General features: G+C 44.8%; 8 protein-coding genes and 1 non-coding gene across 10 annotated transcripts; 5 read left to right on the plus strand and 4 right to left on the minus strand.

Annotated features, from left to right (window-relative positions):
* Nucleotides 1-3,683: 3,683 nt before the first annotated feature.
* OPA3 (outer mitochondrial membrane lipid metabolism regulator OPA3) lies at nucleotides 3,684-7,463 on the plus strand. The gene is made up of 2 exons (XM_075259280.1): nucleotides 3,684-3,847; nucleotides 6,675-7,463. The coding sequence occupies exons 1-2, from the start codon at nucleotides 3,706-3,708 to the stop codon at nucleotides 6,983-6,985; spliced, it is 453 nt and encodes a 150-aa protein (XP_075115381.1). The 5' UTR covers nucleotides 3,684-3,705; the 3' UTR covers nucleotides 6,986-7,463.
* On the minus strand, nucleotides 7,209-24,766 carry VASP (vasodilator stimulated phosphoprotein). Its single transcript, XM_075259272.1, has 12 exons — nucleotides 24,054-24,766; nucleotides 17,771-17,939; nucleotides 16,027-16,195; nucleotides 15,885-15,942; nucleotides 15,677-15,714; nucleotides 12,691-12,932; nucleotides 12,353-12,477; nucleotides 12,165-12,250; nucleotides 11,736-11,781; nucleotides 11,329-11,404; nucleotides 8,465-8,522; nucleotides 7,209-8,042 (listed from the first exon to the last, which is right to left on the minus strand). The coding sequence occupies exons 1-12, from the start codon at nucleotides 24,056-24,058 to the stop codon at nucleotides 8,005-8,007; spliced, it is 1,110 nt and encodes a 369-aa protein (XP_075115373.1). The 5' UTR covers nucleotides 24,059-24,766; the 3' UTR covers nucleotides 7,209-8,004.
* A 4,291-nt stretch (nucleotides 24,767-29,057) lies between these two features.
* On the minus strand, nucleotides 29,058-35,975 carry LOC142184421 (uncharacterized). The gene is made up of 7 exons (XM_075259279.1): nucleotides 35,847-35,975; nucleotides 35,704-35,771; nucleotides 31,286-31,363; nucleotides 30,956-31,005; nucleotides 30,745-30,886; nucleotides 30,589-30,675; nucleotides 29,058-29,375 (listed from the first exon to the last, which is right to left on the minus strand). The coding sequence occupies exons 2-7, from the start codon at nucleotides 35,755-35,757 to the stop codon at nucleotides 29,058-29,060; spliced, it is 729 nt and encodes a 242-aa protein (XP_075115380.1). The 5' UTR covers nucleotides 35,758-35,771; nucleotides 35,847-35,975.
* An 8,941-nt stretch (nucleotides 35,976-44,916) lies between these two features.
* Nucleotides 44,917-56,392, plus strand: RTN2 (reticulon 2). 2 transcript variants are annotated; one of them, XM_075259276.1, is made up of 10 exons: nucleotides 44,917-45,094; nucleotides 46,538-46,603; nucleotides 47,354-47,665; nucleotides 52,143-52,205; nucleotides 53,652-53,850; nucleotides 54,027-54,165; nucleotides 54,301-54,370; nucleotides 54,593-54,639; nucleotides 54,785-54,843; nucleotides 56,149-56,392. In XM_075259276.1, the coding sequence occupies exons 1-10, from the start codon at nucleotides 45,064-45,066 to the stop codon at nucleotides 56,189-56,191; spliced, it is 1,029 nt and encodes a 342-aa protein (XP_075115377.1). In that variant the 5' UTR covers nucleotides 44,917-45,063; the 3' UTR covers nucleotides 56,192-56,392. The 2 variants fall into 2 exon arrangements, with proteins under 2 accessions (XP_075115377.1, XP_075115378.1); XM_075259277.1 differs by having other exon boundaries at nucleotides 46,538-46,588.
* A 4,404-nt stretch (nucleotides 56,393-60,796) lies between these two features.
* Nucleotides 60,797-95,826, plus strand: LOC142185467 (calpain-1 catalytic subunit-like). Its single transcript, XM_075260896.1, has 17 exons — nucleotides 60,797-60,875; nucleotides 61,350-61,488; nucleotides 61,862-61,985; nucleotides 62,204-62,273; nucleotides 63,553-63,677; nucleotides 63,790-63,923; nucleotides 64,053-64,224; nucleotides 64,827-64,910; nucleotides 65,021-65,106; nucleotides 65,200-65,274; nucleotides 66,615-66,754; nucleotides 67,554-67,723; nucleotides 68,105-68,119; nucleotides 68,416-68,618; nucleotides 69,103-69,106; nucleotides 95,583-95,672; nucleotides 95,779-95,826. Exons 1-17 carry the CDS (start codon nucleotides 60,797-60,799, stop codon nucleotides 95,824-95,826), a joined length of 1,758 nt encoding a protein of 585 aa, XP_075116997.1.
* On the minus strand, nucleotides 78,746-78,832 carry TRNASTOP-UCA (transfer RNA opal suppressor (anticodon UCA)). Its single transcript has one exon. It is a non-coding gene; the product is annotated as a tRNA-Sec (tRNA).
* A 9,450-nt stretch (nucleotides 95,827-105,276) lies between the features above and the next one.
* FOSB (FosB proto-oncogene, AP-1 transcription factor subunit) lies at nucleotides 105,277-114,850 on the plus strand. The gene is made up of 4 exons (XM_075260833.1): nucleotides 105,277-106,798; nucleotides 111,256-111,537; nucleotides 111,618-111,725; nucleotides 112,797-114,850. Exons 1-4 carry the CDS (start codon nucleotides 106,694-106,696, stop codon nucleotides 113,190-113,192), a joined length of 891 nt encoding a protein of 296 aa, XP_075116934.1. The 5' UTR covers nucleotides 105,277-106,693; the 3' UTR covers nucleotides 113,193-114,850.
* An 18,262-nt stretch (nucleotides 114,851-133,112) lies between these two features.
* Nucleotides 133,113-140,350, plus strand: LOC142184420 (uncharacterized). The gene is made up of 4 exons (XM_075259278.1): nucleotides 133,113-133,229; nucleotides 135,378-135,520; nucleotides 137,156-137,295; nucleotides 139,586-140,350. The coding sequence occupies exons 2-4, from the start codon at nucleotides 135,394-135,396 to the stop codon at nucleotides 140,153-140,155; spliced, it is 837 nt and encodes a 278-aa protein (XP_075115379.1). The 5' UTR covers nucleotides 133,113-133,229; nucleotides 135,378-135,393; the 3' UTR covers nucleotides 140,156-140,350.
* Nucleotides 140,351-140,420: 70 nt separating this feature from the next.
* On the minus strand, nucleotides 140,421-143,704 carry POLR1G (RNA polymerase I subunit G). The gene is made up of 3 exons (XM_075259048.1): nucleotides 143,690-143,704; nucleotides 141,674-141,803; nucleotides 140,421-140,918 (listed from the first exon to the last, which is right to left on the minus strand). The coding sequence occupies exons 1-3, from the start codon at nucleotides 143,694-143,696 to the stop codon at nucleotides 140,510-140,512; spliced, it is 546 nt and encodes a 181-aa protein (XP_075115149.1). The 5' UTR covers nucleotides 143,697-143,704; the 3' UTR covers nucleotides 140,421-140,509.
* Nucleotides 143,705-144,179: the final 475 nt, after the last annotated feature.

A 144,179-nucleotide genomic window follows, 5' to 3' on the forward strand; every position in this document is an offset into this window, starting at 1 on the left:
AAAATGTGGCTGCTTTCTACCTGAAAAACCTCTGTAAAGTTCCTGCCACTAGGTGTCTCTCTTCTAGCTAATTTGCAGTTCACTCCCTATGGCCTGGTTCACATCAGCGTTCAGGAAGTCCGCCTGGAGACCCCCTGAACAGAAACCTATCTGCATAAAAAAGCGGTTACCTAAGGAAACCCGCAGACCCCTAGGCTATAATGGAGTCCGTGTGGTTTCTGCACAAAAAATGCGGAGACAAGTGCTGCTTGCAGGGCTTTTCTCTCCTCATGTTTCATGCAGAGAGGGGAATGGAATGGCTGAAATGCAGATGTCACCGGGCCTCCTACTACCCTGTTCTGTTTTATATTCACACAGAGAATGGGTTTGAAATCTGACTGCCAGGTTTCCGTCTCCTGTCCAGTTTCGCGGAGCAGAAGATGGAAACCGACCAGATTGGCTAAAGCGGAGATCGGGCGCAGATGTGAACCCGCCCTCACTTACTCCTGGCAGAATTACGTGTAAAGAAACCAGTAGTAATGGAAAGGGTAGGGGGCAGACTGTGCCTTATAGTACATACCCTCTGTCTCAGTGGGACAACTAAAATGTGCTGCTGCTATAATGTGATTATTAGCAGTAGAAAAACTGATAAAGGTCAGCATGTATGAGGCCCATATAGTCATAGAACAGATTGCAAAGCAAGAGCCTGCACAGACCACAACAGAGAATCTGTGGAATAACCTACCCCAGGAGATGGTCCTACATTGTAAAGTATGTGAATCTATGGAATACCCTACTCCAAGAGATGGTTTTATACTATTAAAACTGTGAAATAGCCTACCCAGGAGATGGTTCTATACTGCAAGGACTGTGAATCTGTGGAATAGCCTACCTCAAGAGATGGTTCTCTACTGTAAGGTCTATGAATCTTTATAATAGTGTACCTAGGAGATGGTTCTATATTGTAAGGACTGTGAATCTGCGGAATAGCCTACGCCAGGAGATGATTCTATACTATAAGGATAGTATAGAAACAGCCTACACCAGATGATTCTATGCTATAAGGATAGTATAGAAATAGCCTACTCAGGAGATGGTTCTATATTGTAAGGTCTGTGACTCTATGGCAGTGATGGCGAACCTATGGCACGCGTGCCAGAGAGGGCACGCAGAGCCCTCTATGCTGGCACGGTTGCGGTCTCCCGGATCGCTCAGTAACGGGGAATCCGGTACAGGATTCCCCGTTAGTGAGCAATCGCTGCTTTCAGCTGGATGTGCAAATGCACATCCAGCTGAAAGCTGTCAGTGTAGGCCGCGCGGTACGCACGGCCTACATTGACTATACAGAGTGTGACCTCTGCACTGGTGCGGACATGATGACGTAAGTCATCAGCGCCCGTAGTGAATAGGTGAGAGAGAGGACGCCTGGCGGCCCTTCAGGTAAGTATATATGTGTATTGTCTGGGGAGGGGGCTGCTCTGGACCATTTTGTGCTGTTGGGTAGAGGGAACGACTGTGGAATATTTCATGCTGTGTGGGGAGGGGGCTACTGTGGAATATTTCATGTTGTGTGGGGAAGGGGCTACTGTGGACCATTTCGTGCTGTTTGGGGAGGGGGAACTACTGTGGACCATTTCATGCTGTGTGGGCAGGGGGCTACTGAGGACCATCTCATGCTGTGTGGGGAGGGGGCTACTGTGGAATATTTCATGCTGTCTGGGCAGGGGGCTACTGAGGACCGTCTCATGCTGTGTGGGGAGGTGGCTACTGTGGAATATTTCATGCTTTGTGGGGAGGGGGCTACTGTGGACCACTTCATGCTGTGTGGGAAGGGGGCTACTGTGGAGTATACAGGTATAATCCCTTGGGGGGGGGGGGCACCGCGGGGCAAATTGTACTATCTGTGGGGGTCACTGCAGGGCAGATTGTAGTGTGTGTGGGGGCCACTGCGGGGCAGATTGTCCTGTGTCTGTGGGGGCCACTGCAGGGCAGATTGTCCTGTGTCTGTGGGGGCCACTGCAGGGCAGATTGTACTGATTTTGTTTTTTTATGTAGATTGTGAGCCCCACATAGAGCTCACAATGTACATTTTTCCCTATCAGTATGACTTTGGAATATGGGATGGAAATCCATGCAAACACGGGGAGAACATACAAACTCCTTGCAGTTGGTTTTATGCCCTTGGTGGGATTCGAACACCAGGATTCCAGTGCTGCAAAGCTGCAGTGCTAACCACTGAGCCACCGTGTGGCCCCCTGGCAGATTGTACTGTCTGTGGGGGCCACTGCGGGACAGATTGTACTGTGTGTGTGGGGGCCACTGCAGGGCAGATTGTACTGTGTGTGGGGGCCACTGCGAGGCAGATTGTACTGTGTTTTGGGGCCACTGCGGGACAGATTGTACTGTGTGTGTGGGGGCCACTGCAGGGCAGATTGTACTGTGTGTGTGGGGGCCACTGCGGGGCAGATTGTACTGTGTGTGTGGGGGCCACTGCGGGGCAGATTGTACTGTGTACAGACCTTTCAGTACAAGCTCTGTAAAGCCCAATTCACACGACTGTAATTTGTGAGTCCGCAATTGTGGATCCAAATAGTTTTAAGGTTAAATTGCCGTGTTGGCACTCCGTGATAATTTATTGGGTTTTGGGTTACAGTTTGGGCACTCGGTCTCAAAAAGGTTCGCCATCACTGCTCTATGGAATAGCCTATCCCAGCAGCTGATCAAAGCTGACAGGTTCAAAATAGGATTAGATTTATTTTTTTTTTTACAGTAAAATAGCCACTTATTGAAGTGTATAGAGTACTTAGGTCCTTCCGTCATCCTCTTTACCGTTCTCTGGTTGAACGTGATGGACATATGTTTATTTTCAACCATATTATGTTCCTATGCAATGTCACTGTCCACTTGGCTATTATAGCACAATTTGCATAAACACTAACAGGGCTTATTTACTTTGGAATGGTTGAACAGATTTGCATAAACATGACACACACCCCACAGTGTATATGCCTGCCTTAATCACACACCTGCGGTATATATATATATATATATATATATATATATACACACACACATATCCACAGTATATACCCCTGACCTCCTAACAGACCCACTGTATACATCTCCTCTCCTCACGCGCCTGCAGTATATACTACCCCTACTCTCCTCAGTCCTCACACATCCGCTGTATATATACACCTTCCCTCTTCTCCTCACACACCTGCTGTATGTATATATATATATACACACACACACACCTCCTCTATATATATACATCTGCCCTCCTCTCCTCACACACCCGCATTGAGTGTGTGTGTGTGTGTATGTATACATATACAACTCTTCTCCTCACACCCCCGCAGTAAGTATACACCTGCTCTCCTCTCCTCACACACCCGCCCTCCTCTCCTCACACACCCGCCGTCTATATACACCTGCCCTCCTCTCCTCACACACCCGCCGTCTATATACACCTGCCCTCCTCTCCTCACACACCCGCCGTCTATATACACCTGCCCTCCTCTCCTCACACACCCGCCGTCTATATACGCCTCCTCTTCACACCTCTGTCCTACTGAAAGTATATGATAGATTGAACACGTGTCACGAGTCACGTGTTCCGCCCTTCTCACTCATTGGCTAAGTATACAGAGGCGGGGCTTAAAGCGGAATAGAGGCTGAGTAGGGTGACAGAGGGCGGGTCACCGGTATGTGACGTCACTAAAGATGGTGGTGGGCGCCTTTCCCATCGCGAAGCTCCTGTATCTGGGGATCCGACAGATTAGTAAACCGCTCGCCAACCGGATCAAGGCGGGAGCCCGGCGCAGCGAGTTCTTCCGCACCTATGTCTGCCTGCCGCCCGCTCAAGGTGACTATAGACTGGGCACAGCTGGGCCGCCGTAATTGTCGGGACATGGAGGGACGGGGACCAATGGGAGCTCAGCAATGACCATCGCCAGCCAATCACACTGTAGCTGCTTAAAGCGGCGACTGTGTGTTATGAGAGGTCACCCTGATCACATGGTGGGAAGCGGAGCCTCAAATTAGAGACCCTGTAACCATGACAGCTACACTGTACCCCCATGTCAGAGCCCCCTGTAACCAAAACTACACTGTACCCCTATATCGGAGCATGAAAACCGGCGTCCATCCTCTTTGAATTTTACATATTGGGACATAATAGAAATCTCTTCTGCTCAGAAGTAGAGATGAGCGAGTACTGTTGGGATCAGCCGATCCGAACAGCACACTCCATAGAAATGAATGGATGCACCTGCTACTTCCGCTTTGACGGCGGCCGGCTGCTTAACCCCCCGCATCCCGGCTACGTCCATTCATTTCTATGCGAGCGTGCTGTTCGGATTGGCTGATCCCAATAGTACTCGCTTATCTCTACTCAGAAGGTTTTAAAAGTTGGTAAATCTCAGGTGAAGAACATCACAGAAGACACTCCACTGGGTCATAATTCACTAAAACCTAGACCAAAATGGAAAACCCAAGTGCGATAACCTGAGACCCCCCCCCCCATGAATCAGGAGCTGATAGGACCAGCTTCACCCCTATACCCTGACCTCCTCAGGTCATTGAGGTCTGATCACATTGGTTTCTGTTCAGATCTCTTGAGGTCCCACCACAGCATTTCTATTGGGCCGTTACAACCAATTAAGACTTTTTACAGCCATTCTGTTGTAGATTTGCTTCTCTGCTCGGGATCTTCTTCCTGACACGGCCCAGTTTAGGCCAAGCTTTAGTCTCGCATTTGAAATCAGAATACTTTGGTCATTGACTACAAAGTGCTCAGGTCCAGGGGCTGCAAAACAAGGTCAAGCAGTTAGTATGAGGGGGTTTGTGTTGATTTGCTGGGTTTGGTTTTATGGATCGTTATTACGATCTTATGAAGCTGGACCTGGGAGTTCTGGGCTGTGAAAACAGGAGACGAGGAAGGAGGCAGAGCGACCCATCGAACGGGGCTAACTCCTATACTGCGAACCAAACCGGAATTTCCAGGACCAGTTTCGGACACAAGCTAAATTGCACTTCCCAGGCAGCCATTTTAAGCTATGTTGCCATGTTCTCTTTTTTTCTTAGTCTGCAAAAATTGCACACAAGCCAGACTTGGCCAGTTTTTTTGTTGTTGTTATTGTACCGTTATGAAGTTGAACATTTAACATGCTGAGGCCTTGAGAGTCAGAGATGGAACTCTTACGGGGGTTTTCTTTTCACAATTTCTCTGGGCATTGCACAGTCTGACCTTGGGATGAATTTGCCAGGACTACTCCTGAGAAGGTCATCAGCTTGCTGATGTGTCTCCTCCTAGGCACTGTGTTAAAGAGAACCTTTCATCTCCTGGGGCACGTGTGGCGTAATACACCGCTAAAAGCCGACAGTGTGCTGAATTCAGTGCACTATCGGTTTTCACGTTCTGTGCCCCTGGTGAAGAGCTATCGGTGCCGGTACCGTAACTCTTCACTGACAGTCAGTCAAAAACGCCCTTGCTCACAGCAGCGTCTATAGTGCTGTACTATGAGAGGAGGCGTTACTTACCGCCTGCTGATGACGCTGAGCGGTGAGGAACGCTCCCCCCTCTTCCGCAGTACTCGTCTATGGACAAGCACTATCAGGAGGGGGGCGTTCCTCACCACTCTCACAGTACACCGCTATAGAAACTGCTGTGAGGAATGGCGTTCCAGACTAACTGTCAGAAACGCCCTTCTGACAGTGAAGAGGTATGGTACCAGCACAGATGGCACAGAACAGGAAAGCCGATAGTACGCTGAATTCAGTGCACTGTCGGCTTTCTAGCGGTATATAAAACAGCATGTGCCCCAGGAGGTGAAAGGTCCTCTTTAAAACTTGCATAAATGCTCATACCAGCAAACTGCCAAAACTTTATATAGAGGTGATCACACTTGTTGATCATCATTTGATCCTTACTATGGAAGCAGTAAGGGTGCACATAGTTTTTTTTTTTTTTTTTTTTGGGGGGGGGGGGGCCCTAGTTGGCCTAGTTTTTGTTAAATAATGATGTAGTGGAATCTAATGTTCTTTGTCTGAGGTTGGCATTATTAAATTTTAAGCCTTTTTTTTTTTTTAATTTCCTGTTACGTAAAACCAGAGGATTCAAAGAGAGAGGCCGTTGGTGTTCTCAGGATTATATATAACATACACAAAATTTCCATACATCGAGCTGATTCGAGACGAGGGCTTTAGGTGTAGCCAGGTGTCACCTGCTCTGAGTCCTGTAGGAGGTGATCAATCACATAGTTGGGGAAGGGGTTACTTATTTTGGGAACAGCTACTGTCCATGATGCCTTCTGTCTGCCTCCAGCTTTATAAGCAGCGTGAGCTTTTATTGTAACTTTGCCCTGTATAACTTGCGCCTTGATGACAATGTGATCGCTGATCCTTTGTGTAATCATAATGAGCTGACTTCCCCTGACACTGAGGTGTCTGCTAACCCTACCCTCTTGTAATAATGTGTGGATTTATGACTCCACCTCTTGGTGATATGGTGACTCTTGACCTGACTCCACCTTGTTCTAATAGTGAATTTACTGGTGACCCTGTCCTAAAGGTTCCAACTCCTGTCCAATGATGGAAATTGACTGCTGACCCTGCCCTTTAATAATCATGAGATCATTGCTAATGCCACCCCTGAGGATCATGGGTTTCACAGCCGTGTTGTCTCTTTACAGTGTACCATTGGGTGGAAATGCGAGCAAAAATGAGGATCATGGGCTTCCGCGGAGCTGCCATTAAACCACTGAATGAAGAGGCTGCAGCTGAGCTGGGAGCAGAGCTTCTGGGGGAAGCCACCATCTTTTTAATTGGGGGTGCTTGCATGGTAGCAGAATATTCACGGCAGGCTACCAACTCCCGACGGAAAGAGGAGGAGATGGAAGCCAGATTGAGCTCAATGGAGACAGAGATTGCACGATTGGGTCTTCTAACAGAAGAGCTGGATGCACGTGCCCGGGCCGCAGAGAGGCAGCAAGTGGCAAAGTGAGGCCTCTCGCCTACAGTGAAGCTGATAGAAGTCCGGTGCCTGCCCACTGTCTCCAGCCATTTTCGAGGAGACCGGATTGAACTGTGGGACACTAAATGTGTCAGTGTTAAAGGGAGAAGTACTGAGGCAGGGCAGTGCTGCCCTCCGACTGCTGAAATGTGTATATACGACCAATAAAGGGACATTGCTGAGATGTATCTGCGTCCTGGCGTCCATACAGCGCTCACAATAGGCAAAGGATTTTATTTCTAGAAAACTGCTTACAAAAAAAAACAAAAAAAAAAAACAGTCCTATATATATATAGATATCAGCGAAAAACAGCCCAAAGCGCCTTGCAGCGCCGTCCTCCAGTGTCTGACACTACCATCCTAAATCTATCATCCATCACCCGACACCCAGTACAGAGACGCTAATTCTGCTAGAAAATTTGTACAAAAATTGAAATGATGATTTAAAAACAATTTAAAAAAAAGAAAACCCGTTAATTATCCCATAAAAATCCTATTGGTTGAAGCTCTGAGCCTCTGCAAACCCGTTTAGAGACACTCGGCAGAGTGCGGGGACAGGAGGAATGTTAAAGGATGAAGGAAATGTTACGAGGGGAAGTAATGAGGCAGGGAGAGAACACGGCAAGAGGATGCAATGGAGAAGGGGCAGCATGACAGGAGCACAAGCAGAGGGCACAGCGGGAGGGAATGGAAAGGGAGAAGGCACAGAGGAGCTGGGCGCAGCAAGGTGAAAGGGTGCAGAGGAGGCGCAGCATTGGGAGAGGGCACAATGGAGGAGGGGGAGCAGCACGAGGAGAAAGTACATGGGAGCAGATCAGAGAGAGGGCGCAGGTTAGCACAGTGAGGAGCATCCAGGAGCCCGCGGGCCCAGCAGCAGTACAGGGCGGTGTGGGATACAGTTCGCCCGTTAGCCTTTATTGATGGGTCCATTGCCCTCAGCATGGAAATGATTGCAGAGTCTGCAGCACAGTGGGTGGAGCCTGAGACTTCACAGTAGGCAGTGACTGGAATCACGAGGTGCTGCTCCGGCGCAGTTCCTGCATGAAGGCTGAAAACGAAAGAAAAACAGAACATGAGGCTGTATCGGAAAGGTAACCTCCACCAGGAACATGGCTCCACCACCAGGCTGTGAAGTCCTTATGGCAAAGCATCAACTCTATTTCCACACCCTGACTCTAACTCCTTCATAAAATGTTTGGCAGCCATGATCAAACAGACACAGTAAAGCTCCTCTTAATTCATGGAAAAAAAAAAAAATAATTGAATTCCTATAAAAGTAAATATGGAACAAACCAAGTAATTGATAAAGTTGAAAATAATATTAATTTGATTATTTCTGACACTACCCAAAAGTGATTTTTGACTCCACAGCCCTGCTCCACCTCCACCTATAGAAAAGGTGTATAAAAGACAAGGCAGAAGCGCAGAGGGAGGAGTTCGGGGGATCATATGACCAGAGGCATCTCTCACCTTCTATGATTTCCTCCTTGACTTTCTGCAGTTCCTTCCTCATCTCCTCCAATAATTCCTGTGATTAGGAACAGAAAGAGGCAGCTATGAATACTATTATACTCACATCCATCACTTGGGTTATAATCGCCCTCCCCCATAGCTGAGTCACAAAGGATATGATCATTCCCCCCCCCCCCCTTCCTTCTATAGCTGAGTCACATTGGTGTAAGGAAGGGGGTGGTGAGGGGGAAATAACCCGTATATGAATCAAATGGGTTATAATCAGTCCCCTTCTCCCATAGCAGAGTTTATAATGACTTAGAACACTGTCAGGACTCCTAGAACTATATCTATAATACATAGTGTATGACACGGTCAGGGCTCCTAGGACTATATGTATCTATAATACGTAGTGTATGACACGGTCAGGGCTCCTAGGACTATATGTATCTATAATACGTAGTGTATGACACGGTCAGGGCTCCTAGGACTATATGTATCTATAATACGTAGTGTATGACACGGTCAGGGCTCCTAGGACTATATGTATCTATAATACGTAGTGTATGACACGGTCAGGGCTCCTAGGACTATATGTATCTATAATACGTAGTGTATGACACGGTCAGGGCTCCTAGGACTATATGTATCTATAATACGTAGTGTATGACACGGTCAGGGCTCCTAGGACTATATATCTAGAATACATAGTGTATGACACTGTCAGGGCTCCTAGGACTATATATATCTAGAATACATAGTGTATGACACGGTCAGGGCTCCTAGGACTATATATCTAGAATACATAGTGTATGACACGGTCAGGGCTCCTAGGACTATATATCTAGAATACATAGTGTATGACACGGTCAGGGCTCCTAGGACTATATATCTAGAATACATAGTGTATGACACGGTCAGGGCTCCTAGGACTATATATCTATAAAGCATAGCGTATGACACTGTCAGGGCTCCTAGGACTAAGTTTTTTCCCTATATTAATATTTTAAAAAAGTCAATTTCCTAAAAATCCTGCAGTTCTGACACTGCCCACTATTCAATAACATATGCTGATACTTTCTGCTTTCTGTAGAAATATCTTTGCAGCAGTCACCTCACTTACAGCGCCTGGATGTTCCCAGCAAGCATGTATATTTAGAGAAGACACCGAATTCACCAGTCACATCAGCGTATCTACACCCCCCTCTTGTGCAATGATCTCTGCCACATAGCATGTACAGAAAATTCTCCTATACAAGTGAATTGGGTCTGCTGCTTTTACAGGAAACAGGAAGTCCCAGAATGTTTTTGGCTTAGTGGCAAAACACAGAATTGCAAGGTTTAGCCAATACATTAGAAAAATTAAAAATAACTTCACCAAAAATTCTTAAAAAAATATGTTTAACATAAAAACATTGGTTCAAAAAAAATATTTCCTTATGACACATTCTCTTTAACCCCTTCCCGTTGGTGACATTTTAAAATTTTGATTCCCTGTCTTCTAAAACCTAAACTTTTTTTTTATTTTTTTCGTTCGCAGAGCCATATTAGGACTTAATGTTTGCGTGACAAATTGTTCTGCATATTGGTACCATTTAGAATTCTGTACAATGCACTGGGAAGTCCATTTGTGCAACTTCTTCGTTTTTACAGCATTCATTCTCATGATTGGATACACCTGGCTATGAAGTTCAAAGCTCACTGAGGTTACAAAACCAATTTTGTGCTTCAGTAAGTCAGTAGAAAGTAGTTAGGAGTATTCAAATCAATAAAATGATAAGGGTACCAAAATTTTTGCATCGGTCAAATTTTGGTTTATTGCATATTGCACATTTTCTGTTAGTACAATAAATCTCATTTCAATCCTGAAATATTACTGTGTCCATCAGTTATTAGATATATCAGACTGAAATGGCTGCTGCAAACACCAAAATATTTAAAACTATAAATGATTAAGATTAATAGGGGGGCACAAACTTTTTCATAGGACTGTATGTGCCAAACAAGCCTGGGAGCCTTCAATAGGCTCCCTGCTGTCATGGTAAAGGGATGCCGGCGATCCCAGACAACATGGCGGCGGCAGCCAGCTTTGATCTTTGACCAAGGCATCGGGGACCTTGGTCACTGGCCGTAGGCATTAGTGCCCTGTCTCTGCTGTGTAATTAGTGTGTGTGAGTCAGTCCACGGTCATGTGGTGGACACATGGGTGCACAGCTTGTGATAGTCACAGCACAGTAATCAGACAACTGCCTGGTAACAAGCTGTGCACCTGTGTGCTCATCACATGACCACTGATCATATATCACATGACCATTGACCATATATCACATGACCATGGACTGGTATTAATAAGGTAACTAGAATGAATAACATCAAGCAGAGATCTAAAAAACTGAGGAATTAACACAAAAATCCTCCTCTCCTAGAATTCTGTAGCACTATTGCAATGTTGTTGGTTTTCTCCACTATCTATGTATTACAATTGTTTTAGCTGCAGGAGCCATCTTTCCTATAACAGCTCTGCTCCTCTCTCTGCACTATCCTGTATGCTGATACGACACGTGACCCATGATCTCTGCTCTTCTACCTCGGGCAATGTGACAGCAAAAGAAATATTGCAAAAGTTTCGGTCACAACATGTGTGTTGAATCTGGCTAACTAGGTGAATTACAAACTGATAATTTCCAATTACAATCACCCCCATATCAGAGTTACATGGCTTATAATCACTCCTCATAGCGGAGTCACATGGGTTATAATCCCAACCACCCCCACTGTATGATATTATAATCACCACTGCACAATAAATTTCCACTTCCCCTTCCTCAGTGCACTTGACCTAGGAGACCCGCTACACTATGATGGCTCTGTCATCACATCACCTGCTTAATCCTCTCCATTGAGTCTGGTTCGTCGGAGCTGGGGGCCACATCAGGGCTGCTGACTGTTGACTTCATCCTACAAAAGACACACAGACGCCTTTATCTAGCAGGAACACTAACCGTGTGACCAAGAACAACCAATCACAGTGCAGCTTGCAGACCACTACAGAGAACAAAAGGAAAGCTGCGCTGTGATTTGCTAATATGGGAAACAAGGACTGTTACTACAGGACAGGATCATAAATTTATATCAAAGCTGATTGACTGCTCATGTGACCCAGAGAAACCATTCACAGCACAGCTTTCATATTTCCAGAGAAGATTACGAAATGGAAGCTGAGCTCTGATTGGTTACTGCGGGTCACAAGGGTAATCAAGGCAATTACACTATTACGCGCAAAACTGACCTTGGCAATGTAGTGCTCCCCCTGTCCCATGGGCGACGGGCAGGCTCTGTGAGAGAAAACCATATGAAAGATGAGCAAATAGTCACCAGAATCACAAGTACATGACCAGACGAGCAAGTGGTAAGAAGTGTTATACAAGTGGTCACAGCTCCGCCCCCTGTGCAGGTCGAAGGAGAAGTAAAATGTTAATCTGTAAATACATATCTGGATGCAATAATCCAGAATTTCAGCAGGGGGCACTGCAGGTTTTGTAAACAATTCAACTTCCAAGCACTCCAGGAAAACCAGACCGTGTGCCACAGAACATGTCCCTCAGTCATGCTCCAACTTCTCACGGCACAATTATGAGGCTGCCCTGCAGCGCTCCTTCAGTCATGCTGTAAGGTCTGATATCAGGTTGTCAATGGGGCAGATATTAATAAAACTCACCAGCCTGGCTCCGCCCACTGCTGATGTCATTATCGTCCTGTGTGGTGGTAGGGGCGGGGCGCTCACCTTGTTGCGTCATCTTCTTCCTATGTAGAAAAGGTGGGAGATGCGTTGACCCTGCACTCTGCATAGTCTAATAATGAGGAGGATGATGGCAGTGAAGAGAGGCTGAAGGTGTCAGTACTTACCTGCGTGCCAGCATCTGATTCATCTCCTGCATGAGTCCTCCACCTCCGCCCCCTGTTGATGCTCCTCCACTGGTGCGGCTGAGATCGGGCTTGGGTGGCCCCCCACTACTGGGAGAGGACTCATCCTGTAGGGCAATAGGGAAACAAGTGTCAATATTCTGCCCCACATCCCCTCATTTTACCCACGGCCACCTCACCTCTCACTACACCTACTCCATCTCACCCATATCCAACCCACCTCCTCACCTGGCTACACCCCCACACCTCTACCCCCCCCCTTCACCACTTTTACTTCATCAGCACCCACACAACCCGCTAACTTCCAATGCACTTCTTACCCTTGACACTTTTTTCAGCTTAGCTGTAGCGAGGGCAGCTGCCAGGCCACCATTATTTGCCAAACTTCCTCCTCCTCCTCCTCCTGTTGGCAGTGGAGGAGCAGGAGGAGGGCCACCCCCTGGAGGTGCCGGTGGAGCCCCAGGAGGAGCTGGAGCCCCCATAGGAGGAGGCGGTGGTCCTGGTGGTGGAGGAGGCCCTGGTGCTCCTGGAGGTGCAGCTGCTGCTGGGGTGACTGGAGCAACTAGAAGAGAAGCAATTATAATTATTATTATTTTTTATTTATATAGCACCATTAATTCCATGGTGCTTTACATTTGAGGGTCTACATACAGTGTTGGCCAGAAATATTGGCACCCCTGCAATTCTGTCAGATAATACTCATTTTCTTCCAGAAAATGATCGCAATCACAAATTCTTTGGTTTAATCTTCATTTAATTTGCCTTCAATGGAAAACCACAAAAAGAATTGTCAAAAAGCCAAATTGGATATAATTCCACAGCAAACATAAAAAAGGACGTGGACAAAAGAATTGGCACCGTTTGAAAAATTATGTGATGCTTCTCTAATTTGTGTAATTAACAGCACCTGTTACTTACCTGAGGCACCTAACAGGTGGTGGCAATAACTAAATCACACTTGCAGCCAGTTGAAATGGATTAAAGTTGACTCAACCTCTGTGCTGTGTCCTTGTGTGTACCACATTGAGCATGGAGAAAAGAAAAAAGACCAAAGAGCTGTCTGAGGACTTCAGAAGCAAAATTGTGAGGAAGCATGAGCAATCTCAAGGCTACAAGTCCATCTTCAAAGACCTGAATGTTCCTGTGTCCACCGTGCGCAGTGTCATCAAGAAGTGTAAAGCCCATGGCACTGTGGCTAACCTCCCTAGATGTGGACGGAAAAGAAATTGACAAGAGATTTCAACGCAAGATTGTGCGGATGGTGGATAAAGAACCTCGACTAACATCCAAACAAGTTCAAGCTGCCCTGCAGTCTGAGGGTACGACAGTGTCACCCCGTTCTATCCGTCAGTGTCTGAATGAAAAGGGACTGTATGGTAGGAGACCCAGGAAGACCCCACTTCTTACCCAGAGACATAAAAGAGTCAGGCTGGAGTTTGCCAAAACTTACCTGAGAAAGCCAAAAACGTTTTGGAAGAATGTTCTCTGGTCAGATGAGACAAAAGTAGGAAAAGGCATCAACATAGAGTTTACAGGGAAAAAAAGAGGCCTTCAAAGAAAAGAACACGGTCCCTACAGTCAGACATGGCGGAGGTTCCCTGATGTTTTGGGGTTGCTTTGCTGCCTCTGGCACTGGACTGCTTGACCGTGTGCATGGCATTATGAAGTCTGAAGACTACCAACACATTGTGCAGCATAATGTAGGGCCCAGTGTGAGAAAGCTGGGTCTCCCTCAGAGGTCATGGGTCTTCCAGCAGGACAATGACCCAAAACACACTTCAGGTCAGCACTAGAAAATGGTTTGAGAGAAAGCCCTGGAAACTTGTAAAGTGGCAGCAATGAGTCCAGACCTGAATCCCATAGAACACCTGTGGGGGAGGAGAGATCTCTTGATGGCAGTTTGGAGAAGGCCCCCTTCACATCTCAGGGGGACCGCGAGCAGTTTGCCAAAGAAGAATGGTCTAAGATTCCAGCAGAGCCTTGTAAGAAACTCATTGCTGGTTACCGGAAGCGGTTGTGTGCAGTTATTGTGTCTAAAGATCGTGCTACCAAGTATTAGGCTGAGGGGGCCAATACTTCTGTCCGGCCCATTTTTGGAGTTTTGTGTAAAATGATCAATGAATTGACTTTTTTTCATTCTCTTTTGTGTTTTTTTCATTGCAAGCAAAATAAATGAAGATATTACCAAAGAGTTTGTGCTTGCAATCATTTTCTGGAAGAAACTGAGTATTATCTGACAGAATTGCAGGGGGGCCAATACTTTTGGCCAACACTGTACAGTACAGAAAATATACAAAACAAATATAATACTAACAATGACCGATTGGCACAGTGGGGTAGAGGGCCCTGCCTGCGAGGGCTTACAATCAATGAGGGAAGAGGGATAGAGACAGTAGGTGAGGAGAGAGACTGTTCAGGTGGTGATGTGGTGACAGTAGTGTTAGTGGAGGTTGTAGGCCTTCCTGAATAGGTGAGTCTTCAGTCTCTTCTTGAAGCCTGTGATTGTGGGGATCAGTCTTATGTGTCTTGGTAATGAGTTCCAGAGTATGAGGGATGCACGGGAGAAATCTTGGAGACGGTTGTGTGAAGAGCAAATAATAGAGCGGAGTAGGAGGTCTTTGGAGGATCGAAGGTTGTGTGTGGGCAGGTAGCGAGAGGTTAGGTTAGAGATATATGGATGGGACAGGTTGTGGATGGCTTTGTATGTCAACGTTAGTAACTTGAACTCTATTCACTGGGCAATGGGTAGCCAGTGAAGGGATTGACAGAGGGGAGCGGCCGATGAAGAACGGGAAGAGAGGTGTATTAAGCAAGCAGGTCGAGAGAATTCACAGGGAGACCATGGAGAAGAGTGGTACAGTTATCTAACTAGGAGATAATGAGGGCATAGACTAGCATCTTTGTAGTTTCAGGGGTGAGGAAGGAGCAGATTCAATAGATGTTCTTGAGCTGGAGGTGGCAGGAGGTGTTGAGGGTTTGGATGTGTGATTTAAAGGATAGGTCAGAGTCCAAGGTTATCCCAAGGCAACGGACCCATGGGACAGGGGTAAACATGGTTCCATTAACTTTGATATATGGGTCAGATAGAGGGGCTGTACAAGGTTGGGTAACCCTAAACCCAACAGAAAAGTTGCGGTTGCACCTGAATTTTAAAGGAAACTACCCAATATCTGAATGAGGATGGAATATAACCCTCATCATCAGCTTGGACCAGATTATACAGGTTGCGGGGGGGGGGGGGGAAGGGGTTCACTTACTTACTCTCAGTGTGATGTAACATTAAGGTCTGTGCACCAGACCACTCACCTGGACTCTGGACTCTGTGCTCCGGCTCTGGCTGCAGTCTGTGGACAGAGGACATTAGTGGTAAGAAGAGACTTGGCCAAGATCCCACAACGTGAAGGCACCAGACACTGGCTGCACCTCACATGAGGTATAGGATGGGATTGGATATGGCTGCCGAGGTGATGGGGGACTAGACATGGCACCTGGAGTCACTACTACCAGCACTCACCTCCTCGGCGGCTCCTGCTCTTCCACTTTGGGTCCATTTTGATTGGGCCAAGGGGCACCTGTGACAGAGACACACATTCAGGTCACCAGACTGCATGGAGGAATAAGTTGTGGGTGCACACCCTGACCAAGCAGAAACTTACCAGTTTCAAGACAATCCAGAGCTTGTAATATCCCAGTTGCGAACTGTGCCGCCTCCTCCTTACTGCTGAAGTTCAGTCCCCACACCTGACGTGCGTCCCGCCATTGGTGGAAATTGGGCGTGGCCTGGTTGTACTTCAGTCCTCGGACCAGGGGACAATTAATGACAACCTGCAGAAAATGTGACAACAGAAAAGGTGAAGAGAGAGATAGCACCAGCAGGAGCCTGCAGGGGACCCCATGAGCGGTGATGATGAGATGACAGTCATGGAGGGACAAGCTGGGATAAGCGGTGATGGAGAGATGACACAGTCCTGGAGGGACATGCCAGGATAAGCGGTGCTAAGAAGTCACTGTCCTGGGAGAACAAGCTAGGATAAACGGTGATGACGAGACAACACTGTCCATTCTGCCACTAGATAGTATATAGTGACTGATCACATCAATGTCATAAACAAACTACCCCCAAGACTAAGGTTTATACCAGTCAAAAAGGTGGACTGCAACATGTGACTAGTGGGAGACGACACATATCTCAGATTGATAGAGAAACAACAACCTATATAACTGCTTAGAAATACATGGTTGGGGTAATAAACTGAATATACCGCACAAGCCATGGAAGTCCTGGTGACATCTCAGCTGCACAATTTATTCACACGAGGAGGAGGAGGAGGAAGCCGCAGTGTTAAGGTGCGTTACAACATGTCCTTCCTGTGTCCACAATGCAACTGCCTAAGCAAATAACATGATATAGATCTAGCTCCGTCTCCATAGATCTGTTCATACAGAGCTTTCTGGTTGATGAGTAAAATGGCAGAAGTATAGTTAAGACTGACACACAAGCAGACCAGTAACAATGCAGATGGCAGCACCTATGGGCTGTTTAATAGAGGCAAGAAATGGCAGAGGACATAGACATCTGCAGGAGAATCTTTATTCCTACACCCCCCTCCCCCAAGGCGGTGCATACATTCCTGGAATATCTCATCCTCCGGGGTCTCCATCAGAACCACAGCGTTTCCTGGGTGGGGGAAGGGGTTACTGGGGTCAAGGATAAACCAGTCACACTGACTCCCAGAACCCCTAGAGCACCAGAAAAGAGAAGAAACCCAAGATAGCTCCCAAAATAGCAGTGGCCCCCAGACTCATCTACCAGCAGCAAAGACCCCAGTGTACCCCAACCCAAGAGTGAAATATCTCTATACACACAGAAAACATATGCATGGTACACACATACATACACTGCACACATATACAGTAGTAGGAACATGCATGCACCAGATATACTCAGTACACACATACATGTATAATAGGCACATGTCCCATATATACTAAGTACACACATGCATACACTACACATGCACTGTACACACATATGTTCTACAAAGTCATGGTACACACATACATCTTACATATATGTAGTACACATGTCTAGTAAGAACATACATGCACCACATAAGTTGTACTCACGTGCATGCATGGTATACATGTGAATCACATATACGAATGCACTACACGTGCATTATATACGTATATATATATGCTCTACAAATTCATGGTGTATGCATACATACATGTACTATACTTAGTGTTACATACATATCTGCATCATACATACATAAATCTATAGACACATGTACATTCCTGATACACAAACATACATATACATGGTACATACACAGACTACATATACAAATTGAACACAAGTCATAGCTACATCACGCATATATCATACACCCCCACCTGTTGATCGGACATCTTCCTCCCCACCACACGGTAGGCCTGGGCCCCTAGGTTGTAGAAGAGCTGAACTCGGCTGAATCCAGCGGGGCCGGTGCCGGCATTGATCCATTTTTTACTGGCGTCCTCATAGACCATGACGGTGGCCCGGGCGGTGATCACCGCAGTCTCACTGCAGAGAAGAAGAAGAAGATGATGATGATAAACGGATAGACATCACCAACTACAACTCCCAATATCCTCTAACCACCTGGCAACCTCTAATCTACACCTTATATTAGGGCCATTACGGGACAATGACTTGTCGTGCGGGGTCCGCTACATACATTTTGTCACCTTACAAGCACTCTGATACCCCTAAATAAAATCCAGTGCACACAAAAGTCATTTAATGAGTTAATAGAGTCCAGACCTCAGTGGTTTGTTAGAGAACACTAGTGAACAAACAGCATCATGGAGACCAAGGAACTCACCAGACAGGTCAGAGATAAAGTTGTGGAGAAGTTTAAAGCAGGGTTAGGTTATAAAACATAGCCCAAGCTTTGAGCATCCTGAGGAGCCCTGTTCAATCCATCATCCAAAAGTATTCTACAACTGCAAACCTACCAAGACATGGCTGTCTACCTAAACTAACACATCAAGCAAGGAGAGCACTGGTCAGAGAGTCAGCCAAGAGGTCCATGGTCACTATGGAGGAGCTGCAGAAATCCACAATCTGTCCACAGGACAACTGTAAGTCGTGCACTCCACAAATCTGGCCTCTATAGAAGAGTGGCAAAAAGAAAGCCATTGTAGACAGAAAGACTTAAGAAGTGTCATTGGCACTTTGCCACAAGCCATATAGGGGCCGCAGCAAGCATGTGGAAGAAGGTGCTCTGGTCAGATGAGACCAAAGCGCCATGTATGGCGGAAGAGTAACCCTGCTCATCCCCCTGAACATATCCTCAGAACTGTGACACATAGGGGGCAGCATCATTCTGTGGGGAGAATCTTCTTCAGCAGGGACAGAGAAGCTGGTCAGAGTTGATGGGAACATAGATGGAGCTAAATACAGGGCAATCCTGGAAGAAAGCTTGTTGGAAGCTCAAAATTGCTCCTCACAGACGTCTCCATCCAATCTGGCTGGGCAGGAACTATTTTACAAAGAATTATGGGCAAAAGTCTCAGTCTCTAGATGTGCAAAGGTGGTAGTGACAGAGCCCAAGACTTACAGCTGGAATTGCAGCAAAAGGTGGCTCTACAGAGTATTGATATAGGGGGGGTGAAGACTTTTGGACGTCACACTTTTCAGATTAAAATGTTGATAACCAGGTATCATTCCCCTTCCACGTCACAATTATCTGCTGCTTTGTGTTGCTCGATCACTTATAATCTCAATAGAATACAGTGAAGTTTGAGGTTGTAAAGTGACAAAATGTGAAAAAGTTCCAGGGGTGTGAATACGTTTACAAGTGACTGTATACACACCTAGGCCGCCAATTATTCAGTTGCTAGACCCCTCCATGTAAACCCTGCGACTGTAACCTCAGCAACCATATGTAGAGGGCGGAGTCAGCACAAAGATAACATCATACATTAGGTTATGACATCACATTCCAATATTATAGAGTATTAGGTGGTAACTGGAGACCGATATATTCTATGGGGTCACTGAGAACATGGATTATAAAGTGACAGGAGACTGATCTATCCTGTGGGGTCACCGCGAGGAGCGTGGATTATAAACTGAGTCACATTTCAGCTATAGACACACACACACAACAAAAATAAAAATGTGGTTTTCCCTCAGCTATCTCCTCCCCTGCCCCCCCTGCTGCATGCTGTGGTTTTGTCCATATAAGGCTATAAGAAGCTGACGGGAGCTACCACAATAACTGAGGAGAGGGAGGAAGAGAGGAAGTCGCAGAAGTGAGCCAAGCGCTCATTCACCAGAAGTAAATATTACACGTCACTGATCCAAAAACTGTCATCCAGGTGTAACAGAGAGGAGTGTGACCTCACCGTCATCCAGTTCTGATAGAGGGAGGGTAACGTCACTGTCCCCCAGGTGTAATACATAGGGGTGTCTATTACAATTGGATCACAATGACATCACACCCTTCTCTATTAAGTCTGAATGACAGTGACATCACACCCTTCTCTATTGCACCTGGATGACAGTGACATCACTATCATTCATGTGGAATGGAAAGGGGTGTAATGTCACAGTCACCCAGGTGTAATAGAGGGGAGTGTGATATCACTGTGACCCAGGTGTAATACAGAGGGGTGTCTATTACACATGGATGGCAGTTACATCACACCCCTCCCTATCAGACATTGATGACAGTGACATCACAACCCTCCCTATTACACCTGGGTAATAATGACATCACCCCCCCCCCCATTACTCCTGGGTACATCACTGTCACTCAGGTGGAATAGAGAAGGGGTGTGACATCACTGTCACCCAGGTGTAATGGAGAGGGATGTGATGTCACGGTCATCAAGGTCTGATAGGGAGGGGTGTGAGGTCACTGTTATCCAGGTGTAACAGAGGGAATATTACATCACAGTCACCCAGTTCTGATAGAGGGCTGTAATGGCACTGTTATCCAAAAAAGAAGGAAATCAGGGAGCACTACAAGAGAATATCTGCTTTATTACCCAAAACAACTTTTCACCTCTACAGTGTTGGCCAAAAGTATTGGCACCCCTGCAATTCTGTCAGATAATACTCAGTTTCTTCCAGAAAATGATTGCAATCACAAATTCTTTGGTATTATTATCTTCATTTAATTTGTCTTCAATGGAAAACCACAAAAAGAATTGTCAAAAAGCCAAATTGGATATAATTCCACAGCAAGCATAAAAAAGGGGGTGGAAAAAAGTATTGGCACTGTTTGAAAAATCATGTGATGCTTCTCTAATTTGTGTAATTAACAGCACCTGTTACTTACCTGAGGCACCTAACAGGTGGTGGCAATAATTAAATCACACTTGCAGCCAATTGAAATGGATTAAAGTTGACTCAACCTCTGTCCTGTGTCCTTGTGTGTACCACATTGAGCACGGAGAAAAGACAGAAGACCAAAGAACTGTCTGAGGACTTGAGAAGCAAAATTGTGAGGAAGCATGAGCAATCTCAAGGCTACAAGTCCATCTCCAAAGACCTGAATGTTCCTGTGTCTACCGTGCACAGTGTCATCAAGAAGTGTAAAGCCCATGGCACTGTGGCCAACCTCCCTAGATGTGGACGGATAAAGAACCTCGACTAACATCCAAACAAGTTCAAGCTGCCCTGCAGTCCGAGGGTACAACAGTGTCACCCCGTACTGTCCGTCAGCGTCTGAATGAAAAGGGACTGTATGGTAGGAGACCCAGGAAGACCCCACTTCTTACCCAGAGACATAAAAAAGCCAGGCTGGAGTTTGCCAAAACTTACCTGAGAAAGCCAAAAACGTTTTGGAAGAATGTTCTCTGGTCAGATGAGACAAAAGTAGGAAAAGGCATCAACATGGAGTTTACAGGAAAAAAAAAGAGGCCTTCAAAGAAAAGAACACGGTCCCTACAGTCAAACATGGCGGAGGCTCCCTGATGTTTTGGGGTTGCTTTGCTGCCTCTGGAACTGGACTGCTTGACCGTGTGCATGGCATTATGAAGTCTGAAGACGACCAACACATTGTGCAGCATAATGTAGGGCCCAGTGTGAGAAAGCTGGGGCTCCCTCAGAGGTCATGGGTCTTCCAGCAGGACAATGACCCAAAACACACTTCAGGTCAGCACTAGAAAATGGTTTGAGAGAAAGCCCTGGAGACTTGTAAAGTGGCAGCAATGAGTCCAGACCTGAATCCCATAGAACACCTGTGGGGGAGAGATCTCTTGATGGCAGTTTGGAGAAGGCCCCCCTTCACATCTCAGGGGGGACCTGGAGCAGTTTGCCAAAGAAGAATGGTCTAAAATTCCAGCAGAGCCTTGTAAGAAACTCATTGCTGGTTCCCGGAAGCGGTTGTGCGCAGTTATTGTGTCTAAAGGTTGTGCTACCAAGTATTAGGCCGAGGGGGCCAATACTTCTGTGCAGCCCATTTTTGGAGTTTTGTGTAAAACGATCAATGATTTGACTTTTTTTTTTCATTCTCTTTTGTGTTTTTTTCATTGCAAGCAAAATAAATGAAGATATTACCAAAGAGTTTGTGCTTACAATCATTTTCTGGAAGAAACTGAGTATTATCTGACAGAATAGCAGGGGGGCCAATACTTTTGGCCAACACTGTATAATAAGTCTTTATTGAGTATCCAGGGGTGTGATGTCACTGTCATTCGGCTATTACACCAAGGTGTGTTATGTCACGGTCACTCAAGTGTAATAAAGAGGGATGTGATGTCACGGAGACCCAAGTGTAATAGAGAGGGTGTGATGTAGTGAAGTGTCATGGAGAGAGGAGTGATGTCACAGAAGTGAACCGAGCGCTCAGTCGTCAAAAGTAGATATCACAAGTCACTGATTTGAAAACTGTCATACAGGTGTAAGAGAGAGTGGTGTGACGTCACTGTCATCCTGGTGTACTGGTGAAGGGTGTGAGGTCACTGTCATCCATATGTAATAGAAAGGGGTGTGATGTCACTGTCACCGATGTGTAATGACGAGGGGTGTGATGTAACTCTCATCCACATGTAGCATCAGGCAGCACTCCAAGTGAATATCTGCTTTATTGCCCAAAGCAACGTTCCATGTCTGCAATAATACTTTATCAATTATCCAGGTGTCCTAGAGACGGGTGTGATATCAATGTTATTCAGCTATTATACAGAGAGTGTAACATCACTGTCAGCCAAGTATAATAGAGGATTGCAACATCACTGCCGCCCAGATGTAATAGAGAGGATGTGACATCACCTTCATCCAGGTGTAATAGAGAGGATGTGACATCACTGTCATCCAGGTGTCCTAGAGAGGGGTGTGATATCAATGTCATTCAGCTATTATACAGAGGTTGTGACATCACTGTCATCCAGATGTAATAGAGAAGGTGTGACATCATTGTTAATCAGATGGACTAGAGAGAGATGTGATGTCACAGTCATCAAGGTGTAATAGAGAGGCGTGATGTCACTGTTATCCAGGTGTCTTACAGAAGGGTGTGATGTCACTGTCAAACACATACATCAGAGGCGGGTACAGTATATGGTATATACACATCATACAGCATTTAGTATATGCACGCACGCGCACACACCATATAGGCAGGTATATACAGTATGCAAAATACACATTCTGTCAGTTATAGTATACAGTACATACAGTCAGGTATGGTATATAATATACACACACATCATACTGGCATGTATAGTATACAGTTATAGTGTACAATATATACACATATACAGTCAGGTACAGTATACAGCATACACACATACAGGCAAGTAACAGTATGTACACACAATAGACAGGTACAGTATATAGTATTTGCACATATACAGTGAGGTACAGTATACACACACATTAGAAAGGCAGACACAGTATACACACATCATACAGGCAGGAATAGTATACAATATATACACATATACAGTCAGGTACAGTATGCACACACACATACACAGGCATGTAGAGTATACGGTATATACAGTCAGGTACAGTATGCACACACACACAGGCATGTAGAGTATACGGTATATACAGTCAGGTACAGTATACACACACACACACACACACACACACACACACACACATTACACAGGCATGTAGAGTATACGATATATACAGTCAGGTACTGTATGCACACATTAGACAGGCAGATACAGTATACACACACCATACAGGCAGGAATAGTATACAATATATACACATATACAGTCAGGTACAGTATGCACACACACATTACACAGGCATGTAGAGTATATGGTATATACAGTCAGACACAGTATGCACACACACATTACACAGGCAGGTAGAGTATACGGTATATACAGTCAGGTACAGTATAGACACATTAGACAGGCAGGTAGAGTATACGGTATATACAGTCAGGTACAGTATAGACACATTAGACAGGCAGGTAGAGTATACGGTATATACAGTCAGGTACGGTATACACACATTAGACAGGCAGGTAGAGTATACGGTATATACAGTCAGGTAGGGTATACACACGTTAGACAGGCAGGTAGAGTATACGGTATATACAGTCAGGTACAGTATACACACGTTAGACAGTCAGGTAGAGTATACGGTATATACAGTCAGGTAGAGTATACGGTATATCCAGGTCTATCAGTTGAGACAGGATGTGATCAGGTCTCTCACCTCATGGTGCTGGTGCCTCCTGCTGGTAGGAATGTCTCCTCACCTGTGCTGCCCCCACCCTGACTCTCCTCTGCCCCCTCAGTTATTTGGGCATAGCAGGAAGTGTCCCCTACACCAGCTGTCTACTCCCCAGGCCCCGCCAGGAGATCCCCCGCCTGTCTCTCTATGTATACAGCCTGTCTGCTGTGAGAATCTGCAGCCTCTGTCTCACTATCTCTTCTCCTCTCCTGTCTCTGTCTCTCTCTGGGTCTCTCTGTCTCCTCTTTGTTCTCACTTCCTCTCTGTCACTCTCCCTGTCTGTGTCTTTGTCTCTCTTTCTGCCTCTGTCTCTTTTCTATTCTTCTCTTCTCCTCTATCTCTCTGTCTCTTTCTTTCCTCTCTGTTCTCAGCTCTCACTTCCTCTCTTTTAGGTTCTGCCTTCTCTTAAAGCGGCCATAGGCCACAGCCCCACCACTTAAAGCGGCAACGCCACCTGCACCTTCCCCCACAGCCAGATTCTCTTGCCCCAAGGGGGTATATAAAGAATGGAGGAGGGCAAATAACACCTGGCTGCACCAGAGACTGACACTCCCTCTATCCCAGTCTGATTTTGAAACTATACATTCCTGCCCAGGGGTGACTACAGAGCAGGAGGTAAGTAAATGTCAGGGTGCAATATCTAGAGTGGTGCAGGAAAGTATACGTAAGGGTGCGGTATGTAATGGGAAGGAGGTAAGTAGTCGTTAGGGTGTGGTATGTAGGGGGAAGGAGGTAAGTAGTCGTCAGGGTGTGGTATGTAGGGGGAAGGAGGTAAGTAGACATCAGGGGGTGGTATGTAGGGGGAAGGAGGTAAGTAGTCGTTAGGGTGTGGTATTTAGGAGGAAGGAGGCAAGTAGACGTCAGGGTGTGGTATGTAGGGGGAAGGAGGTAAGTAGACGTCAGGGGGTGGTATGTAGGGGGAAGGAGGTAAGTAGACGTCAGGGCGTGGTATGTAGGGGGAAGGAGGTAAGTAGACGTCAGGGCGTGGTATGTAGGGGGAAGGAGGTAAGTAGTTGTTAGGGTGTGGTATTTAGGAGGAAGGAGGCAAGTAGACGTCAGGGCGTGGTATGTAGGGGAAAGGAGGTAAGTAGACGTCAGGGCGTGGTATGTAGGGGGAAGGAGGTAAGTAGACGTCAGGGTGTGGTATGTAGGGGGAAGGAGGTAAGTAGACGTCAGGGTGTGGTATGTAGGGGGAAGGAGGTAAGTAGTCGTTAGGGTGTGGTATGTAGGGGGAAGGAGGTAAGTAGTCGTTAGGGTGTGGTATTTAGGAGGAAGGAGGCAAGTAGACGTCAGGGTGTGGTATGTAGGAGGAAGGAGGCAAGTAGACGTCAGGGCGTGGTATGTAGGGGGAAGGAGGTAAGTAGACGTCAGGGCGTGGTATGTAGGGGGAAGGAGGTAAGTAGACATCAGGGGGTGGTATGTAGGGGGAAGGAGGTAAGTAGTCGTTAGGGCATGGTATGTAGGGGGAAGGAGACAAGTAGACGTCAGGGTGTGGTATGTAGGGGGAAGGAGATAAGTAGACGTCAGGGTGTGGTATGTAGGGGGAAGGAGGTAAGTAGTCGTTAGGGTGTGGTATTTAGGAGGAAGGAGGCAAGTAGACGTCAGGTTGTGGTATTTAGGAGGAAGGAGGCAAGTAGACGTCAGGGTGTGGTATGTAGGAGGAAAGAGGTAAGTAGACGTCAGGGCGTGGTATGTAGGGGGAAGGAGGCAAGTAGACGTCAGGGCGTGGTATGTAGGGGGAAGGAGGTAAGTAGACGTCAGGGCGTGGTATGTAGGGGGAAGGAGGTAAGTAGACGTCAGGGTGTGGTATGTAGGGGGAAGGAGGTAAGTAGACGTCAGGGCGTGGTATGTAGGAGGAAGGAGGCAAGTAGACGTCAGGGTGTGGTATGTAGGAGGAAGGAGGCAAGTAGACGTCAGGGTGTGGTATGTAGGAGGAAGGAGGTAAGTAGACGTCAGAGTGTGGTATGTAGATGGAAGGAGGTAAGTAGACTTCAGGGTGCAATATCTAGAGGGTGCAGGGAAGTAGAGGTCAGGGTGCAATAACTAAAGGGGTTACAGGAAAGTTGACTTCATGGTGTGCTATGTATTGGGAAGGAGACATCAGGGTGCAGTATCTAGAGAGGTGCAGGAAAGTAGAGGTAAGTAGACGTCAGGATTCAGTATCTAGAGGGGAGGAAGTAAATAAACATCCGAGCGTGTTATATAAAGCGTGGAGGTAAGTAGATGTCTAAGTGCATTGTATATAGTTGGGTGTCAAGTAGACATCAGGTTGCAGTATGTACAGAATGGAGGTAAGTAGACCTTAAGGTCTATAAAGGGTTGAGACATCAGGATGCGGTATATAGAGGGAAGGAGTTAAGTAGACATATAGTGCGATATACAGTATAAGGGTCCATTCACACAGAGGAAAATGGTAAGGAATTTGGTGTGGAATTTCAGCACTGAAAAAAAAGCCTCCCATTGACTTCAATAGGTTCCTTTTTCTGCTAGCACGGAGGAAGTTGGCGCTGATTCTGGCACGATAAGTCGCGGCAGAATCAGGACTGAAAGAAAAAGGCTCCCATTGAATTCAATGGGTTCCATTTTCCACGTGTAACCCATTGAAATCAATGGGAGCCTTTTTTTAAGCGCAGATCCTGCCGCAAGTTATTGTGCCAGAATCAGTGCCAACTTCCTCTGTGTGAATGCCCCCTTTAGAGTGCGATATGTAGATGGTGGAGGTAAGTAGACATCAGGATGTGGTATATAGAGGAAAGGAGGTAAGTAGACGTCAGTGCACTGTATGTAACTGATGGAGGTAAGTAGATGTTAGGATACTATATATCAAGGGCAGAAGGTAAGTAGATGTCATTGTGTGGGGTGTAGGATTGAGTAAAGTAGACATCAGGGTGGAATATTTTTACAGTGGAAATAAGCATAAGTAAGGATGCAATATATAGAGAGCTGAAGTAAGTAGACATGAAGAATAGGTATACAGAGGGGAGGAGGTAAGTAAATGCCAGAAAGCAGTAGATAAAGGAGAGGAGGGAAGTAAATATCAGGGTACAGCATGAAGATGTGAGTAGACTTCAGAGTGCAATATATAAAGGATGAAGATAAGCAGACATCAGGCTGCGCTATTTAGAGGGTGGAGGTAAGTATACATCAGGGTGTAGTATATAGAGGGTGGAGATATGAATGTCAGGGTTCAGTATATAGAGGTGAGGAGGTAAGTAGATGTCAGGGTGCAGTATATGGAAAGAAGCAGGGTGCGGTAGGTAGAAGATGGAGGTAAGTAGACATCAGTGTGTAGTATTTTCTAGGGCAGATCTACATCTATCTTCAGTGCACACACTGGGGAAATCTCTCACTATGTGCCTTTAGGGTCCATTCACATGGAAGAAAACTGAGGAATTTGGTGTGGAATTTCAGCGCTGAAAAAAAAGCCTCCCATTGACTTCGGTGGGTTCCTTTAGCAGAAAAAGGAACCAATTGAAGTCAATGGGAGGCTTTTTTTTTCAGCGCTGAAATTCCACATCAAATTCCTCACCATTTTCCTCCATGTGAATGGACCATTAGCCATACTCATTGCCATTCATTCACAGGTAGTTGTTAGGCAGGTAAGTGTCTTCTTGTCCTCGGCTGGGCTGCTGTGTAGAGGGTAACATGGAGACATCCACTAAGATATGTGTATACTACTCAACATGGGACCCTATGGATGGCAGATGCTGTATACTGGGTGATTCTTCTGATAGCCAGCACAGGCACAGAGGTGCACATTTATGGTGTGAAAATTAGAATAAATCTGCCTTGGTGTATACAGAGCCTGACCCAAACATACTGCCCTTTGGCAGCTGTTTGAGTGGAACACATTTAAAGACATGAGTGCCGGGACTCCAGCTAAGGAGTGATAATAACTTACTTATAGATCACCATCATATTCCACAGTGCTGTACAGATATTATCATCACCCATGGTCCATTCCCTATCAGTATGTCTTCGGAGTCTGAGTGGAAACTGGAGTACCTGGAGGAAACCCATACAAACTACACATATGTTGTTCATGGTTGGATTCAGACCTAGTACTGCAAGGCTGCAGTGTTACTGAAACTAGACTGGTTACCTGCTCTGCCAGGCAAATTCCTGCTACGTCACCCGGTCAGTGGGCCAGGTAGCCTCTCGTAGTAGAGTCTGCACGAATAATACTACTGATGGTGGGAAGGGAGCATAATACAGCTGACACCAGGAGAAAAGGGTGTGAAGAGGGACAATGCTGCCGTCAGTGAGGGAAGAGGGACAATGCTGCAACCAGTAGGAGAGGAGGAAGAAGGGGTATAATGCTGCTACCATGGGGAGAAGGGTAGGAAGGCAGATAGGGCTTCTGTCATTTAGGAGGGGTAGTATGTATTTGGCTGGTGCTGCTGGGGTAATACTGGCACTGATGCTATTTAGTGCTGCACTGTTGTATGATACACGTATGGCGGTATTGCGCAGCTGTCTCTGGTCAAGGTTCACATATTTACAGGAGCAGCACAAACAAATAAAGCAAAAATTTAGCACAGTGTGCATGGAACAGTATGGTGAGTGGCAGGCATTGTGTGCCGGGGCATTCTGGTCACTGCAACAGGAGAGACAGACATGCAGGGGCAGATTTATGAAGCCTCATAAATAAAGTGCACCATCTGTGCAGGTCCTGCATCTGCAAGGATATGTATGCTAGCGCAGGGCTGGTATATGTTTCCCACATCATTTAGGACCCATGCATGCCCCTTTTTGCAAATGTGAGGAATACAAAGTCACATTTTTTGCACAAAATGTTGATTTGCACAACAAAATTGCGGCCTTGTATACCAGAAAACTGCAGTACAAGGAACAATAAATCTGCCCCTTATTGTACAGAGATGGATAGACAGTATACCAATAGACAAAGAAAGGGACAGAAGGCGCCCACACCACAGACACTGACTCCTTAAAAAAAACAAAAAACTTTAATGACATTGCAGACATTTAGTCCGCTGTGAGGCGCAGGAGCTGAGCTTCCCCCGGAACCAACTGCACACTGCCCTGGAGCACCTGACCTCGGTTATGACCACTCTTGGTTGACAACAATAATCTAGCGGAGGCCGAGAAATTAGGCAAAACGAAGGACATGTTATGTGACTGGTCAGAATAATCAATAATGACTAGAAGTGTGGAACAGCTCCAGTGAGACAAAGCGCTGTAGGAGGAGCCATTAGACATAAGCTGCAGCCAACCAGAGTAAAGGGCGGGGTTCTGGAAACGCAAAAGGAGCAGAGAGCGGAGCCAGAAGGGTGGTGGCAGCGACTGTGAAGAAAATACAGAAGAATATAAGAACTAGGGGAGACAAGTCAATACTATCCTAAAAATGGAACCATTATCATCTATAATATTGCCTTCTATGTACAAGAATACAGCTATTATAATACTGCCTCTATGTACAAGAATATAACTGCTATACTACTGCTCCTATGTACAAGAATATAACTACTATAATACTACTCCTATGTACAAGAATATAACTACTATAATACTACTCCTATGTACAAGAATATAACTACTATAATACTACTCCTATGTACAGAAATATAACTACTATAATACTGCTTCCTATGTACAAGAATACAACTACTATAATAATGCTCCTATATACAAGAATATAACTACTATAATACTGTTCCATGTATAAGAATATAACAACAATACTGCTCCTATGTACAAGAATATAACTACTATAATACTGTTCCTATGTACAAGAATATAACTACTATAATACTGCCTCCTATGTACAAGAATATAACTATTATAATACTGCTCCTATGTACAAGAATATAACTACTATAATACTGCCTCCTATGTACAAGAATATAACTACGATAATACTGCTCCTATGTACATGAATATAACTACTATAATACTGCTCCATGTATAAGAATATAACTACTATAATACTGCTCCTATGTACAAGAATATAACTACTATAATACTGCTTCCTATGTACAAGAATATAACTACTATAATACTGCCTCCTATGTACAAGAATATAACTACTATAAGGGTGCATGCACACTACGGAACGCCGGGCGTGTATGAGAGCCGTACACGCCGGCGTTACAGCAGGGCTGCCGAACACTTCCCATTCACTTCAATGGGAGCGCTCGTAAACGCCGCTGTTACGAGCGCTCCCATTGAAGTGAATGGGAAGTGTTCGGCAGTCTGCTGTAATGCCGGCGTGTACGGCTCTCATACACGCCCGGCGTTACTCAGTGTGCATGCACCCTAATACTGCTCCTATGTACAAGAATATAACTACTATAATACTGCTCCATGTATAAGAATATAACTACTATAATACTGCTCCTATGTACAAGAATATAACTACTATAATACTGCTCCTATGTACAAGAGTATAACTAATATAATACTGCTCCTATATACAAGTTATGTGTGATATGATGTTTAAAACTATCAGGTATGCAGTATGCGCATTTTAGGATTATGTGACTCTGGGGTAACACACCTGGTTTAGGGACAATATGATGGTTCCGGGTAGGGTGACCGAGAGGAATTGTTTCAATTCTAGAGAATCATTGGCACCAGACGTCACCTGTAGGGGATACAATGTTACTTTATTAAATACACCCCATCTGCCCACTTACTGTTATTGACCTCTCACCTCCCAGGCCATGTCCTTCATTTCTGACCCTGCTGTGAACTCTTGCAGATTCCAGTCCAGTAGAGGACAGGTGCGCAGAAGGTAGGACTTATTTTTGGGCAGATCCTCATCGTCACACAACCAATCAGGAAGTAGGATTAGCCTGATGATAGAGACATTAGAATTGTTTCATGCTGTATGAAGATATTATTATGTAATTATTCGTTGTCACCTGTTCTCCCCACTAATGATTTCTACTTCATCCTGGAGGATCTCAGACACCTGCAGAAAATAAAGATGGAGGGTAGTCACTGACTGCAGCAGAAGTGTCCATACTGATATAGTGACATCATGATCTCAGGTTGTCACAGCTCCGCCCCCTGTTACTGACATCACTGATATAATATAATGTAATCAGACATGAGATCCGCACACCTTATACTACAGTACAGCTATTCATCTATGACTACTGACAACCACCTGTATACAGTATATCATGTCTGAGTGGTTGTCACAGACCCGCCATTTTACTAACACCCAGGCATTACATCTCCGCACTCACCATTATTACAGTTGCTTTCTCTCCACCCAGCAGTCGGAACCCAGATGCTCCGTCTTCCACCCATCCCCTGGCACTGTCCTGCATAGAATAGTTTCCAGTTATTAGCCTTCTGACAATACATGACTGCAGACCTACTGATGGGATTATTAGACAGTCAGACTCTCTGGTGGATCAGGAGGTCTGGAGAGTCACAAATATAATAATGAGAAACAGCAAGAAAGAACACCAACACTGCCCCCCAGGGTAACCCTAACACAGAAGCACAGGGGTGGGGGGCACATGGTGAAAGATCAGCCTTCTGTTCCTGCTGCTGGGTCAGGTACAACTGCAGAGGTGAAATGTTGAAGAAATTTATATTTTTTTTTAAAAAAAGCAGCTCCTGGGGTGTGTTTGTGGGGGGGGGGGGGGGACCATGTCTGAGGGAGGAGGCTGTGGATTTCCATAAGACATCTGTACCTGAGAAAGGAGACAGTGAATCTCTGAAACGTGTTGCACTTTTTACATTTCATTTTTAGAACACTCGAGGGCTCGTTCACATCTGCGCCCGGGGTCTCCGTTTTGCAGATTTCCGTTTCCTGCCCGAAACTGGGCAGGAGACGGAAACCTGCAAGCATTTTTCAAATCCATTCATTTGAATGGGTTTGAAAAGTGTCCGGCCGTGAGTGCCGGCGAGCGTTTTTGTGCTCTTCGCGGCTAAACCGTTTGTGTTTTGGTTTTTTGTTGTTTTTTTTCCAACCGGACACAAATTTGGACATGCAGGACTTTGTGTCCGGTTTAAAAAAAACGGTTTTGCCACGGAGAGCACAAAACGCTCACGGCTGGACACTGTCTGACAGGTTTCCGTCTTCTGGTGGCAGAAGACAGAAACCTGAAAACGTACACCGGGCGCTGGTGTGAACCCAGCATAACTTTAGGCAGCGCACCAGGAGTCTGTTCTTTATCCCAACATCATCCAATCCCAGAGTGACATCATAAAACAAACTAAACTATATATAAACTGCCCTCTCCTCCCCCATTAAACACAATGTATTATACAAAACATAACGTATAAGGCCAGGTTCACACTAGTGTAGGAGATTCCACCTCTAAATCTGCATAAAATCAGCTGAGAAAGAAAGGTCCTGCAGGGACTATAATACTTTATGTATATTCTGTATTATCATATGTTGTATTGTTATATACTTATCATATGTACAGGTACATACCTCCCAACCGTTCCGGATTCTGTAGGACATTGCTGGATTGTGGGTCCTGTCCTGTGGTCCTAGTCGGAGGTATGTCCTGCATTCAACTCATCGGGGTCCAAAGAAGACGCAGATGAGTTGAATACAGTGGTGAAGCAGGAGCCAGCTCTTGCTTCACCACTGTTCTCCTTTTGCTCCGGCCCTGGAAGCTGTAGGCACGATCTGGTGACGTCACTTACATCGCGCCTGCAGCTTCCTTAACACTCCAGAAGAAGTGACGCATCAGTGATTTTATTATGTTAAAATGTATAGGGGGGGGGGGGGACATTAAACTGGTGGCAGATGAAAGAGCAATTAAACTTGTGGTGCATGAAGGGGGGTGGACATTAAATTGGTGCCAGATGGAAGTGTGGTGGTGGGGGGGGGGACATTAAACTGGGGGCAACTGGAGGACGACATGTCTGCCTCTAGTTTCCCCCAGTTTGATGCCCCCCTCCATCTGTCACCAGTTTAATATTTACCACTATTTGACTCCAGTTTAAACTGAGGCACAAGGAAAGGGACTTTATATTGTGGGCAGGGCCGGCTCCAGGTTTTTATGGGCCCTTGGGCGACAGAGCCTCAGTGGGCCCCCTTGTAAAGGAGGCGGGGGGAGTCGAGACACTGTGCATTGCAGATGAAGTGAGTGACGTCATGCAGGAGTGTGGCGTCACCAACGCCATACCTCACAATCTTTTAAAGAGTAGAAAGAGGGGCAAAATGCAAATTTAGCTCCACCCACTTTTATGTTGATTCCACCCATTCTCATTCATTATGTGCTCCCACACAGTATAATCCTCCTACAGTCACCTGTAAATTATATGCCCCCCCTCCATCTCTCCCCCAGTTTCATATACACCCTTCCTCTGCCCCCAGTTTCATGTCCCCCCTCCATCTCTGTCCCCAGTTTCATCACGTTCTCCCCCTTCATCTGCCCACAGTTTCATGTCCCCCGTCTCTGCCCCAGTGTCATGCCGTTCCCCCCCTCCCCTTCATTTGCCCCTTCAGTTTCATTGGGCCCCCTCCATCTCTGTCCCCAGTTCCATGCCGTTCTCTCCCCACCCCCTCCATCTGCCCCAGTGTCATGCTGTTCTCCCCCCCCTCCATCTGCCCCAGTGTCATGCTGTTTCCCCCTCCCCTTCATTTGCCCCCCAGTTTCTTTGGGCCCCCTCCATCTCTGTCCCCAGTTTCATGCCGTTCTCTCCCCACCCCCTTCATGTTCTCCAGTGTCATGCCGTTCCCCCCCTCCCCTTCATTTGCTCCCCAGTTTCATGGGCCCCCTTCATTATGTTTCACCTTAATATGTAATACAAAACAAACACTTACACTCACCTTCTATCACTCACCTTCCCTCGTTCCCCCGATGCTCCTCTCTCCAGTCACATACGCGATGCAGGAGCTGTGAGATCAGCTCCTGCTTAGCTCCGGCCCGGCTTGCGTGTGTAAGCGTGATGTGATGACGTCATCGCGCCTACACACGCAAGCCGGGCCGGAGCTTTAAAGCAGGAGCTGATCTCACAGCTCCTGCATCGCGTATGTATTCCAGCTCATCGGCGGACAGACGCCGATGAGCTGAAATTGTGACAGGCAAGTGCCGGGGGGCCCCCAGAGGCTCTGTGGGCCCCGGCACTTGCCCGACTATGCCGTGCGCTGACGCCGGCCCTGATTCTGGGGCAATTGGAGGGGAAACTTATAGCGGTATTTTTTTATGGTATTTACTATATGGGATTAACACTTTTGGTGGGGGTGGGTTATACATTCTTTTATTTACACTATCTTTTCCTGTCCCACAAAGTTACTTATACCCGGTGATCCCCAGTGCAATGTAAAACAATACATCGTATTGCAATACACACGGCCGTTTTAATATATTAGTGGGCCCTGTTAAATTTATGTGGCTGCACTAGCCACACAATTTAATTTCCCCATAACTAGCCCCATCAACCACAAAAAAAATTATAAATACTCACCTAACCCCGTTCACATGGACATGCAGGCTCCAGCTGTAATGATGCCTGCAGCTCGACGTTCATTGCACTTCCCTGCCACAGACATCATCAGCCGAAGCTCCGTACTCCACTATTGTATTCAATCCCTCAGAACAGCACCCAAAATGCGGAACTGTTCCTCACAGGGCCTTTTGTGGCTGCACTGTTGGCCCTATGGTTAATGGGGCCCTGGCAGGCTCCCTATGTGCAAAAGGGATAGGCAACCCCCAGGTTTGAGGGGTGCTGATCTTTCCCTGAACCATCCAGATGCAGTGATTGCTGTTGATCTGATGGGTTAAGTGGTCGGAGTATTTTCCGATTCTGGCGGCTAGTCCCGTGTCTCAGCTGTGAAAGTTTCCATGCAGACTGTGTGCAGTGTATAGATCAGTAAAAATGGCACGGATGACACAATGATTGGTATCTGCGTCATTCGTGATTCTCACAGACCCATACACTGAGGCCTTATGTACATGACCATACTTTACATCAGCAATTGTGGCTCAAAATATGAACATGTTTATTCCTATGGGCCTGTACATATAGTGCTAGTTTTTGCAGCCATGTGTCCAGGCCGTAGTGAAGAGCTGCAAAATTTAGAGCAGGTCCTATACCGGTCCCTAGACTGGTCCGTATTTGCAGCCTAGTCTATTCATTCAATGTATAGGTCAGTGAAAATCACAGATGACACACCGATTCCAAATTTACTAACCCGGCACATGTTCATCTGCATGTAGCCTTCAATAAATAGACCAAGCCCCAACTATGGACAGGCACAGGACCTGCTCCATATTTTGCAGCTCTTCACTACGGCCCGGACACAGCTGTGTGTACAGGCCCATAGAAATTAACGTAACTGTACTTTGATCTACAATTGCAGATAAAAACTACAGTCGTGTACATGAGGCCTAGTACAGCCAAGACCCGGATGTCATGTGCGGGCACAGCTCCTGATATACTAGATCTATATTCTACACCAGTGAATCATCTCATTCAGGTAACTCCTCACTTCTCCTACAACAAAGAATCCGGGTCACCTCTAGAAACAAAACCTTCATTTGTCCCACAGAAGGGGGCGCTCTTGTATACAGTTTACATTACATCTCCTGCTGTGATCAGCTCCTGAGGTGACCCCACCTGAAATGTGCAGAGCTTTGATTCTCCCCCCAGAAGTCTGATGACTGATGACATCACATACAACAGTCCTCACCTTCAGCCTCTGGAGGTGATGGCCGTCATATTCCTTGAGAACCTCGACCTCCATGATGATGTGCACACCTGGGAATATGAGGGGCACACAATTAGGGCTTTGTGCATCTTTAGTGCCATCACACGAAACATGGCGACACTTACCGTATCGCTGGCCTTCCTCCACCAGAACTCTCAGACCAGGGTTTATCACTTCCTCCTGGGTGAGGGTCAAACCACCACAGCCTAGGAAAGATGCTTCTTGTATTCTGGGGGCCACATCTGCACGAAGTAAGGGACAATTACTTCATCGTGCGATAGGGGTCACAAGTAGTCATTGACCACTCTGTCCTGATACTATATCATGTAATGCATGCTGCGAAAAGTGTGGCCTCCTCTAACGTCTGACACTTTCCAGCATGTCCTCTCAGGGCGTCATGGATTCCTACCTTACCTGTTACTGATCACAAAAAGATATAGCGAGATAAGTGGCTGCGCAGATTCTACAGAACTCCTGTCCTCATTGACCGTTCAGAAAGATGGACATGGATACCCCCACCCTCCCCGTTATACACGTATCGTTCATCAGGATAGGGCGTGACCGTCATATGTCACATACTACATGCAATGGTAATGAGGAGGGGCTACAGTGGGGTTTCTGGAGTAAAGCCATGAAGCGGATCTCACACGCACAACATCGCGCAGACCGCACAAATTCTACATACGCACGACATCGTGCAGACACCACACACATATACACATTCTACACACGCCAACATCATGCAGACCCCGCATACTACATCGTGTGGACCACACACACACACACAACATCGTGCAGACCCCATGCAAACTACACGCGCACACATTCTATATCGCGCGGACCCCACACACTCATATTGCACACGATCTACACACACACACACAACATCCCGGGGTCCCCACGCACAGTCTATACATGCACAGCATCGCTTAGACCTCACACACGCATGACATCGAGCGGACCCCACACACACAAACATACACACGCACAACATCGAGTAGACCCCACACACACTATGTACATGACATTACACTGCAACACCCTCACGATGATCGCACGCATGCGCTAACCTAATATAGCTCTGGCCTGCAGCATGCTGGGACTTGTGGTTTCATACAAGCCACAGATAGACAAAGAAACACAATTCAGGAAACAGCCTGACCTCTTGCTGCCCACCACCATATTGAATCTATCCACCATGTCCCATCTCCTCGTACATGAAACTCACCGGTCTGAGCCCGCACTCCTGTATGGCGGCAGATCACTCGACGCTGGTGCCAGGCGCTGGCAGGAAAGGGCTCATATGCTTGCAGAACAATGACAATGGCAAAACTGATCAGCGCAACAAGTGATGCCCAGAAACCAATCAACAGCCCCCGGCGTACATATGCCCAGAAGCGGGCATCCTGCTGTTCCCTCTGCCGTCTCAGGAGTGGCTGTAACTCCATGTCTGTACAGCAATGTCTCCCCTTCCTCACATCTTATAGTCCGGTATTCGCTGAGCAGACAATCACGGACAGGTGTGAAAAGGAGGGGCACATTCTAAATCAAGCCGCCCCGCCTGGGACTTCAGCCAACACAGCTCTGCTACATCTGTAACAACTGTGCCAAAACCAGGGACAGCAGGGGCGAGGATTCATAGCAATTCACGAAAATACCCCCACTGTTATACACAACGTTGTCAGGCACTACAAAACTTGCAGAAATTACAAATTCTGCGAAAATACTGGCGCCATTTTATACTCTATTCCAAACAGTAGTTTCTATAGCTGTGATGAAACACGGCAAATACACACCGGGACAATGATAGTTTACCATCAAGCAGGTGAAGGACCCCAAATACAGTATGAGATACAGATACAGAACCGCAACTCCTCCCCATGATGAGGGTTTGGAACATTTCTGGTGCATGTTCGCTCTTTAGGACGGAGATAAACGTCAGACTTGCAACACTGTCCAAATAAGGATTCAATGTACAGCAACAAATCCGTTTTTGGGTTGTTGTTTTTTTTAACATTGAGCTCTATGGAAAACAGACACAATGGATTACCAGTGGATAGTGATCTCTTTGTGTCTGTTTTGCAATCCATTTTTCCTCTACATACTTTTCTGCACGTGCTCAGAATGAAAAAGGGGGAAAAATTAATCAGACAGTTTTTTGACAGACACCCATTGACTTAATTTGATCAACTTCCGTTGTTTCACGTGGGATGAAAGACGGTTCTCTCCGGGCCACCATTGTTGTACCCATTGGTTCTGTACATGGGCACACCAGCCCGAAAAATAGGGAGAGTCAAATTACGATAAGTCAGAGTCTTCCCCATCTTCTCCCAGAATATCTGGGAGGATTCGGCCACCATTTCAAATCTAGTAAGCAAAAAGTGGACAAAGAGATTTTCAACGAGAGGCAATCGAACTGATAATGTAATATTTCTCATCTGGTCTGGATGGCTATTCTGAGGTATCTTCAATGATTCTGTAGGATAGGGATGTGGAGATCTAAAAGGTCAAGGACCCCATAAGCAGTGGCGTAACTAGGAATGGCGGGGGCCCCATGGCGAACTATTGACATGGCCCCCCCTGACCGACGCCGAAGACCTTGACCGACCCCTCCTACGCATTCCTGCGCGCTCTATTATGCCCTATAGTGGCCCTGCACACAGTATTATGTCCCTCAGTGGCTCCTCCGCACAGTATTATCCCCCATAGTGGCCCCTGCACATAGTATTATCCACCATAGGGGCCCCTGCACACAGTATTATGCCCCATAGTGGCCCCTGCACACAGTATTATGTCCCATAGTGGCCCCTGCACACAGTATTATCCCCCATAGTGGCCCCTGCACACAGTATTATCCCCATAGTGGTCCCTGCACACACTATTATCCCCAATAGTTGCTCCTGCACACAGTATTATCCCCCATAGTGGCTCCTGCACATAGTATTATCCACCATAGGGGCCCCTGCACACAGTATTATGCCCCATAGTGGCCCCTGCACACAGTATTATGTCCCATAGTGGCCCCTGCACACAATATTATCCACCATAGTGGCCCCTGCACACAGTATTATTCCCCATAGTGGCCCCTGCACACAGTATTATCCCCAATAGTGGCTCCTGCACACAGTATTATCCCCCATAGTGGCCCCTGCACACAGTATTATCCCCAATAGTGGCTCCTGCACACAGTATTATCCCCCATAGTGGCCCCTACACACAGTATTATGCCCCATAGTGGTCCCTGCACACACTATTATCCCCAATAGTGACCCCTGCACACAGTATTATGCCCCATAATGAACACCCATAAACAATTATTATACTCTCTTTTCAGACCCCAGAGTATAATAATCGGAGACCCGGGGGAGAAAAACATAAAAATAAACCTCTGTTACTCACCTATCTCCAGGCTCCTATGCTGTCAGCCTCCGAAGTAGTCGATCTTCAATTACGTCAGACGTCATATGGCCCGGGACGCAGGCCCGGCTCATGAGACGTCAGACGACTAGGCCGAAGCCTGCCCGGATCGTGGAGAGGTAAGTAACATTGTTTTTTATGTTTCTTACCTCTCCCGGTCCACCGATCATTTTACTCGGGGGTCCGAAAAGACCCCCAAGTATAATGATAGCAGCGGTAGCAGCTGTCACCAGGCCCCTAATGTCCCGGGCCCTGTGGCAGCTGCCTCCGCTACCATGGCGGTAGTTACGCAACTGCCCATAAGGTTCGCCTTCTGTAGTACGCTCAACACAGACTGGATGGTCTTCATTTTGTATTATTTGAGTAAGAATTTGTTGAGGTAAGTTAAATCTATTAATATGGATCCATTTGTTGTCTGCTTTTGGCATGAATAAAGAATTCAGAAACTTCCTTGTTCTTCTGACCATGTGGAACCGATTCTAGTGCAGCTTTATCTACAAACTCATGAACAAGCGTGAGAAGAACTGGGTTGGCTTGAGGAGGATTGTCCAGGTCAGGTCCTAAACTTCTGCTTTTATTTATTTATTATTTTTACAAATTCTTTATTTATATCAGAAATAAAAACACAAATAACAGAACATACAAAAACATCCGCCATACAGATGGAGGCAGAAACAAGCAGTATAAAACACATAACAAGGTGTGAGATCACATAATAGATAGACTATGGTTACATAGAGAACACAAGTTATCGGTATGGTCAGGTATGGGCCGGTTACATATAGAACACAAGTTATCAAGGGTATCATCCGGTTTGGTTTGTTCCATTTCCCACACGGTCTATATTTGGGCTTTCTCTTCCTTTTACCAATCTCCTGTCATGGTGAGGACATCTAGTGGAGAAGAGAAAGAGCCGCACATTAGGGACTTGGTAAAATACATAGTAACATTAGGGGTATAGCTACAGGAGGTGCAGTGGTAGCAGTCGCTACTGGACCCTCAGGGGGCCCCATAAAATATAACACGATTGCTGTGCCCTATTATACATTTTCTTCTTCTGGGGCCTAGAAGCTTCAAGTTACACCTCTGAATAACATATATGATATAACATGAGATACAGAATGTACTCGAATATTTGACAGCAAAAACAAGCAATAGATCAACAATTGTTGACGGTATACTGTAGTATATGGTAGTCTATGGGAAAAGGTAATGACTAGAGATGAGCGAGTACAATTCAAAACTGCTGTTTCGAATAGCACACACCCATAGGAATGAATGGATGCAGCCGGCACGCAGACTTTAGCGGCGGCCAGCCGGTTAACCCCTTGCTTCCATTCATTCCTATGGGTGCGTGCTATTCAAAACGGCCGTTTCGTAAAGTACTCGCTCATCTCTAGTAACGACTAGTGTTGATTCAAATAGTATTCGAAACATACTTTTGAATACCTCGCTCCCATAGGAATGAATGGGAGGGGGCAAACAGCAAGGGGTTAAGTGCCGGCGCCGGCCGCTCCCATTCATTCCTATGGAGCAAGGTATTCGAAACTGCAGTTTCGAATACTATTCGCTCATCTCTAGTAATGACAGGAGGATACAGAGGCATACAGGTATTACACAGGACCAGGTATCACATCAGTATATTACACAGAACCAGGTATCACATCAGTATATTACACAGAACCAGGTATCACATCAGTATATTACACAGAACCAGGTATCACATCAGTATATTACATAGAACCAGGTATCACATCAGTATATTACACAGAACCAGGTATCACATCAGTATAATAGACAGAACCAGGTATCACATCAGTATATTACACAGAACCAGATATCACATCAGTATATTACACAGAACCAGGTATCACATCAGTATATTACACATGACCAGGTATCACATCAGTATATTACATAGAACCAGGTATCACATCAGTATATTACACAGAACCAGATATCACATCAGTATATTACACAGAACCAGGTATCACATCAGTATATATTACACAGAACCAGGTATCACATCAGTATATATTACACAGAACCAGGTATCACATCAGTATATTAAATAGAACCAGGTATCACATCAGTATATTACATAGAACCATGTACAGTCCTATGAAAAAGTTTGGGCACCCCTATTAATCTTAATCATTTTTAGTTCTAAATATTTTGGTATTTGCAACAGCCATTTCAGTTTGATAAATCTAATAACTGATGGACACAGTAATATTTCTGGACTGAAATGAGGTTTATTGTACTAACAGAAAATGTGCAATAGGCATTAAACCAAAATTTGACCGGTGCAAAAGTATGGGCACCTCAACAGAAAAGTGACATTAATATTTAGTAGATCCTCCTTTTGCAAAGATAACAGCCTCTAGTTGCTTCCTGTAGCTTTTAATCAGTTCCTGGATCCTGGATAAAGGTATTTTGGACAAACAATTCAAGTTCAGTTAAGTTAGATGGTCGCCGAGCATGGACAGCCCGCTTCAAATCATCCCACAGATGTTCAATGATATTCAGGTCTGGGGACTGGGATGGCCATTCCAGAACATTGTAATTGTTCCTCTGCATGAATGCCTGAGTTGATTTGGAGCAGTGTTTTGGATCATTGTCTTGCTGAAATATCCATCCCCGGCGTAACTTCAACTTCGTCACTGATTCTTGAACATTATTCTCAAGAATCTGCTGATACTGAGTGGAATCCATGCGACCCTCAACTTTAACAAGATTCCCGGTGCCGGCATTGGCCACACAGCCCCAAAGCATGATGGAACCTCCACCAAATTTTACAGTGGGTAGCAAGTGTTTTTCTTGGAATGCTGTTTCTTTTTGGACGCCATGCATAACGCCTTTTTTTTATAACCAAACAACTCAATCTTTGTTTCCAAAATGAAGTTGGCTTCTCCAAATGTGCTTTTGCATACCTCAGGCAACTCTATTTGTGGCGTACGTGCAAAAACGGCTTCTTTCTCATCACTCTCCAATACAGCTTCTCCTTGTGCAAAGTGCGCTGTATTGTTACCGATGCACAGTGACACCATCTGCAGCAAGATGATGCTGCAGCTCTTTGGAGGTGGTCTGTGGATTGTCCTTGACAGTTCTCACCATTCTTCTTCTCTGCCTTTCTGATATTTTTCTTGGCCTGCCACTTCTGGGCTTAACAAGAACTGTCCCTGTGGTCTTCCATTTCCTTACTATGTTCCTCACAGTGGAAACTGACAGGTTAAATCTCTGAGACAACGTTTTGTATCCTTCCCCTGAACAACTATGTTGAACAATCTTTGTTTTCAGATCATTTGAGAGCGGGCTGTCCATGTTCGGCGACCATCAAACTTAACTGAACTTGAATTGTTTTGTAGAAAGAAATGGTCCAAAATACCTTCATCCAGGATCCAGGAACTGATTAAAAGCTACAGGAAGCGACTAGAGGCTGTTATCTTTGCAAAAGGAGGATGTACTAAATATTAATGTCACTTTTCTGTTGAGGTGCCCATATTTTTGCACCGGTCAAATTTTGGTTTAATGCATATTGCGCATTTTCTGTTAGTACAATAAACCTCATTTCAATCCTGAAATATTACTGTGTCCATCAGTTATTAGATATATCAAACTGAAATGGCTGTTACAATCACCAAAATATTTAGAACTAAAAATGATTAAGATTAATAGGGGTGCCCAAACTTTTTCATAGGACTGTATCACATCAGTATATTACATAGGACCAGGTATCACATCAGTATATTACATAGGACCAGGTATCACATCAGTATATTACATAGAACCAGGAATCACATCAGTATATTATACAGAACCAGGTATCACATCAGTATATTACACAGAACCAGGTATCACATCAGTGTATTACACAGAACCAGGTATCACATCAGTATATTACACAGGACCAGGTATCACATCAGTATATTACACAGGACCAGGTATCACATCAGTATATTACACAGAACCAGGTATCACATCAGTATATTACATAGAACCAGGTATCACATCAGTATATTACATAGAACCAGGTATCACATCAGTATATTACATAGAACCAGGTATCACATCAGTATATTACACAGGACCAGGTATCATATCAGTATATTACACAGAACCAGGTATCACATCAGTGTATTACACAGAACCAGGTATCACATCAGTATATTACAAAGAACCAGGTATCACATCAGTATATTACATAGAACCAGGTGTCACATCAGTATATTACACAGAACCAGATATCACATCAGTATATTACACAGAACCAGGTGTCACATCAGTATATTACACAGAACCAGGTGTCACATCAGTATATTACACAGAACCAGGTATCACATCAGTATATTACACAGAACCAGGTGTCACATCAGTATATTACACAGAACCAGATATCACATCAGTATATATTACACAGAACCAGATATCACATCAGTATATATTACACAGAACCAGGTGTCACATCAGTATATATTACACATGACCAGGTATCACATCAGTATATTACACAGGACCAGGTATCACATCAGTGTATTACACAGGACCAGGTGTCACATCAGTATATCACACAGAACCAGGTATCACATCAGTATATTACACAGGACCCGGTATCACATCAGTGTATTACACAGGACCAGGTGTCACATCAGTATATTACACAGAACCAGGTGTCACATCAGTATATCACACAGGACCAGGTATCACATCAGTATATCACACAGAACCAGGTATCACATCAGTATATCACATAGAACCAGGTATCACATCAGTATATTACACAGAACCAGGTATCACATCAGTATATTACACAGGACCAGGTATCACATCAGTATATTACACAGGACCAGGTATCACATCAGTATATTACACAGAACTAGATTATGTAGTGGTAGTGTATATAGTTATATACATACTGTAGTATTTTGTGGTGATAGTGTACAGGAGTGTGTATGATGTAGCAGTGTGGGATGTGTATGATGTTGCAGTGTGTATGATGTCAGGAGTGTGTATGATGTAGCAGTGTGGGATGTGTATGATGTTGCAGTGTGTATGATGTCAGGAGTGTGTATGATGTAGTAGTGTGGGATGTGTATGATGTTGCAGTGTGTATGATGTCAGGAGTGTGTATGATGTAGCAGTGTGGGATGTGTATGATGTTGCAGTGTGTATGATGTCAGGAGTGTGTATGATGTAGCAGTGTGGGATGTGTATGATGTTGCAGTGTGTATGATGTCAGGAGTGTGTATGATGTAGCAGTGTGGGATGTGTATGATGTTGCAGTGTGTATGATGTCAGGAGTGTGTATGATGTAATAGTGTGGGATGTGTATGATGTTGCAGTGTGTATGATGTAGTAGTGTGGGATGTGTATAATGTTGCAGTGTGTATGATGTCAGGAGTGTGTATGATGTTGCAGTGTGTATGATGTAGCAGTGTGGCTTGTGTATAATGTTGCAGTGTGTATAATTCAGGAGTGTGTATGATGTCAGGAGTGTGTATGATGTAGCAGTGTGGGATGTGTATGATGTTGCAGTGTGGGATGTGTATGATGTTGCAGTGTGTATGATGTCAGGAGTGTGTATGATGTAGTAGTGTGGGATGTGTATGATGTCAGGAGTGTGTATGATGTAGTAGTGTGGGTTGTGTATGATGTTGCAGTGTGTATGATGTAGCAGTGTGGGATGTGTATAATGTTGCAGTGTGTATGATGTCAGGAGTGTGTATGATGTAGCAGTTTGTGGGGTGGAGTTTGGCTTGTCATTTCCTGCCCCTTCCTCTCAGGCCTTTGTCTTCTCCTGGCCCCTCCTGTGTGTGTGAGCTGTGTATGTCAGGTTGTCTTACAATGAGATGCTAGGCAGTGTGTGTGCATGCTGTGGGCTGCGCTCTTGTGGGTCTGTATGGGTGTCACCGGTGGGCAGAGGATATGGGACACGTCCTGTCGTTCACACACTGCAGTAAGTGCCGCCTGCTGTGTCATTGTGTCTGCTTGTGAGTGCACAACCATTGTGTCTCTATGATATGGGTGTCAGCTATAGACCGGTGTCAGCATCACTATCGTCACATGTCATTGTGCTGCCATTGTCATATATCTTCAAGAGTATGAAAATGTGATTTGTTTGTAAATGCTGTGTATTATCAGTGTTGTGTTTGTGTAATATCAATCTTGTGTATGTGTATTATCAGTGCCCTGTATCTGTATTATCAGTGTTGTGCAAGTGTATTATCAGTCTTGTGCAAGTGTATTATCAGTCTTGTGCATGTGTATTATCAGTCTTGTGCATGTGTATTATCAGTCTTGTGTTGTGTATGTGTATTATCAGTCTTGTGTTGTGTATGTGTATTATCAGTCTTGTGTTGTGTATGTGTATTATCAGTGTTGTGTTGTGTATGTGTATTATTGATGCTGTGTATGTGTATTGTGCATGTGTAATATCAGTGCAGTGTCTGTGTATTACCAGTGCTGTGTATGTGTATTATCAGTGTTGTGCATATGTATTATTGATGCTGTGTATGTGTATTATTGGTGCTGTGTATGTGTATTATTGGTGCTGTGTATGTGTATTATTGGTGCTGTGTATGTGTATTATCAGTGCCTTGTATGTGTATTATTAGTCTTGTGCATTTGTATTATCAGTGCTGTGTATGTGTATTATCAGTGCCTTGTATGTGTATTATTAGTCTTGTGCATGTGTATTATCAGTGCTGTGTATGTGTATTATCAGTGACTTGTATGTGTATTATCAGTGCTGTGCATGTGTATTATCAGTGCTGTGCATGTGTATTATCAGTGCTGTGCATGTGTATTATCAGTGCTGTGTATGTGTATTATCAGTGCTGTGTATGTGTATTATCAGTGCTGTGTATGTGTATTATCAGTGTTGTGCATGTGTATTATCAGTGCTGTGTATGTGTATTATCAATGACTTGTATGTGTATTATCAGTCTTGTGTATGTGCATTATCAGTGTTGTGCATATGTATTATTGATGCTGTGTATGTGTATTGTGCATGTATAATATCAGTGCAGTGTCTGTGTATTACCAGTGCTGTCTTTGTGTATTACAAATGCAGTTTCTATATTACCAGTGCTGTATATTATCAGTACTGTGTATGTGTATTACCAGCGCAGTGTCTGTGTAGTAGCTGTATATGTGTTGTCACTGTGCATAACATATGGCAGGGGTCCCCCTTTAGTCACACTTCCTCTCCCCATACATCACCCATAGATTGCAGAAATTTTCTAAGACTCAGGATACATGTTCAGGTTTTTAGTTGCGCTTTTTGTAGCTAAATCTAGTATTGGGTTTAGACGAGCCTTTATGGCATCTCTTTGTTCTTGTGTGTCCTAACTCAGGTACTGCAGTGTGTGACCATGTAATGTGTTTGCTTCTCCTGCAGAGGACGCTCCATCAACTGCCTCCAGCACCCCGGACTCCTGCCCCCCGGATGGTAAAGATCCTTTGTGTATGTATGTTGTTCACCGAATCCTACACCCCTTGTGATTGTAGACAGCGTCACCTCCTACAGTCTGGAGATTGATCGGATCAGTCCCATACATAGAATTCATTGGGTCCCATCACAAAGGGCCCCGATATCCCACAGCAAAAGAGACGTGATATTTTTTTGGACCAGCACTGGGTTTTACCGCACCCTCCATAGCTGGACCCCTCTCTTCTAGGTCCCTGTATCTACAGCATGGTCTCCCTCTATGGGGGGTTACACTGTTGGGCTGTCACTATGGTCTCTTATAAGAATTGTACGCCTATTCCATTGGTGTTCCGGTCAAAATATATTCTGTGGTGTATGGCAGAATGTAACGCTGAGGCTTCAGTGCACCATATCCTCCAGCTTGGGGCGACTCTGAAGCATATGACCAATCATCATAAAGAAGTCACACAAGTCACACCCACTTGTCCAGCAGCAGATCAGTTAGAGTACCAGCCTGTCTGTATGACATTGATCTGCACCACCAGACTGATCACATTGTTACTGGATTGTACTATACTGACCTGGGTGTCGTTACACTGTGTCATGATGAGCTGACTTATTTTCTATGACATCACTGTCTGTTCTCAATGGATCACAAAGTGTCGCTACTATTCATCATCCTAACCAATTACTCCATTTATAGATATCTGGGGTCAGGGGGCCACACCTCTGACACCTTTCCAGTACTCAGTGACCTTTTATTCAACCTGGCTGTCTCTGTTGTAGGTGACCTGGACGATGCTGCGGTGACCCTGGCTGATCTGTGGCCCTTACCTTCACCTCAGGAGCCGACCTTTTCTTACATTACCATTGGAAGCTCGGTACCATTACCCCGTCCCTCAGTAAGGGCCCGGAAGGGGCGGGGTCTGGGCCGAGGACCATTACCAAGAAAAGAGGAAGTAGAAGTGGAGGAGGAAACTGTAAGCTATGTTCTTCTGGAAAAGGTGTGTCAGGTGACACAAGCCCTGCCCCCGAGGAACTACGAGGAAGAAACACTAATGGAGAAACCTCAGCCAAGAGTATCAGGATTCACAATAGGTGAGATTTATGTGCTGCATGTCAAGTCACAGCATAATAGTGAGTGCAGCTCTGGAGTATGATACAGGATCAGTACAAGATAAGTAATGTAATGTATGTACACAGTGACTGCACCAGCAGAATAGTGAGCGCAGCTCTGGAGTATAATACAGGATGTAACTCAGGATCAGTACAGGATAAGTAATGTAATGTATGTACACAGTGACTGTACCAGCAGAATAGTGAGCGCAGCTCTGGAGTATAATACAGGATGTAACTCAGGATCAGTACAGGATAAGTAATGTAATGTATGTACACAGTGACTGCACCAGCAGAATAGTGAGTGCAGCTCTGGAGTATAATACAGGATGTAACTCAGGATCAGTACAGGATAAGTAATGTAATGTATGTACACAGTGACTGTACCAGCAGACTAGTGAGTGCAGCTCTGGAGTATAATACAGGATGTAACTCAGGATCAGTACAGGCTAAGTAATGTAATGTATGTACACAGTGACTGTACCAGCAGAATAGTGAGCGCAGCTCTGGAGTATAATACAGGATGTAACTCAGGATCAGTACAGGATAAGTAATGTAATGTATGTACACAGTGACTGCACCAGCAGAATAGTGAGCGCAACTCTGGAGTATAATACAGGCTGTAACTCAGGAACAGTACAGGATAAGTAATGTAATGTATGTACACAGTGACTGTACCAGCAGACTAGTGAGTGCAGCTCTGGAGTATAATACAGGATGTAACTCAGGATCAGTACAGGCTAAGTAATGTAATGTATGTACACAGTGACTGTACCAGCAGAATAGTGAGCGCAGCTCTGGAGTATAATACAGGATGTAACTCAGGATCAGTACAGGATAAGTAATGTAATGTATGTACACAGTGACTGCACCAGCAGAATAGTGAGCGCAACTCTGGAGTATAATACAGGCTGTAACTCAGGAACAGTACAGGATAAGTAATGTAATGTATGTACACAGTGACTGTACCAGCAGACTAGTGAGTGCAGCTCTGGAGTATAATACAGGATGTAACTCAGGATCAGTACAGGCTAAGTAATGTAATGTATGTACACAGTGACTGTACCAGCAGAATAGTGAGCGCAGCTCTGGAGTATAATACAGGATGTAACTCAGGATCAGTACAGGATAAGTAATGTAATGTATGTACACAGTGACTGTACCAGCAGACTAGTGAGTGCAGCTCTGGAGTATAATACAGGATGTAACTCAGGATCAGTACAGGCTAAGTAATGTAATGTATGTACACAGTGACTGTACCAGCAGAATAGTGAGCGCAGCTCTGGAGTATAATACAGGATGTAACTCAGGATCAGTACAGGATAAGTAATGTAATGTATGTACACAGTGACTGCACCAGCAGAATAGTGAGCGCAACTCTGGAGTATAATACAGGCTGTAACTCAGGAACAGTACAGGATAAGTAATGTAATGTATGTACACAGTGACTGTACCAGCAGACTAGTGAGTGCAGCTCTGGAGTATAATACAGGATGTAACTCAGGATCAGTACAGGCTAAGTAATGTAATGTATGTACACAGTGACTGTACCAGCAGAATAGTGAGCGCAGCTCTGGAGTATAATACAGGATGTAACTCAGGATCAGTACAGGCTAAGTAATGTAATGTATGTACACAGTGACTGCACCAGCAGAATAGTGAGTACAGCTCTGGAGTATAATACAGGATGTAACTCAGGATCAGTACAGGATAAGTAATGTAATGTATGTACACAGTGACTGCACCAGCAGAATAGTGAGTACAGCTCTGGAGTATAATACAGGATGTAACTCAGGATCAGTACAGGATAAGTAATGTAATGTATGTACACAGTGACTGCACCAGCAGAATTGTGAGTGCAGCTCTGGAGTATAATACAGGATAAGTGTACCTGTAGTCTTAAGGATATGTCTCTAGCTGTATACTGTCCAACCACGATTGCTGATATGTGAATAATCTGAGTAAAATGCTAAAATGAGCAGTGATTTTAATTTGGGTCCTAATCACCCAGCCCTACATATGACGGTTCTATTCTCCAGATAGGTTATACTCAGGTTATTCAAATAGTGACATCACTTCTCTTCACTTGAACAGTTAGAAGAAAAATAAGTGAACCCTTTAATTTATTAAGAATTAAAGTGAGAATTTTTATAAATTTACATATAGTTTAAGGGGAATTTTGGACTGTTATCCCCTCTAAATGTATTTCAGGTCATTAGTATATCTGGGGTGCCTTCAGAACCCTCTTCAGGTCAGGACTTGCGATCTCAAAACAGAAATCTTCCATCTATAAACTCTTTAGTGGATTTCCTTGTGGCTTTGAGTCATAATGGTATCACCCATTGTCTCTTCTGGATGTTACATCTTCCTGTAAATGTATGCAATACCACTTACAAGTCATTGTACCTTGAGTGATCTCATGGTATCCAGACCCAAGAGCCACCCAAACCATAATGCCACCTTCACCAGGATGCACAGTTGGGAAGAGGTGTTGGTGCAGTATGCGGTCATCTGGTTGTATTTGCTCCAGTTTTGTCTCCTCTGTCCATAGAACATTCCCAGGAACATCCCAATGGTCTTGGTTAAACATGAGATGAGCTGACATGTTTCTTTGGATAGCTGCAACTTTTTGTGGTGTCTGTTTACGTGTGACATTATGTGTATCAGTCACAAGGCCTGTAAACACTTCATTTACATGCACATGAATGGGCTGCGCTTCAGCACCAAGCACAGGCACTACCTAAATATACGGTGCTGTGCACTGTAAGTACTGAGGAGGCTGCAGCGCTCAATAAAATGCTGCAGTCTCTTCTGGGTGCCAGACACCCAATAATCTTCAGTTGATCACCTATGGTAAGGATAGGCCATCAACTAACAAGCCTGGAACATTCCCTTTAATGCAGGCATCCAGGGAATTGCAAAAGGTTCGCTTACTTTTTCTTGCAAGTTATTCAGGAGAGGACATCACCACTTGCCAGATATCAGTGATATTATACAAGAGGTGACATCACCACTGTCTAGATATACAGTAAAAGTGATATTATATTATAGTGATATCGCTGCTCTCCAGATATTGGAGATATTATACCCCAGATGACATCACCTCTCTCTATATATCAGTGATATTATACAGGAGGTGACATCACCGCTGTCTAGATATACAGTAAGTGATATTATATTGTAGTGACATCACCGCTATCCAGATATTGGAGATATTATACACGAGGTGACATCAGATATCAGTGATATTATATTGTAGTGACATCACTGCTCTTCAGATATCAGTGATATTATACAGAATATGACCTCACAACTTGCCAGATGTCAGTGATATTATATTGTAGTGATATCACCACTCTGCAGATATCAGTGATATTATACTGTAGTGACATCACCACTCTCCAGTTATCAGTGATACTATACTGTAGTGACATCACCACTCTCCAGATATCAGTGATATTATACTATAGTGACATCACCGCTCTCCAGATATCAGTGATACTATACTGTAGTGACATCACCACTCTCCAGATATCAGTGATACTATATTGTAGTGACATCACCACTCTCCAGATATCAGTGATATTATACTGTAGTGACATCACCACTCTCCAGATATCAGTGATACTATACTATAGTGACATCACCACTCTCCAGATATCAGTGATACTATACTGTAGTGACATCACCACTCTCCAGATATCAGTGATACTATACTGTAGTGACATCACCACTCTCCAGATATAAGTGATATTATACTGTAGTGACATCACCACTCTCCAGATATAAGTGATATTATACTGTAGTGACATCACCACTCTCCAGATATCAGTGATACTATACTGTAGTGACATCACCACTCTCCAGATATCAGTGATACTATACTGTAGTGACATCACCACTCTCCAGATATAAGTGATATTATACTGTAGTGACATCACCGCTCTCCAGATATCAGTGATATTATACTGTAGTGACATCAGCACTCTCCAGATATCAGTGATATTCTACTGTAGTGACATCACCACTCTCCAGATATCAGTGATACTATACTGTAGTGACATCAGCACTATCCAGATATCAGTGATTATACAGCGCTGGTATATAGGGGCCGATACAATGGGTCTGCTATGGCTCCCGCTGTTATTTTGCGGATTATCGCCTGGGTCTCTGTGATCTCTGTAAGCCGACTAGCTTTGTATTGAATCTTTTGTGAATGACTGGAATCCTTGGCCGCAGTGCACACCTGGCCCTGGCTGTGGTAGGAGGCAGGATGATTGTGGGAGACACGTGGGGCTCATCCTCACCACTGCAGGAGCTCTTATTATTGGGGAGGGGGGCACTTGTGTCTTGGGGGCAGCCCTGCAGGATGGGCAGCTGTTCTGAGCTTTTTCTGCTGGTCTCTGGGAGGGGCTGTCCCTGTCAGTCTATATTTAGTGTCTTCCTCCGTCCCTCACAGACGCCCACCACCTGTCACCCCAGAACCGGAGCAGCTACCAGGAGGACACCATGAGGAAAGCGGGTGAGTCCTGAGGGAGACATAGGGTGGAGGATGAGAATGGGGGGTAGAGGGAGGAGAGGGTCACACGGTGACAGCCTCCTAGAATATGTGGGTCCCTTCAGTAAAATGGTCAGAGCCCCACAACTCCTTTCATCCACCCAATAACCCGCGTTACACATGTGATGGGCAATATGAGAGGATGTTTTGGGGTTCACATAATTTTGTAATCTGTGGGAGGGGGTCATGTGGTCTCCCTGCATGTGGGTCCATCACAGGAAACAGAAATCTGGGGCCTGTGGAGTCAATGGAGGACAGCCTGGGCCCTATAGTTAATAGCCTGGGCCTGTAAGGCCTGTTGTGTTATTGGGACCCCAGCCCGGTGCTCGCTGTGCAGAAGCTTCTCCCCATTACAGCTTATTATAGGGAAAGGGATCTTTGGTTACAGCAGTGTCTGCTAATAGTTGGGTCCCCTGGATGGCAGGTGTGGGGGGCCCAGGCCATATTGATCATTTCACTAGACAGTCTATATCTGCTGTAATTTCCGGACTGTGATGTCATCACATAATGCAAAGATGATGTGTCAACATATCATGGGTGATACAGCTCCACTGTCACGGGTCGGGATGGATGACGAACAGATTACCAAGCTCTAATCCTGCTCTGAGCCCTTGCTGACACTCTCCTCCTTCTCTGCTACCACGCTCACACTCTTCTTCTGCTGTGCACCCATACTGATACTCTTCTGCCACTGTGCCCATACTGACACTCTCCCTTCTCTCTGTGCTCATACTGACACTCTCTGTTCCCATATTGACGCTCTACCTTCCCTCTTCATCCATGCTGACTCTCTTCCAGCACTCTTTCTGACTCTCTCTCTTCACTCTTTGCTCGTACTGCCCATATTAATTTTTCTCTCTTACACCTGTGCCCCTGTTGGACTCTTCCTTTCCTCTACAGCCATGGTGACACCCTCCATGCACTCTGCACTGCACTCATACTGACACTCTCTCTTCCTTCTGCACCCATACTGATGCTCTCTCCCTTCCCTCTGCACCCATACTGATGCTCTCTCCCTTCCCTCTGTGCCCATACTGACGCTCTCTCTTCCCTCCGGGTACATACTGACACTCTCTCTTCTTCCTACATCCATACTGACTCTCTCCCTTCCCGCTAGGCACATACTGACTCTCTCCCTTCCCGCTAGGCACATACTGACACTCTCTCTTCCTTCTGCACCCATACTGATGCTCTCTCCCTTCCCTCTGTGCCCATACTGACGCTCTCTCTTCCCTCCGGGTACATACTGACACTCTCTCTTCTTCCTACATCCATACTGACTATCTCCCTTCCCGCTAGGCACATACTGACTCTCTCCCTTCCCGCTAGGCACATACTGACGCTGTCTCTTCCTTCTGCACCAATACTGATGCTCTCCCTTCCCTCTGTGCTCACTCTTCTCTCTTTCAGTGGCAGACCTCCTGTACTGGAGGGACATCACTCTCTCTGCCGGCTGTCTCACCGGTCTCACCCTGTGCCTGCTGTGTCTGATCCAGTTCAGTGTGATCAGTGTCATCTCGTACGCCTGCCTCCTCACCCTCAGTGCAGCGCTCATACTGCGACTCTACTACAAACTACTGAAAAAAGGAGATGGAGGAAACCCCTTCCAGTGAGTGGCCCAAGAGATTGGGGGTCCCTTGTGTCAGGGATGCTTAGGGGTCAGGAGGACTTGATGTAGCAGAGCTAGTGGTGCTCGGTATCACTGAGCATTGCAGTAATGATAGTTTTATGTGGTGTAGCACAGTTGGTTGTGTTTTGTGCCTGATCTGCCTTTTGTCTCCTCAGGAAGTACCTGGACATGGATCCAATCCTTCCCCCCCAACAGGTGGAGGCTGTTGCCTCTCGTCTTGTGATTCTCTTCTTTTCTGCACTCTCCACCCTCCGCAGACTCTTCTTAGTGCAGGACACAAAGGAGTCAATGAAGGTAAAGTTAACAGACTGCCATATGTAGTAGCCCCTCCCCCACAGAGCGGTTCATATGTCGCCCCTACCCCTCACATCTGTACATGGCGATCACTGTTGATTTACGCTCATATTTATCTTCTTTCTCCTTCCACAGTTCTTGCTCCTCCTCTACCTCCTCACATATATTGGTGCTGTGGTTAATGGACTGACCCTGCTCCTCCTCGGTAAGACCCTGATATCTTATATAATGGGGTGTAAGGAGAGGATCACTAGATGTGGTGTGTGCCCCCCCTACTGTATATACTGGGGTGTGAAGAGAGCAGCGCCAGATGTGGTGTGTGCGCCCCCTTCTGTATATACTGGGGTGTGAAGAGAGCAGCGCCAGATGTGGTGTGTGCGCCCCCTTCTGTATATATATTGAGGTGACTCTTTCTTCTCTCTTTCAGTTGTCATTGGAGTCTTTACGTTCCCTGTCTTGTACAAACACAACCAGGTGGGTACATGCCCGGCACCTACAAATGTCATGTATAGAATATCGAGGCAGCCATCGGTAGAGAGCAATCCTGTATACAGTTAGTGAGGAGGTGTATATAGAAATTCCGAGGAATCCTCTCAATGGGTCTCTGTTCTCTCTGCAGGCCCTGGTCGATCGCTACGTCTCTATGGTCACTGGACGGGTGGCAGCGTTTCGAGCAAAGTAAGAAAATCCACAGAAGAGAATGACCTGTATATCATTCCTATATCTTTACACACTATGTAATAAGTCCTAACTGCAGTCCTATGTAACACAGCAGATAACACAGTGATAACTCTCTGAGTACAGGTAATGTAGTAGATGTCACCTGCAGTCCTATGTAACACCACAGATAACACAGTGATAACTCTCTGAGTACAGGTAATGTAGTAGATGTCACCTGCAGTCCTATGTAACACCACAGATAACACAGTGATAACTCTCTGAGTACAGGTAATGTAGTAGATGTCACCTGCAGTCCTATGTAACACTACAGATAACACAGTGATAACTCTCTGAGTACAGGTAATGTAGTAGATGTCACCTGCAGTCCTATGTAACACTACAGATAACACAGTGATAACTCTCTGAGTACAGATAATGTAGTAGATGTCACCTGCAGTCCTATGTAACACCACAGATAACACAATGATAGCTCTCTGAGTACAGATAATGTAGTAGATGTCACCTGCAGTCCTATGTAACACCACAGATAACACAGTGATAACTCTCCGAGTACAGGTAATGTAGTAGATGTCACCTGCAGTCCTATGTAACACTACAGATAACACAGTGATAACTCTCTGAGTACAGGTAATGTAGTAGATGCCACCTGCAGTCCTATGTAACACTACAAATAACACAGTAATAACTCTCTGAGTACACTGAGTACAGGTAATGTAGTAGATGCCACCTGCAGTCCTATGTAACACTACAGATAACACAGTGATAACTCTCTGAGTACAGATAATGTAGTAGATGTCACCTGCAGTCCTATGTAACACTACAGATAACACAGTGATAACTCTCTGAGTACAGGTAATGTAGAAGATGTCACCTGCAGTCCTATGTAACACCATAGATAACACAGTGATAACTCTCTGAGTACAGGTAATGTAGTAGATGTCACCTGCAGTCCTATGTAACACCATAGATAACACAGTGATAACTCTATATACAGGTAATGTAGTAGATGTCACCTGCAGTCCTATGTAACAGCACAGATAACACAGTGATAACTCTCTGAGTACAGATAATGTAGTAGATGTCACCTGCAGTCCTATGTAACACTACAGATAACACAGTGATAACTCTCTGAGTACAGGTAATGAAGTAGATGTCACCTGCAGTCCTATGTAACACCACAGATAACACAGTGATAACTCCCTATATACAGATAATGTAGTAGATGTCACCTGCAGTCCTATGTAACACTACAGATAACACAGTGATAACTCTCTTGTACCCTGTGCCTTCTTTTTGCTTTAGATTTCGGGCTCAGCTCAGAAAACAAGGAACCAAAAGAGAATAATAAATGTGCACCCACCTCCCCTGCCCCTCTCTCCAGTGATCAGCTGTAGCACCATTACAACTGTTCCCCACAGCAACTCCCAGTCGATGCTTAGAAGACTCCCATCATTGTTACACACAGAACGAGTCACATGACAAGGATTTGATAATTTGTTTTTTGGAATAATATGATAAATAAATAGTTTTGTTTTTTTTATTTCAACTTTGGTTTCTTCTCTGACCTCACAATAATATCTTTTCTGGATCTTTCTGGAGTCTTTTCTGGAGTTGTTCTTTAAGCCATTTCCTAATATGCATCAGGTAATGGCCAGACAAGAGGCAGTAAGTAAGACAAGTTACCAATAATCCAACACCCCTGATTCGCAGAGTCTAAGATTTCCCCATACTTGAAGACAAGGGTTACGATCCCAGGTGGCAGGAAACAGGTGCACTTGCTGAAGGACTGGTGCATTTGAACTAAGGACTAAACCGGAAACCCTATAGCGGAGAGAGAGTTACACACAAGCTGGGGTTAAATTCAGGAGACTAAGGGAATATCCAAAATAACAGTAAATGGAAACCAGAGCCCAAGACAGGGAAGAGTCCAAAAATGCATAGATAAATCCAAATCAGCTAGAGGTCACATAAGGAGGAAACAGGAAACCAGGTAAGTTCTGAGAACAGAGAGCCGGAATACAAAGGGAAGCACAGGCACATGGTAAGTCTCAGGACTAGGTCTAAATACCTCGCTCCAGCTCAGGACCGGACAAGAAGCAGCAATCTGGCTCTGCCTCTCAAAGCTCTGACTAAGAAGAACCAGCTAGAGCTTGACTGGTAGGAAAAGCAACCCTAAAGTGTTGACAGGTAGGAGAGGCCGCAGAACAGATATGGAGATTCCTAACTCTGCCTGCTTGGAGTCTATGAGGGGTGATGTTTAAAAATCCAATCTTTAGGCGCTTATTAAATCTCCCCCAAGACATCCTGATCGGTGATGATGTATCTCCACTACTCCAGCTCCTTGGGGAAATGGTGTCGCCCCAAAAACCTGGGGAGTTGTGGATGTCTCAACTGCATCAGCTGTAAATTAATGCACAAAGGCACCGCACTGCCATATATGTTACCAGCTTCACCTCAGGGCCCCGCACTGCCACGTCTGTTATTACCAGCTTCACCCCAGGGCCCCATACTACCACGTCTGTTATTACCAGCTTCACCTCAGGGCCCCATACTGCCACGTCTGTTATCACCAACTTCACCTCAGGGCCCCGCACTGCCACGTCTGTTATTACCAGCTTCACCTCAGGGCCCCACACTGCCACGTCTGTTATTACCAGCTTCACCTCAGGGCCCCGCACTGCCACGTCTGTTATTACCAGCTTCACCTCAGGGCCCCACACTGCCACGTCTGTTATTACCAGCTTCACCTCGGGGCCCCACACTGCCACATCTGTTATTACCAGCTTCACCTCAGGGCCCTGCACTGCCATGTCTGTTATTACCAGCTTCACCTCAGGGCCCCACACTGCCACGTCTGTTATTACCAGCTTCACCCCAGGGCCCCATACTGCCACGTCTGTTATTACCAGCTTCACGGTCATCATGGTACATATCCATATACATAATGTACAATTATACAAATAAGAATAAGTAAGATGATACAGGAAAAAAAAAGTGAATGAAAAAACATAAATCGCCCCGATAAAACATTCATGCTAAAGAACTATAATGGGTCCTCCAAGAAGAATTGATGACCAGAGGACACCCTTGATGGTAAGTTCAAAGTAGATCGTATAAGTCAATCAGCCATAAATATCACTAGGAATGGATCACCCATATACTTCACTGGCACCAAAAAGGGTCTGATTAAACTAAAGAATAAAGAAAGTTGAAACCAAAATACAAAACAGAAAATAACAAATAATCCCAAAACAAATAAGCCAACACCAAACAAAATTAAAATGGATAAAGCAACCACACATAAGGACTTACAAGAAAACACCATAGTTTAAGGCAGGGGTCCTCAAACTTTTTAAACAGTGGGCCAGTTCACTGTCCCTCGGACCATTGTAGGGCCGAAATATAGTTTAAAGGGATTCTACCATTAAAATCACTTCTTTTTTTTTTTTATAGCATGTAGGAATAGCCTTAAGAAAGGCTATTCTCCTACCTTTAGATGTCTTTCTTAAGGCTATTCCTATGTGCTATTGAGAAAAAATGGAGATGAATGCAACTGTGGGGTGGAGGGGGACACTCAATTTTCCATCTCAGAGGGCGTTCACACTTGTGCTCGGTGTCTGGTGTATGCATTCTGTCGGGTTTCCATCTTCAGTCCCAGCGAAACTGGACAGGGGACGGAAACCCGACAGTCACCTTTAAAACCCATTCAATTGATTGGGTTTATAAAGGTGACCACCAGTGTCCGCCTGTGGCCTGTACGCGGGGAAACCGTTTTTTTTTTAGCCGGACACAAAGTCAGACATGCAGGACTTTGTGTCCAGCTAAAAAAAACGGTTTCGGGAGACATCGGGAGCGGTGCCTCCTGTATCCTCCTTACATCACATACAAGCGATGTGGCAGGAGGACGCAAGCAGATGCCGGAGGCAGAGCAGGTCGCACAGACATCAGGAGCAGTGCCCTCAAATAGGTAAAGTGAAGCGCGCTCCATGGCCTGGCCCGAGCTGCCCAGGAGCTTCATTATAAATGCATGCCTGCCGATGTTGTCGGCGGCTGGACAGAAGTACTTGGCTGCATGTGGCCCGCGGGCCGCAGTGTGAGGACCCCTGGTTTAAGGACTCATCAAGATCTTGTGGAGCAAGTGTCCCCAGGGTCCAGATCCATCTTGCTTCGCAATGTGCAAGACGACGCTTCATGTTACTCCCACGAATAGATGGTGGAATAGAGTCTATTCCCTTAACCCGAAAACCAACAGGGTCACTATTGTGATACATAGCAAAATGTTTTGCAACAGATTTGGCTGAATCCAGAAAGTCTCAGTCTATTCATATCTGTTATTACCAGCTTCACCTCAGGGCCCCGCACTGCCATGTCTGTTATTACCAGCTTCACCTCAGGGCCCCGCACTGCCATGTCTGTTATTACCAGCTTCACCTCAGGGCCCCGCACTGCCATGTCTGTTACCAGCTTCACCTCAGGGCCCCGCACTGCCATGTCTGTTATTACCAGCTTCACCTCAGAGCCCTGCACTGCCATGTCTGTTATTACCAGCTTCACCTCAGGGCCCCGCACTGCCATGTCTGTTACCAGCTTCACCTCAGGGCCCCGCACTGCCATGTCTGTTATTACCAGCTTCACCTCAGAGCCCCGCACTGCCATGTCTGTTATTACCAGCTTCACCTCAGGGCCCCGCACTGCCATGTCTGTTATTACCAGCTTCACCTCAGGGCCCCGCACTGCCATGTCTGTTACCAGCTTCACCTCAGGGCCCTGCACTGCCATGTCTGTTACCAGCTTCACCTCAGGGCCCAGCACTGCCATGTCTGTTACCAGCTTCACCTCAGGGCCCAGCACTGCCATGTCTGTTACCAGCTTCACCTCAGGGCCCTGCACTGCCACGTCTGTTATTACCAGCTTCACCTCAGGGCCCCGCACTGCCATGTCTGTTACCAGCTTCACCTCAGGGCCCTGCTCTGCCATGTCTGTCAGCTGCTTCACCTCAGGGCCCTGCACTGCCATGTCTATTACCAGCTTCACCTCAGGGCCCCGCACTGCCATGTCTGTTATTACCAGCTTCACCTCAGGGCCCCGCACTGCCATGTCTGTTACCAGCTTCACCTCAGGGCCCTGCACTGCCATGTCTGTTACCAGCTTCACCTCAGGGCCCAGCACTGCCATGTCTGTTACCAGCTTCACCTCAGGGCCCAGCACTGCCATGTCTGTTACCAGCTTCACCTCAGGGCCCCGCACTGCCATGTCTGTTATTACCAGCTTCACCTCAGAGCCCCGCACTGCCATGTCTGTTATTACCAGCTTCACCTCAGGGCCCCGCACTGCCATGTCTGTTATTACCAGCTTCACCTCAGGGCCCCGCACTGCCATGTCTGTTACCAGCTTCACCTCAGGGCCCTGCACTGCCATGTCTGTTACCAGCTTCACCTCAGGGCCCAGCACTGCCATGTCTGTTACCAGCTTCACCTCAGGGCCCTGCACTGCCACGTCTGTTATTACCAGCTTCACCTCAGGGCCCCGCACTGCCATGTCTGTTACCAGCTTCACCTCAGGGCCCTGCTCTGCCATGTCTGTCAGCTGCTTCACCTCAGGGCCCTGCACTGCCATGTCTATTACCAGCTTCACCTCAGGGCCCTGCACTGCCATGTCTATTATTACCAGCTTCACCTCAGGGCCCTGCACTGCCATGTCTGTTACCAGCTTCACCTCAGGGCCCTGCACTGCCATGTCTGTTATTACCAGCTTCACCTCAGGGCCCCGCACTGCCATGTTATTACCAGCGTCACTTTCCACTAGTGATAAATGTCGCCATAGTGTGTCCTCTCTGTCCATGAGGGGTCTGTGATACCCAAATGCCCTCACTCCAGAATGTTCTTCACCCATAGTCTGAGGACGCTGTAGATGAACCAGCCCTCGTATAACTAGTGTGAACTACAAGTAAATGGTCGGATTTATAACACCAGGGCTCACAACTCACAGAACCTGCCGCAGTTTACAGCTATTTGCACCGACTCTTTGTGGTGATGTTTGGACTTGATTTTTGTGACAGGAAACCATTTTAGAACCTTGATTTTATGGGGTGGAAAAGACAAGACAATATATTCTATACATGATACATACTGCCTGTCACTGTGTATACTATATATGACACGTACTGTCCGGGTATACTATATGTGACACGTACTGTCTGGGTATACTATGTATGATACATACTGTCTGGGTATACTATATATGATATATACTGTCTGGGTATATTATATGTGTCATGTACTGTCCGGTTATACTATATATGACACATACTGTCTGGGCATACTATATGTGATACATACTGTCCGGGTATACTATATGTGACACACGCTGCTCAGGTATACTATATGTGACACATACTGGCCGGGTATACTATATGTGACAGTGACACACGCTGCCTGTGTATACTATACTGTGAAGGAATCCAGAGGCTGACCTCTAATTCTTACCCCATATATGACCCATAGGAGCAGCCCAGGCCTCCGTGTGCCCGGCTTCACCAATCTCTCCCTTTCCCTTCGTTCTATGGGAAAAGTCTTTATGTCATCACTGTCATGGCGCCAACAACTACAACATAATCTGTCTACAAAGTGAGGAGTGGTCACCATGATCTGATATCCGGGTCACTTTATCTCTGAATACATAGAAATAGGGCGTAAACACATTGTCACGGATATAAGGCTGACATCAGGTTTGAGGACAGAACACACGCACACCTGAGAAGGAATACAGTGACTGTCTATCCTTCAGAAATATTATCTATGTAATTCTATCTATCTATCTATCTATCTATCTATCTATCTATCTATCTATCTATCTATCTATCTATCTATCTAATATCTATCTATATATATAACATCTATATAATATCTATCTATCTATCTATCTATCTATCTATCTATCTATCTATCTATCTATCTCCTATCTATCTATCTATCTATCTATCTAATATCTATGTAATACTTATCTAAGTTTCTAGAATGTGGGCTGGTCAGGATTATCGGGCTCTTCGTTCTTTCTGCTTGGAAAAAGGACAGCTTTTTGAGGACTCTGCATTTCCGCAAGATGTGTCCAATCCTAAAGTTGAATGGAAAAGACCCCCTGTAAGTTTGGAATGTGAAGGTTTCCCTCTTTGGACAATCCATGTCTTTAATAAGGGACCCTCAATAATAATTATGCAATTGCTGCTGTGACCCCAGTAATCATCTGTAATCTGCAGGGAGATCTGCTATCTGGGGGTAACTTCAAGCTGGGCATGGGGCAAGGACACTCGGGATCCGATTGACTACCACACAATTGACTGTTTTATCTCATTCTGCAGGAGTTCTGTTCCAACCCAAAATTCATTGAGAGTGGATCCAGGAGCACGGATGTCTGCCAGGGGGAATTAGGTGAGTGTGCCACCTGCATGGTGCAGTATAACACCACCCTTAGGGTTGGTTCACACTAGCGCTTGTATTCCTTCCGCAAGGAGTCCACATGGAGACCCTTCCGAACGAAATACCAATGCTGATGCAAGCGCTGTGCAGTTAAGCACACGGAGCCCATAGACTATAATGGGCTCCATGTGCTTGCCGCGCACTACCCACACAATTCATTAGTGCGGGCAGTGCGCGGCAAGCACACAGAGCCCATTATAGTCTATGGGCTCCGTGTGCTTAACTGCACAGCGCTTGCATTAGCGTTGGTATTTCGTTCGGAAGGGTCTCCATGCAGACTCCTTGCGGAAGGAATACAAGCGCTAGTGTGAACCAACCCTTAGTCAAAGGGCTGTATGTTAGTAAGTTATGGGTTAAAATGGGAAATTCCATTCACAGGTGCCCTTGTGATGTGGGAGGGTTGGAATGATTAGCCAATGCACAGAGGGACCAGTCCCAAACACAATAATGGTTCCTAGCCACAAATGAGCTATGGACTATCTCTGGTGGGTTCTAAACCTGCTGGGATCTCTCCTCACTCCGTGTTTGGTTCTCTCCTCTCTCCCTGCTGAGTTCTATATCTTCTTTTCCTGCTGGTTATTTCTAACGGCTGGTCTTTTTCTTCTCTCCCTGCTGGTCTTGCTTTCTTCAAGGCTATACTCTATTCCTTGCTGATTTCTCTACTCTCTCCCTGCCTATTTCTCTGCTCTATCCCTGCAGGGTTATATACTTTCTCCTTGCGGGATCCTATCCTCTCAATCTATGGAGCTCTATCCTCTCTCCCTTTGGGGATCTATCCTCTATTCCTGCAGGACCCTATCCCTGCTGTTCTCTCTCTTCTCTTCCTGCTGGAATTCCTCCCCACAGGGCACTTTCCTCTCTTCTTGATGGGCTTTCTCCTCTCTCCCTGCTGTGCTCTCTCTTCATTCCCTGCTGGTCTCTCTCCTTACTCCCTGCTGGTCTCTCAACTCTCTCCCTGTTGGGCTCTTTCCTCTCTCCTTGATGGACTCTCTTCCCCTCTCCCTGTTGGGCTCTTTCCTCTCTCCTTGATGTGCTCTCTCCTCTCTCCCTGCTGGGCTCGACCACTTTTTCGGTTAATTCCTTACCTCTGACATGAGTTGTGTGTAGCTGAAGGGTAGCCTTCCATAGAGTGTCTTCTGTTGCGCCCCATGTACCTCGACTGGCCCAGTATGTGAGGATGACTGGAGAGGTCAGAGATCGGCTGCTCTTAAATCTGTGTTTCCCCTTCCAGGTGATTGCTGGCTCCTGTCCACCCTCTCATCCCTTACACTCCACCCTTCTCTGTTTTCACGAGTGGTCCCTGCTGATCAGAGCTTCAGCCAAAGTGATGGTTACAGTGGAATCTTCCATTTTAAAGTAGGTAGATAATAAGGTGGCCATGTATATCTGTGCAGGGGGTGCACACTGATGTGGCTGGAGCAGGGGGTGCAGGTCGATCTTGCTCATGATAGCCCCCATGTCTCCACAGTTGTGGCAGTTCGGTGAATGGTTGGATGTAGTGATTGATGACAAACTCCCAACCAAGAATGGACGACTCATGTACACAAAGAGCGATTCTCAAACAGAAATGTGGAGTGCCCTGCTGGAGAAAGCTTATGCCAAGTATGTGCGCCCAACTACACTCAGCACCTTAGTTGTGTTATAGACTGTAGCCTCGGTGGTTGTGCAGGCTCTCTGTGCACCATGTCAGTAGGATTCTACTCTTCACTGCCTTCTTGGGTGTCTCTGCAGGGTGTGTGGAGGTTACGTAGTCCTGCAGGGAGGAACCATAGCAGAGACGCTGGAAGATTTCACGGGTGGAATCGCAGAAAGCGTGAGTCTGAGCAGATACACATCAGAGGAGGTCTGGGAGATGGTCCTGGAAGCCAAGAGTAAGAAATTTCTCATGGCGGCCTACATCCAGGTGAGTAGTACCCTCTTTTCTTCATCCTTAGGATTGCACTGATTTACAGTACTGTGCAAAAGTTTTAGGTGTGGAAAAAATGCTGCAAAGCGCAAATGCTTTCGGAAGTAGAAGGGTTAATAGACTATTTTTGTCAATAAACAAAATGAGGTAAGCAAAGAAAAAAATAAATCAATCCCTTTGGAGGAGGAGTCCTGGAAGTGATGATATGGCCCCAACAGATATAGCCCTGATCTCAACATCATGCAGTCTGTCTGGGATTACATGAAGAGACAGACGGATTGGAGCAAGCCTACATTCACAGAAGATCTGTGCTTAGTTCTGCAAGATGGCGGCGGGAACAACCTCTCTGTCAAAAACTGTCTGCAAGTACCGAGAAGAACTGATGGAAGGTAAAGGGCAAAGGTCACATCAAATATTGATGGATTTAAGATCTTTCTCTTCACTTCACTTTGCATTTTGTTAATGACAAAAATAAACTATTAACACTTCTTTTAAAAAAAATATATAAATATAAAATAAATTCTTAGTTTGCAGCATGTTTTTTCCACACCTGCCTAAAACTTTTACACAGTCCTATAAGTGCATGTCTCTCTGGGAAGGTTTCAGATCCCGCTGATGTTGGATGTGTGGATGAGGATGGTCTGATCCTGGGACACGCATACGCAGTGTTAGGAGCGCAGGAGGTAAGCACAGACATGACTACAATGGGTGACCGTATTATGGGGCTCACCTGGTGACTTGGCCAGGCACTCCCAGGATCTGGAGCCACCAGTCACAATCATTCTTCCTCCAGGTGAAGCTCGACTCTGGGGAAGTAACACTCATCAGGTTAAGGAACCCCTGGGGCTTCAGTGAGTATAATGGCCCCTGGAGCGACAAGTGAGTGTGATCTTCTTCATTCACCCCTTAGCGTCCACTCTGGAGCAGCTCACTCTGATCGTCAGCTCATGGATTCCTCTGATTGTGTTCTAGATCTCCAGAGTGGATGTCGGTGTCAGATGTGGAACGCAAAGCTTTGAACCTCCAGAAAGAAGATGGCGAGTTCTGGTAATGTCTTCTACCACTTGGTGGAATCTAGAAGTTACCAGCAGGTCAATGTCTCCATGCTCCACCTGTATCTCAGCATACCTCCCAACCGTCCCGAATTCCGCGAGACATTCACAAATTCAGTGTCCTGTCCCGTGGTCCCGGTTGGCTGGAGGTATGTCCTGGTTTCAACTCATCGGCGTCCAGAGGACACATAATTGAGTAAAGCAGGAGCTGTCACAGCTCAGCTCCTGCCTTACCACTGCGCTCCGGCTTCTACATGTGCAGGCGCGCGCCGCACATTTTCTCCCTCTTTCAGCTCTTCATAAGTTGGGAGGTATGTCTCAGTCTTTACCGGAGATTCGCCTATGTTAATCTGCGGCCGGCCACATGTGTAGCGTTACATGTAGCATTACATGCCAGCACAGTTACCATGTAATACACGGCATGCTATACGGGCTGTCTGTCAGGTGCCAGAGCTAGATATGGTACATAAATATCTTCCCTCAGATCAAAAATCACAATACTGTATGCAAATGAGGATACCTGTCCCAATGAGATCCGGGGGTGGAGTTAGAAGGCCAACCCCTGAGCACCCGCCACCTCATTTACATGCAGCATGTTTAGCAAGCTGACCTACTGACCTCAGCACATGGATTAGTCATGTGACTTAACAGCGTAAAAGTGCCCAATGCACTTGGTAAATGTGGCAGAAGGCTGGTTAGACAGTCCAATTCCCCACTAATCCAGCAAACTAGCCCCAGGAAAGATCTCCACTGCTGGTGATGTGTATACTTGTAACAAACCCTCAGCTGTGGAAAGCCTGGACTCGGGAAAGGTTTTCAAACTTTGGATATAAAAATGGGAGGTTTTAGTTTACTCCATTTCTACCCAAAAAATGGAGGAAAATTAACAGTCCCTGCCTTTCCGGCAAGACATGTAGCGATAAACATGGCGAAAAACATGGCACCTATAATCACAATGAAACTGATTTATTATTAAATCACAACTGAGGTGGATACTCATAGGCTGTACATGACCATACTGAGGGTGGACGATATGTCTGATCATATGCTAACCTCTCTGGAAACATTCCCGTCTGGATCCTAGGGTCACCATGCAGGACCCATATTCAAGATCTGGCGCTCACCGTACAGTAATGTGTAGGGGATCGCTGTGTTCTGATCTACTCCAGATGTAGCCAAAGAGCAGAAGAAATGACCCTGTGACTTACCCCACAGTATTTCCCTTCTTTGACTGTCTCTGCTCCTGACACTGTGCTCTCTCTGCTATGACTCTCTGTCTCTGGACTGATACTGTGCAGTCTCTTTTCTGTGGTTAACTCTGAAGTCTCTGTGCAGGATGCTTTGCGAGGATTTCTGCAGCCTCTTTTCCTGGATTGTCATTTGCACAAGCAATGTGGAGTCACCTCAGTGCACGATCACTGAATTCCGGGGCCGCTGGGAACGTGGGGTCAGTGCAGGAGGAGGACGCCGACTGAGTGAGTACAGCACTGTACACACTGTGCACATAGACACAATAGCAGAAACATCAATGGCTTCTAAAATCTTACTATTATATATTGCATACCTGAAGCTTGACCTGCCAACTGTATCAAAGCGCCCCCTCCTCCATCTGCTGTGAATTACATGCAGTGGAGCCAGGAGTGTTGAGTGCAACTTTCAGACTCCGGGTCTTTGCCTTTCCTCTGCATCATTTCTGTAAATGCCTCCCCTTTTTGCTATTTCACAGTATCATACACAGAGAAGCTGCAGCTGCATCTCCCTCCCATCTGACAACATCAGTCTCCCATAGAAAGCGAAGTTGCACCTGCATCCCTCCTCCCATCTTACAGCACCAGTCTCCCATAGAGACAGAAGTTGCAGCTGCATCTCCCCTCCCTTCTCACACCACCAGACTCCCATACACAGAGATGTTGCACCTGCATCCCCCCACCCCTCTGACAGCACCAAAATCCCATAGAGAGAGAGAAGTTGCAGCTGCATCCCCCTCCTCCCTGTCAACTGTTTACTGTATTTAATCTCCACAATGGTTTTTACTGGCTGACATGCTGCAGATATGTTGAGGAGGGGGCTAACGCTAAATATAATACAGTTTCATGGATTCACATGAACTGATGAAAAATATCTGACAAAACTGGGGCATTACTCAGATCTATACAGTGCAATACAGTGCAAAGTCTCCAGCATCACCCACCATAGTTATCAACAACCCTGTGTCCCCTTCCCCCTGGAGGTTATTTATATATAATTCTGCATCACCTGCAATTTATCCTTTAGAATCTTTCTTCACCAATCCTCAATTCCGGTTCCGCGTGGGCGTTGCTTTAGATCCGAAGGTGGAGGCAGAAACTGAGACAGAGAATGAAGAGCGCTGGACGGTGTTACTGGAGCTGATGCAGACAGACAGAAGAGCCACAAAACTGCACATTGCATGTCACCTGTACAGGGTGAGTACTCTGTGCTGTATTAGTGTATTCTGACTGAGTCCACAGAGCAGTGATCGTCTATATGTAGGATCTGATCCATGTATATCTAGCCCCAACCATGTACCCTGGTCTAGGGGTCAAGAGCAGGATGTCTGTGGCTGTGGCCTGGGGCTCTGACTTATAGGGCTTATGAGCCTTCCTGCAACTCGGTCAGTGGTGAATTAATAAAAATGTAACAGCAGAAAGGGCTTGCAGAACATTCCTTCCTATGATCTTTTCTTCGGCTTCTACAATCTTGCAGAGCATTTCTTCCTATGATCTTCTCTTTGGAGCCTTGCAGAGTGTTCCTTCCTATGATCTTCTCTTCCTTGAGTCTAATAGTTTGCCTTGTTTTTTCCTCAGGTTCCTGAATCGTTGGTGAGTATCTAAGCTTTCTTCTCTCTGGGGCACCAGCGTGACATATTGTTTACAAAGGTGGAAACAGGCAGTAAGAGATCTCCGAACCTTCATAACCCATGAGTGGACTTGGCCCAACATGGTCACTGATGTCCTCCTCATTACTCTGTAGCCGGGCTGCATACACATACACACTCAGAATAACCAGAATAAAACAAAAGGTCCTTACCTCCCTGAGAGTGGAGTCAGAGTCAGGGGCGCTGTGGTTGTCCAGGGGGGCTAGGGGTGATATTAATCATTGTAGTCTGATTCCTTAGGTTTCTCGTCCACGTCTTGATCGCGGATTCTTCACAAGGAGCCGTCCAGTGTCTGACACAGGTGACCCACAAAACAGCCGTGGGGTGACACTGAGGGCATCTGTGACTCCTGGAGAATATGTTATTGTACCATCCACATATGACTCCAACCAGGAGGGTGACTTTTATATCAGAGTTCATTGTGAGAAAGGAACAAACAACAGGTATGTCACCTCAACATTCACTTCAACCTTTAGAGAAATTCACAAATCCTCACTGATCAACTCCTGTAACCATAGAGTGGCAAGACCAAGGAAAGTAGTCCACTGGCAACCTCATGGTCAATCATGGTGGCAGCTAGTGGTTACCTCTTGGTTATGGGACTTGGTAATGGAGACAACTGGTTACCTCTTTGGGATTGGGCTTGGTCATGAAAGCAACTGGTTAATTCTTGGTGATGGGTCTTCATCATAGAGGCAGCCAGTTACCTCTTGGAATTTGCTCATGGAGGGGGCTGGTTAACTCTTGGTGATAAGACTTCATCATGTAGGCAGTCGTTTATATTTTGGTGATAGCATTTGGCCATGGAAGTGGTTGGTTACCTCTCGGTGATGGGACTTGTTCATGGAGGCAGATAGTTACCTCTTGGTGGTGGAACCCACTTGCACATAAAGCTCTTTCAGACTTTGACATCTTTTTGCCACCTAGATTGGTATCCTGCTGCACGTTCTATCATTGGGTTTCTGTCATTTCTAGGATTGACTGAAACATCTCGATATGCGACTACTTCCCTATAAAGATTCATCCTTGAACCTGAACAAGCAAGATGCAACGCAGCAGCTTCACCACAGAAAATCCCTAAAACACAGCGATGCAGATTTACTATTGTACTTCTGACTAGACACTGGCATAAACGTGGCACTTCTTTGTTGTAACTTTTATGAAATTTTGTGACGCATCTAGTTTAGATAATAATTTTTTTGTAACCACCGAATTTGCTGGCTTGATTTTTCCCTTAAAGCCAATTGCCTCCCCTCCCCCACAGGTGCCGACTCTTTAATTAGCAGTATTAGCACACTGAAGTCCCCCCCACGTCCCCCGCTAGGAAGATGGGAAGAGTCATAAGCCTATAACTGTCAGACCACTGCTGATCGGCAGTGGTTCTTCTGTGATATTGGGAACACTGCTAATATTAGTGGCGGTGGTCCTTCTGTGATAGTGGGACCACTGCTGATATTAGTGGCGGTGGTCCTTCTGTGATAGTGGGACCACTGCTGATATTAGTGGCAGTGGTTCTTCTGTGATATTTGGACCACTGTTAATGTTATTGTCGGTGGTCCTTCTGTGATAGTGGGACCACTGCTGATATTAGTGGCGGTGGTCCTTCTGTGATAGCAGGACCATTGCTGATATTAGTGACGGTGGTCCTTTTGTGATAGCGGGACCACTGCTGATATTAGTGTCGGTGGTCCTTCTGCGATAGTGGGACCACTGCTGATATTAGTGACGGTGGTCCTTCTGTGATAGCGGGACCATTGCTGATATTAGTGACGGTGGTCCTTTTGTGATAGCGGGACCACTGCTGATATTAGTGGCGGTGGTCCTTCTGTAATAGCGGGACCATTGCTGATATTAGTGGCGGTGGCCCTTCTGTAATAGCGGGACCACTGCTGATAATAGTGGTGCTGGTTCTTCTGTGATAGCGGGACCACTGCTGATATTAGTGGCGGTGGTCCTTCTGTAATAGCGGGACCATTGCTGATATTAGTGACAGTGGTCCTTTTGTGATAGCAGGACCATTGCTGATATTAGTGACGGTGGTCCTTTTGTGATAGCGGGACCATTGCTGATATTAGTGACGGTGGTCCTTCTGTAATAGCGGGACCACTGCTGATAATAGTGGTCCTGGTTCTTCTGTGATAGCGGGACCACTGCTGATATTAGTGGCGGTGGTCCTTCTGTAATAGCGGGACCACTGCTGATAATAGTGGTGCTGGTTTTTCTGTGATAGCGGGACCACTGCTGATATTAGTGGCGGTGGTCCTTCTGTGATAGTGGGACCACTGCTGATATTAGTGACGGTGGTCCTTCTGTGATAGCGGGACCATTGCTGATATTAGTGACGGTGGTCCTTTTGTGATAGCGGGACCACTGCTGATATTAGTGGCGGTGGTCCTTCTGTAATAGCGGGACCATTGCTGATATTAGTGGCGGTGGTCCTTCTGTAATAGCGGGACCACTGCTGATAATAGTGGTGCTGGTTCTTCTGTGATAGCGGGACCACTGCTGATATTAGTGGCGGTGGTCCTTCTGTAATAGCGGGACCACTGCTGATAATAGTGGTGCTGGTTTTTCTGTGATAGCGGGACCACTGCTGATATTAGTGGCGGTGGTCCTTTTGTAATAGCGGGACCACTGCTGATAATAGTGGCGGTGGTCCTTCTGTAATAGCGGGACCACTGCTGATAATAGTGGTGCTGGTTCTTCTGTGATAGCGGGACCACTGCTGATATTAGTGGCGGTGGTCCTTCTGTAATAGCGGGACCACTGCTGATAATAGTGGTGCTGGTTCTTCTGTGATAGCGGGACCACTGCTGATATTAGTGGCAGTGGTCCTTCTGTAATAGCGGGACCACTGCTGATAATAGTGGTGCTGGATTTTCTGTGATAGCGGGACCACTGCTGATATTAGTGGCGGTGGTCCTTCTGTAATAGCGGGACCACTGCTGATAATAGTGGCGGTGGTCCTTCTGTAATAGCAGGACCACTGCTGATAATAGTGGTGCTGGTTCTTCTGTGATAGTGGGACCACAGCTGATATTAGTGGCGGTGGTCCTTCTGTAATAGCGGGACCACTGCTGATAATAGTGGTGCTGGTTCTTCTGTGATAGCGGGACCACTGCTGATATTAGTGGCAGTGGTCCTTCTGTAATAGCGGGACCACTGCTGATAATAGTGGTGCTGGTTCTTCTGTGATAGTGGGACCACTGCTGATATTAGTGGCAGTGGTCCTTCTGTAATAGCGGGACCACTGCTGATAATAGTGGTGCTGGATTTTCTGTGATAGCGGGACCACTGCTGATATTAGTGGCGGTGGTCCTTCTGTAATAGCGGGACCACTGCTGATAATAGTGGCGGTGGTCCTTCTGTAATAGCAGGACCACTGCTGATAATAGTGGTGCTGGTTCTTCTGTGATAGTGGGACCACAGCTGATAAATAGCAGTGGTGGTCCTGCTATGACCAAATAAGGGGGATGTTTAATAGGGGGGCAATATATTTCTAAGGCTACTCACAGTCAATTGTTTGGCGATGGCTACATCCACGGACATTTGGGTGTAGATTCTCAGAAAAGAGAACATGGCTATGATATCTTAAACATACGCCAAAATTGTGTCTTAAAATTCTGTCTCGAAGTAAGACAGCAATCCTTTTAAGGTGGTATAGACCAGACAGTGTGAAGATACACCAAATTTAACATCCAGCATCAGCCACAGTGATAAATCCGGTTTATTTTCAGATTTCCGGGGTAAGTTTACACTGTCTAACTAACACTATTGCCGTGGTTTCCGTGGTTTATGTACTTTCAACAGTTTCTGCAGAGACTTCGGCGCAGTGAACCCAGTCTAATAGTAAATCCGGGCCAACGATATATACAGTCCTATGAAAAAGTTTGGGCACCCCTATTAATCTTAATCATTTTTAGTTCTAAATATTTTGGTGTTTGCAGCAGCCATTTCAGTTTGATATATCTAATAACTGATGGACACAGTAATATTTCAGGATTGAAATGAGGTTTATTGTACTAACAGAAAATGCGCAATATGCATTAAACCAAAGTTTGACAGGTGCAAAAGTATGGGCACCTCAACAGAAAAGTGACATTAATATTTAGTACATCCTCCTTTTGCAGAGATAACAGCCTCTAGTCGCTTCCTGTAGCTTTTAATCAGTTCCTGGATCCTGGATGAAGGTATTTTGGACCATTTCTTTCTACAAAACAATTCAAGTTCAGGTAAGTTTGATGGTCGCCGAACATGGACAGCCCACTCTCAAATGATCTGAAAACAAAGATTGTTCAACATAGTTGTTCAGGGGAAGGATACAAAAAGTTGTCTCAGAGATTTAGCCTGTCAGTTTCCACTGTGAGGAACATAGTAAGGAAATGGACACAGGCACAGGGACAGTTCTTGTTAAGCCCAGAAGTGGCAGGCCAAAATAAATATCAGAAAGGCAGAGAAGAAGAATGGTGAGAACAGTCAAGGACAATCCACAGACCACCTCCAAAGAGCTGCAGCATCATCTTGCTGCAGATGGTGTCACTGTGCATCGGTAACAATACAGCGCACTTTGCACAAGGAGAAGCTGTCAGGGAGAGTGATGAGAAAGAAGCCGTTTCTGCACGTACGCCACAAATAGAGTTGCCTGAGGTATGAAAAAGCACATTTGGAGAAGCCAACTTCATTTTGGAAACAAAGATTGAGTTGTTTGGTTATAAAAAAAAGGCGTTATGCATGGCATCCAAAAAGAAACAGCATTCCAAGAAAAACACTTGCTACCCACTGTAAAATTTGGTGGAGGTTCCATCATGCTTTGGGGCTGTGTGGCCAATGCCGGCACCGGGAATCTTGTTAAAGTTGAGGGTCGCATGGATTCCACTCAGTATCAGCAGATTCTTGAGAATAATGTTCAAGAATCAGTGACGAAGTTGAAGTTACGCCGGGGATGGATATTTCAGCAAGACAATGATCCAAAACACTGCTCCAAATCAACTCAGGCATTCATGCAGAGGAACAATGACAATGTTCTGGAATGGCCATCCCAGTCCCCAGACCTGAATATCATTGAACATCTGTGGGATGATTTGAAGCGGGCTGTCCATGCTCGGCGACCATCTAACTTAACTGAACTTGAATTGTTTGTCCAAAATACCTTTATCCAGGATCCAGGAACTGATTAAAAGCTACAGGAAGCGACTAGAGGCTGTTATCTTTGCAAAAGGAGGATCTACTAAATATTAATGTCACTTTTCTGTTGAGGTGCCCATACTTTTGCACCGGTCAAATTTTGGTTTAATGCATATTGCGCATTTTCTGTTAGTACAATAAACCTCATTTCAATCCTGAAATATTACTGTGTCCATCAGTTATTAGATATATCAAACTGAAATGGCTGTTGCAAACACCAAAATATTTAGAACTAAAAATGATTAAGATTAATAGGGGTGCCCAAACTTTTTCATAGGACTGTATATATATATATATATATATATATATATATATATATATATATATATATGTTACCGGCAAAGTATGAAATCAGGCGTTCTATAGAATGCCTAAAACTAGCCAGCAATGTATGTAAATGATTCGTCATTTCACACATTGCCTAGGCACTCTATACAATGCCGGACGAGAATCTGGCAAAGTATGAAATGCTAGGCGGCAGGCAGCAAGCAGCTTGAGCTCCCCTGCAAGTGAAAGCCTCAATCGCGAGCAGCCAGAGACAGGGAGTGCAGTGCCCACTGGAACTTTAGCTCTGCCTGTGTTCCTGCAAAAGTTCAAGCAGAGGAGGGAGGGGAAACGAACAAAGCCAATGAATCCCGACCTGGGGATGATCTTATTTCTCCGCCCAGGACAAGTGACGTATTTCACTGCTCTCAGGAGGGAAGGGGGAGCTGAGTGCTCGGAGCAGCTTGTATTTCTGAGCTGTTTATCTCCCTCTTCCAGTTATCAGATCGGCTAATTGAATTTTGCTGATAAGGGCTGAGACAGGGAGTCTGTTACCTCTGTATATAAACACAGACCTAAAATGGAGTTTATTGCAAGCTGACTCTTGGTCCTGTAGCATGTAAATTTGGGATTCTCATCACCTATCAAATCCAGCTCTGCTACATCAGCTTTATATTATGCATCTTCCAGTGATACTGTGCTAATCTATTTACAACCATCCCTCATTACTGACTGCAAACATGTACTGCTATGAAGAGAGATAGCAGAGCTGGCTTTGTCTGGGAGACAGCAAGTGATACCCCGCCCACCAATTCACCGAGAAAACCAGGAAGTGAACAGATCATACAGCATGCAGGTTGGTGAATAGGCGAGTTGGGAATACCCCTTTAAAGAAGGTGTCAGTAACTACCATCCAGTATGACGTCACGGACTCCCAGTTATTCTTTCACTCCACTTCACGGAGAAGCAGCAGCAGCATCTAGTTTGTTTGTTTGTTTGTTTTTTTTTTGGGGGGGGGGGGGGATTTTCTCATTTCATACTTTGCCTAAAAATGCCAGGCATTCTATAGAATGCCTGCATTTCATACATTGCCTGTAACATATATAATACACAGAATGAGACTTTGTATCAATCCTAACTAATGTCCGATGTCTCCAGAACAATAAACTGAAAGATTTCCAGAACTTTCTGTGTTCTTGATATGAGTGTCCTGCATGACTACCTGACAAATAACACCTCGCACATACTGAACTGATCTCTGTACCTAATAAAATCCATGTAGTGAGGATCTCCATCAACCAAGGAAAACTTTATCACCCTACACCTGTATCTGCCTGCCTGGACCAGCGTAGAGATGCTTCACAGTGCAGTCACTATATACATACATTACATATCCTGTATTAAACTCCTGAGCTGCACTCACTATTCTGCTGGTACAGTCACTGTGTACATACATTACATTACTTATCCTGTACTGATCCTGAGTTACATCCTGTATTATACTCCAGAGCTGCACTCACTATTCTGCGGGTGCAGTCACTATATACATACATTACATTACTTATCCTGTACTGATCCTGAGTTACATCCTGTATTATACTCCAGAGCTGCACTCACTATTCTGCTGGTACAGTCACTGTGTACATACATTACATTACTTATCCTGTACTGATCCTGAGTTACATCCTGTATTATACTCCAGAGCTGCACTCACTATTCTGCTGGTACAGTCACTGTGTACATACATTACATTACTTATCCTGTACTGATCCTGAGTTACATCCTGTATTATACTCCAGAGCTGCACTCACTATTCTGCTGGTACAGTCACTGTGTACATACACTCACCGGCCACTTTATTAGGTACACCTGTCCAACTGCTCGTTAACACTTAATTTCTAATCAGCCAATCACATGGCGGCAACTCAGTGCATTTAGGCATGTAGACATGGTCAAGACAATCTCCTGCAGTTCAAACCGATCATCAGTATGGGGAAGAAAGGTGATTTGAGTGCCTTTGAACGTGGCATGGTTGTTGGTGCCAGAAGGGCTGGTCTGAGTATTTCAGAAACTGCTGATCTACTGGGATTTTCACGCACAACCATCTCTAGGGTTTACAGAGAATGGTCCGAAAAAGAAAAAACATCCAGTGAGCGGCAGTTCTGTGGGCGGAAATGCGTTGTTGATGCCAGAGGTCAGAGGAGAATGGCCAGACTGGTTCGAGCTGATAGAAAGGCAACAGTGACTCAAATAGCCACCCGTTACAACCAAGGTAGCCAGAAGAGCATCTCTGAATGCACAGTACGTCGAACCTTGAGGCAGATGGGCTACAGCAGCAGAAGACCACACCGGGTGCCACTCCTTTCAGCTAAGAACAGGAAACTGAGGCTACAATTTGCACAAGCTCATCGAAATTGGACAATTGAAGATTGGAAAAACGTTGCCTGGTCTGATGAGTCTCGATTTCTGCTGCGACATTCGGATGGTAGGGTCAGAATTTGGCGTCAACAACATGAAAGCATGGATCCATCCTGCCTTGTATCAACGGTTCAGGCTGGTGGTGGTGGTGTCATGGTGTGGGGAATATTTTCTTGGCACTCTTTTGGCCCCTTGGTACCAATTGAGCATCGTTGCAACGCCAAAGCCTACCTGAGTATTGTTGCTGACCATGTCCATCCCTTTATGACCACAATGTACCCAACATCTGATGGCTACTTTCAGCAGGATAATGCGCCATGTCATAAAGCTGGAATCATCTCAGACTGGTTTCTTGAACATGACAATGAGTTCACTGTACTCCAATGGCCTCCACAGTCACCAGATCTCAATCCAATAGAGCATCTTTGGGATGTGGTGGAACGGGAGATTCGCATCATGGATGTGCAGCCGACAAATCTGCGGCAACTGTGTGATGCCATCATGTCAATATGGACCAAAATCTCTGAGGAATGCTTCCAGCACCTTGTTGAATCTATGCCACGAAGAATTGAGGCAGTTCTGAAGGCAAAAGGGGGTCCAACCCGTTACTAGCATGGTGTACCTAATAAAGTGGCCGGTGAGTGTACATTACATTACTTATCCTGTACTGATCCTGAGTTACATCCTGTATTATACCCCAGAGCTGCGCTCACTATTCTGCTGGTGCAGTCACTGTGTACATACATTACTTATCCAGTACTGATCCTGAGTTACATCCTGTATTATACTCCAGAGCTGCACTCATTATTCTGCTGGTGCAGTCACTGTGTACATATATTACATTACTGATCCTGAGTTACATCCTGTATTATACTCCAGAGCTGCGCTCACTATTCTGCTGGTGCAGTCACTGTGTACATACATTACATTACTTATCCTGTACTGATCCTGAGTTACATCCTGTATTATACTCCAGAGCTGCGCTCACTATTCTACTGGTGCAGTCACTGTGTACATACATTACATTACTTATCCTGTATTATACTCCAGAGCTGTGCTCACTATTCTGCTGGTGCAGTCACTGTGTACATACATTACCGTGTTTCCCCGAAAATAAGACAGTGTCTTATATTAAATTGTCACTCTAAATATAGGACCTGTCTTATTTTCGGGGGTGCCTTATCACAACCGACAGTCATGCTGGCATTTCCTTAGTGGAGCGTCAGCATGACTGCCGGTTGTAGGTAGTGTAGTGTAGGGGAGCGGGGGAGTTATCATACTTACCTTTCCCTTCTTCCTAGCAGTGCTGGTGCTGCTGTTCGTCCTGGAAGTGGTGAGCGGGGCTTAGCTAGGCTTCGGGGGGCGGGGCTTAGCGAGGCTTCAGGGGCGGGGCTTAGAGGAGCTTTGTAAGCTCCACTTCACTGACACAGCAGCCGTGCTCTGTGCTCCGTGTGCACAGGAAAGCCGGCTGCTGCCTCTTCTGTATGGCAGCTGCTGCCTCTGCCTCTGGGATGAGCTGGGAGAGCTCATCCTACAACAGCAGAGGCAGCAGCCGGCTTTGCTGTGCACACGGAGCACAGAGCACGGCCGCTGTGTCAGTTAAGTGGAGCTCGCTAAGCCCCGCCCATGAAACCTCCGCTAAGCCCCCCCCCCCCCGAAACCCCGCACACCACTGCCGGGCATGCCTTTTTTTCGGGGGAAGCCTTATATTAGGCAATTCAACAGAAACCCCCGCATGCCTTACTTTCAGGGGGTGTCATACTTTCGGGGAAACACGGTACATTACTTATCTTGTATTATACTCCAGAGCTGCACTCACTATTCTGCTGGTGCAGTCACTGTGTACATACATTACATTACATTACTTATCTTGTATTATACTCCAGAGCTGCGCTCACTATTCTGCTGGTACAGTCACTGTGTACATACATTACATTACTTATCCTGTACTGATCCTGAGTTACATCCTGTATTATACTCCAGAGCTGCGCTCACTATTCTGCTGGTGCAGTCACTGTGTACATACATTACATTACTTATCCTGTACTGATCCTGAGTTACATCCTGTATTATACTCCAGAGCTGCGCTCACTATTCTGCTGGTACAGTCACTGTGTACATACATTACATTACTTATCCTGTACTGATCCTGAGTTATATCCTGTATTATACTCCAGAGCTGCGCTCACTATTCTGCTGGTGCAGTCACTGTGTACATACATTACATTACTTATCCTGAACTGATCCTGAGTTACATCCTGTATTATACTCCAGAGCTGCTCTCACTATTCTGCTGGTGCAGTCACTGTGTACATACATTACATTACTTATCCTGAACTGATCCTGAGTTACATCCTACATACATCCTTACATCATACATACATGCGATGTGATGTATGAATTTTTTGCAACTACAAATCGTGTACATGACAACCTCAGGTTACAATGAGACTTCATGAGTGATGACAAGGGTGATCTTTGTGCCACAGGGTCACAGTGTAGCCTCAGCTTACACCTCATCGCTAATGGTTGGTGCTGGAGACTGTCAGTGAGCAGGGTGTGTGGCTGTGACTCTCCTTCACACACTTCCTCCATTACTGATCATTTTGGAGCTTAATAGCATGTGCTTAATGGCATAATAAACCGCACTAATATGAACTGTACATAAAACACATAACTACTCATAGGCAGACAGCGCCCTCTGCGCCCGGAGGGTGGAATTGAACCACTCTGTCCCTAGACAGCTACAGGTTTGAAGCCTGCACCCCAGACCACTGAGGATCATCCGGGCGGACAATACGGCTGCCTCTCCGCTATATATGGGCTTCTTCTCCTTGAATGGTGAACTCAGGGAGACATCCCGGTAACTCCACCAGTGTCCCGGCCAGAGAGCCCCGGAGCTCCGTACACTACGTGATTACAGTCGCCCCCCCGCTCTCCGTACAGGAACCGCAAAGACGGGAGAGGAGAGCGCGAGGGGGGATATGCAAATCAGCGCAATGCACCCTGGTCAGAAGGGAGAGGACACGCCTATGGGCGGGGCTTCTCCCGTGATGCGGCTGCTGGGCGGAGTATGCAGGTTTTGTCCTGAGGGGGGGAATGCTCTGCAGAGATAATGGAGGTTAATGGCGAGACGCTCTGCAGCGCGGTAGGGTCAGACTGTGAGTCAGAGAGAGAGAGAGAAAGCGTCAGAGGCGGTGACGGAGAGAGAGAGAGAGGGGGCGCCCGGGAGAAGAAGGGAGACGGCGGCCGAGAATAGACCCGCACTATAAATAACCGCGATCTGTGCGTGACGTCAGAGGAGCCGGCAACCTCCAGGAACTGGGAGCAGTGGCCTGACGCTCAGTGTAACCCATAGCAGCAGCCTGCAGCACAGTGTAGCCCATAGTAGTGTGTAATAATCGGATGGAATGGTAGTGTGGCAGATAGGATGGGGCAATAATATGGATTTATGGGATGGAGCAATAGTATGGATTTATGGGATGGAGCAATAATATGGATTTATGGGATGGAGCAATAATATGGATTTATGGGATGGAGCAATAGTATGGATTTATGGGATGGAGCAATAATATGGATTTATGGGATGGGGCAATAATATGGACTTATGGGATGGAGCAATAATATGGATTTATGGGATGGAGCAATAATATGGATTTATGGGATGGAGCAATAATATGGATTTATGGGATGGGGCAATAATATGGATTTATGGGATGGAGCAATAATATGGATTTATGGGATGGAGCAATAGTATGGATTTATGGGATGGAGCAATAGTATGGATTTATGGGATGGAGCAATAATATGGACTTATGGGATGGAGCAATAATATGGACTTATGGGATGGAGCAATAATATGGATTTATGGGATGGAGCAATAGTATGGATTTATGGGATGGAGCAATAGTGTGGATTTATGGGATGGAGCAATAATATGGATTTATAGGATGGAGCAATAATATGGATTTATGGGATGGAGCAATAATATGGATTTATGGGATGGAGCAATAGTGTGGATTTATGGAATGGAGCAATAATATGGATTTATGGGATGGAGCAATAATATGGATTTATGGGATGGAGCAATAGTGTGGATTTATGGGATGGAGCAATAATATGGACTTATAGGATGGAGCAATAATATGGATTTATGGGATGGAGCAATAATATGGATTTATGGGATGGAGCAATAGTGTGGATTTATGGGATGGAGCAATAATATGGATTTATAGGATGGAGCAATAATATGGATTTATGGGATGGAGCAATAATATGGATTTATGGGATGGAGCAATAGTGTGGATTTATGGGATGGAGCAATAATATGGACTTATAGGATGGAGCAATAATATGGATTTATGGGATGGAGCAACAATATGGACTTATGGGATGGAGCAATAGTGTGGATTTATGGGATGGAGCAATAGTGTGGATTTATGGGATGGAGCAATAATATGGATTTATGGGATGGAGCAATAATATGGATTTATGGGATGGAGCAATAATATGGACTTATGGGATGGAGCAATAGTGTGGATTTATGGGATGGAGCAATAGTGTGGATTTATGGGATGGAGCAATAATATGGATTTATGGGATGGAGCAATAATATGGATTTATGGGATGGAGCAATAATATGGACTTATAGGATGGAGCAATAATATGGACTTATAGGATGGAGCAATAATATGGATTTATGGGATGGAGCAATAATATGGATTTATGGGATGGAGCAATAATATGGATTTATGGGATGGAGCAATAATATGGACTTATAGGATGGAGCAATAATATGGACTTATAGGATGGAGCAATAATATGGATTTATGGGATGGAGCAATAATATGGACTTATGGGATGGAACAAGAGTGTGGACTTGTGACACTTGGTTCACACTTGTATTTGGGGGACTCCCTCGTTCACACTTGTGTTCCTGTTGGGAGACCCACTGTTTGGAATCCTAATCCACTTAAAAAAAGCGCTTACCCTGGGAATCCTGCAAACTCCATAGATATATAATGGAGCCCGCCGGATTTCCGCCTGAAAAACGCAAAGAGAAAAGTCTTTCTTGCAGAATTTTTCCATCCGCATTTTTAAAGTGGAATGCGGAAACGGAATCCCCGAGCGGAGGAGCGCAGGTGTGAACCCAGCCGTAGATGGAGCCAGAGATCAGACTACATATTTTTCGTCACACAGTTTGCAAACTTGATGTGTAGAATAATAAAACGTCGATGTGAAATCTTTGTAAAAACCATCTTCATGGGATAAATAGAAACTTATAGTTTCTTTTTTATGACATTCACTGTGCAGTTATTATGACACTTTCCTTCTATTCTTTGGATCAGCACATTCACAGAAATACCAAACTGATATATTTTTTGTCACGTTTTTTATACCTTTACAGACATCTAAAACTTTGCGCTGTATGAGGCGTCCTTTTTGCAGCACACAATACAGTTTATATTTACATTATTTAATGGACATTTTGATCACATATTAATTACATTTTTGGGTTGAGGAAGAATTCGGCTATTCAGCACTTCGGCTATTTTGATCTGTTTTACCATTATGGTGTTTGCCGCATGTGAATATTTTTATATTTTTAAGAGTTTGGGTATTTTTGGACACTGGGATGCCGGACTTGTTTAATGTGATTTAGGGATAGGTGTGATTAGCATATATATATATATATATATATATATATATATATATATATATATATAGTTAACCCTTTCCTGACGCATGCATTTTGTTTGTTTTTGACTCCCCATAACTTTTTTATTTTCCATTCACAGAGCCATATTGACGACTTAGGGCCCGTGCACACGGAGTAAACGTTTGCTCATTTTTGCATAAGACTTGTAAACCATACACGTGTAAAAATCAGACTCCCATTGACTAAAATTAAATTTTTTTACATGTGTAAAAAACGCACATTTTTTGCACGTTTTTTGGCGCTTTTTTTACACGTGTAAAAAAAAGTCACGTGTCTTATGCAAACATGAGCGCGCGTTTACTCCGTGTGCCCGTAGCCTAAGGCCCCACGTTGCGGAAATGCAGCTCTTTTTGTTGCAGGTTTTTTAAGCCAAAGCCAAGAATGGCTACAAAAGGAATGGAAAATATAGTAGACGTTCTTATACTTCTACCTTCTGCTCAATCCACTCCTGGCCTTGGCTCAAAAAGACCACAACAAAATCTGCAACAAAAAAAGCTGCGTTTCCGCAATGTGGGGCTTTAACCTTAAAGAAATTGTCCGGGCAAAAAATATTTTTAAAAATAGGCCGGAGAGGTGAAAAAAATTGAAAAAATCATACTCACCTGTCTTGGTGCTACGATGTGCTCACAGAGTGGTCCGGTCCTACTTCTCCGGTGGCTTCTCTAAGTGACACTCCTCGCCGGCTGTGACGTCCTGGATCTCTTCTGCGGAAGGACAACAACAGACTGAGAGGACCGTGTTAGGATGCATTGAAGCACAGGGAAAGGTGAGTATGATTTTTTTGACATTTTTTCCATCATCCCTGGCCGATTTAAAGAAAGAAAAAAAATTTACCTGGACAACCCCTATAATGTTTGCAGGACAAATTGTACTTTGTATTGTTGCCATATAATATTGTGTACGATTTACTGGGAAGCTGTACATGTATGAAGATCTAGAAGGCGTCTTTTTTGTGAGGCCAGATGTACCTTTTAATTCTACCGTTTCGGGGAATGTCTGATGCGATCGCTTTATATCCCAATTTATATCTGGGGGGGGGGGGTTCTTGCTCTGGCATTCGCCGTAATATTTTTATTGGGTGTTATTGATGTCATAATGTATAATTTTTTTGTTTGTTTATTATTTCATATCTAGGGAAAGGAGTTTTTTTAAACTATTATATTAGCCCTCCTAGGGGAGGTTGAACCTGCGATGATTGCATGCTCCATAAACTGCTATATAATTTATTACAGTCTATGGAAGGTTCACTTTGCAGCTATTGAGGCTGCTCATAGACCAGCCTCAATAGCAACATTGCCGTGACAGGCCTGAGTCTTCATGAGGCTCCCACTTGTCTTATTAATAGGAAAGTTCCCCAAATCTCTCGGCTTCAGAGCGGCCTCCATCGCTAAAGACCCAGCATCCTCTGTACTAATACCGTAGATGCCAGGAAGAGGTTAAGCATATCGGAGTGTTTGAACCCACAATCATAGATTGCTCGTCCCATGTAGTCTGTGGGTGAATCACTGTATAACTATTGAAGCCTATACAGGCATGAGAGGATTGAGCGCAGATGTGTTCTCATGGGATGTAGCGGTAGTATGTACTCTTCAGAAGATGAATCAGCATTATGGACTCGGAGAATTGAGCAGTAATATGTACTTGTAGGATGGAACAGTAGCATGGACTCATAAGAGAAAGCTGTAGTATAGTCTTAAAGGATGGAGTATTGGTATAGACTCATGGAATAGAGCAGTAGTATGAACTCATTTGATGGAGCATTAGCATAAACTAGTAGAATAGAGTGATCGTGTGACTTCATTGAATGGAGCAGTAGTATGAACGCATAGGCTGGAATAGTAATGTGGACTAATTGTTATGCAAGTGCCCCTAATGCTATACTTAAAGGGATTCTACCATTAAAAACCTTTTTTTTCTGGTTGACACGACGGAATAGCCTTAAGAAAGGTTATTCTTCTACCTTTCCTAGATGTCTTCTCCGCCTCACCGTTCGGTTAAAATCCCATTTTCCAACAGTATGCAAATTAGTTATCTCGCACTCTCTCAGTACTGGGGGGCAGGCCTAGGTGCTCAGACAGCACTGGGGCCGTCCCCAATGCTGCGAGAGAACTCTCCAGCGCGGCCTCCATCTTCTTCAGGAACGGTTCTTTTTCACGTCCGGCGGTGGCTTCAAACATCTAGGCCTCGGGCAGCCAACTGCGCTTACCCACCGGCCACAAGTAAATGACCGCTTATACAGTATTGTAAGCGGCCATTTTCTTGTGGCCGGCGGGCATGTGCAGTTGGCGTTGCCCTAGTCCCAAGGACTAGAAGTTTGAAGCCAACCCCTGGAGAAGACGCGAAAAAGACCCCATTCCTGAAGAAGATGGAGGCGGCGCTGGAGAGTTCTCTCTCAGCATTGGGGACGCCCCCAGTGCTGTTTGAGCGCTGAGGCCCGCCCCTAGTGCTACAAGAGAACTCATTTGCAAACCAGCGGAAAACGGGATTTTAACCGAACGGTGGCGCGTAGTAGACATCTAGGAAAGGTAGGAGAAAAATAACCTTTCTTAAGGCTATTCCGTCGTGTCAACCAGAAAAAAAAGGTTTTTAATGGTAGAATCTAGAGATGAGCGAACACTGTTCGGATCAGCCGATCTGAACAGCACGCTCCCATAGAAATGAATGGAAGCACCTGTGACGCCGGCCGGCCGCCGGCAAAGTCAGCGTCACAGGTGCTTCCATTCATTTCTATGGGAGCGTGCTGTTTGGATCAGCTTATCCGAACAGTGTTCGCTCATCTCTAGTAGAATCCCTTTAAAAATTCAGAAACTGGCAGATAACAGAGAGTAGTAGAACAAGCTATCTACTTCTCACACTGTTCTGACTGCTACAGTCTTATTTATTATAGTTACTAGAAATCAAAAAGCAGATCAAATTATATTTACAGTAAATGTATATTACATTACACAGGGTTGGAGAGGAAAAAAAAATACATGCTGCAGAGGAGAGAATAGACTCAGTGTTATCTTTGTGTTTACATAGAGAGGTAACTAATACTGTCCGAGCCTTTGACAGCAAACGGCAATTAGCTGACCAATGGTGAGCAGAGCTGTATATAACAGCGGAGTGACTCAGTCCTGTCTTATCAGATATACGCTGGGCACCAAGGAACTGCTGTGTAACCAATGGGAGTAATAATCTATAATTTATCTACAATATCAGCATTGATAAATGTATTTAGGAATACTCGTGAACTTACAGTTTCTCTCAAAAGTAAGTACACCCCTCACATTTTTGTAATTATTTCATTCTATATTTTCATGGGACGACAGTGAAGATCTGACACTTTGATACAATGTACAGTAGTCAGTGTACAGCTTACAGTATAACAGTGTGCCATCAAAATCACTCAACACACAGCCATTAATGTCTAAACCCCTGGCAACAAAAGTGAGTGCACTCCTAAGTGAAAATGGACAAATTGTGGCCCGAGTGTCAATATTTTGTGCGGCCACCATTATCTTCCAGCACCGCCTTCACTCGTTAGAGGGTCATAGGTTGCCACTGGAATCTTCTTCATCATGCCCTGCTCCAGTATGTCACTGTACATATTGGCTGGCATTCATGGTTCTCTCAATGAACTGTAGCTTCCTACAGCCGTCAGCACTCAAGCAGTGCCAAACCACGACACTCCCAACGCCATGCTTGACTGTAGGCAATTCTCACTTGTTTTTATACTCCTCAGAGTTCTTTGCCGTGTTGAATTTCCAGTGAGGGCGGGTTCACACCAGCGCCCGGTCTCCGCTTTGCAGGTTTCCGTCTTCTGCCCGAGAAACTGGACAGGAGACGGAAACCGACAGTCAGTTTTCAAAACCATTCACTTGAATGGGTTTACAAAGTGTCCGCCCGTGAGCGTCTTCTGGTCCCCACGTCGACAGAGTCGGACATGCAGGATACCAAATTTAAGACATCTGCTCCCTATTCATACCTGAGATTTTGTAACACTAACAAGTCATATGACATTGAAGAGGGAAGTGACTAATTGGGCACTGTGTGTCCATTTTCACTTAGGGGTGTACTCATTTTTGTTGCCAGGGGTTTAGACATTATTGGCTGTGTGTTGAGTGATTTTACACTCTTATACAAGTATACTGACTACTTGGCATTGTATCAAAGTGTCAGATCTTCAGTGTTGTCACATAAAAATATATAATGAAATAATTACAAAAATTTGAGCGGTGGGGCAACACGGTGGATCAGTGGTTAGCATTGCAGCCTTGCAGCGCTGGGGTCCTGGGATCGAATTCAGCCAGGAACAACATCTGCGAGGAGTTTGTATGTTCATCCTGTGTTTGTGTGGATTTCCTCCCCTTCTACAAAGACATACTGATAGGAATAAAAAAAAAATTTGAGCGGTGTACTCAATATTGTGAGATACTGTACATAAATTAGATAGGATGCTTGAGATTGGAATACCCCTTTAAGTATCCCTCCTCAGCTGCTGATTGGTTCAATGTCTCAAGGAGGAGTAATACTATGACTCATAGGATGGAGTAATAGTATAGATACATGGGATGAATCAGTGACGTACACCGTATACTGCCCTTGGTTGGTATTCACTTAATTGGGGCTGAGCTGTTTGCAGGCCACATGTTGAATGACCCACCTAAGCGGCACTGCCTCCTGGAGGAGCTTATATGTGGGGGTCCTGGGTGTTGTACCCCACCCATCAGATATTGATGACCTGTTCTCAGTATATCAGTATTCAACTCCCAGATAACCCCTTTAACTTATCAATCGAGTTTTATTAACCTTTAATAACAGATTGAAGACATCCTAGTTATTGTATCATAGTCCATGACATAGTAAATAGTGTGGCGCGGAATCGTCTCGTGGGTTATCGATCACAGAGTCTCCAAGAACACCGTTCCTTTAAGAAAGCCACACCTCTAGTCTTCAACTCCTCCTCCTCAGTCTGGCCCGGCCTCTGTTGCCAGGAGACATAAATAAAGACAAGCGGAACGTCTTGACGTCGGTTTGAACGTTGTTCCTACAGCAACAGGAGGAGTGTTTACCTGAGGCCTGGGAACACGTGGGAACAAGAGTAACAACACGACCACACAGGAGAGATGAATATATAGATAGGAAATCAGATACGTAGTAGGTAGATACAGATGTGACCGATACATAGGGGATATATAGAGATAGACAAGCTATGCTGTACATAGATACATATATGACGGATGGCTGTGAGATACATAGAGGTAGATGTATACAAGATAAAAATATGCAGTAGTTATATATATATATATATATATATATATATATATATATATGAGAGATAGATATAGGATACATACAAATAGATATATATTAGATAAAGATATGTGGTACATGTATAATATATGACAGATGCCGGATACATAGAGGTAGATACATATGTACTAGAGGGATGGACAGATAATGAGTGTCAGCGATCTCCCTCAGACATTAAACCAAGGCCTCATAGTTCCCAAATAAGAGGTTTAGGCATAGCCAACTACAGAGTGATATATGTCACATCACCCTGGGGAAACTGTTATAAGAGGCTCCTCAGCCACCAGTGTCCTGTGCGGGTACCAGTGCCAAACCACCAATTACATAAACACCAAACCACTGATCACATGTACAACAAACCAAAACACCACTGACTACATGCACAACAAACTGTCACATCACTGACTACATGTACAACACACTGTCACATCACTGACCACATGTACACCAAACTGTCACATAACTGACTACATGTACAACACACTGTCACATCACTGACCACATGTACACCAAACTGTCACATAACTGACTACATGCACAACAAACTGTCACATCACTGACTACATGTACAGCAAACTGTCACATCACTGACCACATGTACAACAAACTGTGACATCACTGACTACATGCACAACAAACTGTGACATCACTGACTACATGTACAGCAAACTGTCACATCACTGACCACATGTACAACATACTGTCACATCACTGACAACATGCACAGCAAACTGTCACATCACTGACTACATGTACAACAAACTGTCACATCACTGACTACATGTACAGCAAACTGTCACATAACTGACTACATGTACAGCAAACTGTCACATAACTGACCACATGTACATCAAACTGTCACATCACTGACCACATGTACAACAAACTGTCACATCACTGACCACATGTACAACACACTGTCACATCACTGACTACATGTACAACAAACTGTCACATCACTGACTACATGTACAGCAAACTGTCACATCACTGACTACATGTACAACAAACTGTCACATCACTGACTACATGTACAGCAAACTGTCACATCACTGACCACATGTACAGCAAACTGTCACATCACTGACCACATGCACAACAAACTGTCACATCACTGACCACATGCACAACAAACTGTCACATCACTGACCACATGCACAACAAACTGTCACATCACTGACTACATGTACAACAAACTGTCACATCACTGACTACATGTACAACGCACTGTCACATCACTGACCACATGTACAACAAACTGTCACATCACTGACTACATGTACAACAAACTGTCACATCACTGACCACATGCACAGCAAACTGTCACATCACTGACCACATGCACAACAAACTGTCACATCACTGACCACATGCACAACAAACTGTCACATCACTGACTACATGTACAACATACTGTCACATCACTGACTACATGTACAGCAAACTGTCACATCACTGACTACATGTACAACAAACTGTCACATCACTGACTACATGTACAACATACTGTCACATCACTGACTACATGTACAACAAACTGTCACATCACTGACTACATGTACAACAAACTGTCACATCACTGACTACATGCACAACAAACTGTGACATCACTGACTACATGTACAGCAAACTGTCACATCACTGACCACATGTACAACATACTGTCACATCACTGACAACATGCACAGCAAACTGTCACATCACTGACTACATGTACAACAAACTGTCACATCACTGACTACATGTACAGCAAACTGTCACATAACTGACTACATGTACAGCAAACTGTCACATAACTGACCACATGTACATCAAACTGTCACATCACTGACCACATGTACAACAAACTGTCACATCACTGACCACATGTACAACACACTGTCACATCACTGACTACATGTACAACAAACTGTCACATCACTGACTACATGTACAGCAAACTGTCACATCACTGACTACATGTACAACAAACTGTCACATCACTGACTACATGTACAGCAAACTGTCACATCACTGACCACATGCACAACAAACTGTCACATCACTGACCACATGCACAACAAACTGTCACATCACTGACTACATGTACAACAAACTGTCACATCACTGACTACATGTACAACACACTGTCACATCACTGACCACATGTACAACAAACTGTCACATCACTGACTACATGTACAACAAACTGTCACATCACTGACCACATGCACAGCAAACTGTCACATCACTGACCACATGCACAACAAACTGTCACATCACTGACCACATGCACAACAAACTGTCACATCACTGACTACATGTACAACATACTGTCACATCACTGACTACATGTACAGCAAACTGTCACATCACTGACTACATGTACAACAAACTGTCACATCACTGACTACATGTACAACATACTGTCACATCACTGACTACATGTACAACAAACTGTCACATCACTGACTACATGTACAACAAACTGTCACATCACTGACTACATGCACAACAAACTGTCACATCACTGACTACATGTACAGCAAACTGTCACATCACTGACTACATGTACAACAAACTGTCACATCACTGACTACATGCACAACAAACTGTCACATCACTGACTACATGTACAACACACTGTCACATCACTGACCACATGCACAACAAACTGTCACATCACTGACCACATGCACAACAAACTGTCACATCACTGACCACATGTACAACAAACTGTCACATCACTGACTACATGTACAGCAAACTGTCACATCACTGACCACATGCACAACAAACTGTCACATCACTGACCACATGCACAACAAACTGTCACATCACTGACCACATGTACAGCAAACTGTCACATCACTGACTACATGTACAATACACTGTCACATCACTGACCACATGCACAGCAAACTGTCACATCACTGACCACATGCACAACAAACTGTCACATCACTGACCACATGTACAGCAAACTGTCTCATCACTGACCACACGTACAACAAACTGTCACATCACTGACCACATGCACAACAAACTGTCACATCACTGACCACATGTACAACACACTGTCACATCACTGACCACATGTACAGCAAACTGTCACATCACTGACTACATGTACAACACACTGTCACATCACTGACCACATGTACAACAAACTGTCACATCACTGACTACATGTACAACACACTGTCACATCACTGACCACATGCACAACAAACTGTCACATCACTGACCACATGTACAACACACTGTCACATCACTGACCACATGTACAACAAACTGTCACATCACTGACTACATGTACAACACACTGTCACATCACTGACCACATGCACAACAAACTGTCACATCACTGACTACATGTACAGCAAACTGTCACATCACTGACTACATGCACAGCAAACTGTCACATCACTGACTACATGTATAACAAACTGTCACATCACTGACCACATGCACAGCAAACTGTCACATCACTGACCACATGCACAGCAAACTGTCACATCACTGACCACATGCACAACAAACTGTCACATCACTGACTACATGTACAACACACTGTCACATCACTGACCACATGCACAACAAACTGTCACATCACTGACTACATGTACAGCAAACTGTCACATCACTGACTACATGTACAACAAACTGTCACATCACTGACTACATGTACAACAAACTGTCACATCACTGACTACATGCACAACAAACTGTCACATCACTGACTCATGCACAGCAAACTGTCACATCACTGACTACATGTACAACAAACTGTCACATCACTGACTACATGCACAGCAAACTGTCACATCACTGACTACATGTACAACAAACTGTCACATCACTGACCACATGCACAGCAAACTGTCACATCACTGACCACATGCACAACAAACTGTCACATCACTGACTACATGTACAACACACTGTCACATCACTGACCACATGCACAACAAACTGTCACATCACTGACTACATGTACAGCAAACTGTCACATCACTGACTACATGTACAACACACTGTCACATCACTGACCACATGCACAACAAACTGTCACATCACTGACTACATGTACAACAAACTGTCACATCACTGACTACATGCACAGCAAACTGTCACATCACTGACTACATGTACAACAAACTGTCACATCACTGACCACATGCACAGCAAACTGTCACATCACTGACCACATGCACAGCAAACTGTCACATCACTGACTACATGTACAACAAACTGTCACATCACTGACTACATGTACAACACACTGTCACATCACTGACCACATGCACAGCAAACTGTCACATCACTGACCACATGCACAACAAACTGTCACATCACTGATCACATGTACAGCAAACTGTCACATCACTGACTACATGTACAACAAACTGTCACATCACTGACTACATGTACAGCAAACTGTCACATCACTGACTACATGTACAACAAACTGTCACATCACTGACTACATGTACAACACACTGTCACATCACTGACCACATGCACAACAAACTGTCACATCACTGATCACATGTACAGCAAACTGTCACATCACTGACTACATGTACAACAAACTGTCACATCACTGACCACATGTACAGCAAACTGTTACATCACTGACCACATGCACAACAAACTGTCACATCACTGACCACATGTACAGCAAACTGTCACATCACTGACTACATGTACAACACACTGTCACATCACTGACCACATGTACAACAAACTGTCACATCACTGACTACATGTACAGCAAACTGTCACATCACTGACCACATGTACAGCAAACTGTCACATCACTGACCACATGTACAACAAACTGTCACATCACTGACCACATGTACAACAAACTGTTACATCACTGACTACATGTACAACACACTGTCACATCACTGACCACATGTACAACAAACTGTCACATCACTGACCACATGCACAACAAACTGTCACATCACTGACTACATGTACAACAAACTGTCACATCACTGACCACATGCACAACAAACTGTCACATCACTGACTACATGTACAACAAACTGTCACATCACTGACCACATGTACACCACACCACTGAACACACCAAATCAGCACACCACTGACCACATGTACACAAAACCACTGCACTACTAACTACATGTTCACCAAACCACTGCATCACTGACCACATGTACACCAAATCACTGACCCAACTGCTGAGGTGATGTGGGAGCCATAGCATGTAATACCCCTAGTAGTGACATGAGAGAGACTAACAGCTGAGTGATATGTACAGGACATCCCATGAACACGTCTTATCTCTCATGACAGGACTTGAACTGCCATATTTCAGCAGGATAATGCTCTCCCACCCAGCAAGGATTTCCAGTATGCTCAGTGGAAAGATTTATCGCCAATTGAGCATTTATAGGACGAACTGGGACGCCAGCTTTAGAAATCTACAAATGTGCAAGATCTAGGCCCAGCTACAATATTTGTGGGCAAATTGACCACCTGATATCATACAAGACCTGTGTGCCTCACTGTATCTCATCTTGTATCCAGGCTAGAGGCACCAACAGGGTCCTAGAGCCTGCGCTCAATTGTACATCTTGCCCAATAAACTTCTCCTTTGACTCTAATATTGTCATCACTTATATATCATCATTACATTCACACTGAAAATGTCTTTTTGGGGTCAGATAATAATAATAATAATAATAATAATAATAATAGAGAATAATAATTCTTACACCATTAACGCTATTCAGCAATACCTACAGCAGGTCCAAATCTCCTGCCAGTCAGTATTCACATAAGTATTGCAATGCATTTTCCAGTCATCAGAAGATCAAGTGGGCAAGGGCATAATTTCAGATGGTGCAGAGGATGCAGTGGCACCTAGGCCCGATAGCCTTTGGAGCTCATAAGTTGCCACTTTCCAATATAAGATCCCTGGTACTATACATTATATAGTTGGGACCTGGAACAGATTTTGCAATGGGGCACAGTAACGTCATGTTACATCTCTGCTACTGGGAAAAAAATATATCTATATGAAGAAAACAAAAAAAATACATTTACAATACAATATTCAGTATCACTGCATCTGTAATGTCTTGTAATATAACACTAAAACCTTATTTATGTTATCTATAGAATGCTTCCAAAAAATACTAAGGGCCAAAGTCCGGACCAAAATGTGCCTGCCGCGGCTAAGCGCGACTGCCACGGCTTCCGACAGTCGCGGCTTTCCGCTCCGGACTAGGCCCAAATGAATGGGCCTAGTCTGGAGGGATTGTCTTGACGCGGATACCGCGGCAGAATCTGCGTCGGTAGGGCAGGTTGATTTTTTTTTCCGCGGCTGGCTCCCATTGAATTCCTTGGGAGGCGTTTTTTTTACCTCGATTTTGACGCGGATTCCGCATCAAAATCCGGACCAAATAACTTCATGTAAGCTAGTCCTAAAAGTGATCAATCATAAGTTCCCAGAACAGTATCCATGAAAAGCGCAGCTCATCTTGCAAAAAAAAAAAAGACCTTGTAACAGCTCCTTCAGTCCATCCATAGGCCTCAATATTAGATCAGCAAGGGTCCGACAGCCGAATCCCCCACAGATCACTGGTATTGAGTGCAGTTGTATGTAAACAATACCGCGCGCCATGCTACTCACTTGCCGTACAAACTGAAGCAGTGAATGTAGGTACTTTCAATGGGACAGCGCTGCAGTACCCACATTCGTCACTACATACTGCCTCGGTATTAATGACCTGGGGGGGGGTTGGGGTGTCAGGACCCTGCAGATCTAAGATTGATGGCCTATCCAAGGCGTCAATTTTAGAAACTGGATAATCCCTTTTAGAAGGAGCGATCCAGAAACAATAGATTTTTTTTCATTATATCAATGTATTCCTTGCATAAAATTAGGGAAAAATTATTTTTTTTAAACTATATATATTAGAAATTGCGTTATTCATACTGAATGACCGAATTGTGAATTGTGCAAAATTTTAACTATAAAAATTACAGAATTGTTTGTTTTCTCCCCCATAAAGTTAAGAAAATAAATACAATGTTGGAATTTTATAGGGATCCCAAAATGATGTCATTGAAAAATACAACTAATCAGCTACTTGCAACAAAACAAGTCCTCAATTAGCTACATCGACAAAAACATAAAAAAGTCCTGAAGGTCACAACTGACCGAGGAGCTAAGCAAGCCAAAGAGATGCTGAAAGACAAGCAGGACCTTCTTCAGAAGTTGACTGAACCATTTCAAACCTTCTCATAGTCCATTGCCACATCTCACATAGGACCTAGTAAGCAGAGACCTACTACACAGAGTAGTCCAGAAGAGGGTGGCATCATTCTGGGCCATCTACATACTAGACGTCCAAGGTGCGCCAGATCCTGAGCTAGTCCAGTCTAGTCATTGAATCAGGACTAGGGTTGATCGATCGGGAAAGATCAGATCCCGATTGTCGATCAAGCAAATTTGACGATCGGGATCAGCTGGAAAATGATCGGATTTTGAAATCTCAAGATCAGTTAAACCCTAAAAGTAACTTTCCCCATAGAGAAGCATTGACTAGTGTTGAGCAATCGGGAAAGATCGGATCCCGATTGGCGATCGAGTAAATTTCATGATTGGGATTGGCTGGAAAATGATCGGAAATCGGATTTTAAAATCGATCCTGAAATCTCAAGATCGTCTCAACCCTAATCAGAAGAGCACAGACACCTACAGTACAAGCCCGGGGAGAACAAACTGTGCCGAAACGCCAACCAGGAGGCTGCAGAGGACTAGGCCTACTCCTTGCTTCTCAGCTGCAAGATACACTCACTTCAGGAAAATCTCTAATCTCTTCCCGGTCATCGACTTCATAAAGTAAGAAGAAAAACTATCCATCCTGCTAGGAAAAATGAGAATGCAGTTGGCATAACGGCACAATGTGTCAGGGAAAGCCGTAGACCAAGAGGCGCCATATGCCATGGACTTCTACAGCCAGTCTCTTTTGTCCCTGTGTCTCAACCCTTTTTCCCACTTTCTTTGGCAATGATAATGTGTACTTAATGTTGACAATAAAGCTTTTTTTAAATTGATAACTATGAGCTAGCTACACAGGTGCTTGAAAGTTTGTGAACCCCTCAGAATTTTATGTATTTCTGTATTAATTTGACCTAAAAAGTAGATCATATTTTGTCCTAGAAGAGAGAACCAAATGAAAGGAATGAGTCCAAAAAATATTAGACTTGGTCATTTATTTATAGAAAATGAAGCAATATTGCATATTAGGGAGTGGTAAAAGTATGTGAACCTTTAGGATTAGTCTAAAATGTGAAGGTGAAATTAGACCTTCACAAGGTGAGAAGGCGACCTGTGTCATATGAAAGTCAAACCTTATGTCAAACATATGTTTATGGAAATGTATCATGGCACAAACAAAGGAAATATCTGAGGACCTCAGAAGAAGAGTTGTCAGAGATCATCAGGGTGCAAAAAGGTTATAAAATCATCTCATATCAAGACCATTATTGCCTTCACCAGGAGTGGTCGACCAGAACAAGGAACATGCCCAGAGCGAGGCGTGTAATAGTCTGCGAGGTCACAAAGAAACGCAAGGTAACCTCTGAACAGGTAAAGACCTTTCCCACGTTACACACCCGATACCAACAGCAAGGGGTTACCAGGTCTGATATTTTTGACTCATATATTTGATTTGCTTCTCTTTATCTACTTTCAGGATTTCTGTGATAATCTGATGGAGTTTGAGGTCAAATTTATGCAGTAAGTAAAAAAAATTCTGAAGGATTCACAAAGTTTCGAACAACTGTGTAGATGTGAGATTGGGGATCAACATCAGATAAAGATCTGAGCTGAACATGTTAGTGTTTACTGTAATTTTTGGATGATAAAACAAGTCTGACTATAAAACGTAGCCCAGGTTTATACCAGAGGGATTAGGAAAAAATATTAATTAAATTTATTTAATTCTAGCTGGTACCCGCGACTTCGTCTGCGGTGATTGTAGAAGTGGGTATATACAGGTGCGGGTAAGGTTTTCGTAGTGTGTATAAGGTATGGGATATGAAATGTAAGTTTGCATCTTGTTTTTGCTATAATTCAGAGAATACGTGCGACTTTTGTGTTGAAGTTAATTTGTATTTGAGCTGCTATATATACGGTGTTGTGAGAAACTTTACATAGTGACTTTGGGACCGAAGTATTTGAAGTTAACCCTTTCCCGCCAATGGCATTTTTTGATTTTCGTTTTTCGTTTTTGACTCCCCTCCTTCTAAACCCCATAACTTTTTTATTTCTCCGCTCCCAGAGCCATATGAGGTCTTAATTTTTCTAGGACAAATTTTTCTTCCTAATGCCACCATTATTTATTCTATATAATGTACTGGGAAACAGGGAAAAAATTCAGAATGGGGTGGATTTGAAGAAAAAATGCATTTCTGCGACTTTCTTACGGGCTTTGGTTTTACGGCGTTCACTGTGCAACCAAATTGACATGTCCCCTGTATTCTGTGTTTCGTTATGATTCCGGGGATACTAAATTTATACGGTTTTATTTACATTTTGACCCCTTTAAAAAATCCAAAACTATGTTAAAAAATTATTTTTTGAAAAGTCGCCATATTCCGACAGCCGTAACTTTTTTATACGTCTATGTACGGGGATGCATAAGGCGTCTTTTTTTGCGGGACCGGGTGTACTTTGTAGTTCTACCATTTTCGGGAAATGTTATTGCTTTGATCACTTTTTATTCAAATTTTTATCAGAATCAAAACAGTGAAAAAGCGGCGGTTTGGCACTTTTGACCATTTTTTCCCGCTACGGCGTTTACCGAACAGGAAAAATATTTGTATAGCTTTGCAGAGCGGGCGATTTCGGACGCGGGGATACCTAACATGTATGTGTTTCACAGTTTTTAACTACTTTTATATGTGTTCTAGGGAAAGGGAGGGTGATTTGAATTTTTAATCCTTTTTATTTGTTTTTATTTTTTTTTTACTGTTTTTTAAACTTTTTTTTTTTTGCATTTATTAGACCGCCTAGGGGTATTGACATGGGTGGACGGTGTCGCGGATTGTCAAAGCGGTGGGGGTCGGCAAACATGGCTGCTCCGGAGCATAATAGAGCGCCTCCTGGAGTATCGTTAAGGTGAGGGGCAAAGTGGTAAAGTATATGTATATGTGATTGTGTGGGGTTAGGGGCGAGGCTGTAGAGGGCAATATGAATTTTGTGGCTTGCTATGGTCCAAAGTGTGTGAGATTGCAGAGATGGTGGTGTGAGTTTGGGTTTTGTGGGGTTCCTGGCACAAACGTATGTGCGCTATTGTGACGAAAAGTAGCCTATTGCGCATTCGGGTGTATTAACTATGTTTGTGGAAAATTTCAGCCAAATCGGTCGAGCGGGTTTTGCGTGATTGAGGAACAAACATCCGAACATCCAAACTCACAAACCCACAAACTTTCACATTTATAATATTAATAGGATGGGTGGTCAAGTGAAGTAGAGAGGTCAATGTCACTGAATAGTGAGGGGGCAATAAAGAGCTTTATACTGTGTGTAGGGAGGCACTAACACTGCATTATACTGGGTGGGGATATTAGTGCCCCCACATACAATATAATGCCCCATTAATGGCTTCCTTATACACCATAATGCCCCAGTAATGTCCTCCACATGTTATAGTAAACTATTAGTGCCACCATATACAGTATAATACTCCATTAGTGGCCTCCACATGTTATAATAAACTATTAGTGCCACCATATACAGTATAATACTCCATTAGTGGCCTCCACATGTTATAATAAACTATTAGTGCCACCATATACAGTATAATACTCCATTAGTGTCCTCCACATGTTATAATAAACTATTAGTGCCACCATATACAATACAATACTCCATTAGTGGCCTCCACATGTTATAATACACTATTGGTGCCACCATATACAGTATAATGCCCCAGTAATGGCCTCCACATGTTATGATACTTACTTACCCCTGTCCCACAGGCCTGATGCCGTGGAGTAACACTGGACTCCGACCTATCCTTCAAGTCACACGTTCAAACCCTCAACACTTCCTGCCGCCTCCAACTCAAGAACATCCACCGAATCCGCTCCCTCCTCACCCCTGAAACTACTAAGACACTCGTCCAGGCCCTCATAATCTCCCTCCTAGATTACTGCAACACCCTTCACCTCTCCCCCCGATCTTCATCTGCTGCTCCCCCTCTGCCAGTCCCTCCACTGGCTACCCATTGCCCAGCGAATTGAGTTCAAGCTACTAACGTTAACATACAAAGCCATCCACAACCTGTCCCCTCCATATATCTCCAACCTAAACTCCCGCTACCTGCCCACACGTAACCTCAGATCCTCCAATGACCTCCTACTCCGCTCTGCTCTCATCCACTCCTCACACAACCGTCTCCAAGATTTCTCCCGTGCATCCCCCATACTCTGGAACTCCTTACCAAGACACATAAGACTGACCCCCACAATCAGAGGCTTCAAGAAGGCCCTGAAGACTCCCCTATTCAGGAAGGCCGACAACCTCCAATAACACTACTGTCACCACATCTGTACAGCCTCTCCCCTCTCCTTCTGTCTCTCCCCCCTTCCCTCATAGATTGTAAGCCCTCGCGGGCAGGGCCCTCTACCCCACTGTGCCAGTCGGTCATTGTTAGTATCATATCAGCCTGTATATTTTGTGTATTGTATGTAACCCCCAAATGTAAAGCACCATGGAATTAATATAATAATGTACAGCACCATGGAATTAATGGTGCTATATAAATAAACAATAATAATAATACACTATTTAAGAAAATGGCCACTTGCACAGTATACCATTTCCTCGTGGCCTGTGGGCATGTGCAGTCTGCTCTGCCCAAGACCCGAGGCCTTAGAAGTTACAAGCCACCGCCGGAAGAAGAGGCTGAAGATGACGTTGCTGAAGAAGAGGAGGGGGCGCTGGAGAGTTCTCTCGCAGCATTGGGGATGCCCTCAGTGCTGTCTGAGCGCTGGGGCCGCCCCCAGTGCTGCGAGAGAGCTAATTTACATACCGAGAAAAAACGGGATTGTAGGCGAACAGCGGCGCAGAGAAGACGACGAAAGGTAGGAGAAGAATAGCCTTTTTTTAAGGCTATTCCGACGTGGTACCAACAAAAAATTGTGTGTAACTGATAGGATCCCTTTAAGTTTTGTCTTAAAAAAGATTGGGTTGACACCCAGTGATTGACCCGACCGTTGCAGAAAATTTTTGACCAAAATGCACCAAATTGTTGATTTGGCCCCTCCTAACATTTCCACCATCTGTCTTATTTCTTCTTTTGTCTGTCACTTCCATTGAGAGCTCCTTTGACCTCATGTTGTGGGTTCACAGCAACAACTTCCAAGTGCAAAGGTCACCTCTGGAATCATGTGCAGACCACTTTACCTGCTTACTGATGACGGATTAAGGAGGGAATAGCTCATGGAGCTCATTAAATAGCTTTTAAGACAACTGTCCAATTACTTTTGGTCCCTTAAAAAACAGTCAGCAACATCTTACAGAGCTGTAATTCCTAAACGTTTCCTCTAATCAGGATGTGATTACCCTCAAATTAAAGAGAGTCTGAACTGTAAAGAGGACCATTCACCAACTCCAAGTCCAGTTCTTCTCCCTTCCCTCCACTGATTTTGGCACAGTTGGAATTTTCTCACTAGCCCCCACAGTTCCTGAGCAATCAATGCTGTTGGTTTTGGTGCCTGATATACTATTTAGTCTCTGTACTGTCAGGAGGGCGGTGTCAGACAGAAACAGATAAAGGGTGTGACTCTGAGCTCTGACACTGCCTGACTCTGATTGGAGCTCTGAATTACATTGCTCTGTCTGACACCGCCCACCTGACATTACAGAGCTTAAATAGACACTAGGCACCAAAACTAATTGCACTTGTTGCTCAGAAATGGTGGGGGCTAGAGAGAAAATTCCAACTGTGCTGGAATCAGGGAAGCAACGACTATTAATAGATGCTAAGAACTAGAATTGGTGGAAGTGGTGAGAGGTCCTCTTTAAGCCCATATTGATTATATAACTTCATCTTCAATATTTTTTGGTAAACAATTAAAATTACAAAACTTCTGTCACTATCCAAATATTTCTGGACCTTATGGTATCTACTGTATATGTCCTGTACAATATGAGCTGATATCAGTGCACTGACATATATACTGTATGTTACAAGCTTATACCAATGCCGTGATATGTATATTCTGATCAACTAATCTCATTGTAGTGACACATACTATTATGATATACTGATATCAGTACAGGAACAGCAGTGATCTGTATCCTGTACATTATAATGTGATATCAGTGCAGAGACACAAATAACAGGTTATATAGTGATATTAGTGCAGTGACCTGTAGCCTGTAAATTGTAATGTAATATCAGTGCAGTAACATGTATCCTGTAGATTATAACGTGATAACGGTGCAGTGACCTGTATCTGGAACATTACGTGATATTATTGAAGTGAAATATGTCATGTTATATCAGTTCAGTGATATTTCCTGTATATTATAATGTGACATCAATGCAGTGACATGTATCCTGTAGATTATAGTGTGATATTATAAAAAGGGGTATTTATATCTTCGGTTTTTGCTCCTGACTAGATTTCGCTCTTGGAACATTTTAAATGTAATAATCATGCAGTGACCTGTATCCTGTATATTATAACCTGATACCAGTGCAGTGACCTGTATCCTGTATATTATAACCTGATATCAGTGCAGTGGCCTGTATTCTGTATATCATACCAATATTATAAATGTGAAAGTATGGATGTTTAGATGTTGGTTCCCCTTTCACGCAAAAACGGCTGATTTGAAAGAAATTCGGCACTTAGATAGTTTGTAACCTCGATTAAAACATAGGCTACTTTTTATCCTGGTAAATGATATGGCTTCACGACTATTATGAATTTATGTTCACATACTATATTACACTGCTCCTGCAGCAGCCTTATCTCAGCCAGGGCTGTTATCTCTCAGTGTAAACACACAATTAACCTTCAGTGGATTGTCTACACACATTTGCATATTATCTGATCTGCTCCAGACAGTGCTGACAAACTGATATGGACAAGCACCTTTAATCCAAATTGGCAGTTTGTGCATTTTAAACATGCCAGTAAAAAGAAAATCTAATTTGTCGCAAACAACGAGAGCTATGAAGGAAGCCAGAAGTCACAGAGTTCTCTTCAAGCGGAGCTGAGGGGGATCATCGACACCAACAACACATGCATTATATGGCATCACAGTGAGCTGATGAGATGCCGGAACAATTACAGGCACGGTGCGAAGAACAACTTCAGTGCCAGGCCAACTTGAGAGCTGCTGAAAGGCCGGAGCAGGCGGATCATCAATGTCAAGAACATGCTCATTATATGGCATTCCAGCAAGTTGCCACAACAATCACGGGCACAGCGCGAGGAACAAGTTCAGTGGCAGGCCAGCTTGAGAGTTGCCAAAACACCGGAGCATGTGGATCATCAACGCCAACAACACGCTCATTATATGGCTTCCCAGCGAGCTGCTGATATGCCGGAACAATCACGGGCACAGTGCGAGGGATGTGTTCAACGACAAGCCAGCTTGAGAGCTGACGAAACGCCAGTGCAGTGATTTGTTTCCCGTACATTATAATCTGATATTAGTGCAGTGACCTGTATCCCGTACATTATAACCTTATATTAGGACAATGACCTGTATTCTGTATATTATAACCTGATTTTAGTACAGTGACCTGTATTCTGTATATTATAACCTGATATCCATGTAGTGATCTGTATTCTGTATATTATAACCTGATACCAGTGCAGTGATCTGTATCCCGTACATTATAACCAGATACCAGTGCAGTGACCTGTATTCTGTATATTGTAAACTAATATCAGTGCAGTGACCTGTATTCTGTATATTATAACCTGATATCAGTGCAGTGACTGGTATTCTTTATATTATAACCTGATATTAGTGCAGTGACCCGTATTCTGTATATTATAACCTGATATTAGTGCAGTGACCGGTATTCTGTATATTATAACCTGATATTAGTGCAGTGACCTGTATTCTGTATATTATAACCTGAAATTAGTGCAGTAATCTTTGTTCTGTATATTATAACCTGATATTAGTGCAGTGACCTGTATTCTGTATATTATAACCTGATATTAGTGCAGTGACCTGTATTCTGTATATTATAACCTGATATTAGTGCAGTGACCTGTATTCTGTATATTATAACCTGATATTAGTGCAGTAATCTTTATTCTGTACATTATAACCCGATACCAGTGCAGTGATCTGTATTCTGTATATTATAACCTGATACCAGTGCAGTGACCTGTATTCTGTATATTTTAACCTGATACCAGTGCAGTGATCTGTATTCTGTATATTATAACCTGATATTCGTACAGTGACCTTTATTCTGTATATTATAACCTGATACCAGTTCAGTGATCTGAATTCTGTATATTATAACCTGATATTCGTACAGTGACCTTTATTCTGTATATTATAACCTGATATTCGTACAGTGACCGGTATTCTGTATATTATAACCTGATACCAGTGCAGTGATCTGTATTCTGTATATTATAACCTGATACCAGTGCAGTGATCTGTATTCTGCATATTATAACCTGATACCAGTGCAGTGACCTGTATTCTGTACATTATAGCCTGATATTCGTACAGTGACCTTTATTCTGTATATTATAACCTGATACCAGTGCAGTGACCTGTATTCTGTACATTATAACCTGATACCAGTGCAGTGACCTGTATTCTGTATATTATAGCCTGATATTCGTACAGTGACCTTTATTCTGTACAGTATAACCTTATATTATTGCAGTGACCTGTATTCTGTATATTATAGCCTGATATTCGTACAGTGACCTTTATTCTGTATATTATAACCTGATATTAGTGCAGTAATCTTTATTCTGTACATTATAACCTGATACCAGTGCAGTGATCTGTATTCTGTATATTATAACCTGATACCAGTGCAGTGATCTGTATTCTGTATATTATAGCCTGATATTTGTACAGTGACCTTTATTCTGTATATTATAACCTGATATTAGTGCAGTAATCTTTATTCTGTACATTATAACCCGATATCAGTGCAGTGATCTGTATTCTGTATATTATAACCTGATACCAGTGCAGTGATCTGTATTCTGTATATTATAGCCTGATATTCGTACAGTGACCTTTATTCTGTATATTATAACCTGATATTAGTGCAGTAATCTTTATTCTGTACATTATAACCCGATACCAGTGCAGTGACCTGTATTCTGTATATTATAACCTGATACCAGTGCAGTGACCTGTATTCTGTATATTTTAACCTGATACCAGTGCAGTGATCTGTATTCTGTATATTATAACCTGATATTCGTACAGTGACCTTTATTCCGTATATTATAACCTGATACCAGTGCAGTGACCTGTATTCTGTGTATTATAACCTGATACCAGTGCAGTGATCTGTATTCTGTATATTATAGCCTGATATTCGTACAGTGACCTTTATTCTGTATATTATAACCTGATACCAGTGCAGTGACCTGTATTCTGTGTATTATAACCTGATACCAGTGCAGTGATCTGTATTCTGTATATTATAACCTGATATTCGTACAGTGACCTTTATTCTGTATATTATAACCTGATACCAGTTCAGTGATCTGAATTCTGTATATTATAACCTGATATTCGTACAGTGACCTTTATTCTGTATATTATAACCTGATACCAGTGCAGTGACCTGTATTCTGTGCATTATAACCTGATACCAGTGCAGTGACCTGTATTCTGTATATTATAGCCTGATATTCGTACAGTGACCTTTATTCTGTACAGTATAACCTTATATTATTGCAGTGACCTTTATTCTGTATATTATAACCTGATATTAGTGCAGTAATCTTTATTCTGTACATTATAACCCGATACCAGTGCAGTGATCTGTATTCTGTATTCTGTATATTATAACCTGATACCAGTGCAGTGATCTGTATTCTGTATATTATAACCTGATACCAGTGCAGTGACCTGTATTCTGTACATTATAGCCTGATAATCGTACAGTGACCTTTATTCTGTATATTATAACCTGATACCAGTGCAGTGACCTGTATTCTGTACATTATAACCTGATACCAGTGCAGTGACCTGTATTCTGTATATTATAGCCTGATATTCGTACAGTGACCTTTATTCTGTATATTATAACCTGATATTAGTGCAGTGTCCTGTATTCTGTACATTATAAACTTATATTAGTGCAGTGACCTGTATTCTGCACATTATAACCTTATATTAGTGCAGTGATCTGTATTCTGTACATTATAACCTTATATTAGTGCAGTGACCTGTATTCTGTATATTATAGCCTGATATTCGTACAGTGACCTGTATTCTGTATATTATAGCCTGATATTCGTACAGTGACCTGTATTCTGTATATTATAGCCTGATATTAGTACAGTGACCTGTATTCTGTACATTATAACCTGATATTAGTACAGTGACCTGTATTCTGTATATTATAACCTGATACCAGTGCAGTGATCTGTATCCCGTACATTATAACCTGATATTAGTGCAGTGACCTGTATTCTGTACATTATAACCTGATATTCGTACAGTGACCCATCTATCCTGTACATTGTAAACTACAATCCTGTACCCTGTAGATTATAAAGCGGGTATTTATATCCTCAGTATTTGCCCCCGGTCGATCTCCGCTCTTGTAGCATTATAATGCTATTAATACTTCTCTCTGCTGAGCTGAGTACAGGGATTCCCTCTGACGTCACTGCTTGGTAACCAGATAAACACAGCAAAGACAACACCTTATATGGCTATGTACGTCACAGGAACTCCGGGTGGGCGGAGCCTCCCGTCGTGTCCTCTAAACCATAAAATCGGGGCTCCCATCGCACCTGTAAGGCTAAGAGTAGGGCGAGAAGACACAGGGGTCTCCGGAGCTCAGGACTGATGAGTCTGGGGGCGCTGAGTGCGACCAGCGAGGAGATCTAGGCCGAGGAATAGAGGGAGGGCGGACGTCAGCAGAGGGCGGGCAAGATCCGCCGGCATAAATAGCTGTGAGTAGAGAGCTTCATTCATAAATCTGAGGAGAAGCCGAGAGCCCGGAGCTGCACTGCTACTACTGCCCGACTACACACACTGACAGCGGGGGGCGCCCGACCCGACCTCTGCACAGGAGGAGATCCCCGGACTAATGCTTCTATAGGATCTGACCGGTACACAGGAGGAGATCCCCGGACTGATGCTTAAGTAGGAGATCCCACAACTGATCTGTATACAGGAGATCCCCGGACTAATGCTTCTATAGGAGATCCCATAATTGATCTGTACACAGAAGGAGATCCCAGGACTAATGCTTCTATAGGAGATCCCATAATTGATCTGTACACAGAAGGAGATCCCCGGACTAATGCTTCAGTAGGAGATCCCATAATTGATCTGTACACAGAAGGAGATCCCCGGACTAATGCTTCAGTAGGAGATCCCACAACTGATCTGTACACAGGAGATCCCCAGACATATGCTTCTGTAGGAGGAGATCCCTGGACTACTGCTTCTATAGAGGGAGATCTCAGCAAAGGAGGATTATATTTATACAGGAAAAGATCCCAGCACTAATACCTATACAGGAGGAGATCCCAGCCAAGGAGGGGATCCCTGGAATAATACTTAAACGGGAGCAGATCCTTGGACTAAAACCTATAAAGGAGGAGATCCCTGGATTAATACCTATACAGGAGATCCCAAAACTGACCTGTACTCAGGAGATCCCAGCATTTATCTCTATCAAGACCTAATGAGATCTCATCATTGATACCCTACAATTTTGAGGAAGAGATCATCAGCAAAGATCCCAACACTGGGACAATCTCATAATTTGTCTCTATATATACTTGAGGCGATCCCAACACTAAATCCTACACAGGAGGGAATCCGAAGAATCCACTAGAGGGGCAAACAATCTCAGCGCTGATCTGTACGTAGGACAAAATACTACCAAGAGGGGAAACCTCACTGATGATCCCTGCGTCAGGTTGATAAGATCCCTACATAAGGCTCAGGAGATCCCTCTGCTGATCCCTACATAAGGCTTTGGGGATTCCACTGCAGATCCCTCATGAGGCTCAGGAGATCTAAATTTTAATCTCTGCATAAGGCTCCAGTGATCTCACTGCTGATCCCTATTCCCACATAAGAAAGAGGAGATTCCACTGCTGATCCCTACATAAGGCTGAGGAGATCTCTCTGTTGATCTTTACATAAGGGTTAGGAGATCCAACATCAGATCACTAAGGCTGAGGAGATCCCGCCTCTGTTATTCATGCTGTGGAGATCCCACCACTGATGCCTACTTAAAAGTTTAAAGAGATCCTTCGTCTGATCTCTATTAAAAGCTGAGGAAAAACACTGCGGATCCCTACATAAGGCTGAGGAGATTCCAATACTGATCTATATTTAAGGCTGAGGTGACCCCTGGACAGACCGGATATCTGGGATTTGCTTCTGGGGGGGACATGTACCAGGGATACGACTCCTCCAGCTCCTCCCCCTCCGCTGAGTCTCAGTATCTTTCATCTGTGGATTCTTTTGGGAGTCCATCCACAGTCGCAGCCCCACAGGTGAGTGTGATGTCATAGAGCGACGTCATAGAGAGGTCAGCCGGAGCAGGCCTCATATATTCTATTTATACAGATCTAAACTAAAGGGGGAAACAAATTATTGGGGGGCACAGTAGGGGGCTCAATAGTTCTCAAGGATGGGAAACGGCAAAGGCCAATTGAGTTCATGATCTAATTACCCCAGGCCAATAAGAAAACATCAGTATGATCGAAGACCACAATCAGGGAGGCCAGGAGAAAGCAGGCAGGGCAGGAGAAAACCAGGAGAAAGAAGGGAGACCACAATCAGGGAGGCCAGGAGAAAGAAGGGAGACCACAATCAGGGAGGCCAGGAGAAAGAAGGGAGACCACAATCAGGGAGGCCAGGAGAAAGAAGGGAGACCACAATCAGGGAGGCCAGGAGAAAGAAGGGAGACCACAATCAGAGAGGCCAGGAGAAAGAAGGGAGACCACAATCAGGGAGGCCAGGAGAAAGAAGGGAGACCACAATCAGGGAGGCCAGGAGAAAGAAGGGAGACCACAATCACAGAGGCCAGGAGAAAGAAGGGAGACCACAATCAGGGAGGGCAGGAGAAAGCAGGGAGGGCAGGAGAAAACCAGGAGAAAGAAGGGAGACCACAATCAGGGAGGCCAGGAGAAAAAAAAAGGAAGACCAAAGTTAAAGACAGAAGGGAATCAGCAGTCAGGTATAGCAGACAGAGTCAGGGAGGAGGGTTCAGTGAGTTCACAGTCAGGTAAAGTAGTAGGAGTCAGGGAGTCCGCAGTCAGGTAGGTCAGAAAGAGTCAGGGAGTCCGCAGTCAGGTAGGAGAAGTCAGGGAGCTCCCTTTTCTTATTATTACGTAGGACGCCGGCTATCCCCAACCTCTCGGCAGTGACGCCGTGCTATAGCAGGGAATGTCGGGTTACTATAGTTCTAGCTCCGTCCACACAACTCACAGCCGCGCTCTCCTGACACTAGTCGGGTGGGCGGGGCTGACGAGCGGTGACGGCGGCGTGCTATTTTGGAACGCAGCGTCTGTAGTACGCAGGGACGCAGCTACGGACGTTGCCGACGTCAATGAAAAGGGGCGGGGAAATAAGACACACTCATCGCGGCTCGTGCTAAAGGAAACGCTCCTATATAGGCTTGTGTGGCGGGCGGAGAAAACCCAGTGGGGATGGATGGGATCAGTGATAAGATGGATTGTTACCTGTATAAGGGGTGGATCAGTGAGAAGAAGAGCCATTACCTGCATAGAGGGTGGATCAGTGATACTAGGGGCTGTACAGGGAGGGCAAATCAGTGACAAGAGGAGCTGTTACCTGTATAGAGGGTGGATCAGTGAGAAGAGGAGCTAGTACCTATGTAGTGGATGGATCAGTGAGAAAAGAGGCTATTACTTGTAGGGGGTGGGGCTCAGTGAAAAGATGAGCTGTTATCTATACAAGGGGGCCAGTAAGGGGAATGTAACCTATATAGGGGGTGGGTCAGTGAGGAAAGGGTTTGATACTAGAGATGAGCGAACAGTGAAAAGTTCGATTCGAGTAGTCGCTCAATACTCGACTGTTCGATCGAACCCCATTATAGTCTATGGGAAATAAATACTCATTTAGGGGGAAACCACTATTTGACTCAGAAGGGTCACCAAGTCCACTATGACACCCCAGGAAATGACGCCAACACCCTGGAAAGCAACTGGGATAGCAGGGGAAGCATGTCTGGGGGCATCTAACATGCCCAAGTACCTGTATTATGTCGGGATCCCTGTCAGCTTGCGATATGCGGGAGCTGACTTTTTCCCATAGGAATGCATTGACCAGCGTTGATTGGCCGAATGCCATACAGACTACAGCATTCGGCCAATCAACGCTGGTTCTGCTGGAGGCTCGTCTGTGAAGAGGCGGAGTCTAAGATCGGACCAGAATGGAGACTGCTGTGGACAGATCTTAGACTCCGCCTCCTCCGGCTGAGCCAGCATTGATTGGCCGAATGCCGTACTCTGTATGGCATTCGGCCAATCAACGCTGGTCAGTGCATTCCTATACCGAGATGTAGCAGTGCTGGCCGTGCGCTCAGCTACTCCAGAGATGAGCCGATCTGAGCACACAACCAGCACTGCTACACTGGAGATATATGCTGATATACGCGCGCTACCCATTGAAATCAATGGGCTCTGTTTTGAAGCGCCACACTCCGACACGTGTATACTTGTCTAAATGAGCGGCGCGCTTACACCGTGTGAAGGGGCCCTAAAATGTAGTAAGCCATTGAGGTAAAAATACACATGTAAAATGTAGTAAGCCATTGAGTTCTATGGCTTACGCACGTAATTTTGTGGACGCAAAATTACGCACTGAAAAATACGCGCGTAAGCCATTGAACTCAATGGCTTACTACATTTTACACGTGTAAAATGGACAGAATGTACGGAGCGTAACGCCGTGTGAAGGCGCCCTTAAGTGAGAATATTTACGTCTATAAAACGGTAGATAAGTGAGAATAAGCACCAGGATGGAACATTACTTGTGTAGTGGAGTGGATGAGTGAGGAGAGAGAACTGGTGCCTGTATAATGGGGTTGATCAAACTGTTACCTCTAAAATTGTTTGGGGGCAGATAGTTGTAGTGGGGAGGGGAGAACCTGTACCAGAGCGGCTCTTGTTTCTGTATGGGAGTTGGATCACTAAGAAGATGCCCAGAGATGAGTTGCTGCGTGGATCAGTGAGAAGATTAACCAAAGGGGGCTTTTACCTGTTATTAGGTTAGTTCAGTAAATAGATACTCCACAGAGGGGCTGTCACCTGTACGGCAAGTTATTCTAACCAGATCAGAGACATTGGGTCCTTTCTCCAACTTTCTAAACCCCACATAATTCTTGTGCAAAAGTCTTAATAAAGGCCCAGACTGGTACAAGGAACGAGTGATTTAAGAAGATGCTCCAGCACCAGAATGAAAATCTATTCCAGTTAGGGACTGGCAGAAATTTCCATTATAACTCACACACTAAGGGTGCATTCAGACTACGTAACGCCGGGCGTGTATGAGAGCCGTACACGCCGGCATTACGGCAGACTGCCGAACACTTCCCATTCACTTCAATGGGAGCGCTCGTAACAGCGGCGTTTACGAGCGCTCCCATTGAAGTGAATGGGAAGTGTTCGGCAGTCTGCCGTAATGCCGGCGTGTACGGCTCTCATACACGCCCGGCGTTACGTAGTGTGAATGCACCCTAATACTGCCTAGAAAATAGACTGTGCATGGTGGCTCAGTGGTTAGCACTGGAGTCCTTGGTTCGAATCCTACCTAGGGCAACATCTGCAAGGAGTTTATATGTTCTTCCTGTGTTTGTTTGGTTTCCTCCCACACCCCAAAGACATACTGATAGGGGGGAAAAAAGTATCTAAAAAGGATCTTAGACACTAGGTAAATATAGCGAACAACATGCTGGACAGTTTTTTTGGTGCAAATTACGCCAGAATTCTGTTGCAGTTGCTTAATTAATAGAGATGAGCGAGTACTATTCGAAACTCCAGTTTCGAATAGCAAGCACCCATAGGAATGAATGGACGTAGCCAGCACGTAGGGGGTTAAGCGGCTGGCCACCGGCAAAGTCTGCGTGCCGGCCGCTTCCATTCATTTTTATGGGTGCGTGCTATTCAAAACCGCCGTTTCGTATAGTACTCGCTCATCTCAATTAATCTAAATCTTCCCCAAAGTAGTGAGGAAGCACAAGAACATGGGCTGTGGTGCATGTTTGGAACAAAGTGGCTTAGCACTAAATCAACCCTCTATACCAGAAAGTTCCGCCAGAAGGTTCCCCCTAGTGGGTGGAGGAGGGTGAGATTCTAGGTGGGTCAAGGCACATGGATCTTCCCAACATATCCCAGAATCGGAATAAATCTGGTGCATCTAGTGTGTATGGACAGATATTGTGACACTGACATAGGAAATTAGCGTCTTATTCTCCCCAATTTCTCTTCTGATTTTCTTTCTCTTATCTTCTCTTCCATTCTTTCATCTTCTTTTCTCCTTCATTCTCTCTTCTTCTCTCCTTTATCCTCTGACCTTTTCTCTATTTTATTCCTTCATCATCTTCTCTCTTCCTTCTCTCCTCCATTCTTTCAGCTTCTTCTCTCTACCATTCTTTTTTCTTCTCTTCCATTCTTTCATCTTCTCTCTTCCATTCTTTCATCTTCTTCTCTCTTCCATTCTTTCATCTTCTTCTCTCTTCCATCTTCTTCTCTCTTCCATTCTTTCATCTTCTTCTCTCTTCCATTCTCACAGCTTCTCTCTTCCATCTTCTCTCTTCCATTCTTTCATCTTCTTCTCTCTTCCATTCTCACATCTTCTTTTCGGCTTCATTCTCTCATCTTCTACTCTCCTCCATTTTCTTATCTTCTCTTCTTCCTGTCTACACCAATTTTGGCTGTCTCTTCTGTGTGTGAATATCTCTGTCTCTCTCATTTTTTTGTACCAGGAGTGTGTGGCCCTATGTGATGTCTCCTCCTCCTTTGTCCCCACTGTTACGGCCATCACCAGTAGTCAGGACCTCCAGTGGTTGGTCACTCCTGCCCTTATCTCCTCAATGGCTCAATCTCAACCAACGCCAGGACCATCTATTGACCCCTATGACCTGCCAGGCCCCAGCTATGCCTCACCTTCTGGATCATCATATGGCGCAGCTCAGCCTGCTGCTTCTTCCTCTGGACAGGAGGAAACTCGCCCAACAAGACCTAGAAAAAGACCTAGAGAAGAAGCAGTAAGTAGCATTATAGATATTGAGCTGTCATTGGTTATTGTATGACCCTTCTCACAAGACATGTCCCTTTTCCTGTACAGCTTACCCCAGAGGAAGAGGAGAAGAGGCGAGTCCGTCGAGAAAGGAACAAATTAGCAGCTGCCAAATGCAGGAACAGGAGACGAGAGCTGACGGACAGATTGCAGAACGTAAGAGATGACCACGTCCATGTAGCGGGGGCCCGGGTACCAGCACTGTTTACTGACTCCTGTGACCAGAGGCCACTCGATTCCTTACCCCTTTCAGTGGGACAGATTTACTAAGCTTTGTTATAGGGTAACGTAAACTAGGCCACTATAAAATTTGGCCAATATTGGAGGATAAACTGGAGCATCTTCACACTGTCAAGTCTGTATTTATACCACTTATTTGTTGGCTTGGTCTAGACTTGGTCTTGGTCTAATTGGAGCCAAAATTTTGTCAAATCTTTGTTGCTCGAAGTTGCATAGTAAAGGAGTTGTCCAAAACTTGATATTGATAGCTGGGGATCCTCGTGAGATTAATTTAGTAAATATTCGGGATGGTTGGCCGCCAGTTTAATTTGGGTCCAAACCAGAAGAACTATTATTATACTTCAGATCCCAGAGTATAATAAATAGAAGTCCAGGGAAGGTCCAGAAAAATAATAGACATTCATAGACTCGTCCTCTGGGCTCCCTCCCAGCACCCAGTGCTCCTCTGTAGCCATCTTCATTCCATAGGATTCAGCCTTCGGAGTCATATGAGGCACGCTGAAGTCATGATGCTTTGATGCAATTGTAGTGATGTTTGCATGTCCCACATGTCTTTTTGAGGCCCAACCACATGCCTCAGTGGTCCTCCGGGTCTATTGATGCCACCCGGAGACCAAAGGAGGACTAAAGATGCCTAAAAGGAGCTCCAAAAGCTTAAAGGTTGACCAGGAGAGGTGAGGAAAGATGAGTATGACTGTTTATTATTATTATTCCGCACCTCCAATGGGCATGTTTAGTATACTCTGGGGTCTGAAGAAACCCCTGAGTATAATCACGATCCATGTATGGCTCAACCCGACATTTTTGGAAAATTTGAAATGAATCCTGATCATTATGAACTGGTCCATACTTCTCTATTGACAGTGTATTCTTATGAGAGGTCATTAATATCAGATCGGTAGAGGCCTGATCTATCCTTTATATTTACCAGTTATGGTGAAGGCGGCCAATTGTTCAATTGTCACGTGACTTTCCTTCATTTTGCAGGAGACTGATCTTTTGGAGGAGGAAAAGTCCAACCTTGAGGCAGAGATTGACGAGCTTCGCAGACAGAAGGAACAGCTGGAATTTGCTCTTCTCTCCCACCGATCGGGTTGCAAACTGCCCTATGAGGACCCTGACCTGCCCCACACTGAGCCAGCCACATCCTTCCCCCACGGTGGACTGCTTCCTTCATATCCCCCTCAGTCGGAGGTATCATTCCCTGTCTGTTTGCCCCCACTCCCGGACTCAGACTGTACCACCAGCGCTGGATCTTACACATCTTCATTTGTGTTCACCTCCCCAGAGGGAGGAGCCTGTGGCAGCCGGTACCAGCGCAGCAGCGGAAGTGAGCGCTCCTCCTCCGACTCGCTCAGCTCCCCCTCACTTCTGGCCCTCTGAGACATGAGCTCCTGTCAGCTCCTAGCCCTCTGACACTTAACTTCCCCCTTTGGCTCCTTGTGACCCCAACACTTAAGCACCCCCTCAACTCCTGTCCTCTGACACCTAACCATAGCTTCTGTTCCTGGTGTCCAGAGATGTAGCCTCCCCCTTAAGCTCCTGGCCCTCTCAGACATATCCATTCCCTCTTTTGATTCCATTTTACTTGTCTTACTCCAAATATTCCCTTAAGTCTCCTGTGTTGAGGGTCCACATTGGAAGCTCTTAGCTCCAGATTCCTACTTCTCTCCCTTTGCCTTTCCATTAGCCCCTCCCCTTGTCTTTTAGCCCCTGCTCTTGCCACTCCCTTTGTCTTCCTATTAGCCCCTCCTCTTGTCTTCCCATTAACCCCTCCTTCTACCCCATTGCTTGTCTTTCCATTAACCCCTCCTGTTGCCCCACCTCTTCCATTCCCAGAAGTGTGCAGGGGGCTGAGCGCTGTCAAGAAGATTTCGCCGTCTACATTCCGAAGCAAACTGCTGTCAACAAGAGCCGGGACCAGGATCTCCAGATGAGAGGCCGCGGTGACCAATGCTGTGAGATGGGGTGTTTATAGGGAGGGTGAAGGGTGAGCCCCATACTACGTGCAGCATTAACCTGTCCCCTGCCAAGGGTGCTGCTGCCACTGCTGAGCCTTTAACTCCTTCCCTTCCAAGCAGATGTCTGTAAAGTATTTGACCCCCTCTCTCCTCTACCAGTCAAAACAAAGAGTATTATGTATTTCTGCCCCCTATTGGGAAACAAGTCCAATTGAGATGAAAGGTTGTTTCATTTGTGGTGACGAGTTGGACATTGCCTTCATTTGGGTGTCTGACACCTTGTGATGGCTGTGGCCCCTGTTGGGTGTCTGACCCTTGGTGGTGATGTGTGACACAGCCTGTAGGTGCACTATGATATATGGGGCGGGGTAGTCCATGTCCGGCGCCCGCCTGTGTATATAGATATTTCAGAATATATTTTTGATGCTGTATCTATTTTTATATATAGAAGTATTTATATACACACCTCTATATATTCCCATCCCCTCCTCCTGAGCCCAGATCCGCAGTGTACTGTGGAGAGTCGGGCATCAGAAATACTAAAGTCCCTTTAATATGTGAGAATGGCCCAGAAACATCATATCCTTGGCTGAAATTTTCACCAGGCCTGAGGCTGCACCACTGAGACACTCTAATAACAATATGCCCCCTGCTGATACTGCTGCCCTGTTATCATGGAGATCTTGTCCTGCCTGGGATTCTGGCTGCTATGTGTGGACACTGATGTGGATGGGTCAATGTCTCAGTGGTGCAGCCTCACATGCTGAGCCTGTATGAAAGGTATATTGATCAGCCAAGAAGATAAAAGTGAGGATACGGTTGTCACATCTCCCTTAGGGCCTCCTACATTGTCCACACAGATCAATAACCCGTGGACAGCTGGGCCGATAGACGTTGTGGCCTCTCTGTGGACCCTCAGTGCGGAGCAGTCTTATCCAATGTCGGGACCCCTGCTGTCTGCACCTTCCCAGCCACTCATAGACACTGCCCGTCCCGTGGGGGGAGGGGGGGAAGGGGCTGTGCTGTGTATAGTCCCTGTGTAGTGATGTCACAACTAGATTATTATTATATTATATATATATTATATCTATTTTTGGAATTCATTATAGTTTATGTCTTTATGGAACGGTGACCAATAAACTGCAGAAAACACAATAAGTCTCCGCGTCTTTCTTGTCTCATCTCCATGACTGTCATACAAGAGAGTCCACCACCGTCAGTAACTGCTATAAGGAGAATATAAGGACGTCGGCCCTGCTGATCACTACCAGTAATGACTGTACAGAGAATATGGATTTGCTGCCCCCTGCTGCTCACTGCCAGTAATGGCTGTACATAGAATATGAGGATGCCACCCCCTTGCTGATCACCACCAGTAATGGCTGTACAGAAAATATGAGGACTCTCCCTCCTGCTGCTCACCACCAGTAACTGCTATATAGAGAATATGAGGACTTTGCCTCCTGTTGCTGACTGCCAATAACACAGTGGCATAACTACCGGGGTAGCAGCTGCCACAGGGCCCGGGACATTAGGGGCCCGGCGACAGCCGCTACCTGCGCTTTTTTTTAATAGGCTGTAACTCCAGCCAGTAACGGGCCCTATTTACTTACCGATCCTGGCAGGGGCTGGGATCGGTGATGCCGCGGGCCCCACAAACAGTATTATTATACTCGGGGGTCTTTTCAGACCCCCCAAGTATAATGACCGGATGCCCTGGAGAAGTAAGTGAAGATAAAAAACTGTGTTACTTACCTTTCCACACTCCAGACAGGCTTCGGGCCTAGTTATGTGATGTCCCTGATGATGGAAGATGGCCGACACTACCGAGGACTGCAGTGGAGCCGGGAATAGGTACTGTATTTTTCGGACTATAAGACGCACCTAGGTTTTAGAGGAGGAAAATAGGGAAAAAATTTTTTGAAGCTTTCTGTCGTTCGCTTCGGGCGGCGAAAGGGGCAGGTTCACCCCTGAATGCAAGATCGTGCGGATGGTGGAGAAAGAACCTCGACTAACATCCAAACAAGCTCAAGCTGCCCTGCAGTCCGAGGGTACAACAGTGTCACCCCGTACTATCTGTCAGCGTCTGAATGAAAAGGGACTGTATGGTAGGAGACCCAGGAAGACCCCACTTCTTACCCAGAGACATAAAAAAGCCAGGCTGGAGTTTGCCAAAACTTACCTGAGAAAGCCAAAAATGTTCTGGAAGAATGTTCTCTGGTCAAATGAGACAAAAGTAGGAAAAGGCATCAACATAGAGTCTACAGGAAAAAAAAGAGGCCTTCAAAGAAAAGAACACGCCCCCTACAGTCAGACATGTCGGAGGTTCCCTGATGTTTTGGGGTTGCTTTGCTGCCTCTGGCACTGGACTGCTTGACCGTGTGCATGGCATTATGAAGTCTGAAGACTACCAATACATTGTGCAGCATAATGTAGGGCCCAGTGTGAGAAAGCTGGGTCTCCCTCAGAGGTCATGGGTCATCCAGCAGAACAATGACCCAAAACACACTTCAGGTCAGCACTAGAAAATGGTTTGAGAGAAAGCCCTGGAGACTTGTAAAGTGGCAGCAATGAGTCCAGACCTGAATCCCATAGAACACCTGTCTTGATGGCAGTTTGGAGAAGGCCCTCTTCACATCTCAGGGACCTGGAGCAGTTTGCAAAGAAGAATGGTCTACAATTCCAGCAGAGCCTTGTAAGAAACTCATTGCTGGTTACCGGAAGTGGTTGTGCACAGTTATTGTGTCTAAAGGTTGTGCTACCAAGTATTAGGCTGAGGGGGCCAATACTTCTGTCCGGCCCATTTTTGGAGTTTTGTGTAAAATGATCAATGATTTGACTTTTTTTTCATTCTCTTTTGTGTTTTTTCATTGCAAGCAAAATAAATGAAGATATTACCAAAGAGTTTGTGCTTGCAATCATTTTCTGGAAGAAACTGAGTATTATCTGGCTGAATTGCAGGGGTGCCAATACTTTGGCCAACACTGTAAAAATGTGTGCAGGGGCCACTATGGGGGATAATACTGTGTGCAGGGGCCACTATGGGGGATAATTCTGTGTGCAGGGGCCACTATGGGGGATAATACTGTGTGCAGGGGCCACCATGGGGGATAATACTGTGTGCAGGGGACACTATGGGGTATAATACTGTGTGCAGGGGCCACTATGGGGGATAATACTGTGTGCAGGGGCCACTATGGGGGATAATACTGTGTGCAGGGGCCACTATGGGGGATAATACTGTGTGCAGGGGCCACTATGGGGGATAATACTGTGTGCAGGGGCCACTATGGGGGATAATACTGTGTGCAGGGGCCACTATGGGGGATAATACTGTGTGCAGGGGCCACTATGGGGGATAATACTGTGTGCAGGAGCCACTATGGGGGATAATACTGTGTGCAGGGCCACTATGGGGGATAATACTGTGTGCAGGGAACACTATGGGGGTGGATACAGGAAATGAGAAGCAGACACTGCTGGCCGACTGCTGAGACACTGAGATGGGAAAACCCCTTTAATCCAAATTGGCAGTTTTCCAATTTGAAACATGCCAGGAAAACGAAAATCTAATTTGCTGCAAAATTCTCAAGGTAGCCAGAAGTCACAGACATTTCCTCAAGCGGCGCTGAGGAAGATTGAGCAAGCTAGATGTCAGGCGGCTCTTAGAACAGCCGAAATGCTGGAGCAGGTGGATCTTTGACACCAACAACGCGCTCATTATATGGCATCCCAGCGATACAGTGCGAGGAACAAATTCAGTGGCAGGCCAGCTTGAGAGCTGATAAAATGCCGGAGCAAGTGGATCATGGACGCTAACAACATGCAGAGGAAGTCGTGGGCAGAAGCTAGTAGACAATATAAGGACTCACCTCCAATAATGACCATACAGAGAATATGAGGATGTTGCCCCCTGATCACAACCTGTTACTTATATACAGAGAATATGAGGATGCTGCCCTCTGCTGATCAACCCTGGTAACTGCTATATCGAGAATATGTGGAGGTTGCCCCCTGCTGTTTATCTCCAGTAATGGCTGTACAGTATATATGAGGATGCCGTCCGCCACTCATCACTGTTAGAAATAGCTGTACAGAAAATATAAGGATGCTGCCCCCTGATCACAACCTGTTTCTTATATACAGAGACTATGAGGATGCTGCCCTCTGCTGCTCACTACCAGTAACTTCTATATAGACAATATCAGAACATTGCCCCTTAAAGTGGGTTGATAAAGTTCTCAGTCCATAAAATTCACCTGTTTTTTTGCTTAGAAAACCAAGTTTATCCAGAAGAAGCAAAAAGTGCTTTACTGGCAGAAACACAATTCACCATAAAATGGAAAAAAGTTCCCTCCCGAATTTCCTCTATTATGCCTCGTTCTTCTTTATACCCTTTAACTTCCCTAACAATCAAAAATTATTGGACAGAATACATCACATGATGTTTGATAAATTAGTTGCATCTATAAGTCTAACACTTCCTCCATCTAGTAGAGTCAGGTTGACAATTTTTGTGAATCTCTAAAAAGTTGCATTTGATAAATTTGGAGTATAGATGGTAGCGAGACTGGCCACACCCACTGCTCCACCCACTTATGAGCAGCCCCACTTTGCAGACAGGCGTTCCGGACCAAAGGGCTTCATAGATCCCTCCATTATGCGGGGCTGCAGAATGATCGAGCAAGTCGCAGGAGATGCCATCGAAACAGATTCACAACTAACATAACAAGAGGGAGAAATCTAACATGGCTAATGAAATGTGTTGCTGTAATATTTCTACGTCACAGCCATCCTGGCCCTGAGTCTGTCCGCTCCGCAGCTTCTTCCTGGCTCTCAAGTTTTCTACAACTGATTTTAGAATTAAACTATTTTCATCTGAACTGTAAGAACATTCAGCGCCAATCCAGGATTCTAGAAGATTATAGGATGAATATGGACCAACCAAATCTGAGCAGACGGACAGAATGATCAGTGCTAATCCAAAATGGTAAACTAGGATATCTCTTTATTGAAAGGACAGGCACACGCAACGCATTTCAGGACTAAACTGTATAACTAAACTGGTAAATAATAGATGAGCGAGTAGAGAAATATTCGAGATTCGATATTCGTTTCGAGTAGAGACTCAATAATCGACTACTCGATCGAATATCGAATCCCATTATAGACTATGGGAAAAAATGCTCGTTTCAGGGGAAACCACTATTCGACTAAAGGAGAGTCACCAAGTCCACGAGTAGCAGGAGGAGAGTGTTTAAGAGGAGCACTGTGCAGTTAAAGCGCACGGACCCCATTATAGTCTATGGCGTCCGTGCGCTTTAACTGCACAGCGCTTGCAGTTGCGCTGATATTCTGTTCTGAGGGTTCCTCCTGCGGACTCCTTCCGGACGGGAAGCAAGCGCTAATGTGAACCGGCCCTTACTCGTCATGCAGAACCAGCATTGATTGGCCAAATGCTATACACTGTATAGCATTCGGCAAATCAACGCTGGTTCTGCAGCAGGCTCGTCCTTGCTAGTCGGGAGAGCTGGCAGCTTGCGTTTATGCGAGAGAGCTGACTTTTTCTCATAGGAATGCACTCACCAGCGTTGATTCTGGACCACAATGGAGACTGCTGTAGTCCGATCTTAGACTCCGCCTCCTCCCAGACGAACCTCTGGCAGAACCAGCGTTGATTGGCCGAATGCTGTACACTAGCCAATCAATGCATTCCTATGATAAAAAGTCAGCTCCTGCATAAACGCAAGCTACCAGCTCTCCTGACTAGCAACGATGAGCCTGCTACAGAACCAGCGTTGATTGGACGAATGCTATAGCATTCGGCCAATCAATGCTGGTTCTGCATGATGAGTAAGTGCCGGTTCACATTAGCGCTTGCCTCCCATCCGGAAAGGAGTCCACAGAAGTAGCCCCCCCCCCCCCCCCGAACGGAATATCAGCATAACTGCAAGTGCTGTGCAGTTAAAGCGCACGCATCTCATAGACTATAATGGGGTCCATGCACTTTAACTGCACTTCGCTCCTCCTGCTACTCGTGGACTTGGTGACTCTCCTTTAGTCAAATAGTGGTTTCCCCTGAAATGAGCATTTTTTCCCATAGACTGTAATGGGATTCGATATTCGATCGAGTAGTCAAATATTGAGGCTCTACTCGAAACGAATATCAAATCTCGAATATTTCACTACTCGCTCATCTCTAATAAGCAACCAATACTATGGTGAAAGCACTCAAGGACTGTTAGCCCAAATATATAATGCATGAATGTAAGAACTCCATCAATATAGAGAACGAGAACTATTATTCTAGGAAAATATACTGAGGGACAACAAGGAGATAGAGCAGCTCAAACATGGAAATGTATATAATTGGCTGCAGAAAGCCCAAAGAAACATGTGACTCAAAAGATGAGATACGGCAGGACATGGAGGTATATACAGGTTCTATACGGTATCCTGCAGTACATTTACCACAGATGTTAAAGCTGGACCTGTAGTCTGGATACAAGATGAGATATAGCAGGACATGGAGGTATATACAGGTTGTGTATGGTATTCTGCAGTACATTTACCACAGATGTTACAGACCCTCTCAAAGTCTGCCGACTGAGCAAACTCTCTTTGAGTGCATCATATAGCCATGTCTAGCAGTGAACAATCTATCATCAAAAGTTACACTACTCAAAAGTAGCCTCTGAGAGGGCAACGGGGGAATAATTTTTTTCCACTCTTGTGGTGAGACTCTGTGTCTAACCAGACCCCACTTGTAATCATTTACATATCTGCCTGAGAAATGTTAGAGTTAAGTCCTCCATCTTTGTATTTTGGCAGCCATCTTGTACTCTTTCACATAAGTATGTATTTTTCTGCTTAAGTCAAGGAGGCCCTTTGTTAGACTTTAAGGAATGTGATAATGAACGTTAATGCATAGGTTGCTAATCCTTATCTCTCAAGGGCCTCATTTTGAGAAGATGCAGCTGACTTTGTATATCTCTTATCTCCTTTACATGATGTATGGACACATAACCAATAAAAGTATTAATCTTATGGTATCTGGGCACTCTGTCATATTTTATGGTATATGAAGGTCACTTAGAGTGTATAGACACAGGGTCTATGGAACCTGTCATCTTATCTCTTTTGCCATGATATATACATATAGACATAGTCTGGGATGTTAGCTCACACATAAGTATTTTGAATCCTTCTTTGTTTCATGGGAGAGTCCATCCCAGTGTGGAAAGCTATAATGAGATGCAGATCATATCAGGCCTCAGCCAATAGCCATGTGCCAGGCTTGTCTTATATCTCTATGACCAATCGTGTTGCACTGATTAGAATAGCCAAGCCAGCTCTTTGTCTGTAATGTATTTAAACTACCTTTTTCTTATAATAAAAGCAGAACTCTTTTGATACACTACCATCTTGTGTCTTTAATCAGTTCTCCAGGCTTAAAGAAAATGGCTGCAGTCCATCTAGGCCTGTTAATTAATTATCTAATTAGGACCTCTACAACATACGGAGGGATCCATATGTCCCAGAAATAACTGTATGGAGAGTGCTGCTTAATTCCTGACATGACGGATCTTCCTGACGTGATGGATGCTCCTCCAATGGACAAGTTGCTAAAGGAGAAAATGCACCAGGCATTATTTTATGCAATTTCTCCCAAGTACGGGAATACTCCACATGTGGGTAAAAACTGATGTTTGGGCGCAGGGCACAGGAAGAGCCTTATTTTTGAAATGGCACCCCTCAAATCATCATCTCTAGGGGTATATTGATCATTTGATGACAGTGACCCCAGAAATCCCTTCCAAAAAGAATGGCACACTGCAGGGTGCAAAATGTAAACTGAATTTTTTCCAGATTTCTGCTACTTCAGTGCTCGATCTGTTCTGCCCAGCTCGTGGCGCTGTGAGGAGTCAGCTCTACAGATATTAAGTCCTGTTTCCTGATTTTGGAAACCCCTACATGTGGCCTTGATCTTTTGCCTGGAAATACAACAAGGCTCAGAAGTGTGTTGTGTTCAGGGCATCCACATTGGGCATCGGCAGCTGTGCGGATGGGACTGATAGCACTGGATTGGGGAGCAGTAGGAGGTAAATTAAGATTTTTTTTGTTTTAATTAAACTATTTTAAGCCCATTACATTTTTTTTGTTGGACACTTACAAGTCACAATTCACACTAGACAGCAGACAATTCACTGGGAGAATGTGGCAAATATCCAGTGGCAGTGAAAAGAAGGGCCACAAGGTGGAGCTACAAGCTGTGAGTGACTCTGTGCACAACATATACTGAAACATCCATATGGCTGAAGTAAAGGTCCTGCCTGACCCAAACCCAAATTGTGGCTATAGTTTCATGTACTTTCTTTCCCCATTGATATATTGAGTAATACTAGGTCTGAAATGCAAAGAAGACTGCACGCTGTGCACAAGACAAGCAGCATTATGAAGCACAAGCCCCCAGACTCATCATTAGGAGACAATGACCAACCCAAAAAAGACGACGCTGTCACATACTTCCCCTGGTATTTTTGGCTTCAGGAGACTCAGACCCCATGCACATGAGTGTGCTTCTGATGTGCGGCTGAGTTTGCAGCAGAATACACTTGGCGTCACATCGGTGTGCATTCCTGTGATGCATTCACCTCTATGGCGGCTTCCGTTCCGTTCTGATGACATGGATCAGGATAGGACCTGCTCTGTAAACTTCCATGTCAATGGAACAGAATAGATCGGAAGTTGCCATGAATGCGGATGCATCACAGGAATGCAATCTGTTGTGACTGCAAGTGTATTCTGCTGCAAACTCAGTCCCACATCAGAAGCACACTCGCTCGTATGCATGGGGTCCAAGCGGACTCTTTCCCTATATTACTACCAATAGGAGAAAATATAAAGAGAGAAATGAATTCCTGTGGCTGCGAGACGTGGAATAAACTGGAAATATGTGACCCTTAAAATGTAGAAGTCTATGGAAACAGATTTCACCATAGAAAACACAGAAATGGGAGAAGATCTGAGATAAATGAGATAAACACAGACAAGAATAAGAACAGCGACAAATGAATTAAAAACTGAAATAAGAAGTGAGAAAAGAGATGAGATAAGAATTGGGATAAAAACAGCACTTGGGTTTCAAATGTTCGGGTTTGCTTCGGGACCCGAAAAATGGAAACCCAATCCGCTTACAAGGATGGAATCCCCGAACAGAATGAAGGCGCAGGTGTGAATCTAGGCTTTACATAGGAACTGCAGTAAGAACTGAGATAAAAACTAACAAAACCCTGACGTGAGAATTCTGAGACGTGGTCAGGACTTCTGTCCCACATAGAGGACTATGTCTGAAACTATGCAACCTCAGAGCGAGAGGGTTGACTCCCATGAACAACAAAATACTGCCATAACCTCTGAGGACACCTTCTAAGCACTCTTCTTTTGGAGGGACAGTCCCCACTTTTGACCCAAGTCAATCCCTCCCTTAGTCCTTCTTTTTGATATTGGAAATAGATGTGTATTAATCTTTACTATATTATTCTAGGAAAAATATGCAAATCTGTTTCCCAAGATGTAAATAGGAAAACGCCGCCTCATATTTTCCCATAATTCCCCCAGTGGAGCGAAAAAGGCTTTTGTAAGTCTCCATACACCTGTGAAGGTAATCTCTCCTTAAGGAGTGATAATATCCCCAGAACCTATATTATTCTGGAAATTATCCGGTCTCTTGCTGTATATGAGTCCCCAGCTTATATAACAAGCCATCATTTGGTGCATTTTAGACCTTAGAATGTTTCTATTCAGATATTATATAAGCAAATATTTTAATAAGAATCTATTTAAGCAAATAAATATTTAAACTAATTGTAAGTTAGAAATGTCCCTCTGAGTGTTAGGGCTAGTTCACACGTGAGTGTAAGGGGAGGTTTTTGACAGCGGATTTCGCGTCCAAAACCTCCCCTTATAATGGTGGTCTATGGAGACCGCCGGGCTTCTGTTCTCCGCTAGCGGCGAGCTGCTGCTAGCGGAGAAAAGAAAGGACATGTCCTTTCTTCAGGCGGAAGCCGCGCAGTCTCAGTCGCGCGGCTTCCGCCCCCCGCAGCTCCCTCCTATGTCGGCTCATTCGAGCCGACAGCAGAGGGTTAAAGCCGCGACAGCGATGGTCGCGGCGGGCGGGCTTTGACAAGAGAGAGACGCGGCTCGCCGCGTCTCTCTCTGTGTCAAAACCCGCGCGGGCAGTTCACGTGTGAACTAGCCCTTAGGCAGTATGTTCAGGTTTTCTGCTCTCATATATTGAAGACTTGTATATGTAGAAATCTGAGGGTGACCTAATAATGTGAGGCTTAGAGGCCTGCTGGGAGGCGTGCACCCCGAGGTTACAGGATACAGTGGTGGCCCTTTGTAACACCTTATTGTAGAGACCCTAATTGATGGCAATTATAAAAAACAGGGCATTTTATGTAATGCATGGGACGCTAACGCAGCAGGGCGTAGACATTGTGATCTTACCAGACATGCCCAGGATAACAAAAAGGGAAGGATGAGATCTGCTGTACACAATATAATACAGTAGGAGATCAAGAAGACAAAAAAATAAAACAAACACTAAAGGAGTTTTCCCATACCTCTGTCTCAGCTGCTTTGCTTGCTCTCTCATCTCACTTCCTGTATTCTTCAGCAGGATGGGAAATATATATATATATATATATATATATATATATATATATATATATATATATATATATATATTGCCTTTTCCATGAGGGATTATTATGATTACTATAAATCTAATATAAAGGCAGATCAAATAATATGCACAGTAAATATACATTACATTACACAGGTTTGTATAGAATACTTACCATGCTTAATAGACTCTGCTATGTGTGTTTTTACATAGAAATATATCAGAAAGGGTTCCTGGAGCCTTTATCAGCAAACTGCATGTAGCTGACCTGACTGTGTTGCAGAAAGAGCTGTACATAACAGTGAGAGCATTCAGCCCCCCCTCCCCCCAACAGGCCATGGAAAGGATGTAAACAACGGAAGGAATAATCTAACATAGCAGGCAAACAAAGCAGCATTGCTAAAGTAATGTTTTTAGGAAAACTCCTAAATTTATATAAGTTGGCAGTATAGATAGGATCCTTGAGATGGGAATACCCCTTTAACATGGGTGAAGATGGTTTTCATCAAAGTCCATTGCTAATTGCTGCAATTTCCAGTGTCCTGTGTACAAGTATATTATAAGCAAGAGGAGGAGGCAATAAAACAGACATGCAGATACAAGTGTACATCTATGTATGGCAATAGTGCTATACAGGTAAAGGGCAGATACAGTACTGCGTAACTCCCACATCACTGTCTCAGCTTATGACTGCAGAAGTGCTCCAGATGGCAGACCAAGGGTGCTCAGTCAGGACCCCAAATCCTTTCACACTTAGATATAAGTCGCCTTCTCCAATCTGATGGTGTTGTTTAACCTGCCACGTAAATCTTTCAGAGTGGGATTCCCCTGTTGCAACCAATGAGCTGCATCTAATTTACAGGCATGATATAGAATAGGAGATACAGTGTTGGCCAAAAGTATTGGCACCCCTGCAATTCTGTCAGATAATACTCAGCTTCTTCCAGAAAATGATTGCAAGTACAAACTCTTTGGTATTAATATATTCATTTATTCTGCTTGCAATTAAAAAACACAAGAGAGAATGAAAAAAAAAAAAAGTCAAATCATTGATCATTTACACAAAACTCCAAAAATGAGCCGGACAAAAGTATTGGCCCCCTCAGCCTAATACTTGGTAGCACAACCTTTAGATAAAATAACTGCGAACAACCGCTTCCGGCAAGAGATCTCTCCTCCCCCACAGGTGTTCTATGGGATTCAGGGCTGGACTCATTGCTGCCACTTTACAAGTCTCCAGGGCTTTCTCTCAAACCATTTTCTAGTGCTTTTTGAAGTGTGTTTTGGGTCATTGTCCTGCTGGAAGACCCCTGACCTCTGAGGGAGACCCAGCTTTCTCACACTGGGCCCTACATTATGCTGCAAAATTTGTTGGTAGTCTTCAGACTTCATAATGCCATGCACACGGTCAAGCAGTCCAGTGCCAGAGGCAGCAAAGCAACCCCAAAACATCAGGGAACCTCCTCCATGTCTGACTGTAGGGACCGTGTTCTTTTCTTTGAAGGCCTCTTTTTTTCCCCTGTAAACTCTATGTTGATGCATTTTCCTACTTTTGTCTCATCTGACCAGAGAACATTCTTCCAAAATGTTTTTGGCTTTCTCAGGTAAGTTTTGGCAAACTCCAGCCTGGCTTTTTTATGTCTCTGGGTGAGAAGTGGGGTCTTCCTGGGTCTCCTACCATACAGTCCCTTTTCATTCAGACGCTGACGGATAGTACGGGGTGACACTGTTGTACCCTCGGACTGCAGGGCAGCTTGAACTTGTTTGGATGTTAGTCGAGGTTCTTTATCCACCATCCGCACAATCTTGCATTGAAATCTCTCATCAATTTTTCTTTTCCGTCCACATCTAGGGAGGTTAGTCACAGTGCCATGGGCTTTACACTTCTTGATGACACTGCGCACGGTAGACACAGGAACATTCAGGTCTTTGGAGATGGACTTGTAGCCTTGAGATTGCTCATGCTTCCTCACAATTTTGCTTCTCAAGTCCTCAGAGAGTTTTTTGGTCTTCTTTCTTTTCTCCATGCTCAATGTGGTCACACAAGGACACAGGACAGAGGTTGAGTCAACTTTAATACATTTCAACTGGCTGCAAGTGTGATTTAGTTATTGCCTCAGGTAAGTAACTGGTGCTGTTAATTACACAAATTAGAGAAGCATCACATGATTTTTCAAACAGTGCCAATACTTTTGTCCACCCCCTTTTTTATGTTTGGTGTTGAATTATATCCAATTTGGCTTTCTGACAATTCTTTTTGTGGTTTTCCATTGAAGACAAATTAAATGAAGAGAATACCAAAGAATTTGTGATTGCAATAGTTTTCTGGAAGAAAATGAGTATTATCTGACAGAACTGCAGGGGTGCCAATACTTTTGGCCAACACTGTATACCTATAACCTCTGATGTACGTGCTATATTGTCATCCAACAATCCTAAGATGCACACCCTTGGGTTGGGGTCCAATGAGACACCATAGATATTCACACACGCTAGTAGGATCCCAGATGAAGACATTTCCACATCATGTTCATCAGGTGAGCGTCCACCCGGCCACTCCTGGGACATGTAGAATGATATGCATATCCTATTAATATAATATGGCGGGAGTCTTATATACTCTATGTAATAAAAACAATTGAGAACACATCTGAGCCTTGCCAAGTAATAGTATAGGGGACAAAGTAAGCACACCATCTCATTGGCTGTCCAAGGGCCCGACATCCGTTTTCCATTTTCTCTGTACACGCAAAGGGAACTTATTACTGTGAGCTGTAAAAAGCTGTTGAATCAAAAAATAAATCCTCACCCCTTCCTGTGCCAGCATTAAATGTATTTGGTGACGTGGGGACACTGTATTCTATAACCCCATAGGATTCCAAGGAGCAAACTTTTCCAAATTAGCAAATTCAGGGAGAAGGTGACTAGACCAAAGAGCCGTGAAGATGGTCGGACCCGCTACATTTAGGATCGCTTTTGCCCTATCCCATACTTTATACAATAGTTGCAATTTGGGACAATGGCGACGGGTAATCATTGCCATTGGGGTCTTCAAGAAATGCAGCGGATTACTCCACAAGGTGGTTTCAGCAAACAGTCAGCCCTCCTATAGTTTCCTCTCGCCCACAACTCCTTAAAGAGGATTAGGAATAATAACCCCCCCCCATTATCCTTACAGTTGGGTATGCGCCAATGAGAGGGAGGAATCGGGTCTAAAGGGAGTCAAATGGACTTGTTCCAATTTATCTGTAGACCTGATCATTGTCCAAAATCCTTAATAATGGCCATGGCTGGATCCAGAGACTTCAATAGGTATCCCAAAATACAAAAGGGTATCGTCAGCATACATAACTGCTCACTGCTCCAGGGAGCCACGGTGAAAGTCCTCAATATCTAGAGAGGTTTACGACAGACAAGCCAATGGCTAGCGATAGGACATCAGCGCCGGGTGCCCTTCCCCAAATCCAAAGCTCTACAAAAGATCCTCATTCACCCATATCTGAGCCAACAGGGTCAGAGTACAAAAGTTGCACGTAGAATATGAACCGTGGATAAAATCCCATCCTCTCCAGGATCCTCCAAAGGTATCCCCACTTGGCATTGTCACATGCCTTGGCAGCACCAAGGGACAAGACAGTCCAGGATCCCTCATCGAGCTGCAGGTTGAAGAAATATCTACACAAAGCCTGTTTGGTCAGGATGTATAAAGCCTGGACAGCCTGAACCCCAGGGCCTTAGCGTAGATCATACTATCAGCAGTCAGCAAGAAGATAGGGCTGTAAGATTCTGGTGATGCAGGGTGCCTACCTGGTTTGGACAACATAACTACAATCGATGTCCTGGCGATCATCCCATATGCAATATGGTTGTTCAAGGATCACATACAGATATGTACAATGACCATGGGGCCAAATCTTATCGCATATCTATCTATCTATCTATCTATCTATTTCTGTCTATCTATCTCAGGGTGATGGCCTCAGGTTCAGCTACAATTAATGTCTACATCCAAGTCTCAGTTCAGTGGTTTCCAGTGTTCCCACCACCATGGAGGCTCAGTGGTCAGCATTGTTGATGGCTCAGTGGTCTGCATTGTGGATGGCTCAGTGGTCAGAATTATTGGTGGCTCAGTGGTTAGCACTGTGGTCTTGCCGTGCAGGAATCCCAGCAAGGACATCTGCGTGTAGTTTGTATGTTCTCCCTGTGTTTGCGTGGGCTTCCTCTAGGTACACCGGTTTCCGTGTACCCACAAGCATCCTGATAGGGGATGCAGATTGTGAGCCCTGTACGAGACAGTGATTGTAAAGTGAGTGAAATATGATGGCGCTACATAAGGAGCAGAAATAAATAATGATGGCCTCAGCTACAGCTTCTTTCCCCACTATATATCCACACACACATCTGTCTCTAAGGTGTCGGCCTCAGCCTCAGCTCGCATTAGGGGTTACGTTGCGGCCTCTCCAGCACAGATTGTCTTCCAGTATATGGTGGTCACATCTTCAGCTCTACCTGAAGGTCTTATTGGGTCTTTCGGTATCCAACATAGGTGCCAGCCTCAGCTCCTCTCTCCAAGAGGGTCTTCTGGAAAGTCACACATCTGGTCACGCAGGGCAATGTATCTGCTTTCTGTGTCCCTCCTGGTCTTCCTGCAGGACACTTAGCACCTGTACTCAGGTGGTCACACCTGGCCCTCAGGAGACAGGCTGCCCATATTCATCAGGTGCACGCCAGCCGGCATTGTTTCCAGGATCCAGATCATGAGATGAGCTGTAGACGCAGTGTGAATGGTTACCAGGAGGGCTGCAGCCTCACCTTGGCCACATCTACTTTTTTTTTTTGCATCTATTTAGAGGGTCTGTTTTTTTTTTAAAACTGTTTATTGAAATGATTTTATCGATAAAGAGAAACAACAAGGACGATAAACCTGAATCGTTCCTGAATCGGAAGTAAGCAGCAGCAGTAAGAGGCGTTGGGCATGCTTGTGCAATTGAATGGGGGGGGGGGGGGGGGAGATGTCGGAAATAGATCCTAGGAGACAGGTGGAGACCAACCCCTAGTACCCATTCCAAGAGGCCTTGAACCTGGCACCAATAAGGCTGGAGAGAAGGGCAAGACCAAAAAAGATGGAAGATATGTGCAGGATGGGTACCACGGGACCAGCAACAACCCGGGACAGATCTATCAAAGAATGGAGAAGGGCCGGCGTGTTTTACCAGTGCATCAACATCTTAAGGAGGACCTTTCATCAGATTGGGCACAGGCAGTTCTATATACTGCTGGAAAGCTGACAGTGCGCTGAATTCAGAACACTGTCTGCTTCCCGATCTGTGCCCCGGGTAAAGCGCTATCGGTCCTGGTACCGTAGCGCTTTACAGTCAGAAGGGCGTTTCTGACACTTAGCCAGGGACGCCCTTCTGCCCAGCAGCGCCTATAGCGCAGTACAGTGTGAGTGGGGAGGAACGCCCCCTCCCTCTGCTCACACAGCTCGTCCATAGACGAGTATTATCAGGAGGGGAGGGGATGTTCCTCCCCACTCATACTGTACTGCGCGATAGGCACTGCTGGGCAGAAGGGCGTCCCTGGCTAAGTGTCAGAAACGCCCTTCTGACTGTAAAGCGCTACGGTACCGGGACCGATAGCGCTTTACCCGGGGCACAGATCGGGAAAGCCAACAGTGCACTGAATTCAGCGCACTGTCGGCTTTCCAGCAGTATATAGAACTGCCTGTGCCCAATCTTATGTAAGGTCCTCTTTAAAGAAATTCTCGTAGTGAACAACGCAACCTGAAGTCTTAGGTGCCCTATTCCAAATACGGGACCAGTCATAGTTCAAGATGGGAGACCAAGTAGGTCTCCCATTGTGACATGTAAGGATGCTTAGGGAGAACATCAGGGGTGGAATCTGAAAGGAGACAATAAATATCTGAAATCAACCCCTGCGTCCCAGAACTTACCTTGCAAAAAAAAAGCGTGGGGCTAGGCGCAACCGGCCCCCTAAAAAAAGAGGAAGCAAGATGAGAAATCTGGATATATGTGAACTCAGTGGACCCGAGAGGGTCTGTTTAATGGGTGTGCTGGGTATGTAAGAAGACCTATCCAACGTAAGATTATAGGACTCGATGTTAACAGAAACCTGACCTGCTGCTGTAGTTTAGACTATGATCGGGCCGTAGCTAGAGGGCAGAGGACCTCACCCCTTCCTGTGGGATTACCCAGACACACAGTATTTGGGCAAATAACCGTATGGGAGAAAACTAGAAGACTATGGCCTGGGGTCAATGATGTCCCAGCATGGTGTACACAGGAGGCAGCACACTGCAGAGGATTGGCTTCCCTGCAGACACATTGTACTTTTGGCTGTGCTCCTGTGACTGTCAGTTCCCTGGTGTTCCTGTTGGCTGCTGTCCTGGGACATGTGGGGGAGGCGCTGTCTGCCGGAGCATTCTGTACCTTGTGGCCGCCGCACGCTCCTACTGTACAATCCAAACATTATGTAAGAGTGTTTATAGCTATTTACAGGCAGCAGGAGGAGGAGCGGGCATACAGTAAGCCCTCAAACCCCAGCACGCCCTACTGTATCGCAGAATATACCCAGACACACCGCGCAGGTACTCACTGCTATCTGTATAGCAACCTGCTCTCCCCCCCCCCCCCCACCCTGACAACTGCCCTCTGCAAATCCTGCCCCTCTCCCCCCCAGTCAGGGCTTAATCCCCAGCACATGGCAGAGCGAGTGTTACTGTACGTCAGCATCACACACACAGACATGATGTAGGGAGGGGCTGGGGGGATGGACGGACAGATAGATAAAGGAGATACGGGGAGATAGATAGGAGAGAGATAGATAAATAAGATGGGCGGAGATAAATAGATAGATGGATAGAGAAGATAGGGGGAGATAGATATATAGATAAATAAATATGAGAGATAAATATGAGCTAGGTAGATATAAGATAGATAAATAAATAGATATGAGCTATAGATAGATATGAGATAGATAGATGATAGATAATAAAGACAAAACCGGCAGCACTCCAAGGACTGAAACAGCAACCAGTGTTTGGAATAAAACACTGATTGATTTTTCATTTCTTGGAGTCCTGCTGGTTTTGTTTCTACAACATAACTTGGCCTTTTCCCTGTGGATTTGTGCTGTGTATTGGTCTGTGCTGCTTTACATTTTCTTCTTCTAGATAGATAGGACCTTAGATAAGAAATGGATAGATGATAGATACAGTAGATAGATGATAGATAGATAGATAGATAGATAGATAGATACAGTATGTGATAGATAGATAGATAGGAGATAGATAGATAGATAGATAGATAGATAGATAGATATGTGATTAATAGATAGAGATAGATAGAAGATAGATGATTGATAGATAGGAGATAGATAGATAGATAGATAGATAGATAGATAGGAGATAGATAGATAGATAGATAGATAGATAGATAGATAGGAGATAGATAGCTAGATAGATAGATAGATAGATAGATAGATAGATAGATAGATAGATAGATCTATCCCAGCCCCCTGGGCACTCTTCTCTGAATATCCCTTCAGTCTGAATCCAGGCTGATCACATGGTGCAGCTTGTAGTCCACATCACTATCCACCTAATACCCTCCATGTGGTCAGATGTATTATGTAAGATGATGCAGAACATACCGAAAAATGACAGAAATCATTACATCATCATCCAGTACACAGTGTGAACGGAGAGGAGGAGGAGGAGAAAAGGAGGAGAGGAGTAACCACAACACAGAGGAGTGTACAGACACAGGAGAGAACAACCGCACCACAGATAAGTACACAGAAGAGAAAGTAGAGGAGCGAGCAGAACACAGGAGAACAGCAGCACAGAGGATACAGAACCCAGCAGAACCGCAATACAAAGAGTGCAGAACTGCAGCACAGAGGAAAGCCGCAACGAGGTCACCAGGTACCGGACATTCCATCTATATGTATATAGACCACGAGAGAAGATAGCACAGTGGAGGATATATATATATATATATATATATATATATATATATATATGTCATATACTAAGCCAGAAAATATATAAACTACAGAGGGGGGACATAATATACTACACTGGAGGATATTATATACTATAACTACTATAGTGAAGGGTGTGTGTATATATATATATATATATATATATATATATTAAAAAACAAACATATATATCTATATCTATCTATCTATCTTATATATATATAGAGGAGGATGTACTGTATATATTATACTATAGTGTAGATAGTGGTATAGACCATTTAATAAGGACCAGCTTATTCACAATCTCATCCTGTGGTCCTGCCATGGGAGCGCCACACAGAGGTCTCACGTTCCTGGATGCTATACTCTCTCTCTATATGTGTTACAGTAGGGGGATATATATTGTCCCATAGTAGAGGGTGAATGTAATATACTGTAAATGAAAGGTAGCTTACAGAGATGACAGGTGGTCAGACAGGCAGACAAGTTATCAGAGAGAAAGGAAAGTGGTCAGAGAGACAGGCAGGTAGCGAGATGACTTGTCACCTGGGATCAGTAGTACAGGGTTGGGATCTATACACACACACGCTGTTCTCCACGTGTGCTGAGTGTACAGGAGGAGCTGAACAGTGAGTACAGTACAGAGTGTGAGTCACACCAGGGAAGACTGTACTCTGTGTACTGTACAAGTAGGGGCGGAGATTGGGCACTGTATACACATGAGTGCCAGAGGAAGCAACACACTGAGGGACTGCAGCTCCACTGGTACGTATATACCCGATATTCTGCACTATACACAGGGCACTGCTACTATATACTGGACTATACATACAGCACTGCTACTATATACTATACACAGGGTACTGCTACTATATACTGTACTATACACAGGGTAGTGCTACTATATACTGGACTATACATACAGCACTGCTACTATATACTATACACAGGGTAGTGCTACTATATACTGGACTATACATACAGCAGTGCTACTATATACTATACACAGAGTACTGCTACTATATACTGTACACAGGGTACTGCTACTATATACTGGACTATACATACAGCACTGCTGCTATATACTATACACAGGGTACTGCTACTATATACTGTACTATACACAGGGCACTGCTACTATATACTGGACTATACACAGGGCACTGCTGCTATATACTGTACACAGGGCACTGCTACTATATACTGTACTATACACAAGGTACTGCTACTATACACTGTACTGGACTATACACAGGGCACTGCTACTATATACTGTACTGGACTATACACAGGGTACTGCTACTATATACTGTACTGGACTATACACAGGGTACTGCTACTATATACTGTACTATACATACAGCACTGCTGCTATATACTGTACACAGGGTACTGCTACTATATACTGTACTATACACAGAGTACTGCTACTATATACTGTACTATACACAGGGCACTGCTACTATATACTGTACTATACACAAGGTACTGCTACTATATACTGTACTGGACTATACACAGGGCACTGCTACTATATACTGGACTATACATACAGCACTGCTGCTATATACTGTACACAGGGTACTGCTACTATATACTGTACTATACACAGGGCATTGCTACTATATACTGGACTATACATACAGCACTGCTGCTATATACTGTACACAGGGTACTGCTACTATATACTGGACTATACACAGGGCACTGCTACTATATACTGACTATACACAGGGTACTGCTACTATATACTGTACTGGACTATACACAGGGCACTGCTACTATATACTGGACTATACATACAGCACTGCTGCTATATACTGTACTATACACAGGGTACTGCTACTATATACTGGACTATACACAGGGCAATTATTACAATTACATGTTATGTTATACACGTTTATTTCCATCGTGTATTGGAACAACATAAGAAAACTGGGAAAAAGGCGGATTGGACATAATGTCAAACAAAACTCCAAAAATTAGCTGAACAAAATTATTGCCATCTTTCCAGGATTTTGGGTAAATAACTTTGTTTCAAGAATGTGATAGTCATTCAAACTCACTTCCGGGCAAGTAACAGGTGTGGGCAATATAAAAATCACACCTGAAACCAGATAAAAAGGAGAGAAGTTGACTCAATTTTTGCATTGTATGTCTGTGTGTGCCACACTAAACATGGAGAACAGAAAGAGAACTGTCTGAGGACTTGAGAACCAAAATTGTAGAAAAACAGCAACAATCTCAAGATTACAAGTCCATCTCCAGAGATTTTGATGTTCCTTTGTCCATGATGCACAACATGGTACAAAGCATTATGAAATCTGAGGATTACCAAAGGATTTGGTATCAGAAAGCTGAGTTTGTGTCCTAGGTCATGGGTCTTCCAGCAGGACAATGACCCCAAACATACTTCAAAAAGCCCCCAGAAATGGATGGAAAGAAAGCCCTGGAGAGTTCTGAAGTGGCCGCAATGAGTCCAGATCTAAAAGAGAGACTTCCTAAAATTGCTGTTTGGAGAAGAGAAGAGGAGGCGACCCCCCCCCCCCCCCCAATATGAGAGACCTGGAGCAGTTTGTAGAAGAAGAGGGGGCCAAAATTCCAGCTGAGAGGTGTAAGAAGCTTGTGGATGGCTATAGGAAGCAATGGGTGTGCAACTGCATTAATTTTCAGGGAGAAATACTTCATTTTCTAGAAAAATTTTAAGCATGCCAACGCTTACCGTCATGACTGTATACTACACTATACACAGTGTACTGCGCATATGCACTACTGTGCCTGTGGGAGAAACTACCAAAGTAAACTTAGTTTCCTTGCCGTGCTCTTGCAGAAGACATGACGAAGTGAAATAGTTTGGGGTCCTCTCATACTTTGGGGGTTACTGATCTCACTTTTGCCATCTCTTTTCAGCTTTCCACTGGCAGACATGAAGTCTCCACCGACAGAGACGGGACCGCCCAATCAGCAAGAAGAACCAAGTGCGGAGACCGACAAACCACCGACGGCAAAAGAACAGCCGCCGAATGAAACTGAAAAGGATTCTGGGTACTCTGGTAGGTGGCCATTATATCTGCTACACAATCCCTCGCACCTCCTCACTATCCTGCCAATATGTCCTGTAAACCTAATCTTTATACTACTATCCTCAGCATCTCCTGCTGCTATTCCATTGCCCTATACACCGTTCTATATAATTGCTCTCAGATAACCCACCATTAGCAAAATGTCAACTTATCCATCTCTACCAGGGTATAGTGACATCGTCACTGACACCGGCATAGGAATATAAAGATCATTAGAAATCTTTGTGCTGTCCCTTCACGTATCTGTCCATGTGCCAAGGCTATAGAGGCCAGAAGGCCAAACCACCAACTCAGACGTCTTTATTTTTCCATAGACCGACTCTGGGACACCCCCATAAACCCATGCTGATTGAAAGTCATCTTAAAGAGGACCTTTCATCAAATCGGGCACATGCAGTGTTATATACTGCTGGAAAGCTGACAGTGCGCTGAATTCAGCGCACTGTCGGCTTTCCCGATCTGTGCCTGGTGTAAAGCGCTATCGGTCCTGGGACCGTAGGGCTTTACAGTCAGAAGGGCGTTTCTGACACTTAGCCAGGAACGTCCTTCTGCCTCGCGGCGCCTATCGCGCTGTACTGTGGAGCGGGGAGGAATGCCCCCTCCCTCTCCTGATAATACTCGTTTATGGACGAGCTGTGTGAGCAGAGGGAGGGGGCGTTCCTCCCCGCTCACACAGCACAGCGCGATAGGCGCAGCGAGGCAGAAGGACCTTCTGACACTAAAGCGCTACGGTATCGGGACCGATAGCGCTTTAGACCGGGCACGGATCGGGAAAGCCGACAGTACGCTGAATTCAGCGCACTGTCAGCTTTCCAGCAGTATATAAAACTGCATGTGCCCGATTTGATGAAAGGTCCTCTTTAAAATACCCATTCATATACTCCAGAATAGCATTTCACCCACCCAGAGGATAGACTTTCCAGCGTATACCCTCTGGGCTCACTTTTTCAACCCTTCTTATATATGGACACCACATTTGCTATGCACCGCTCCTGTGGGATATACCTTAAGTATTAGATAGAGGAGGTCTGTCTATCACAGTATTTAATTTCTTTAGAACCTGGAGGTGAAAGTCATCAGGACCCAGTGACTTGTTCATTTTAATGTTTTAAAGACGACTTTCCACTTCCTCCGGGGTTAAGCAAGTCACATTTAATGGAACATTTACCTTCTATCGAGTTATGTCCCCAGTTATTGCATTTTCCTGTGTAAATACAGTAGAGAAGAAAGTGTATTAATAGATAAGCCTTTTGCTCATCCTCCTCCACCATTACTCCCAGATTATTTTTGAGCTAGTCCAAAGTCTCCCCAACGCACATACTATAAAGCCCATCATGTAATGCGCTGCTTTTAATAAAGTCCCCCATTGTCTGAGCGTTTTGGATAATTTGTCCTACCAAAAGGAATTGTATGGTGAGCCTGTGGATATAATGAAGTTATAAGCAGCTACATCACATCCTCTACAGAGGGCAACTGGTGGCAATAAGGGTCACTTACTTTTCCCATGGTTGTCAGTCTATATTTTATGCATACGGTCTCCTCTCTACATGGTGGATGCCAGGAGGCAGCGATCTATAAAACCACTAACTCTTTTGCTCTTTATAGATAGCAGCTCAGACAGCCTCAGCTCAGAGGATACAACTCCATCAACAACCACCAGCGTGACAGCCGCTACCCCAGATACAGCACAGACAGAGACAGCATACACTCCCATATATATCCTGCAAAATGTTGTTCTTAAACAGGTAAGATGAGGTGCCACGTCATCATGCTAAATTCTACATTTTCTAACAGAATGGTCCAAATTTACTATTGAGGTTGTAACTAGACACTGGCAACAAAAAGGAACATCAGTGGGCTATAATTTTCAGACTTGCTAGACATGTGGGTGTGGATTGTCAAAAAGAGACATGGCTTTATAGTACCACAATGAACCAAAATAGTGTGTACAGATATGGCAGATTTATCATTCGGCATCAGTCACTGTGATAAATCCGGTGTAGTATCAATCACTGTGATAAATCTGATGTATTTTCAGATTGCCAGGCTAAGTTTACACTGTCTCACTATAAGAGATCTTGGAGGTGATGAAAAGCTAGTTCCCCTCATCTCTCATGGCATCATCTTGTACTGCAACTGTTTGCAATTTATGTGAATACCAGACAACTGGAACGGCGCTTGTCCTGGTTAATTTCTGTAAGAGCAGGTTCACATCTGCGCCCGGTGTCCAGTTTGCGCAATCCGATGGATTTCCATCTTCTGCCCCAAGTAACTGGACAGGAGACAAAAACCCGGCGGTCAATTATCAAACCCATTCACTGCAATAGGATTGCAAAGTGACCGCCCGTGTGCGTGTTCTGCGGTGAAACAGGTCTTTTTTTTAGCCGGACACAAAGTCTGACAACTTTGTGTTCGGTTAAAAAAAAAACAAAAAAAAAACAACGATTTTGCCGCGAACAGGCAGAAGACGCACACGGGCGGTCACTTTGCAATCCCATTCAAGTAAATGAGCTTCAAAACTGACAGCCGGGTTTCCATCTCCTGTCCAATTTCTCGGGGCAGAAGATGGAAACCCGCCGGATTGCGCAAACCGGATACTGTCACAGATGTGAACCTGCCCTAAGAGTCTCTCAAGACTCCATTGCATTGACCTCTGAAAATTTGCAGCCAAAAAACTCCTGCAAGTCTGACTTTTTCATCTGGTGGTGTCAGGTTAAAACAAAGGATATAGTCAATATGGTCCATCGGTCACTGTTCGTTTCTGCTGTTGTAGCAATCCATGTGGCCATTGTTCTGCTCCTCCAATGGACCAGAATGGACATCCAAGTGTAAGAGTGAACTTAGCGTAAACATCACTTGCAAATAAGGCTCTAATCACATACTATCAGCGCCCTCTATTGTCTTGTTGGAGGGATAACAGAACAGTAAGTGATCCGTGGAATGTAATCATCTGTAGACCCCACTGTCTACAGCTATCATCTGTCAATCATGTTTAGTGGGTGTGAAATCATGCCAAAATAAACCAGGCTGTAGGATATTCACTCCCACTGTGCATAGTTTAGGTAATTTTGCATTTATAAAACTGGTTTTTACAGGCTATAACTTTGGTTTTCACAATCAGAACGAGGGACAGGAGTGGAAAGTGCAGGAAATGACAAAGGAGCTGGTTTTGGTGCGGACATTACTGAATATGCTCAGATGTAGACATACGCGGTCCTGTTGTTATTAGTTACACTGTGGCTTAGATAAAGTCAGATCACACTGTATTCGTGATTCCAAGGAGATCACTTAAAGGAATTGTCTAGCTTCAGCAAATGTTATTTTTTTGTATAATGAAAAGTTATGACATTTTTCCAACATACTTTCTGTATCATTTTCTTCTGATTTTTAGACGCTGCTTGCTGTCCTTATTTACTCCAGTAAACATCAGTCCATCTCTGCTTGCTGTCATTCACTCTGCTTACTATCAGAGGATACAAATCAGTCCGTGGTCATGTGACAGACACACAGGTGCAGAGCTCATTGCAGTCACAGCACAGTAATCAGACATCTGCCTGGTAATGAGCTGTGCACCTGTATGTCCATCACATGACCATGGACTGATTTGTATCCACTGATAGTAAGCAGAGTGAGTGACAGCAAGCAGAGATCTTGATTCAGAAAGGATACTGGGAACTTGTACAGCTATTTATTATACAAACATTTATTTGAACAGATGTGAACAGAGCCCAGCACTGAGGGAGCGACTTGTCCAGAACCCCCCACATCTGCACCCTCAGAACCCCCCACATCTGCACCCTCAGCCTTATTAGCTTCCATCATAGGCCTGGGCTTCTACAGAGGAGTTTTTGGCCTTCCAGGTCGCTGCTCCCGGCAGTCAGGTTATGTTATGGGCACAGCTCGGGACTGCACAGGTTACATCACTTGCAGAATGTGGTTTTATCATCTAGTTGCCCCGCCACTGCCGCCGCCCTGGTGGTGACGCTGCTTCTCACAGTTCATCTGATAACTTTTCTCCATGTCTTCTCCTTTCAGCCTCGTCTACTTGTCCTTCAACCTCCTCTGCGACGCCATCGTAAAAGAACCTCCCCCTCATCCTACCTTCCCATCTTGCGCTCTTACCCCAGGATAGCTCCACGTCTTTCCCCTCCAAGTCCTGCACCTGACCCTCCCAAGGACACAGCCCCCACTCCTCCTGCCTCCAAGGTGCGCAAGCAGATTGCGCCGCCACTTCTGGAAGTCTCCCTGCGCTCTCTGGCCTTGCTGCGTCGGACACGAGAGACTCAGCGCTCTATCCGGGAGCTTCGGGCCCATGCTAGACTTTACGAGCGAGCTTTGAAAGGTGAGGAAGGGGGATGGGAGCGGCTACGCAAAGCAATGGAAAGAAGCGGAGGTTACCGGAAAATCCCTCCTGCAACAGACTTGGGAAGAACTGAAGAGGAAGGTGAAGCAGCAATGGCACTCGAGGCTAACAGCATGAGCAGTGACAGTGCCACAGCAGAAGAGCCCGAGCCACACATAGAGGAGGCGGTGACATCACCTAGGGAATGTGTGACATCATCAGAGACAGCACCACCTGACAGCGACACCGATGTGGCTGTATGACTTGACTTGTACCCCCACCCTCCCTCTAAGGGGGCTGCGCCCCTTTTCTTTGTACATTTAGTTTTTTATAGCATACAAACCGTATATGACGGGCACCTGTCGCCCACTTTCACCCCCTTAGGAGTGGAAATGATGAAATGCTGGTTACAATCTGTATCTGCTTTGTCTTATCATGATGTAAATTTATCAAACTCTTGTCTGATTGGTTATTTGCCACCATGTGACCCATAAAACTCAAAAGAGGCATTATTGACACCTAGTGGCCAGTGCTGGTAAGGCAGGTCGCACACAGGCTTTTTTTTATTATGTTCTGAGCCCACCCCAACAAAAAGTCCCAAAGTCTTGGTGGTGATTTCAGGCGTCACCATCCTGCATCTCCTCCAGACGTCGCTTCTTTGCTTTCTTCTTTTTCTTGCTGCTTCCTGATAACTGCGACTTTCCTTTGCTCACCTCACGGACCACAGGGACAACAGCACCAAATGGGCAATATCGATGCTTCAGGCCCAGGGGGAGGGACAATGGCGGCCGGTCAGGGACACTGTGCACGGCTGTGTGGTCTCCATGCGCCTCCGATAAAGTGATAACACCCTGTAATGGAGCAGTGGCTACAAGCTGGTCTTCTTGGTCTCCTGAGGGCTGAAGGAAGGTTTTCATGGGGAGGTCCGTGCAGGGTGAAGACACGACATGGTAATACTTCCTGAGGCCGCCATCTTTAATCTTTTGCATCTTATAGCCAGACAGTGGGAACCGGTGAGTGTTAAAGCTGCAGATGAAAGAGATCAGAAGGCTGTATAGAAAGTCCTCACACCCAGACATACCCTTAGTACGTAGTCAGAGGGCACTGAAATGCCCATATTATACCACCAGTGCTTGTGGCTGCAATACGTACGCATTAACACAACAGAATTCTTCTGAAGTGCGCCATCTATGGGTTATTCTGTAAAGTCACCTTGAGGGGGTTCCTGGAATTTTGATACTGCATTACGATCCCACCTACCATATAGAGAAGCAGACAGCTCCACACGCTGTGCAGTGGCCATGTCAGGTACTGCAGCTCAGCTCTCCATATCAGAGACTGATGAGTGGATTGTGTCTGGTCCTTCAGTCTGGTAGTGATGACCTATAGACTAATAAAAGGTAACCTTCCTCTCATATTGTCCTCTGAGAGCAGTACACAGTGTGAACAATGCCTACTGCAGGCTCCTGGAGACCTGATGCTACGTAGCACATTTCCCTCTATTATATTGGTTCAGTGGGTAGGACAGCGGCTCAGTGGGTAGGACCAGTGACCTGGCAACATATGTGACCAAAGACAACATCTGCGACATTTACCACCTTACAAAATGGCTTCCTAGTAAACTTCCCCTTAGGGGTGTTGGAGAATAAGCACCCAGATGTGAGCCACTGACTGTCCAGTTCTCCATATACCCCCTCCTACACCTGTATACACCTCTCACAGCAACTAAACGCCACACCTCCACCAGGACATATGACATCAGCAGGAACAGCCCCTCTTACCTTTCCGGGGTGAAGTCTGGAGGAGCTTTGATCAGCCAGATCTCTGTGTCAGGTTCAGAGGTCACCGTCCCGTCACAATGCGCCACAAGGGAAAAGTCTTCGGAGCACTGGAAGCTGTGGTGGCCGTCTCCTGATGGGTACAATGTAAGTCACTACAGAGGTTACTGGGAATGGGGCCCCAATGACTGGGCTGCCAACTAACTAACAACATTACATTCCGCCGCATCTCACCCATCCACTTACATATACCTCATCACCTGAGTGCCGACTCCCCCACCACCACCACCACTCTGGGCTGGCGGGATACTGATGCTGGTCATGGTTGCTCTCCTGCACTGCAGTCAGGAGGGGGGGTCTGACATTCACAAAGTGTGTGGCCTGTCTTCTATGCCTCCCCACCTGTCTCCTACATCACACCCAGAAAACCTATTTTCTACACTTTGCGCTGTGTTCTGGCCTCCAATGCTGTGCTCCATATACCCCTCCTTCTGTCTCCTTTGGCACATGAACTCAGTCACCATCACATACCATAACCAACTTACTCATCTTTAATAAACTCTAATTCATCATAATCTGACACAACCATTCCTATCATCACACATGGTCGTTGTCGCCATCATCATCATCATCACATACAATCTCTTACCTAACAGCATTTGTGTCACAATATCTCTGACAATCCTGCACCCTGCAATCCGTATCTGTGTCCGAATGTGTGTAACGGGGAGTACGTGTGAGACCCCCATGAGCATCCTCTGGATATTGGGGCTTGTGAACAATAAAGAGAAAGACACATATCCGCTGTTCCATTTTGTTTGTATCATGTAGAAGATACCCAGATTCGGAGACCACAGATGACCGCTCAGCAGTGTCCGTGGCCCGTACAAGATTTTAGCAATGGACACTCTCTGGTCCGTTTGCAATTTCCATTCATTTCAATGCAGTTTTATCGCGTGTCCTTTAGTGTCCGTTTACAACCATGTCTGTTTTTTCACGCGAACAAAAAAAAAAAAAAATCCTACATGCAGGACTTATCTGTCCATTTGAAAAAACGGACCGAAAGTGTCCATTTTTTTTTTTTTTGTTTTAACAATGAAGTCTATGGGCAATGGACATATAGCGGACAGTAAGTGATAGCCATCAGTTACTGTCCGTTTTTTTTTTTTTTTTATTAAACAGACACCAACAGTGTCCAACTTTAGCTATTAAAGGGGTTTACAGGTCCTCAAATAGTTTTTCATACTGATGTCCTATCCACGGGATACGTTTTCAGTATATGTGTGGGGGTCTGACACCCAGAGCCTGCACAGATTATCTATTGCAGCAGCCTCCAGGTGTGGGGAACTGCTAGTGGACAGGCGGCATATGTATATGGTAATACGAGCGGCTCAGCAGCCCCCTCCACTGTGTAGTGGTAAACCTGGGGAACTGCTGCTTGAAGAGGAGCGGTGATGCATGCACTCCTTGTACACTAGCATCTTCTGGCACCCGGAGACTGCTGCAACAGATCTGTATGGAGTCCGGGATACGAGTGACAACAACCTCAGATTTCTATTGCACAATGTTTTTTGCACAGTGGAAACATCAGGTCACACCAATAAAGATTAAAGTAATATTGTCCTGTAGAACATGGCTGATAGGGGTTGTTGAGGAGTATGATGATGGGGGTGGTTGTGATTTATGATAGTTATGATGATGGGGGCAGCTGTGGTATATGATGATGACCATCACACACCTGAACCATCATCATCATCCTCCACACACACTGCAACAACCCCCATCATCCTCACACAATGCAACAACCCATATCAACATCATCCCCAAAGCCACCCCATCATAACCACTATACACCACAACTGACCCAGTCATCAACAATGTCACACAGCACAAGCACCCCCGGCATCAGCAGACAGCCCTCTCCAGCACACGGACAGACAGGGCACATTACACACTACACGGCCTGTCCTCTCGCTCACACCGTCCCAATCACATGGAGCTCGGGCGCAGCCATCTTACCCTCCATTACGCCGAAGTCTGCCACTGATGACGTCACATCCTCTGAAACAAACTTAGGTATCAGCGCCACCTGCAGGACAAAGCAGGAAACACAGCCAGCCGTATATGATATAGAGCGAGAATATACAGAATATTACTGTATATAGTGTTTAGTATTATATGGTATATTATACAGAATTATTATATAGTGTGGAGAATTGTATGATATATTATATAGCTAGCAGTATTATACAGTATATTATTCAGTGTGGAGTATTATACGGTATATTATATAGTTAGTATTATTATGTAGTATATTATATAGTGTGGAGTATTGTATGATATATTATATAGTTAGCGGTATTATATAGTATATTATTCAGTGTGGAATATTATACAGTATATTATATAGTGTGGAGTATTATACAGTATATTATATAGTTAGCGGTATTATATAGTATATTATTCAGTGTGGAGTATTATACGGTATATTATATAGTGTGGAGTATTA

This window comes from Leptodactylus fuscus, chromosome 11 (assembly GCF_031893055.1).
Source record: "Leptodactylus fuscus isolate aLepFus1 chromosome 11, aLepFus1.hap2, whole genome shotgun sequence".
Lineage (NCBI taxonomy): Eukaryota > Metazoa > Chordata > Amphibia > Anura > Leptodactylidae > Leptodactylus > Leptodactylus fuscus.

What these genes read in the sequence shown, in the direction of transcription:
- OPA3 (XM_075259280.1), top strand. Translation starts at nt 3,706, where the DNA reads ATGGTGGTGGGCGCCTTTCCCATCGCGAAGCTCCTGTATCTGGGGATC. An exon ending in CTGCCTGCCGCCCGCTCAAG is followed by an intron (nt 3,848 to 6,674) that starts GTGACTATAGAC and finishes GTCTCTTTACAG; the next exon opens with TGTACCATTGGGTGGAAATG.
- VASP (XM_075259272.1), bottom strand. An exon ending in GGGAGCACTACATTGCCAAG is followed by an intron (nt 11,405 to 11,735) that starts GTCAGTTTTGCG and finishes TGTCTTTTGTAG; the next exon opens with GATGAAGTCAACAGTCAGCA. An exon ending in CAATGGAGAGGATTAAGCAG is followed by an intron (nt 8,523 to 11,328) that starts GTGATGTGATGA and finishes TCCTAATCACAG; the next exon opens with GAATTATTGGAGGAGATGAG.
- LOC142184421 (XM_075259279.1), bottom strand. Translation starts at nt 35,757, where the DNA reads ATGGAGGTCGAGGTTCTCAAGGAATATGACGGCCATCACCTCCAGAGG. An exon ending in ATCACCTCCAGAGGCTGAAG is followed by an intron (nt 31,364 to 35,703) that starts GTGAGGACTGTT and finishes TATTCTATGCAG; the next exon opens with GACAGTGCCAGGGGATGGGT. An exon ending in TCATATTGTCCCTAAACCAG is followed by an intron (nt 29,376 to 30,588) that starts GTGTGTTACCCC and finishes TTTTCTTCACAG; the next exon opens with TCGCTGCCACCACCCTTCTG.
- RTN2 (XM_075259276.1), top strand. Translation starts at nt 45,064, where the DNA reads ATGGGACACGTCCTGTCGTTCACACACTGCA. An exon ending in AGTATCAGGATTCACAATAG is followed by an intron (nt 47,666 to 52,142) that starts GTGAGATTTATG and finishes CGTCCCTCACAG; the next exon opens with ACGCCCACCACCTGTCACCC. An exon ending in GATGGAGGAAACCCCTTCCA is followed by an intron (nt 53,851 to 54,026) that starts GTGAGTGGCCCA and finishes TTGTCTCCTCAG; the next exon opens with GAAGTACCTGGACATGGATC.
- LOC142185467 (XM_075260896.1), top strand. Translation starts at nt 60,797, where the DNA reads ATGGTCGGATTTATAACACCAGGGCTCACAACTCACAGAACCTGCCGC. An exon ending in ATTTGCACCGACTCTTTGTG is followed by an intron (nt 60,876 to 61,349) that starts GTGATGTTTGGA and finishes TATGACCCATAG; the next exon opens with GAGCAGCCCAGGCCTCCGTG. An exon ending in CAAAGTGAGGAGTGGTCACC is followed by an intron (nt 61,489 to 61,861) that starts ATGATCTGATAT and finishes CTAAGTTTCTAG; the next exon opens with AATGTGGGCTGGTCAGGATT.
- FOSB (XM_075260833.1), top strand. Translation starts at nt 106,694, where the DNA reads ATGTACCAGGGATACGACTCCTCCAGCTCCTCCCCCTCCGCTGAGTCT. An exon ending in CCACAGTCGCAGCCCCACAG is followed by an intron (nt 106,799 to 111,255) that starts GTGAGTGTGATG and finishes TTTTTGTACCAG; the next exon opens with GAGTGTGTGGCCCTATGTGA. An exon ending in AAAGACCTAGAGAAGAAGCA is followed by an intron (nt 111,538 to 111,617) that starts GTAAGTAGCATT and finishes TTTCCTGTACAG; the next exon opens with CTTACCCCAGAGGAAGAGGA.
- LOC142184420 (XM_075259278.1), top strand. Translation starts at nt 135,394, where the DNA reads ATGAAGTCTCCACCGACAGAGACGGGACCGCCCAATCAGCAAGAAGAA. An exon ending in AAAGGATTCTGGGTACTCTG is followed by an intron (nt 135,521 to 137,155) that starts GTAGGTGGCCAT and finishes TGCTCTTTATAG; the next exon opens with ATAGCAGCTCAGACAGCCTC. An exon ending in AAAATGTTGTTCTTAAACAG is followed by an intron (nt 137,296 to 139,585) that starts GTAAGATGAGGT and finishes TTCTCCTTTCAG; the next exon opens with CCTCGTCTACTTGTCCTTCA.
- POLR1G (XM_075259048.1), bottom strand. An exon ending in CCAGACTTCACCCCGGAAAG is followed by an intron (nt 140,919 to 141,673) that starts GTAAGAGGGGCT and finishes TTTCATCTGCAG; the next exon opens with CTTTAACACTCACCGGTTCC.